The sequence below is a fragment of the Dama dama genome, chromosome 1, assembly GCF_033118175.1.
Source record: "Dama dama isolate Ldn47 chromosome 1, ASM3311817v1, whole genome shotgun sequence".
In the NCBI taxonomy this organism is placed as follows: Eukaryota; Metazoa; Chordata; class Mammalia; order Artiodactyla; family Cervidae; genus Dama; species Dama dama.
The window spans coordinates 41082410-41226588 of NC_083681.1; the positions used below are offsets into that span (position 1 = coordinate 41082410).

The 144179-nt window shown below is 36.9% G+C and overlaps 1 protein-coding gene across 4 annotated transcripts; it reads right to left on the bottom strand.

Moving 5' to 3' along the window:
- Window positions 1-3003: 3003 nt before the first annotated feature.
- Window positions 3004-102715, bottom strand: USP47 (ubiquitin specific peptidase 47). 4 transcript variants are annotated; one of them, XM_061147703.1, is made up of 29 exons: window positions 102577-102712; window positions 72012-72071; window positions 66303-66443; window positions 62427-62540; window positions 60844-60982; window positions 55978-56074; window positions 53497-53642; window positions 52878-52957; window positions 50592-50741; window positions 33908-34003; window positions 33670-33822; window positions 31079-31246; window positions 29231-29362; window positions 28723-28799; window positions 28113-28168; window positions 25458-25570; window positions 24636-24740; window positions 21455-21662; window positions 19851-19966; window positions 17777-17896; window positions 15266-16043; window positions 10338-10513; window positions 9907-9987; window positions 8247-8362; window positions 7768-7886; window positions 5887-6017; window positions 5559-5606; window positions 5342-5472; window positions 3004-4526 (listed from the first exon to the last, which is right to left on the bottom strand). In XM_061147703.1, the coding sequence occupies exons 1-29, from the start codon at window positions 102613-102615 to the stop codon at window positions 4352-4354; spliced, it is 4065 nt and encodes a 1354-aa protein (XP_061003686.1). In that variant the 5' UTR covers window positions 102616-102712; the 3' UTR covers window positions 3004-4351. The 4 variants fall into 4 exon arrangements, with proteins under 4 accessions (XP_061003686.1, XP_061003667.1, XP_061003658.1 ...); XM_061147684.1 differs by having other exon boundaries at window positions 31079-31243; window positions 66240-66443; XM_061147675.1 differs by having other exon boundaries at window positions 66240-66443.
- Window positions 102716-144179: the final 41464 nt, after the last annotated feature.

The window sequence follows — 144179 nt, forward strand, 5'->3', positions numbered from 1 at the left end:
GTACAAGTCAGAAAGACAAATACCGTATCACTTAGATGTGGGATCTAAAATATGACATAAATGAACTTGTCTATGAAACAGAATCATGGACATAGAAAACAGACTGGTGATTGCCAAGGAGGAGGGGAGTAGGGCAAGGATTGGGAGTTTAAGATTAGCAGATGCTAATTGGTATATATAGAATGGATAAACAACAAAGTCCTACTGTATAGCACAACAAACTATTCAGTATCCTGTGATAAACCATAATGGGATATACGTGTGTGAGACAGTAACCTCACCACCACGAACAGGAGGCTGCTCTTTGCCCTTTTCCTTACCTTTTCCACCATCCATGGAGCTAGTGCATTAAGAGCCAGTGGGGAGTGGGAGTGTTGACCACTGCCTCCTTCCCTTTCTAAGCAGAGAGTATCACATCCAGCAGGCACTGTGTGTGTGTTGAGGGGTGGAGACCTTTGAATCAAATGACTGAAAAACTTGATTGTTTGAATAATGCAAAGTGACTTAAAAGTTATAGAACTGCACCGAGAGTCCTCTTCCAGTGTGAAACTGTATTCAATAAAACACAGCAGGCAGTTACTGGAAAAACAGAACCACTCTACTATTCGTATCTCAACAAGGTGATACTTCAGTTGGTTACTTCAGCATTATGAAAGGCTGAACGTGAAGCATGCCCTCTATACTGGTGGAAGGGATAGGTTGTGAACAAAGGAGCAGAGACAGAGCATGGGACTCACCTTTAAGGCAAGGTTCTGGGGTCCACTAATGATCCCCCGACGTGGTAAATTCTCAGGCCCTGACCCATTAGACCAGTGAGGGAAGTAGGTGGTGGTACTATCATGGGGGATGGGCAGAACACCCCTCCCCAGCACTCTTTTGCCCTCCTAACTTTTCTAAATGGTTAAACTTGATTTAATGCACTCATGAATTTGACAAGTATTGTTTCTGAAAGTAAAGTTTCAAAAATTAACACTGTATCTAACCAAATGCTCACAGCGCCCCCTTCCCCACAAAGGACACTGAAGGAGCATCTTCTGATGTCCTGTACACCAAGCATATGGGGCTGCAAACTTTATTTGGGTGGTAGACTCCTTTGGAAACCTGATTTTAAAAAAAGCATTTACTAGACCCGTAGAAAACTATACATGCACACAATTCTGCCTTGGATTTAAGGATTTTTGGCCCTACAAGGCTTTTGACTGCTAGTGACCAAAATATTGATTTGTTTTGCAAAAATTAGAATTGTTTAGATGGAATACTTTTATTTAGCAAAAAAAACAAAAACAAAAAAACTTACTAATTCAGATTATCTTCTATTCCATGTTGTCTAGACTATAATTTGCAAGTCACAAGTGCAAGAGTTGGTTATTTTTGATGCTAAACAAAGGGACAGAATTCAGAAGAGCAGCAGCCAACTGAAAAGGAAAAACTAGCAAATGAACCAGAATAAAAGATTTTATTGTGTTCCATACATTCACAGGTCACTTCCAGATTTAGCAGTAACACTCCAGTGCTCTGATACTGTGCACTCTTCTCGGACCATGCCGGAAATCTGTAGCTGTCTCCTTTCAGTCTAGGTACCATTCTTAGCAGTGCAGCCTGGCAACCAAGAGCTAATTAACTGTGGCAGAATTCACTCCTGTTTTCTCAGAAAGTTAAAGGATTGATACTTTCCATTCCATTCCAAGAGATAACCAAACACTGTGCAGTACAGAGTTCCTTCCCTCACTCTCTTTTATCTTGTTATGGACTGCTATCCCTTACATTTAGTTTTGAGAAGTATACGTTTATCTAAGCAAACCTCTGTACAGACCAGCTAAATAACCAAGGCAGAGTCGTGAAAACATAGCTCTTGTTTCTTTGGCCAGAATTCACCCCTGACCTTCAGCCCCTGCCACAGATATGCAAGTACTTGGTTCTCACTGAGTGTGCCTGGCTGACACAAACTCATGTGCCCCACAGTAAAACCTCTTCAAAACTTTGGCGTAAGCCATGGGGGGCAGGGTCACACTTTATTGCATGTGGCCTGCCACAGCCTCAGAAGATTCAGTAGATGAGTGATCACCAGGTTCCACTGTCCCTTGGCTTAGAGGTGCTCACTTGATTCTCTGAGGAGGCTGACACAAGAATCTCTTCACCACAAATGACTGCTTCCATTGCCACAAATCAATTTGAAATCACCATCCCTTTCTACTGAGATTTTTAAAGTGCAACATAGTGTTTTCTATCAGGCACTGAAGAGCAAAAAGCTTTTTCTTTTCTATAATATACATTTTCTTTACTCTTGGTGTTTGTAATATGCCTGCAATTAGAAGCAGCAAACACGAACAAACAAAACACGGGCAGAAGGCACAGGATGAGGAGCAGTATGCAAAGTTTACTATTACTCTTACAGGGACACCAAACCAAACCAGGCCCCAAGCCCATTCTGTTAACAGTCGCCTCTGTTCCAGTCAGTCCTTGAAAGCTGAAACCACATTTACTAACCCCTGTATCCCAGGTAAGCAGGCCTGTACCAAGAACCAAGTAGCCATCATGTTACACCAGAAAATCTAAGTGATCTGAAAGACAACTCATTACAAATGCTTAATGTTTTCCTCTGAGAATACCATCAAATCTACTAATGCAAACCCAGAATAGTGCTGCCATTCAATTTAGCAGACTGCTACATAGTCTACATGGAATAAAAATTAGCCACAAAAATACCTTAGAAAAGATTTTTTCTCCCCCTTGTGGACACTTTTAAGATATTATGGAATTCTCAATCATTATATTCAAACTGCAACCAACATTTGTTAATACTATTTTTTAATTCTTTCTTAAAAGGGAAAAAAGGGTAAATTTTTGATTTTGAAATATTGATAGGATCCTCCAAAGTTAAATATTAACATCTTTTCACCTCTTACGAGAACTTTACTGTAAACATACATTATCACAGAATGAACTATTCAATATGTTACAAAATGTTATCCTGAAAGAAAACAAACCTCTTCTGAACCCAGATTCTTCATCCACAAAAGTTTAATGACTAAAATAACACCACAGAATGAACAAATGTTTTATTGGCATGTTCATTGTTGTAAACAGCATCTGGCATGAAAAAGTTTTACCAAAACCTTTTTATTGATTTTTATAAATTAGATGGCATTTTCAAAATTGACGTAGAATTGTGTTCACTGAATAGCTGTATTTAGCAAACTTGCTGATTCTAACAGACTCTGCAATGAAATCATGGTGACTGTACTAGCCTGTGCCATGACCTGACTTCCTAGCAAGTTTTATTCAACATGATGTTAAGACGTTTCCCCAAAGTTAAGCTACATGTAACTACGTGTCAACTCCAAAAATTAAACTGGGACTTACAAGGTTTTAGAAGATTCAAACTTGAAGTTAAACTTCAAAAATAAATGTACAAAAGGAAAAAAACTGAAGCCACTGAACAGAAAAACCTCATTAACAAGGCAAACACAATCGCATGGGACCCAGTGCTGAGGAACCCCACTGAGGGTTACGTTTACATAGACTGCTATACCTCTCAATGTACACAAATGTACATCATGAATGATATGTAAAAGGAATAACCATGGGGAACAGTTGAACTGCAATTATGATAACTCAATAGGATCAATTTTATTTACATGCTGAATGAACGAGTGAAACAAATTCTCTACATCCATAACTTACGTACAATCAGTTATAATTACAACATTGCAGCAATCTGAGCTGCCACCTGCTGGGAGCGGTCTAGGGAAATGTTTTGATGTTCCAGAATAATGTTCTGGACTTTGCCAAAAATGAAAAAAATAAAAACACAACTTCTTTACTGGGTTATGGCTGGTTCTAAGATTTTCTTTCTTCAGCTCCTGTTTCTGCTGCTTTCCAAGAGTCAACACACGTTGCATTTACTTCTGAATTGTCAATGAGGTAATGTGTGTATCAGTGAAATAAACAGAAAATTCATTCATTCATGGCCTTTGCACAGCTTTTATTATTAAGCTATGAGCATCCTGTTTGAGGCTGGTTTTACTAGCGGCTATGTGCACATCTGTCCGCAAGAAAAGAAGTTTACTCATTCCCCTTCCCACTTTTCTAGTAGCAGGTTTCACTTTCTGGTTTTTTTGCACATCCCTTTTCACTTTACAGTACATTTGACTATAGTGCACAACATGATTCCAAGTCAAAACAGTGGCCCACTGGGCACTGAGCTTCTGATTGGTGAAGGGCCATCCAATCAGTGCTGGTGTCACTGGGTTACCCCCTAACCATGTCCGGCCATCATGGCACTACACAGTAGCAGTGAACCGTCTAATTAAAACCAAAATCCCCCAGGGAAAATGCTACACTAGCAGAGTCAGTCTTGAGTTAGATCTTTATTTGGTGCTCCATCCAGATAAATTTTTAGTGCTTTCTCTTTCCGAGGTGAGTATGTTACACGATGTCCTGTTTTCTGGAGTCGACTGCTTTCTTTTTTCATCAGTTCATTTCTTTGCTCATCTGTCAACTCCATTAATTCTTCTGTTCTATCCCTACATTTAAAATATTAATGACACATTAGACCAGTATAGCCATCTGCCTCTTTTAATTTATGTTTAAAAGCTATAATGCTCCTCAATGAGAAAATAAAATCTGACTGTCACCACTTAAGTTATATAACTTAAACTAAGATGTCCTAGATTTCTAATGTGTTATGTTAACACAGCACTCACTTCTAAAAATGGCATAGAATAATTTCCATGTTACTATTAGTATAATAATGGCTATCATTTATTGAACATCTATTTATAACAGCCATTGGGCCAGTTTTTTAAAATGCAGTATTTCAAATTCTCATAAAATCCTACAAGGCTGACGTTACTGATGCCATTTTACAGATGAGGACCTAGGTAAATGAATAACAAAGCTGAATGTGAATACATATCTGTCGGGCTCCTATGACTGCTCTTTCTCCTCTCTCTCTATGTAACTACAGATTCAGTAGCCACTACCCATGTGTGTCTACTGAAGTATGTATGATCCAAATTGAGATGGGTGGCAAGTGTTATAAACACATAATATTTCTAAGACTACAAGGAAAATAATGCAAAATATCTTAGAAATGATTTTTATGTTTTTACATGTCATAATGATATTTTGGATATAGGTTAGAAATACTTATTAAAATAATGTTACCTTTCTACATTTAAAAATGTGGCTAACTAGAAATTTTAAAATGCAATTATATGGCTTGTATTGTATTTCTACTGGTCAGGGCTATTCTATATTGTAACAATCATAAAGCTGTTTATGAAAAATAAGATGTACAACAAAAATGTGGTATCATTAGAAATATTGGGAATGTTACCTATAAAATATGACTGCACCATCATCACAGATATAAAGAGGCCAGACATTCAGGGTAGAAACTTTGGGATTCCAGTCCAAATCCTGATGAATATCAAGGACAGAAATATCACAGGGAAAAGTTCCTCTACCCTAAGGAAAAAACAATGAATGAATGTCACTGTTGGCCATGTTTACTTAGCACTAGTACCCAGATTTAAACACTCTTAGGGTCTTACCTTAGCAAACTCAATATCTTCTAAAGGAATTCCACTGATTTCATAAAGCTGTTAAGAGGAAACATTTTACATGAGTTCACCTAAAAACTAAGTTTTAAGTAATTTTCCTTTCACCTTGTGAACACAGAAATAGTTTTGATTTTTTTCCAAAGTAACTTATATTTGATATAAAATTTTTTGAAAGCAGGTAGTAGAACTGTCTCTCCAGTCCACCTGCAAGTACCATGTCTCAAAATATCAATTTAGTTGGCACTCACTTCATAGGGTCTCTCTTATGCAACACAGAGAAAAATGTATGTTAGTTCATTTTGTTTTAAAACGAGTTTACCTTCTCTCGCAACTCATCAACACTACTGCTTTCCAACACAACCTCCTGGAAGGGATCCAACTTCATCTCTGAAGGCCTCCACCGTCTTGACAAAACTGCAAGTTGTGACATGGATTTCATCTTCTCCACCCCTAAGAATATTCAAGAATAGGCCATCATTCTATTTACGCCTAAAGATTCATAATATGCCTTTTCTTATATTGCCTCGAAAACTAAAAGATTTCCTTTAAGCATTATTCTTAAAAAGTAGGCATAAAAGAAACCAGTTATCCCAAGGAGTTTTTCAGAATAAAATACTCTCTCTCCCCTCCAGTCTCAGAAGAGAATTTGTAACCCCGCAAGCTCTCCTTCCACCAGGACTCCTAATTTCACTCTCTTGTGAATCTTGTTGGACACTGCTCGCCCAACTACTCTCATCTTTGGACCTCTAATCTTTGCTCCTCTGTTGGCTCCTACCATCCCACAATCTGAAATCATAATCAAACAGCCTTCATTTTATCTTCTTTTTTCACTCAAGCTATTATTAATTTTTCTCTTTTACTCCCAAACTTGCTGATTCTTCAAAACCCAGCTCAACTGTCACCTTTCTCTTTGATGTACACAAGAGCCAATTGCACTGATGTGTTTCTTAGCACCTATCATTTTGGGAATTACAGGTTTGTAGTTCTGGTTCTCCCATACACTGTGCATCTCGAGGGCAACCACTGGTCTTTATTTACTGTTGCAGCACCATGGGTCAGAATGTCTGGCAAATTACAGGCCAATGTTTCTTAGATTTAATCATATGACTTAAATCTTACTCAAGCACTTTGATGCTAAAATATATACTGAAATGATACTGATGCAAGGATCCACCATCCAGTGACATATACTGGCTAATTCATCTCTGCCAATATATATTCCTTCCTAACAAGGGTGACGTCTATGTCCTTCATCTCTTCTTGGCCTACCCAGACACAGATACTCAGAGAAGGAATAACTGGTAACACACATTGCTTTTCTAGGTCACTGTTACATGGTTATATGGGTTGAATTGTGTCCCCCACCAAAACATGTTGAACTCCTGAACTTCAGTACCTCAGAGTGTGACCTTATTTGGAATTTACAACAGTAATCAAGCTAAATGAGGTCAACTGAGGTGTACTAATCCAATATGACTAGTGTCCTTATAATATGGGAAACCGGGACCCAGATAGGAACTCCTCCATGGAGCACGCAGTGTGAAGATGAAGGCAGAGATCAGGACATTGTCAAGGCATCTATCTACAAGCCAAGGAACATGAGACTGCTGACAAACCACCACGAGGAGAGAGGCATGGAGCAGACGACTCTCCCTCACGGCCAGCAGAAGGAACTAACCCTGACAACATCTTGATCTCAGATGGCCAGCCTCCAAAACTGTGAGAAAATAAATTTCTGTTGTTTAAGCCACCCAGTCTGTGGTACTCTGTGATAGCCTAGAAAACTAGTATTGTTATTGTTCTCAAAATTTCTGAAAAATTAATAGCACATCCTCAAAGCAAATAAGCCAAAATGAAAAGATACTAAAAAATAAACATGGCTAAGAAACTTTTACTTTCAATAAAAAGTACTAAAAATGCAACTTTGAAACTGCAACTTCCCTGAAAATCAGAGACTGAAAAACAAACATGGCTAAGAAATTTTTACTTTCAGTAAAAAGTACTAAAAATACAACTGTACAATTGCAACTTCCCTGAAAGGAGGAATTCATATTCTTAAAATTAGAGAAAAGAAGAAATATTTAAAAGGCAAATGGGGCCCGGAGAAAAGATAGAAGCAGCTCATTATTTGAGAAAAGCTACAGGCTTCTATTATTTCTAGAGAACTTCTAATATTTCTCCACAAAAATAATGATAATACCATCAAGAACTTCAAGGAAAACCTCCCAGTTGCTGGAAATATTAATATCTTCTTCATAAATATGATAATCCAAAAAGACAGTGCCAGGATTCTTCCATGTTTTTTTCCTTAGACGAAACCTACAAGTGTGATAAGATATTTTAAACTACTATACTCTGAAATTCTTAACTTAAAAAAAGCAACATGAATTTGACATCAAGGAAAAATGAAATGTTCAAATACAAAAGTCAAATGGTTATTCATTAAAATTTTGGGAAAATACAATGAAATGATTTCAAGACATCAAATTGAGTGTCCTGCAGAGGAAGCTCAGGCCAATTCCTAAACAATTTGGTGAGTTCTAACATATTAATCTACAGTACAAAATTCTGAATGGTACAGGAATTTAAAATTCTTCGTTTTAGAAAATCATACTAATCCATGTCAATTGACCACACTGTCTTTCTTCAAACTGCGATGACACTGTAATTTTACTTTACCTGTCAATACTGAGCTCTAAACCACACTGCTCCCTGAGTTGAGGAATTAACTCCTCTTTTGATTGCCGTACAGTCATTCCTTTAGCAAAAACAGCATCTAGCAGAAACTTGCATGGCTAGGAATGTAAAGATAAACAATTACACCCTGAATTACACATTAAAATGAGGATTAACAAAACATTTTATTTGTACTTTATAGTGTGACAATTACTGGGACTGGGTTTAGGAGTCTGTCTTCCTAGATTTAAATCTTGGCTCCATTACTTACTAACTCTGTTATCGTGAGCAAGTTTACTTAACATTTCTGTGCCTCAGTTGTCTCATCTGTAAACTGGGGACAGTATCTTCCTCAGAGTCATTGTGAAGATTAGCTATGATAACACATTCATATTTCTCTTCTTATAGTACAATGATCATCACTTTTATAGAGTAAAATGAGGGAAATGAATACTAGTTTTTCAAATACATCCATTAATTGTCTCAAAAGAGATACAGAATCCACAAACCCCAAACTCAAAGATAAGTCAAAATGAGTGTAATGAATCACACATAAGGGATATAACTGATGCCTAATAAAATATTTGTTGAACAAATGAAGGCATTTTATGAAAACATTACCCGCTTATTTGCTGTTTTTCACATCTGTCTAGGTCTTCATTGAGATGTTATAAATGTCTTAAAAATAGCATCTTTGTCTTATTCTTCTGGGTATTTACCACCATTTTAAATATCACAGGAACTAAGATATTTTATTACTCCCCTAGAACATAGTCTGTTTAGATTCTTAATCCACTGTTTAAGAGCAATATGAACTTGGGCATGTTACTTAACTTCTCTGCGCCTCTGTTTCTTAACCTATATAGTGGGAATAATAGTACTTTTATAATAGAGTTAACTCATGAGGATTAAAGGAGTTAATATTTGTAAGCACTCAGAGAACAAAGAGGCACTAAATATAATGCTAGTTAAAAAATGACTCTCTGAACTAAAAAAAGTATACACTCCACAGGTCAGCTGCCATCTTTCTCTATCATTATACAATCATTCCCAGAAAATAAGCACAAACAAATCCACTTTTAAAAAGCAGAAAATGTATGCCATTCCAGTATTTGTAGCAACACTTTAGATCAGGGGGATGACAAAAATGGTCTGAGGGCCACGATCTGGTGCCTGTTTTTCTGAGTGACATTTTACTGCAAGGAAGTCACTACTGTTGGCTTATGTATTGCCTATGTCTGTTTCTGTGCTATAATGGCAGCACAGAGTAGTTGCAACAGACATAGTATGGCCTGCACAACTGAAACATTCCTTAAAAAGAAATATTCCTCCTGTGTGTTGTGCTGTGCTTAGCTGATCAGTCGTGTCTGACTCTTTGCAACCCCTTAGACTGTAACCTGCCAGGCTCCTCTGTCCATGGGGATTCTCCAGGCAAAAACACTGGAGTGGGTTGCCATGCCCTCCTCCAGGGGATCTTCACAACCCAGGGATCAAACCCAGGTCTCCCACATTGCAGGTGGGTTCTTTACCGTTTGAGCCACAGGGAAAGCCCTTTCCTTCTTTAGAGAGACAAAAAGAAATGTCTAGTAATAAAATCTGTACACTGCATGTTTTTAATAACTACCCAAAGTGACCTTACATTGCTTGTAAGGATGTTACTTACCTCTTGTTCATTGACTAGAAGCTGGTACACTTTAACTCTGTATTCTCCTTTTTTAAGTGCTCTTCCCAGTCTAATTGTAATCTATAAATTAAACACACTTTTTAAAAGATGTACTGTCTCAGTAGAATAAACTACCCTTTCTCACCCCAACTGTTTAGGATTCTCCCCCCAATTCTCTAGATTCTGGGCTGTTTGAGAACAGGTATATCTTTTACCTCTGATTCCCCAATGCCTAGAATAGTAACTGACACACAGTTAACATTTAACAAATGTTTGTTAGATGAATGGAGAAAACAGTAACAAAAAAACCCAATAATCAGTAAATAATCCTTTTAGGGTATCTATTTCACCTTACTCGGAAGAAGTATAAGATGTTCCCAAATCTATCATTTAAAACAGACTCTAATTATTCAGAATTATTTTTTATCAACCTTATTGTCATCTGAAAACGATGAAAGTGTCTCATTCAGCCGGACGCTCTCAAACTCTTGATTGCTGGCGTACACGCGAAAGACCTTGAAGTGAGAGGACAAAACTCCAACAAAGGGCTCTAAGTGTTGTTTGAAAGTGGCCAGAGTAATTCTTTTGTCAACATGCACCATCAACCCTAAGCACACAGACACACAAAAAAACAGAAACAAAAATGTAAAAGAAACCTCCTAAGAGCAGAAATAGAGCAGACTATAGATTGCCAACCACACTGTGAGCAGGAGAGAGCACCCCTTTTCAGTTATTTGACTTTCAGCTAACGTACTACATTCAATGGACATGGACACAGAGCATATGCTACGTATAATCTGACAGCTTTAAATATTCTGAGATGTTTGCTTACTCATTTTGGTCACTAATTTAAAAATCAAACTTTCAGGAACTTTTTTCAAATCCATACATTTCTAGGCCTACACAGCAGCAGGGCAGGCTCTGGCTGCGTTTCACCCCTGCCTCTTCTGCATCCTTAGAGCAAGTCACCAGCCTACATACCTGCATTTTGTCATTTGAAAAATGGAGATAATAACAGTACCGATCTCACTGTATCTTACTGTCAATTCAGTGAGGTTAATAAGTTAAGCATGCTTTTAGAATAGTTTCATAATAGTAATAACCTCAAAATCTAATTTTTTAGATTTACTAATAAATTAGTAAATCTAGTTCTGGGATTTCTACTAAAAATGTCAAGACTAGCATACAAAGATGTCTGTCTTATCCTGTGGTTGGTTGGACTATAACAGAAACACCTACATGGATCAGAAACTCCCAACCTCCTCTAAGCTTCAATTTAAGCTCTCTTTGCATTATAATATGGACTTCCCTGGTGGCTCAGATGGTAAAGTGTCTGCCTACTACGCAGAAGACAGGGGTTCAATCCCAGGGTTGGGAAGATCTCCTGGAGAAGGAAATGGCAACCCACTCCAGTATTCTTGCCTGGAAAATTCCATGGACAGAGGAGCCTGGTAGGCTACAGTCCATGAGGTCACAAAGAGTCAGACGACTGAGCGACTTCGCTTTCACTTTCTTTTGCATTATAATAGGATTATCTTTGATGTGCTTTAATTTTTCTAATGCTTATTATTTTAATCTTTGTCCTTTATTTTATAAGCCACTCATGATGATACTTTTGGAATATACTCTTGACAATACTTCTGGAATATATTTCTTACGCTGATCTTCATATTCTATTAAAGAGCAAAAACATCACTAGTTATCTCTTTCTTTTATAAGACAGTGCCAAATGCAAAAGCTGCCATAGAGTCTCAGGCTCATGCAGCCCTAAGGCTCTCTGTAGGGCAGACCACAAGTTTTCTGTGAAATTTACATGAAAGGTCAAGGATGAAACCTTTATATAGTCTTGGTTTCCATTTCCAAGTCATCCCAACTAGGACTGATGAATTTTTCTGAATGGATTTTTCAAATAATGTCTATTTACTACTTCCCCAGTTATAAAATACTGGTTCACTAAAGAAAATGTGATAAGTATGAATTAGCAGAAAACATACAGTGATGAACTTTATTTACTGTATATACCTTCTGAGGCAGTATATCTTTTACTTTGTTTAAAATGTCTATTTCTAAGCTTTAAGGAATGTCCCTACATATTAGCAATCTAGCTTTTGGCAAAGAAACCTCTATTTATTAACCAAAGAGGGGTTAAATTTCTTGAGAAGGGAGTAATGAAAAAACTTCTTGATTAGAAATGAGCAGCGTATGGCTGGATTTCAGTTTTGCCACATTGGTCTGATAAATGGCTATAGGTACTTATCCAATCTCTGAGCCTTAGTTTCCTCATGGGATTATTACCCAGTCTCATTGACTATTGTTTAACAAATGTAGTAAGTACATTCTAAGGCATTACTCAAACAAAAGCTATCACTGCCATTTTGGTTTCTCTCGTCCTCCTAGTAATGCTGTATCACAGAAAGACATGAATGTTCGTTGGTTATTGATACAGTCCAATATGGTGATTAGAACCAAGTGTTCTGGAGTTAGATGGCCTGGCTGGAATGAAGTTCTTGTTCCCCTTCACATATTAGATTTGTGACTTTGACTAATTTCTCTGAACTTCAGTGATCTCTATTATAAAACAAAGATAACAATCTTTATATCTCATAATGTGTTTTTAGGTCAATACATGCAAAATGCTTAACACAGCACTGATGAGCTATAATCATTTAGTGGTTTTACAGAACACCATCATATCGATTTTCCTATCTATGCCTTCATACAGAAGAGTTCAGTCTCTTCACAGCTGCAACGTTACAGTGCCCTCAAAAGCTTTCTTTTTTCATTCTTTTATGTATTTCTTGAAAGAGGCGGTAACCAAAATTGTACAAAGAAGTTTCAGTGCAAATACATGACCATTTTTATTTCTCTGGTCTTCCTATTTATACCCTACTGCCTGCAGATTACAACTAGGTCACACTGGGACAGTATTTTCAAAGAGGTCTCTAAGTACTCCCTGAAATAATTCCTGGATTATAACTAATTGCTTCAAGACCATCATTTTAAGTGTTATTTGGTTATTACCTAAATGAATTGCCTATACAGTGCAGGGCATACCACTCTTCAGGTATCAAATTCTCCGTTTACCCATTCTACCTTGCCATTTCATCATTCTAAAGAATCTGTATTGTTACTTGTCATCCACATTTCCCAAGCACCTACTTTCAGATCCCTGTGGAACTTGACGAAGCAGTCGTAGTACCAACTCCTGAAACACCTGGCTGCTGGCTACCATCCCCATTCCCTTTCCCCTAAGGCAGTTTGTTAAACATGGAAAGACACTTTGCAGGGTTTTCACCTTTTCTTCTCAAACAACCTTCTGTATAGCTTCTGAACACTTAAATAATTCGTAGAAAATGATTTCTCTTCATCACATGTTTTACTATATCCATGAATGCTAGTAAATTAGCCCACAATGTATTTCTAAAAAGGTTAAAATGGTTAGCAGGCTCCTTTGCAAAGATTCCATTAACCGTTTTAAGATGGAAATGAGACCCTTCAAACTGTAATTCTAAATATCCCCACTGAATCCTTCCTACAGTTGAATGTAGTCAAATTTCCAGTACATCATTCAAAAACAAACTCCTTGAAAGAAATTTCTAACCGTTTTCCAAAGAGAAGCTATTTTTAATTTCTGCAATGCTCTTGAAGGGTTGAGAATGATAAGAAAGCAGTGTAGGTACTAGCTATCTTTACTATGATGTGAGAAAAGAAACAGTGGTTAGCAGTGAGAAGGTGGAGAAATGAGTACCAGGCTTGCAACTGGAATACTTGAATCTGATCCCAGCAGTGTGACCTACTAACTGTGTGACCTCAGGCAAATTATTTAACCTGTATGAGCCAGTTTCTTCATCTGTGAGTTATGTTTAACAATATCACTTTCACACAGCTGCTGAGAACTAAATAAAATAACATGTTAATGAGAGCTGTAAGAAAAAAAAAAACCCATGAAAATTTAAATAAAGTATTACTATAATAGAGTTTCTGTGTCTCCATTTTAATCTACCAATCCACATTTTCCCACTTGAGTTTCTGTAAGATATAGGTATGGATGTCAAATAATTATGCTGTTTTTGAACCTCCTTAAAAACAAAAACTTACGTATTTTTACTACTGATTTCATAATTTCTATCACTTCCTTTTAAAAGATCCAATTTTGAGACTATAGGCAACACAGCATTTAACTAATATAGTGGTTTTTCTGTGCACCTTCTCCCCATGAGATGAAGCATAATGCTGCACTTTAATCATCCCTACTTCTAACTAATACATAGGGCCTAGTTACAGCTTATATTCAGGAAATAATAGTTGTGAAGGCATACAAATGGAGAGATGAAGAGTGGGACTCTCTTACAAAGTAACAGGAGCAAGTGCATTCATACCAGAGCTTTAACCTTTAGTAATGGTCCCACTAGTTACTAGCCATATATGTATTTTTGGGAAAGTCATTCACCCTCTATGAGTTTCAGCTTTCTCATCAGAGGATATCAATGTCTATTTATTAATCTCAGAGAAGCTTCAAATGAGAACAAAGAAGTGTCTTGAAAACTAAAATATAAAAATATAAGGGGTAATATTAATATTTGCCTTTCAGACTAATGCAAAGTATTTAGGTTTTCAGCTATTTCCCTTTTATACTTGAAGAAATATTTTGTATCTTGCACCTGTTTGTCCTGCTAATTCTCTGGCTGGTTTTAGTTTGATATTTTATGAATTCTTTTATTGAGTCTCATACAATGTTATGTTTTTGTTGTTGTTTGTCCAAGTGCCCAAATCACTTCCATTCTGAGATTATACAATTCAGCACTTCTAGTTTATATGCCTGAGGCTTCCTTCAAAGAAATGTGGGAGAAAAGGTCCCTTTTCTTTCTCTGACTTTCCCAGTTAGTTATGTACTTTTTAGGGGGTGTAGGAATGGGGTACCTTGGAGTAGGTGATGGAGGAAAGGGAAGGAATGCACAAATTAAAAATTTTTCTAGGCACCGAATAAAAAATTTTCTAAAGTACCTGGCCTTTTTTGTATATTATTTGCTATTTAAACTATTTCTTTTCCTTTTTAAAATTTTGTACTGTTATTATACTTCTTTCCTTTAAAAATATTCTTAATTTCTTTCTTTTTAAAAATCATTTCACCAGAGTCTGGACATCATTCCAGCACAGGTCTAAGAACACTGCTCACTACAACTGCATCAAAAATGAAAGCAAAGAAGAGAGAGGATAATCTTATAATCCAGGACGCTACAGATAATCTTAGGACAAAGCATCTCTCTTAGCTGATTCTTCTCAACTAAAAATTTAAATGAACTGATAAAAAAGAATTGAGGCTGTTTCAAGAAGCAGCCTTTTTCTTTAAAGTACATACATTTATGTCCTTCCCCAGAACCTTCATCTGCAGCATAGGGCTCTGCTTTGAAATACATGTACTGTATTTCTCCCCTACTCTTGCCACTCTCATCATATTCACTGTCCGTTCCAGAGTCTTCTTCTGCTGTATCCCATGTCTCCTTTTTCCCTTCGTTCGCTTTAGTTCTTCTACTACTCGTGATGCTGTGAGAGTCGAGTCCATTAGCCAAAGGGATCTGAGCATTATCTGCATTGCACAAAGTATCACTGCTATGACTAGAGCTAAGAATATCACTGTCCACTGAACTTGTACTCCTGTCATTATTCACATCTGAATCTGATCGCTCTTCAGATTGAAAATGTTCAGGATCAGAAGTCTGCATATGCTGTTCAAGTTCTCTATTATCCACTGAGGCTGAGGAGTCCCTCTCATTGAGAGGTGATTCAATGTTTTCGAAGTCACTTGTCTCAGTACTCTTGCTGCTGTCCCCATTATCTCCCTCCTGCTGCTGTTGCAGTGACAAGCTTTTGAGTTTTTCAGTGCTTTCTTCTAGAATAGCTTCCACAGACTTTAGGCTCCCTGCAGGTCCTTTGACTCTTTCACAGTCATCATCCACGTTCCCAGAGTCACCCCCAGCTTTCTGGTATGCTGTCCTTTTGGAGTAAGATCCTGGAGATTGTTCAGGTAGCAAAACAAATAATCTGATTGTATTTGCATGCCGATCCAGGAGTTTCCATAAATGAGAGTCTGTAAAGGCCATCTGGTAATCCAAAGTCTCAGAACTTTCAACAAACACCTAAATAGTAAGTTAAAGAGTTACATTACACCATTAATTTTGGGGACAATCTCATTCACTGTAAGAACAGTATCACATCAATATAAGACAGTGCACAATAGATTATAAAATTTGAGATGATAATGTTTCTAAAGGACATATATATATATATATTGTTTTTGGAGACTAATAAACTTTATGTTCATATCTCCTTGTAACTGCCATAAACTGTGCTAAGATAGATGGGGCACACACATGTGTGTGTGCCTGCCAAATCTCTTGCTTACTGGAACATTCATAAAAACATCTTGGTAACGCAACACCAAAATCCAAGTTCTATAAAAAATTTTATGGACAAACGACTTGATTCTATAGCAAATAAATTGCAAGGAAAACAAACATAAAGGGAAAGCTTTAGACTAAAATAAACTTAAGAGATATTAAGGACTTTATTCAGATTCTGATTTGAGCAAATTTCACTGAAAAAATTTTTTTAAGATAATCAGGGAAATCTGAACACTGACTAGATACTGGTTAATACTAAGGCATTTCTGTTAATTTTTTAGGTGTAACAATGTAATTGTGGTTATGTTTTTAAAAGAGTTCTCATCTTATAGATATATATACTCATTGCTTATAGATGAAATGATATGATGCTGGGGATGTTTCTGAAATAATCTAGGGGAAGTAGTTAGTTAAATATAGATGAATCAAGACTTAATAATTATAGAAGCTGGGTGATAAGTACATAAGGGTTCATTATACTATTTTCTGCACTTCTGCGTATGTTTGAAATTTTCTATAATAAAATTTTAAAAAGTGAAATGCATATATATATATATATCTGGCAATTATGAATAGCATTTTGAATTTTGTATAAATGTTATTCAATAAATGTTATAAATGAGGGCTATAAGCTAACCATTTAAGGAAAAAAATTAAGTTAGATCCTTCCCACTCCTTAGCCTAAAACAGTATTAGGGTAGATTAGAGATTTTAATGTTATATACAAATACCACACAGAAGTACTGGAAGAAACTACAGGTGAATAAAAATTACACGTCAAAATTGATAAAACAATATATAAAAAAAAGAGCTAGATGTTACAAAAGATCAATCTTTCCTAAGATCTGAGAGACTAGAAATGGTGACAAATAAAAGATGGTAATCGAAGAAACTTTGCTACAGTTTATCCAGAGTAAACCAATAGCATTAAGAATAAAAACACATGAAAAATGATATGATGGAAACATAATGATACCAAGAGATGCCACAAAAAGACCAACATGAACTTTCTCTTTCCTTCTAGAGATAGGGAATAACAAAGGGAATAACAAATAGCAAAGGGAATAACATGGAGTGAACCCAAGATAAGAATTGTCTGTACTCTAGGCATGCTTCAGACTCACCATGAAGTACCGCTTTATGCGAGAAGCTCAAGAATGAACAAAATTCAGAGGACATAATCATTGTGACCAGAACTAGTCAGCAAGGTTCCACCAGACAGGCAGGACTAATTGGGGGCTTGAAAAATAAATGTAGGGAGATGGGGGAAAACACTACATGTTGGGGTGGCACATGAACAAGGCAAAGAGGAGAACCAGCAAGATTCACTTAGAAGACAAAGAAGCATGACCTGACCTGACTATAAAGATAGGTAATTACTGGAAGGATGTGAGAATTTAAAAGGTAAAATTTCAGACAAATGGTGAAGAGCAGTATAGAAAATAGTAATGGAAAAATAAAAGACATACCTTGTTACTTCTAAAAAACCCTTCAAGTTTCAGGGTTTTACTGGGCACAGTGAGAAGGCGCAAATCATTGTAGCAGCGTTCCAGCACTATTCTCATTGTTTCAGCAGGTAAATGGATGGCCTAAAATGAAAGCGATTTAATTAAAAAGTACTTTTTCAAAATAATTATGCTTGACTTGGAAATATGGGAAAATAAGACAATGCCGAGTTCTTCTTAGAAACATCAGAAAGAAAATTAAGAGAAAAATAATCTTACTAGAGATTTACAAATTTAAAAAAACATCATTAGTCCTATCCACTAATTAGGCTGTAAATTAGGAGAACAGAAAATCACTTATAAATGTATGCTCTGAAACTATTTTAAAAGTAACAATTACTCACTACAAGTTCTATTTCTCCCAAACTCATGAAGTAAATGAGGTGATGATTCCACAGAAACTGAGTAACTGACTGTGAGAACTGATGTCAAACCACTTAACTTCTTGACTTTTGATCAGGTCTTCTGTATTGTGTTAATACTTCTACTAAATCAATTATTTTTCTGTGTAAAATGAGATTAAATTAGTAGGTAAATTTTAAAATTCTTCTAAAATTCCATGTCCTTAATTTTTGGTGTCACTTAAGAAATTTCTCATGAAATGAGCAAATAAAAATAATTTACATTTTACAAAACTTCATTTGTATAGTTAATGATGACTAATTCTGAGGCATCCTAGTTATAAACACTAAATTTCTTGGCATCTGTTTTCTGACTGTCTTTATACTTTATAGACATACTTTTCCCCAACAAAATTATAAGCTTCTTCAGGGAAGAAAATGCATGTGTTTCTTTTGTATTCTACCTCAGTGCTCGTATTCTAGATTAAACTATAAAACAGAGCAGTTAATCATAAACTATGACTTCAAAGTATGATTTGTTTCCTCTGATTATTACTGTGGCAAAAGTGTTGGAAGTATTTTAACATAGTAATAATTAATAACTAACTTCTATATAATACTTCACTTTTTCACAAAAAGAGCGCTTATTTATTTTACTCATGTTCACAACAACTCTGTTAAAATAGACATTAAAAAATTCCAGATGAGATAAAAGACAACACTACCATAAAATGAATAACTAGAAATGACTGGCTGAAAGTTTTTTGACTTGTGATTTCTGAACAATTTCCACCACACCAAAGGACCCTAAGTTGGGTTAATTTTGCCTATATTTGTGTGCTCAATGTTCTACAGAGTACGACACCCCTGAAAGGATTATAATCTTTTCTCTGGAGTGAAACAGTTTTTCTATTCAAGGAAATCTGAATGTTTCATCATCATGTTTTTCCAGTTCAAAAATTCTGAATGAGCCTATGCTCTTTACTATTAGCTCACATAATGTGACTGATAGCAGCTTACTCTTCTACTACTTATTCATTTATCACTATCTTTCTGGTTACCCCAATGTGAAACTCCTCAGGTCTTCTGTGCTCCTGCCTTGCCCTAATATTTAGCAATTCCAAGTGCTGCCAATTTTATTTATAGATTCACTCTTACAATCTCCACTCTTTTCATTTCTGGTCTTGTGTCTTCACCTAAATTACTTCAACAACCTCATCTATTAATAATGTTCCTGACTCCTCCCTCAGTCCATTGGGAACATGAGTCTGGAATTGCCCGAATTGCCACACTACAGCATAGCTCTCATATCATAACACTGTACTTAGAAAAACAACCAACCAACCAACCTACTTCCTACTGCTTACACTAAACAGAGTCCAAACTTTTCTGTTTACATTTAAAAACCTGCCATGAGATAAAGTGAACTTATGCTTCCAGGCATGTACTTTACAATGATCCAGCCAAACACACATGTCATTGCTACGTGCACTTGCTTCACACTTCTTATCTTCACATTTAGGTCAGTCTGTTTCTTCCATATGAAGTATCCTTTTCTCCCAATTACAGTTGTCTCCAAGCTATAAATACATTGGCTTCTTGAGGTAAATATCGGTTCCTACATCTTATAACTATCACATAGTGCTTTGTACATAGCAGGCATTTAAAAATATTCATTGACCAATTTTAAAACTTACCTTTGAAATAAACTGTTTGAAGTCTGTAACTGTTTGATTTAAGTAAGCTCGGACAGTGATGGGAGCAGCTATAGATTCTGTCTTTAGATCAACAACATGAACTTTCACCATTGCTTCTGTCACATTTGAAAAACACAGAAACACAAATGGAGGTTCTTTTTTAAAAAGGCATTTCACATTAGCAATGCATTCTAAATGTGTTTCTAACAGATAGCAAAGATAATGTTCTTCTAATTGTCAAAATGGTAGATGTATATGTTAACATGCATAATACAATTAACACTTCTTTCACAATTTATCACATTACAAATATATATAAAGAACTAAAAAATAAATCTAATAAAAAGGTTCTTACAGATCTCTTTAAAAAAGGCAAAAGTCAAAATGTGATTTTTAAAAATACATGCTTTGTTTCCTTATAAAATATTAATACTACCCCTGTCAAATTTTTTAAGCATAGTAAAAATATATATCCAAAGTTCTAAAATACAGAGCAAAACCACAACACTAACAGAAAATAACTAGAGAAAACAAATACTAAAGGGGACATAGAAGCCCTACTTGCTTTTTACAACCTTCACTAAACAATTCAAGACCTTGTTCATAATCAAAGACTTCTTCTCAAAATAATATTCTCTATATCCTATAGAAAATTCAACAGAAAAGCTTTTGGTTTACATGTTTTGTTTTCTGATTTAAAAGTTTTCATGTTACAACTTAATGCCATCTTCTCCTCTCCTGTTTTCAGGATATCATATATAACTTAACTTTCAGTCACCAGAAAAATAAATGATCTTCAATCACTAGATTTAGTAGATATTCTCCAGCTTTAACTGTTTTAATCTCTTGTACATAGTACATGTCAATCTTCCATTTCCCCCAATGTAGCTAATCTAAATTTGAATATTATTCTAAAGTATTGACTATTAAACAATAAAGGAGATTATAAGTGTCATAATACACAACAACGTTTAGAGTTCTCTTTTTAAAAAGTGAGTTATTTTGCTGACCAATGTTATACTTTTATCATAATCTCTACAGTCTAGTTCAAAAATAATCTGAAAGAAAATGCTCCAAAGGGACTCTTTATGGATAGAGCGGAGTATGACTGAAGAAGCTCTTGAAAGAATACCATACTTAATCTACTTTGGAAAGAGGAGGCTTCAAAAAAAGGAGGTGTGGAAGATCCACAGAAGAACAGAATTTGAAAGAGTTATGGAACCATGTCTTCAAGGAGACCCTGGAAGACTCTACTTCTGAGACTTTATGAGAATACACTTTTTTGGGCCGTGGTCTTCTCTATAAAAAGAGAGAGGCAGAGGCAGAGGCAGATGTAGGAAGGGAGGATGATTTAGTACTGGAGAAGAAAAATCCTACTGAAGACTTTTGTTTTTTGCTTTGTTATTTGTTTTTTAAATTTTGTGTATAGTTTTTTGAAAGTAGTCTAGAATTTAATTCCAGGTTTGTTGCTTACTACTTCAAAACCTATCAAAATTATTATACATTCTGAGAACATGTAAAAAACTTAAAAATAATTTCTATAAACAGAAAACTTTATGAAAATGTAAGTCCTTTACAATTCAAGATACCATAAAAATGCTCACCTCCAGATTTATAAGACTGGAAAACTTGATCAGGTCTTCTTGTTTCCAACAGCAGATCAAACATGTATGTTGACTTGACTCCACCTAGTAAAAGACCCATTGGAGTATCTTCTTCTCCTTCATATGATCGTTCAAGATAATCATGAAACTCATCATATTTAACAAGACGACAGCAATCCATGGGTATTACCTCTTCTAAATCCATCATCTAAAAGAATACAACACCCAAGGAAAAAGAAAAAAATATATATATTTTAATCTGATGTGTAACTGTACTAACAAGAGGTCCTAACAAACAATGAAGTCCATATATATTTATGATTTGCACCAAAGCTCAAAGGCATGACCTAAATGGTATTTTAAAATAACCATATTTCATTATCCCTCAAATTATACAACCTATATACCAACATATTTTAAAGACTTTTAAAAAGTTAACATTCTAAACTTTAGATGCACTCAAAATTAATGCACTGTAAGCTATTGCTTTATAACAATTAACCTGGAAACATAAGAGGAAAACAACCAACTAGAACATGCATCTTTTGTTATCTTAACCCAATCTGGAGAAAAACTGGTAATTCATGTATCTGGTAGTGCTCTTCTTAAGCACAGGAGGACAGCATGCCTTACTGAGCTACCACAAAGGCCTTCCTGTTTCACAAGTGCTACCCCACTCTTCTCTGAACCATCCCCAGCAATCTAAGCCAACAGAACACCAACAAATCAGAGATAGGAATTTCTATCAAAAATTTCCCCTCTATTCCATGTCACTTGTAGATGGCATACACTCCATGCAACAATCACTTAAGTGGGAACTGAACCTCTCAGAGAAATAAGAGTACGACAGCTTAGAAGTATTTAACACTCATTCAAGGTTTGTGCTTACTGGTGGCTCAGATGGTAAAGAATCTGCCTGCAATGTGGGAGACCTGGATTCAACTCCTGGGTTGGGAAGATGCCCTGGAGGAGGGCATGGCAACCCACTCCAGTATTCTTGCCTGGAGAATCCCCATGGACAGAGGAGCCTGACGCGCTACAGTCCTTGGGGTCACAAAGAGTCAGACAGGACTGAGCAACCAAGTACAGCACAGCACAGCATGAACCTCCCAGCGACACAGGGCAGGACTGCTTAGGAGCATTTCATACTCATCTACGGCGTGTGATTATGACTTTAAACAAAGTGCGTAAACCTTGGTTTGTCTCCATTGTCCTCTACTCTACTCACTCACACCCCACAAATGGAATTTTACCTTTCTTATGTAAGATTAATTTCTCTCTTCTATTTAACTCTTTACCTTTATGAGCTTTTACTTTCTATTTTTAAGACAAGATTTTTTTTCCCCTACATTAAAAACTGATGGAATATGAGAACCTACTGTATAGCAAACGGAACTGTATTCAATGCTCTGTGGTTACTTAAATGGGAAGGAAATCTAAAAAAGAGGGGCTATACGTAATACATATAACTGATTCACTTTACTGTACAAGGGAAACTAACACAATATTATAAAGCAACTATACTTCAATAAAAATTAAAAGCAAACAAACAAACACCTGATGGACTGTAAACTACCCTTACCACTATCACTGATTGATCTTACTGTATAAACCTGTTAAGACATTTTCTCCATTTTAGTCTAATTTGGTTTCACTATTACTTTGCTTGCAGTCCACCATTATGTTTAAAGGATTTTTACTTTAATCAGGTGAACCCAGAGACATTTATCCATTTATTATTTGTTCATGCCTATACCCATCCGATTTTGACTAGGTAAAAGTAGTAGAAATGCAACTGTGAGCAAAATCAGGGCACTCTTCACCCTTGTAAGTGCTTAAAATTTAGTGAGGGACAGTAACATTAATTAAAACAGTGACAATTAAGTATAAATTTTCAATACTGATGAAATGCTATGAAAGACCAGGTATGTAACAGAAGTTTTCAAATTTTGTGTGTCCAAAAATTCCACTTGAGGTACTCATTTAAAATGTATGAATCCCAGGAGCCAAAACGTAAGTTCACATTTATTTGCAAGAATTAGTTTTTTCATAGGAATGTGATTCTGGTGCAGGCTGTGCTGGGTTATACACAGCACTCTGAGGATAAATGCCAGTGATCTTATGAATTATTTTTATTTTTTTCATTGGTTCTATTCATAAATATAAATGAAATGATGCAGCTTGCATATTTTTTCTCTAGGTCTGAACTATATATCCTTAGAATAAAATAAAATTTCTATCCTGAGAAAATTGTTTAATTTTGTTTTATGCCACTCTATTCTCATTCAAGACGATCTAAAAACAATGCCTCCTTTTTCAGCTTCTTTATCATGCACTTCTTCACCTTAGTTTTTACACACGCTCTTTCCCCAGTTTCTTGCACAGCTGCCTCCTTCTCATGGTTTAAGTCTCAGATTAAATAACCTTAATATACTTCTGAATTACTTCATAGCATCTAAACAATAAGATATTTGCAAATTATCTTTAAATATTTAAATATTGTGGTGTTTAAATATTTTGTCCATTTTTCCCCCAGTGGGATTATAAACTCCATGAAGGCAGTGAGCCTATCTTGCTTACTTTGGTACCTCTAACACCTCATGTTATCTTGTTCATTCTAGTTCTCTTATGCCTCATATGGTAGTCATTCAATAAGTACCTGCTACAGTGGTGCTACTGGTAAAGAACTTGCAGGCCAATGCAGGAGACGTAAGAGACACAGGTTCAATCCCTGCATTGGGAAGATCCCCTGGAGGAGGGCATGGCAACTCACTCCAGTGTTCTTTCCTAGAGAATCCCATGGACAGAGGAGCCTGGCAGGCTACAGTCCATAGGGTCACAAAGAGTAGGCCATGACTTAGCAACAAAAAACAAAAACAATTTGAATATAAAGAATAAATAAATATCTTTGTTTCTAATTTTATTTCTTAGTTCTAGAAAGCTTAACTGGCTTTCAGAGTGAGAAAGTTCTCAAAAGCAATGAATCACATTTCAAAGAAGAGGTATAAACTATGCTCCTTAAGAGATTCATTGATAGGATTTAATGGGCTACTGAAAGTGAAAAAAAAAAAGCTACTGCAAGTGCTTATACTACTACTGACTATAATAAAAACTTGGGAAAATGTTAGTACCATTATGTAAGATATCAATAATTAACTGCCAAGAGTACAATTAAACATACCTTATAAGCCATTTCTACTGCTTCCTTTAGTGTCTTATCCTTATGAACCTCCAATTTATTTTCCATCATCACTTGTTTCACAGGATGCAAACAGAATAATTTTATCTAAAAAATGTAAATGTAAAATATCATTAACTCAATAAGTCATAAATCAAACTACTTTTGTAGACAGTATTTAAATCAAATTATTAAAATTCTTAATATTAAAATATATTCAATATATATTAAAATATAACTGAGATCACTCTCCCTCAGGTCTATTTATCTCATTTAATAACTGATATTGTCAAAAAAAAAAAAACTGATACTGTCTCACTACCAAAAATTCAAAATCATTCATTTTAACAACTATATGTTTCTTTATAAGCATGTATCACAATTTATGAAATCACTCTCCTACTGATAAACATTCAAGTTGTTTCCAATTTTTCCCTAATTTGGAAAATACTGTGGAGAATGCTGTGGTAGTCGAAATTTTTACTGCACTGTAATTATTTCATTATATAATATTTTTTAAGAGAATCATATGAAAGACTATAAATATGCTTTAAGGCTCTTGATAAATCTAATGCAAATGCTAGACAGAAAGGTTTATAAATTTATTCTTATAGGAGAATGTTACAAAGTTCATCTCATTGTAACCTTACCAGCACTATTATCACATTACTGGTTTTTTATGCATAAAATAAAATCACTTTACCTCAGTAATATAGTTGGTTACACTGCTTAATGATTACACAACTCAATGAGTAAGTTATGAGAAATGCAGTTAAGCAAAGTTTAACAGCACTTTTTAATTAAAAGTAAATTAGGAAATCTAACCTTGCATGTATTGCGCTCAATTTCTCGTTGCCTCTTTTCTTGTTCTTCCAATTCTCTCTCTCTGTGCACCAAGTTTTTAATATGTTCTGGATACTCATCTACTTCTAGAAATTCTATTAATGGTAAAAACAGGGTAAAACAGTGCCACTGAGACTGAGCTTCCTTTATACAATTTTGTTCTACTGTATTTCCAGAGAATATACTTCTACTACAGCTGTTATTAAAATTTACTTCAATTACATCAATCTTTCAACATGGAACACAAACTTCTTTCAGACAAGGGTGAAGAGGTAGGTAATAATGACACATGGTTAGGTCTCAAAAAAGCCGAATCTTTACCTATATACCTCTTGGCTCCTGACAACTCTAGCATGTAAATTAAGATTTTTAGAGTGAAAAAGCCTCCCTTAAACTTGAAAATAAAAGCATTTCTGATTTAAAATAGTGCTATCACAAAACTGTGCAACCTTGGGCAGGTTTACTTCTCCAAACCTTGGCTTTTTTCAGTTAATTAATAGCACATACTACAAAGAGTTATTACCTGGGATATAATGAAATGCAATAAATACTGTTGCTACTCTATTACTACAAATGGTATTTATTTTATTATTATTCACTGATATGATCATCTTTTCTTTGTTCTCAAAGTAGTCTTTTAGCTGCCTTTTTTTAATAAGGGAGGCACAATTCTTTTTTTTTTTTAATTTACTTATTTATTTTTGGCTGCACTGGGTCTTCGTTATTTTGTGTGGGCTTTCTCTAGTTGCGGCGAACAGGGGCTACTCTTTCTTGTTGTGCATGGGCTTCTTACTGTAGTGGCTTCTCCTGTTGCAAAACACAGGCTCTAGGTGCACGGGCTTCAATAGTGGCAGCACGTGCGCAGGCTCAGTAGTTGCAATATGTGAGTGTAGGCTCAATAGCTGTGGCACACAAGCTTAGTCACTCCATGACATGTGGAATCTTCCCAGACCAGGGATCGAACCCATGTCCCCTGCCGTGGCAGGCGGATTCCTATCCACTGTGTCATCAGGGAAGTTCCCAGCTGCCTTCTAATCAAAGAACTTCAAATGTAACTCAAAGTGTTAGAAGTGACAGTATGAGATTATGACACTATTTAATAAAACCAATGATTGTTGGGCATTAAAAAGAGAGAACAATTTATATTAAAAAAAAAAACCACTCCTCTTTGGAAGGCAAAAATCCAATGTTTTTAAGAAATGAGCTCTAATTTAAAAAATATTCCACATTATACATACAGTGCCCCCTGGTGCTTTATCACAAAACTAGAGTTGGGAGGAGCAGATGAAAGAAAGTTGAATTATTGCACTACTGAAAGCATATGGGATACCGAGTGCCACAGAAGATACGTGAACTATAATCCTGGTCCTATCTCCAGACAGTTATGACCTTGGACAAGTCACTCTTTGGGTATAGTTTCTTTATGTGTAAAGTGAGAATGGACACTTTTACTCTGAAATCTCTATTCTGAAATGAGTTCTCATTGTAATTTCTTTTTTCTCTTTCCTATAATTACATTATAAATTATTGAAGAGCCCTTATACAGCAGTCCCTGAATCATATCATTGGTGAAAAGACAAATAAGTCCTAGGCCCTGCAACAACTGAATTCACAATCTCATGAGGGTTTATGAAAATGTAAACAAAAACATTAACTAGACTGCTTAAAAGACTTACTTATAGTATGGCAATTTCTAAACAAAGGAAATATGTTGAAATCAAAGACAATGATTATATTAATTGTGAAAATATGAGCAGACGTATCACCTGTCTATATATCTCTGTGTACACACACACACACACACATCATATACCTATCTGCAAATACTGTTTCTGTCAAGATCAGAGTTAGCAAGAAAATGTAGGAACTGTAATTTTTTAAAGTAGCAATTACAAAAGGAAAAAAGGCTGATTCATATCAATGTATGACAAAACCCACTGAAATGTTGTGAAGTAATTAGCCTCCAACTAATAAAAAAAAAAATAAAATAAAATAAAATAAAAAAAAAAAAAGAAAGGCAAATCCACATGCTTTGTATACAGAATTATTTTTAGGATTCTTAGTAAAATTAAAATATAATAAAGGACGCATACTCGACTCTTAAAATTTTACCTGCTTTTTAAGCAAAAAAGCAAAGATATTTAACTCTAGTATGAAACGAAATGCTTAAAATTGTATCTCAATTTTCTATAACAAGGCTATAAAATACTTAAAAAAAAAAACTATAACATCCCCATTTTACATTTGTGGAAATTAAGACTTAGAAAAGTTAAATAAATAATTTTCTCTGGGACATGCAAATTGTGAGTTATGACGGCTACACAGATCAGGGACTGTCATCACTGCACCAAACTACACAGAATACAATCTTATTGGAAATAAATATCCAATGTACATAATGCAGAGGAAGTTAAGTTTTGTCTCTTAGTGTGTTACAAAGAAAAGTTCCACTTTTTCCCAAATGCTTTTACCAATTAGTATTACCTCAAAACTATCTTTATAATTAAATCTTCTACACATAAAAAAATTTAATAGTCCTATCATTTAAAAGTAGTTATCTGGGTTTATAAAGCTTGCAAAAAAAAAATTTTTTTTAAAAAACACAAACAAAAATCAAGTAACTATATGTCAACATACTTGCATTTCTTGCTGGGTCCTTCAGTCTGTATATCAGCATATACGCATTTGTGGAGCTAGTAGAAACATAAAAATGATTAATGGGGACAAAAAGTCGACTGTAAAGATTCCATTTGCTAGCATCAAATTTTTACTTTAAATAGAAATTTTTTGTTTCAAAAAATTAAAAATAATGTGTTCTTGAACAGGTTCAGATTTAAATATTCTAGGCAAAAAGACTACTTTGACACATTTAGGAGAAAATCCTCTGTCTTCTCTTGGTAACACAGTAAAATCTTCAGAAAACCTTTGTCCTTGAATGACAGAAAAGGAATGACAGTTCTTGAATGACAGTAGTCAGCAAATTTTTTAAGGAAAAGGGCCAGATGGTAAAAGTCATAGGCTTTGTGGGCAACTCTGCTGTTGTGGTGGGAAAAGATGAACATACAGTATTTAAAGCAATGAGCATGGTGGTGTTTTAATAAAACTTTATTTTCAAAAACTGCAGGCAGGCTTAATCTGGCCCATAAGTTACAGTTTGTCGACCCCTGGGTTAAATCTTTTTAATGCATAAAATGTTGAAAAGCTTGTAATTCTAATTTATGAACAGTAAAACTAGGAAGTTATTTACCTTGCAAAAGCACTGGAGTAATATCCTCTGCTTCCTGAAGATCCACCATGTGTTTTCTTAATGTCCTCTTGTGTTATCTAAAAGTTGTTACAGTACTTACTTTTTTTGGTACGATCTAATACCTTTATGTCAATATGAACTCAAGTTTTAACCTCAGAGTTAAACAGACCACACAGATGACCATTTCTCAAAATGTAATCATAATCAGTGGCTACTAATGGTCAGTCATTTCTAGTCCTCTTAAATAGGCAGCCCACATGAAGGCTCAAGCCAAGAAGAAAACTGGGAATCTATCTCTACAACACTCAACAAGCTCAAAATAAAACAAAATAAGAAGATAACAACAATAAACAAAGGAAATTTACCGAAAACAAAAGACTGATTAGGTATGTGTCTTAAAATGCTTCACTGGACAGACTGTCCCCCATTTTTAATAAACCCTTCTACTGATGAGAAACATCCTTACTCCTGTCTTTCAGAATAATAATCTTAAAAAATTCCTCCTTACCCTGCTGACATGTTGATCATTGAAGCTGTACCACTGGTCATCACTGAAAGACTTTATGCAAGCATAATAATGGCCACCAGCAGCACTCCCTGAATGAACCATAACGGAGAAGAGCTCATAGATCAAGGAATTCTAAGGGAAAAAAAAAGTAACTCAGAGCAGAGGAAAAACACAAAACCATAATTTGTATATTTCTTAATTTCTACTAAAACACAGTGAGGTAATATGTTAGTTGTCCTATGTATTTATGGCAAATCAACTTTTCTCCAAGATCATTAAAATTGTAATTCACCACATAATTTTATATACCACAAGTTTCATTCAACATATTCCTTCACATTTTAATTATGCTGTCACCTTTAGAACAATGCATAACTGAGATATAAATTTATTTATGTAAAAAGAAGAAAATAGTCTGAAATTTTAGAAGCAGATGCTTAACACGAGACTATTCTGATATGCACATCAAAATCAATACATCTCAACTAACATTTTTAAAAATTCAAGTAAGATGATTTTGAACATCTTCTAATATATTTATGTAGTATCTGTGATACAATAATCTATTGATTTGATGTCTCTCAGGTAGGCAAAGCTGCTTCAACATTAGAAAATCAACCAATGTAAACCATGCTAAAGAAGACAAATTATATGATCATAATCAATTGAACCCAGAACAGCATTTGGCAAAACCCAAACCCATCCATGATAAAGACTCTCAACAAACTAGGAAGAGAGGAACATCCTCAAAACAGATAAAGAACATCTACAAAAAACCCCATAAAATCTATGAAAGAGCCAATATCATACTTAATGATGAGAGACTGAATATTTTCCTCCTGAGACTGGGAATAATAAGGCAAGAGTGTCTTCTCTCACCATTCCTATTCAACACGGTATGGGAAATCCTATCCAGTGGAACAAGACAAAGGGGAAAAAAAAAAAGATAAGACATAATTGTCTATGTAGAAAAACCAAGCAAGGGATGGATTTAGCTCTTGAGTAATAGTCTTCCAACTCTTGCTTGAAAGCAGTGATCTTTATACTAACTTATGATATATCTGCCACATTATTCATCACAGCAATTCACACTCATCTATCTACCCTGAAAGAAACAGATAATTTTAAAAAGTAAAGAGTAGTGGTAATGGTGATGAGAGTAACAGTCTTGGTCGAAAAACAGATTTATGCAAGTGAAACTCCATTCTTAAATACTGTCTTAAAAAGCCTGTATTTAATATGACTGTGTAAGATTTGAATTCATGATCAGTCTTCACACTGGTGATTCATTTATTCACACCATGCTGAAGACATTTGATCTGTAATTCTACCCTCAGAAAAGTATATGACACAAATGTGAAATAGTTTGAAAAATCTTAAAAATCACTGACAAAAAAATTCTATCCTAGATATTACTCAGTCTTGTAGTTTTTAAATTATAATCCATGGAATTATACCATTTTTTGAAGTCCCTTAAGGGCTGTCATAGGGCAGGGGAGGGAAACTGAGGGGTTCCCTATCTAAAAAAGATTAATTCTCTTATTGTTTCAGAAAGGATTCTACAGCCAGAATTTTTTAAATGAACATATCTAGCCTAATGCTTTCAATTTGCTATATGAGAAAACTCTGATATAAGATTTAGAGCCTTGCTATTACTTCAAGGGCCAGTTACAGTTCAGTGTCTCAGAAGTCAACGCTCCCACATGTAAGTAGTTTTTCCTAAAGTTAATTTTGATCACATATACGCCTAAAAACAGTAGCAATTAAATTTCTTTAAGAGAATTATAATAGCAGCTCAGCGATTACTTCATTCTGTCTTTCAACTAAAAACCACAAATTATAAAAAACCTTCTCAAGTCCAGGTTTTGGAATCTTTTCAGCTCCGCTGTTGTTTTCAAGGCAGATCCCTTCATCAACACCGTCGTCATTGGAGAAATCGTTGCTCATCTGATCACTGTGACAACTGCCTTCATTTTCCGCTCCACTGTCTGTGCAGCTTTCAGTCTGCGGAGACTTCTTAATAAAACACAATTGTCTTACAATTATAAGGCAAATAAAGGGAAAATGTAAACCTTTTAATTTATATGCTGTCAACTTCTTTGCAAAATTTAAGACACTACTGCTAATAAAAATACTTATTCTACTTTAAGCAAATTTATTTTCTCTTAAAAAAGTGAGACCTTAAACAAAAAAGTGTATTTTAAAACCATTTCTGTTAACATCCTTATTAACAAATTATTGATTCAGAATTCTACTAAACCTCATTTATGCTTACAGTTGCAAAGTAACAGTATAAAACTATCATTTTTTTCATTAAAAACCATAAAAGCAGAGAACCTAAGCTCCAAAGTGAGCTTCTGTTGTTCTCAAATCCCGAAAGAATACCATATCCTTTCTTGAACAAAAATTCAATTCAGTTTATCACTATGCTAGGTATTACAGACAATTAGAAAGAAAAACAAGATACTGTCTCTCTCAAGAATTTTATACTCCAGTTATAGGAGGCAGAAATGCAACAACAGTAAACAATACTTTTCCATACTTTTATGATTTTTAAATCTCTTTCAGACAAATTTAACTTAAAGAATTCTTCCTAGAAATCCTCAAACAACTCCTTCCTCCCTTCTCCTTAAATATTTTAAATACAGAGTTTAAAAACTCTCCTTTAAAATGTAGGCCCTTGATAAGTTTAAGGCACTGCATAGAAGTTCTTGAATTAACCAAGCAATACGTAGTAAGTACCAACTTTTTGCCAAGAATTTTGTTGTAAGGATTACATCTAACATATAGTCTTCATTCTTCAACAAAGTCTGGTTCAAGGAAAAATGGAAATGAAAACCAACTTTAGAATTCTACACGAAGTTCAAAGAGATCATTCCCAAAACCTCTTTTAACTAAGCCAGAACACCTACTCTTCTCCCAAGAAATGGACCTGTAACTTCCTCAAAGTTCCTGTCAAACCTTCTGTCTCAGTTTTTTTCCCTTGGAAAAGACTTCCTTTTACAAGAACTACATTAGGAATATAAGAAGACCAATCTAATACTTATCTTTGAGCAGGAAATCTCCTTTGAAAGTTTGGTATACTACGGATAGATTTCCTAGCTTAAGCACAAGTGTTTGAGATACTGTTTTAAATTAAACCTTTCAAAATTATTACCTGGACACAGGTACCATTCAATGAACATTTACTCTATCTAAGGCACTCTTTTCTTAGAAAAGCTATAAGAATCAATTATCATCCTTACTTTACTACAGACAGGGAAAGTGAAGCTCAGAAAATAATTTGACTCTTAATACTTAAGAGCATAAATAAAACTTGAGAATGTTTGAAATTATTTTTGAGCCTCTGGGAAAAGGCATTTTTTAACTACTGTGATGAAGTCCAATCAGAAAAAAATGCTTTATGGCAGTTTTGAGAATAAGAAAGATTCATCACTCTGTAACAACTATGTTAAGTGACTGTACATATTCCTAATAACTAAATTAGAAGAGTTTCCAAATGAATAGAGTGGGACATTATGAATCCTTTACTGGATAAGGACAGAGGAACCAGAGAATTTGGGGAGGTCAATGAGTAGAAGAAATTAATTAGCATTATCTGTGCCCTCAAAGTCTCATTCTCAAACTATATTTAATTTTAAATTTTTTATCTTAAAAGCTTTAATTAAAAAACTAATTAAAAATATCTTTATTATCTAGCTTTACAACCTAGCCAATTTATGATCTGGTAAACCTTAAGTGGCTTCCCTGGTGGCTCAGCGGTAAAGAATCTGCCTGCCAATGCAGGAGACATGGGTTCAATTCCTGGGTGGGGAAGATCCCCAGAAGAAGAAATGGCAACCCACTCCAGTATTCTTGCCAGGAAAATCTCATGGACAGAGCGGCCTGGTAGGCTGCAGTTCATGGGGTCACAAAGAGTTGGACATGACTTACTCACTAAACAACAACAAAAACTTTAAATGAGAACAACCCAGAAAACTTAATGCTTGAAAAAGTCACTAAGACAAAACAAGAAATTTAAGGCCAGATTATCCATTTTGCTTGTTCATTCAAAACACTGTATTTGTTCTCTGTTTACCATGTACCAGAAACACAAATGCAGCCCATCTCTAGACTGCTATGTTTCAATAACTAAGCAAGTTATGAAATATAAGGGACTGGTCGTTCAGTGGCTAAGATTTCAAGCTCCTCCTGCAGGGGGCCTGGGTTCGATCCCTGGTCATGGAATCCCTCACGCTGTAACTAAGATCAAAGATCCCACATGTTGCAACCAAGATCTAGCACAGTCAAATAAATAAACATGCTTTTTAAAAAAGAGAAAGCTATGAAACATAAGATTATCACTCAAATTAAATAAATAATTCTAGAGTTTATATCCTTGTCTTTTCAAATATCACATTACTCTGATCAAAACTGAAGTATAATTTTTAAGTATTTACCTCATCCTCAACATCAATAAATGTACTCATATCTAGTTCCTCAGGAAATGTCATCCGATCATTCAGTTTAATCCTGTGCATGGTTGTATAATCAAAATCAAACCTTTTCAATTGTAAGGTCAGAAGATAAGGGAAATGCAAAAATCGAAGACCCTAAAAAAAAAAAAAGTGGGGAGAATCTACTGAATACTGAATATTATCTCAGATAATTAAGTATTAATTTCTACATGGCATCTACCTTTCGTGCATCACACTTCTTCTTACAACGTTCACAAAAATATTGATTTGGGCCATCCAGGATCTCTGGCTGAATAAATGCATGCAATGCTTCTTCCTAGTTAAAAAATAAATTGTTGTATAATTATTATGAAATATTATGTTAATGATAAAGTCCTGAAAATAAGAAAATTGTAATTATCAAAATACTCATAAATAGAATGGCTAGGAAATTAAGAATTCAAATACAAAAAAGGGAAAAAAGTATCAGCAACAAAATGAAGCAAAAAATTACTTTATTTCATTCTGTATGAGTGCTATGTTTCTTGGTCTTGCACATCAGTCATCTCTGCTTAATTTTCTTAGATTTTACATTGTGGTTTTTGGCTAACTAATCTAACAGATCCTCAGTCTTTAGATTAAAAAGTAATTCCCCACTTAAAAAAGCAGTTGCATACGTCACTGCATTCTTCTTATAAAAGGAGACTATTTTAAACTGCACAGTTAAAAACAGTGCTCTGAAGTGTACACTATCTGTACACTTTCTAATGATTTTCCTTCATCACTATATTTAGGGTCAGTTAGTAATTCACCACTGTACTAATTGGAAAGATTGAAAACCGTTGTGCAGCCATCTCATTGCTTGTCAGATACTGCTCCACTTGAAAATATGAGAGCTCCTGGATTGTTCACCTAGTGGAACCACGTGGTTCTCTTTTTCTCCATACAGCTTTAAGACAGAAGCAAGAAACTTGTATGAATATTGTTAAAGAATCAGTAGGTATAAAGTTTTAAACTTTTCATCATTGACTTTTTGCAATTAAAAAAGTTTCAGTTAGTACAATATATATGATTGGCGATTCCCTGGTAGCTCGGCTGGCAAAGAATCTGCCTGCAATGCAGAAGATCCCAATTTGATTCCTGGGTCGGGAAGATCCTCTGGAGAAGGGATAAGTTAGATAACCACTGAAGGATTCTTGGGCTCCCCTGGTGGTTCAGCTGGTAAAGAACCTGCCTGCAATGTGGGAGACGTGGGTTCAATCCCTGAGTTGGGAAGATCCCCTGGAGAAGGAAACAGTTACCCACTCCAGTATTCTGGCGAGGAGAATTCCATGGACTGTACAGCATATAAAGGGGGATTGCACAATTTCATTTGGTATCACCTTTATTCCTCACACATGGTCTAAGGACATGGTCTGACAATAGTTATTACATATAAAGAAAAAGAAGTGCAATCACTAAGACAAAATATCTTCAAAAATTTTTTTGCTATAGAACAAGTTGTTCCTCTAAAGATAAAGTGAGCTTGATCAGGCAAAATGGAGTTAGTTGTAAAAACAGCTACCAAGTGTATAAAATTCGCACAATGCTTGGTATAGCTCATTCTGGAGTAAGATAAAAAATTATGAAAAAATACACAAAATGCTTCTAACTTCACTCATCTCCTATTTTGTCCTCAGAACACAAAGAAGCATTAATAGGGTGGGTGAAGGGGACGAAATAGCTGGCTTTTCTACATATATTCAAGCATTTTACAGAAGGTCATAAAAAGAACACATTTAGAAAATGATTTTTTTCCCTTCTAGAGCATATTTTAAGTATGAAAAAGGCAAATTCTTCAAAAACATAAGAGCAAAAGAAGATTTAAGAGCAATCACATCTATAGCTTAACACAGACATAAAAAATCAGTTGAGCTTTCCAAATGGAAACTGAATTGGTACAACACTTGATATATTTTTAAAAAAGGGGGAGAGTGAGAAAATTATGTAACTCAAATTCTACTTTATGAAACTATATGTATGTACTGATTTCTGGCTTATAGTTCACAGCCAGAGCTATAATTTTTAGAACTTAAAATCCAGAGAAAAGTTTGAACAACAGAAAATTCCCTTAAACATTTTACCCAGACTCACCAACTTTTAACCTTTTGCTACCTTGCCTTTATCATTCTCCCACCTACATTCACATCATGTGTTTTTTCAAACCACTTGAGAGCAGGTTCACACACGTTTTTCCTGTTAATCTTCAACGTGACTTTTTAAGAAAAAGGATATTCTCATAAAAACAAAGGAGTTAATCAAATTCAGGAAAATTTAATATTGGTAATTTGTCAGTCCATATTCCAATTCTGTCAATTACTCTAATAACGTCCTTTACAGTATTTCTCCCCATCCAGTACAGAATCAAATCCAGGAACAAAATCTGCATTTGGATGACTTCAGATTCATTTTATAAGAACAGTTTCAAAGACTTTCTTTCATGACATTAACAATTTTTGAAGAGGCCAGGTTATTTTATAAAATGTTCCAAAATTTGAGTTTGTTTGATGTTCCTCATGGTTAGATTCAGTTTATGCCTTCCTTACTAAACTACTACCTAAGTAATGAGGTATTCTTCAAAGGGTATCACAGTCAAAGTGCATGATGTCCTTAACATCCCTACTGGTGATACTAACTTCAATTACCTGGTCAAGGTGTTGCCCAGTTTCTTCACTATATGGTTATTACTTTTTCCTCTTTCCAACTAATAAGCAATTTGTAAGAAGACACTTGAGAGACCATACAAAAATACTGAGCCTTAACAAGTTTTCCACCTTGGTTTAGCATCCATTATTGGATTCTTGCTTAACCCATATTTTAATGTTTGTTTTACAAGTCAATTTGAAGATCTTTTACTGTTAATAGGGAATTTAAGCCCATCCATATCTAATAGGACCAATGTTTTGCTCCATCTCAGTCACTATTGTGTATTTTAATTATTCTACTTAATATTTACTGTTTTTTTCTACATGGTGCTTTTCTTTGCTATTTTTCTACATTTTCTTTTGGTATTTAGGAAGGTTAGTAATTTTGTTCTAGTGTATATACACTAGTGTATATATATATATATATACACTTTTGCTAGTATTCTTAACCCTTCCTCCTCCTTAAGTTTTTAGTGTCTAGACTGCCTATTTTAAATGGTATCCTGATCTCCCCCCATTTAACCGTCTATGACCTCATTCTACAACCCCTTCTCTTTTCTTCCTTTTTTAAGAGAAGCATTCTTTTTACATTAAGATACAGTATCTCATACTTTCTTCTATCATGTCCTCCCCCTTGTTTTATTTAGTCCTTAATTCTACAATATATTAAATGCTCACGGTCCTTTTGCTGAAGCTTCCCCAGTGGTCTCTTGGGTGGGTGGAGCTCACCCTCTAATAAACTCAAGGTTTACAGATAAAATAATCATTGAGTCCCCCAATATTTAAAGTTTGATTTTCTATTGCCATAATAATTGAAGAAAAACTTGGCTAGATAGCAAATTCTTGGCTTACAATTTTTACTTTCTTGAAATTGCTATTCTGTTGCTATGACTTGCATGTTGCTCTTCAAAAATATGCCAGTCAGTCCAATTTATCCTTCAAGTTTAAAAGTCTGTTAAAATATGTCTGAGTTGATCATTCCAGATCTGTTTTTCCAGGCATGGGGGAGGGGGGGAATCTTTCAAAAAGTTGATTAAACTTCTCCAATTCCTACAGAGTTTTCCTGGATTACAGTTTATAAGTTTTGCTCTACCGTGTTTTTATTCTTCACACAGTCCAATTATGTTGGATTTCCTTTGCCAGTCTTCCTTTACAATCATTTGCTTTGAGATCCTAATTTTCACTTTATCTCATTTTCTATATTCTTCCTTAGCTTTCATTCCATCCTATTTTCTCTTTAGTATTTTATAACTAGTTCTTCATTTCTAATGTAGTTTCATCTTTTCTTCAATTTCCTTCCTGAGTTTGATCAGCTCACACTGCATTTCTTGTTTTGTTTTTCTAATCCATTTCTCTCCTTAAATTTCTGGATACCAAGTTCTATTCTGCTTGCTTGAGAATACTTAGTCCAGAGTACTGTGTTACAGTATCCTATTTTGTGGTTATTTTTTTAAGGGTTACTTTTTCAGGGCTGTGTGTGTATGTCTACTTATTCATCAACTGAAATGCTTTAATACATATATTCTGTTTTCTTTCAACAGCTGTGCTGTGTAAGTTTGATTTTTTCCCATAGTCATTTTGTGGGTGGCACTCTTTAGTTTGTGAGTACGTTATGTCAACTTAGTGAAGTGCAACTTTGTGAATGGGTAATGGTGAAGAAGAGGCTGGTGTCCCCTTTTCATTTTGCAGAATCGTTCTCTTCTTGTCTTCTCACTGCTATGACTCAGAGGCATCATCCCTTTTTGGTTTATCTCCTTCTCTAGAAGCAAAATTCCTCCAAAGCTGTCACTTCCTAACCCTTCTCACTCTAAAATTCCTTCTCTATAGCTGGTGCTATAAACTACCAAGTCCCAGTCTGAGTTCACTATTTTGGCACATACTGCTGTACTTTCTCATTTAAGGATATTCCATCTTCATTCAAGTCTTCCAATCCCCACTCCTCTGTTTCATGGAGTCTCTAAAGTGTCCCATTCCATACTCTCCACACACACACACTTGCAACAATACTGGAAGGTCTCCTGGAACTTGATAATTTTGCTATTTTCTGGTAATTTAAAGCTCGTATTTATTCTGTCTCCTAATAATCCAAAAGGTACGGGTCAGTTGGGTTTTGTTAGTGTTTCTTTTTGCCTATGGTTTGGGGAAGACATGTGGGATTATGTAGATTCAGACAGCTGAAATTATCCTTTAGATTCACAAACCAGTTAAAGCTACACTAATAATTTTCTTTAGTTTCCTATCCACTTTTTAAAAAGTTGCCAATAGAATAATTATAAATAAAGATTAGCTAGCCATAAATATTAGTTTCAGTTCATCTGTTCATTCAACAAATAAAGTATGTATGGGCTAATGCGGTTATATACATTTATCTTCACTTAATGTGATGAACTCCAGTACTTTGGCCCCCTCATGCAAAGAGCTGACTCATTGGAAAAGACCCTGATGCTGGGAGGGATTGGGGGCAGGAGGAGAAGGAGACGACAGAGGATGAGATGGCTGGATGGCATCACTGACTCGATGGACATGGGTTTGAGTAAACTCCGGGAGTTGGTGATGTAAAGGGAGGCCTGGCGTGCTGCAGTTCATGGGGTCGCAAAGAGTCGGACACGACTGAGCGACTGAACTGAACTGAACTGAATGTGATGAGACAACAAAATCATACCGAACTGTATTTTAGATACTAAAAAACAAGTCATGGATCATAAAAATGCAACACAATACAAACACTGTGCCATTACTAATACACACTCACACACAAGGTAAGCTCATGCTTACCATGAGCTGTCCTCTTGAGTATGTTAAACAATTCTTTTTTTTTTTTCCCATTTATTTTTATTAGTTGGAGGCTAATTACTTTACAATATTGTAGTGGCTTTTGCCATACATTGACATGAATCAGCCATGGATTTACATGTTAAACTATTCTTGAGTCATGTTTCCAAACTAGCTTTGGGTTGACTGTAACTGTTTTTTATCATTCCAGAGTGAAGATAATAGCTTTATTTCCTAGCACTTACACCTCCTTATATATTATACAAACTGTAACTGTACAGCTTTTTAGACCCTAATCTTCAGCATTCAGAATAGAATATAGAGAATTCTTATATCCTTAGTTCTTTGATTAAGAAATATAGAAAATCTAGGTATAGTGCAATCAAAAGATAGAACCAAGAAACAGTATTGCCTATAAATCCTCATTTACTCTTAACTTACATATAAAATTGTTTCTCCATCATTCACTGTCTATTTCATATTTTATTTTTCAAACTGAACCACAGAAGATAAATTAGAACTACCACTGATAACTATTTTCTAACTGACTTTAATATACTTAGCAATTCTGTGCTACTGATATGCAGTTATGTGTTCCTTAGAGTCAACTATCTTTTCCAGAATATATACTTTGTATTTCTCTTTAAAGTAGGAAAAAGATTCTATTTTTACTTAAGCTATCTACTTTTAATTGCAATTTTTGAGATTACTGAAGATTCATATACAATTATAAAAAGTAATACAGAGCCCCCTGTACATGGAGCCATTCCTCCAAATGGTAGGTAACTAGTTTGCAAAACTATAGTATAATATCATAGTCAGGATACTGATGATATAACCCACCAATATTATTCCAATCTTCTCAGTTTCAGTATACTCATTTGTCTGTGCATCTGTGTACAGTAAATTCTATATAATGTTATTACCTGTATAGGCTCATGTTATCTACCACCACAGGCAAAAGACTGAAGAGTTCCTACACCACAAGGATCACTCATGTTGTCCTGTTATAGTTACCACCTACCCATCCTTTCCCTGGGTTCAGCTACTCTATAAGCTCTGGCATTGATTAATTTCTCAATTCTAAAACTGTGTTGTATCAAAAATGTTATGTAAATGAAATCATATGTAATCTTTGGAGATTCGCTTTTGTCACGCAGCATAATTCTCTGGAGATTCATTCAAGTTTCTGTGTGTATTGCAGTTTATTCCTTTTTATTAATAAGTAGTATTCTATGGTTTGTATGCACCCCAGTTAATCCATTTACTTGCTGAAGGACATTTGGGCTGATTCCAGTTTTGGAATATTAAAAATAAAGACATTATGAACATGTAATTAGTTTTCATTTCTTTTGGATAAATAATCAAAAGAGTGTAACTACTGGAGGTTATGGTCATTTCATGTTTAGCTTCATAAGAAACTGCCTATAATACTTCACATTCCCACCAAAAACATGAGTGATCCTGTTTCTCCACACTGTTGCCAGTTTTTTGTGCTGCCATTATTTTTTATTTTAGCCATTCTGTTGGTAGTGTGTTACCTCCGTAAGGTTTGAATTTGCATTTCCGTTTTGCTGCTGTTCAGTTGTTATGTTATGTCCGGCTCTTTGCATTTCCCTAGAGATGTTGAATATCTTTTCCTGCATTTATTTGGTATCTGTATATGCTCTTAGATGGAATGCTTTTGTCTTTTGCCTACTGTCTAAATGGACTGTTTGGGTTTTCTATTACTGTGCTTCGAGATGTCTTTATGTATTCTAAATACTAGTCCTGTCAGATATGTGCTTTCCAAATAATTTCTCCCAGTCTGCAGCTTCTCTTTTTATCTTCCTCACTTTGGCTTTCAAAGGACAAATGTTTTAAAAATTATGTTGAGATACAACTTGTCAATTTTTCCCTTTGTGGACTGTACTTTTTGGTATCAAATCTAAGAATTAATTGCCTAACTCTGTATCTACAAAATTTTTGCCTACATTTTTTTCTAAAAGTTTATAACTTTACATTTTATGTTTAAGTCTATGATCCACTTTCAGCTAATTTTGTACAAGCTGTGAGGTTTAAGTAGAGGTTCATTTTTGTAAATATGAATACCCAACTGTTTAACATCATTTGTTGAAAAGACCATCCTTCTTGTATTGAACTGCACTGTGCAATTCTAAAAAATCAGCTGGGCTATCTGTGTGGATTTATTTCTGGGTTTTCTATTATGTTCCACTGATCTATTGCTTATTCTTCCAATATCAGAAAGCCTTGATTATTGTAAGTATATAATAAGTCTTGAAATCAACTAGACAGATTTCTCCTACTTTATTCTTTTTCCAAAATTCTTTTAGCTATTCTAGCTATTTTATGTTATTTAGAATGAGGTTGAAAAAGTTTGTCAGATTCTGAAAGGAATTCATTAAAATTACACAATTTGGGAGAGAACTCACATCTTCAACATGTGAATCTTTCAATCAATGAACAGAGTGTCTCTTCATTTAAATATTATTCTCAGAATTTATAGTTTCCAACACATAGGTCCAGACCATATTTTATTAGATTTACACCTAAGGGTTTTTTTCACCCCACAACTGTAAATAGTATTGTATTTTTAATTTCACTTTCCACATGTTCTTTGCTAATATTTTGAAACACAACTGATTTGTGTTCGCTTATCTTATATCCGGCTACCTTCTAAAATCGCTTTTTAGTTTTCCAGGGTTTTGCTTTGTTTTGGCAAATACCTTGGGGTTTTCTAACCAAAAAAAAAAAAAGTTATTTAAAAAGGGGGAACAATTTTATTTCTTCCTTTAATTGGTATACCTTTTATTTGTTCTTCTTGCCTTATTGTATTGGCTGTGACTTCCAGTACTGGAATGAATTAAGAGCAGACATGCTTGCCGAGATAACCTTGATCTTTTAGGCAGAAAACATTCAGTCTTTCACCACGAAGTATGATGTTAGCTGAAGGTTTTTGAATGTGTTCTTTATAAGTTTAAGAAAAATTATCCTCTATTACCAGTTTTTAGGGTTTCTATCATGAGTGGATTATTGAACTCTGTCAAGAGCTTTTTCTAAGTCAATTAATGTGATCATGCCAATTTTCCTGTCTCTGTTAATATGGTAGATTACAGTCAATGATTTTTAAAATACTGACCATCCTTGAATTCCTGGAATGAACTCTACTTCGTCATGGTATATAATTCTCCTTATATATTGCTTAGCTCTATTTAATAATATTCTGACAAGGATTTTTCCATCCATATGCATTAAGGAAACTGGCTTGGTCATAATTTGAGGGTTTTTTTGTTTGTTTAACTGCCTTTATCTGGTTTGGTATGAGGATAAGAGGAGCTTCATAAAACACATTGGGGAAGGTTCCTTCCTATTTTTTGAAAGGGGTTGTGAAGAACTGGTGCTCACTGTGCTAAAATATGTGGTACAAGTCGCCAGTGAAAACTTTACAACTTAACAGATTTTCTTAAGAGATTCTAAATTATGAATTTAATATCTTAACAGGTATGGGGCTACTAAAATTATCTAAGTCATATGAGTACTTTGTGCTTTTCAAGGCACTAGTTCAACTAAGTCATCAAATTATATGTGCAGAATTGTCCCTTATTATCCTTTTGATATCTACAAGGTTTGTAATAGTAGTAGTTTCAGTCTTAACACTGGAAATTTTTATCTTATCTTTTTCCCCTCTGTCAGTCCTGCTACAGGTTTATCAGTTGGATTGATCTTTTCAAATAACTGCTTTCATTAATTTTCTGTTTTCAATTTCACTCTTTTCTGTTTTCATTTCCGCTCTTTTATTATGTCCTTCCTTCTGCTGGCTTTGGGTTTCTTTTGCTCTTTTCCCAGGTTAGGTGGAAGCTTACATTATTAATTCATAACATTTTCTCTTTTTTCTTATGGAAGAATTTATACTAAAGGCCAGCATTTAAAGCTATAAATTTTCCTCTCCGTGGTGGCTCAAACGGTAAGAAATCTGCCTGCAATGTGGGAAACCGGGGTTCTGTCCCTGGGTTGGAAAGATTGTCTGGAGTAGGCAATGGCTACCCACTCCCGTATTCTTGCCTGGAGAATTCTATGGACAGAGGAACCATGGGATTGAGCGACTAACACTTTCCTCTCTGTAGTATTGCTTCAGCTGTGTCTCAAAACTCCTGATATGTTACACATCTGCATATCCATTAAAAAAATATATATATATATTTAATTTGCCTTGAGATTTCCTCTTTGACTCATGGATTATTTAGAAGTGCATTGTTTACTTTTCCAACATTTGGTGTTTTTCCAGTTAACTGTTACTGATTTCCAATTTGATTCCAGTGTGACAGAAAAACACTCTCTCTCTGATTTTTAACTCTTTTAAACTGAAGTCTGTGTTACGGCCCAGGATATGGTCTATCCTCACACGCAGTCCACAGGCACTTGGGAAGAACGTGTACTCTGCTGTTGTCAAGGGCACGGTTTTATATCTATTAGAGCTTGTTGGCTGATGATATTGTTAGGTTCCATATCTTTGTTAATTTTTTGTCTAGAGATTCTACCTATCAATTATTGATAAGGGCACTGAAGTCTCCAACTGTAACTGTAGATTTGTCAATTTCTCCTTTCATTTCGGACAGCTTTTGCTTCACATATTTTGCAGCTCTGTAACTTAGTCTGTACACATTTAAGATTGCTGTCTTCTTGATGGACTGACCTTTTTTTATCATTAGACAACGACCTTCTTTGTCTCTAGTAATTCTGCTTTGAAATCTGTTTTATCTCCTTTTAATATAGCCATGCCTCATTTCTCTTGATTAATGTTTACATGATACATAATTTTCAACCCTTTTATTATCAACCTGCCTATTTCAATATACTAAAAGCTGTTTTTTGTACCTAACATATTGTTGGGTCACATTTTTTAAATCTAATATGCTGATCTCTTCCTTTTACTTGGTATGTGTGTTAGTCGCTCAGTCGTGTCCAACTCTTTGCAACCCCATGGACTGTAGCTTGCCAGGCTCCTCTGCCCACGGAATTCTCCAGGCAAGAATACTGGAGTGGGTTGCCATTCCCTTTTCCAGAGGATCTTCCTGACACAGGGATCGAGTCCAGGTCTTCTGCATTGCGGGTGATTCTTTACTGTCTGAGCCACCGGGGATGCCCTTTACTTGGTACAGTCAGACTATTTACACGCAACTAAGTCTGCTATTTTAATGTTTTGGTTTGCTTTCTTTTCTGTGCTTTCCTATCGATAACTTGAAAAAAATTTTGAATTAAATTTTACTTAGATTTATTGATAGTGCTTCTGAGTGTACCAACTCTGGTAGTTGGTGATGGACAGGGAGGCCTGGTGTGCTGCGGTTCATGGGGTTGCAAAGAGTAGGACATGACTGAGAGCTGAACTGAACTGAGTGTATCTCTTTTTCAATGGCTGCTCTACATGTTACATTATATACACAAAACTTTTGGTCCATTGGTCCCATCTTTTAACTGTTCAAGTGAAGTACAGAAACCTTAACTCTGTCTTTTCACCTCTTTCAATTTTGTAATATAATTGTCTTACATAGTTCCTTTACATATATTTAGAATCCCACCAGACACTGTTATAAATTTGGTTCAAGTATCAAAGATAATTTAGAAAACTCAAGAGGAGAAGGAAAGCCTACTGTATTACCCTAAGTTTTGCCTACCATGTTCTTTCTTCATTCCTAATGTTCCAATATGCCTTCCTTTTACCATTTCCTGTTTAGAGAATTTTCTTTAGCCATTTTTTTAAGGTAGGTCTACTAGTAACAAATTTTCTCAGGATTCCCTCATCCAAGAAGGTCTTGATTTCCCCTTCATTCCTGAATAATATTTCCACTGTGTATAAAACTCTAGTTGACAGTTCTTTTCTTTCAACACTTGAAAAATGTGCTACTTCCTTCTGACTTCCATAGTTTTTGATGACAGATCTGCTTATGAGAAACCAGATTGTTTTTCCCCCATAAAAAAGGTACCTTTTCTCACTCACTGCTTCCAAGATATTTTGTTTTTCCTTTTCAAAAGTCTAATTATAATTGAACTTGATGTAAAGTTCTTTTGGCTTATCTTGTTTGTGATTTGCTCAGCTTCTTGGATCTGCAGCTTTATGCCTTTTGCCAAATTTGGGAAGTCTTTAGTCATTATTTCTTCAAGTGTTTTTTTCAGCCCTGTCTTCTTTTTCCTCTCCTTCCAGGACTCCAATGTTAGGCCTTTTGTTATAGTCCCATGGGTCCCTAAGGATTTTCACCTCCCATTGTACTTCTTCTGTTATTTAAACTGGGCAATTTGTATTGTTCTGTTGTCAGGTTCACTACAGGCTGTCTCTTCCATTCTGGTGTTGAGCCTATCCATTAACTTTATAATTTTGGTTACTGCATTTCTCAGTTCTAAATTTCCATTTCATTTTTCTTTGTATCTGCTATTTCTTCCTCAGGACTTTCTACTTTCTCATTTGTTTCAAGTGGGCTTACGAACCTGCACTGATGTGTTGATACTTCTATGATGGTTGCTTTAAAATATTTGTCAGATAATTCTAACATCTGTCCCTGCTCCCTCTGTGGCCTCCACTGACACCACAGGTAGGAGGGGGCTGCCTCCCTGTCTCGGAGGTGGGAGGTGGTAAAAGTCCTGACTCTCATCGAGGCCTCCTCTAACACCACTCCAGTGGCAAGGGAAAGGAACACCTTTTTACTATTAGGTGGGAGTGTAAGGCCAGGCTCCCCACATGGTCTCTAACAACAATTAACCACAGTAAAGGCAGTGGGGAGGCTCAGTACTGCCCAGGAGGGAAGAAACTTCTGGCTCCTAGTCAGTCTTCTCTGAAATCACCCCAGCAGGGGGCTGGAGCACCTTGTTCCAACTTCAAGACTCCCTACTCAGCCTTGGCTGACACTGGTTAGGGTCAGGGCCACAGTCTTTCTGGCGGTGTCTGGCTGCAGCACAGCAGCTACTGGCTAAGTTTTCTGCCTTGCCAGGCTGTCCTTTCCCCAGTCTTTGGGCTAGAGACAGCAGACTTATTAGTCTGTGCTATTTGCTATTTCCAGCCTGCCAGCATTTCAGCTCCAACTTTGGGATACATTAGGCAAAAAGAAAACCCAGGGAACTCACCCCATGTCATTCCTTGAGTCCTGAGGTCCCTAGTCTTTATGCCTTTTCTCCACCTTTCAGAGTCTTCTTATGCTTATTTTATATATAATGTTCAAGGTTTTCAGTTGTTTAAGCGGGAGGAATAGGGCAATGTACATCTACTCCATCATCCTGAAAGCAAAAGTCCCCACTTTTTAAACTGGTTCTCACTATGTTCAACCACACAAATTCATGGAAAAATGAGGGTAGAGTCCATGGAAGAGAGTTTTCTTTATGTGATGCTTACACATTTGGACAAATCTGGACTACTCTACCAACCAAATGAGTTATGTGACCAACCCAGCCATGTAAGAATGTCCAAATTACCTGTTAAACCAGGGTAGCACTTATGATATAAACGTGTATAAACTAAATATCTGGAACAGTTATGATTTCACAAATGCTTATGAATTTAACAATTTTCTATTCAAAACTTTAAAATGATCATTAAATTGTGTTTACTTAGGGAACAAAGGTCTTTCTCCTAATCTGATCTTTCCCAAGACACTACAAGGAACCATATAGCCAAATCCAGTTTTAGACTTTTGAACACATTTTGACATAATAAATGGATATTTAAATGTACTTACCCCAAAAGAGAATAAAACTATACTAATAAAAATGGCCTAGAATAGTACCTACCACTGAATAAGCAACTCAATAAAACTACCTATAAGAAGACAGTGTTTAAAATTTAGTATTACGTATAACACTCTCCTCTAGTTAATGTCAAACATATGAGGTTATACCATTTAGATTTTCTTAACATAATACACTCTCAAATATGCTTGGCAATAAGCAGATTCAAGGTTTCTTTGATTATAAAGTTTGGAGAGACTGATTTTATGTAGACAGTTCTAATTACCTAATAAATCAGTGAGAATCAAGTTTTTTAAAGTATTAATATAAGTTATCTTTTGGCTGATATTATTTTTTCAGGATTAATAACAAGACATGTAAAATAACAGGAAATGAGAAACATATTATTTTAGCATTGTCACTCCCTTCAACGTTACAAGGACATAAACGTTAATGTAACAAAGTAGAGATTTCCTTAAATCAGCTTAATCTAATGCAGAGCTTCACAAAATATCCTAGAATATTTTGTGAATATGTTCCTCAAAATCCTAGTGTCCTTTGAAATACTAACAGATGTCCCACAGAGAAAAGGTTGGTTAATTTCTCTATTACAGGAACACGGAGGGCATTTAAAATTAAATGTGCATTGTAAACTTCCCAAAGAGAATTACAGTTACACAGTTTCCCAATTTTATTTAATCAGGAGCCTTCTTCCAAACATCTATTAAACCTATTGGACACTAGTGCTGAACAAAACTCAATTTGAGAGATAGAATAGCAGCAGAATCGTTTACACTACTTGGCCAGATAAAGTGGAGACTAGAAACATAATAAATATTACAGTTATAACAACTAAGAAATAATTCAATAAAGAAAACATTAGGATGAAAAGCTGTTTTAAAAAACTATCAGGCAATTTTTAGCACTTATTTAAAAATTAGTCTGCTATCAATCATGCTGAAAAATAACCAAAGTTATATATAGATGTTATAATGATAAATTAACTAAGTGGCAACTCCATTCTTATTTAATTTTAAATATTACTCTCAAGTTAATTTATTTAAACATGGAGATAAAACAGCTCAGAAACTGGGTGTTGCAGATGAAGTTAAGAAGAAACAAACAAACAAAAAACCTCTTATTTTTAACAGAATTTCATACTTACTGATCTGAAATTAAATACCAAGTGTTAACCACAGTGAATACACATAACTATAGTATTGTGGCTCAGTAAACAGAATATGTAATAAGCAAAACACATAGCTATCAATGCTGTGTATGAAGGTAAGTATATGTGCGTATATATGTGTGCATGAGTCAAGTATGTTTGTATATGTATGTATAAATAGCCAACAAGGCAAATATACCAAGACCATTAGTAAGAGTAAGAAAATAAATTTTAAAAGAGTTCAACTTAAATTAAGGCCAAATATTATAATAGTCTGAACAAGATTTTATAATGTTTCTTTTAACTATTTATAATCCACATTTATACCAAATTCTTTTTAAAACACATAACACTAACAGAATACACAATGGCAAGCAGTGATATAACACTAAATTTAGATGTTATACGGTGATTTCTGCAGTTTAAGAAGTGTAGGTTTTAAGTTTGAATTCAGAAAATAAAGGGAAATCACTTACCTCTAACTAAAGTTCTCTGAAGGTAGTATCCTCCTTAGAACCCCTATCTTGGGTAGTCTCACCTGCTGTAATTTCCCTCAAGAGACTCCAGCAAAATCTAGGAAGTTTTAGGTTCCCTTCTGCAAGCCCTATTAGCGCATGTGTGTATAAACCTGCTTACATCCTGCTTCATAGCTGTAATTATCAATTCCCACTGAATAATCACCACCACCATCATCCATATATCAACGTAAGATAGAATTGGAGAATTCCATTCAGAAATGTGACTTTTTTCACTTCTCCAAAAATAGCCTCCAATTCACTTCACTGCTCTGTCTGTAACGTACTGAGGAGAGTGGTAACAATTAGCAGGCAAATAATGAAAAAGATTTAGCTATTTTTTTATAGCTGAATACTCAAGTATTATATTTGCTGAATACTCAAATATTAGATTCCAACATAACACAAATAAAACTAACTTCCTCAAAATTCAATAAATATGTGAGAAACAAATGAAACATATATATGAAAAATCTTACATAAAAAATATTTTCATAAATAAAGTAGAAAAAACAGTGTACATCACTTGGGACTACTGAACACTTTCCTAGTACATTTCCTTAAAGAAATGCCAAAGTTTTAAAATGAGTTAGGAGATAAATCACTGAAAGATAAATCTTAACAATTTTTCAGTATGTCTCTTCTACCTTAAACTGACAAAATAAAGTAAAAACAAAACAAAAATGAAAAATAAAACTAGCCACTCAAGCCAAGGCCAATCTCATATACCTAGAATGGCAGTTTACAAGGGTATTATTAAGTACTTAACAGAATTTTTCAAATCTGTTCAGGAAGCTGACTGAATCACTATATCGTACACCTGTAACTTACATAATATTGTGCAGTAACTATGCTTCAATAAAAAGAAAAACATGCACTTAAATAAAATAATGGAGCAAAGGAGGCCAAATCTTCCCCTATCTCGGAACGGCCTTTTACTTTGGATTCCCACTGACTGATCCCATAACTTCTTGCTGTTATTGCCCGACAGTGATATAAAAATAGGAGAAAAAAGCAAAGGGTATCAATTGTCCTAGAGACTACTAAATCACAGTTGAAATGCTATTTTAGAGGCTAAAGTATGAACTAGTTTTAAGAGCACTGATTTTACCTACAAGCCACCACCAGCCTGATTGCAGCATAAGTAAGATCATCATGATGAAATTTGACTTTTTCAGATAACTTAGCTGTGAAAGTTTCCCCTGACTCATAATAGATTTGAATAAATGTTTCTAAATTCTAATATTAAATGTCAATTTAACTCCTTCCATGACTCTCCTTTTGTATAAGCAATTAAATACATAAATGTAAGGCTAAAATACAATAATAAAATAACAAAAAAGCAGTTAAAACAGAGAACAAAAGGAGAGATGAGAAAATCTTATTCACCCAATTTGATGATATATAAATAATTATATATAATTCTGATTCTTCAAATTATCTGTGCTTATAAAATGCCTGGGTCATTTTAAAATTAAGTTTTAGAACAGGAATGCTTTTTCAAAAAATACAGTCTGTGTTTGTCTTAGTAACTAGAGGTTATTCTTCTCACAAAAGTATATGGAACAAAATAGTGCTCTCAAAACAAAAAAGTACTTTCCAAAAAAAAAGTAACAAGAGCAGTATTTATAGGAGATTCCCTGGCAGTCCAGCGGTTAGGACTCTGCATTCTCACTGCCAAGGGCCCAGGCTCAATCCCTGATTGGTAGAACTAAGATCACACAAGCCACCTGGCAAGGCCCCCCAAAAATAAATGTTAAAAAGTAGAATTTATAAAACAGACTGTTTATAGAGGTTTAAAAAAAGACAAGTGAAATAATCTAGTCACTTCTACAAAAGAGTAAAAGATTGAGCCATGAGGCAGTACATTTGCTTACACTTCTTCTCTTAAACATGCACTATTAGGACTCACTGAAGGGTCAAAAATCTTCTAGATCTTGCTAGTTTAAATGCAGGAATGACTAACAACCCAAGAAGGTGTATCTAGGATGATACTTACCTTAGGATATATTATATCACTGTGCTATTATGTATTCTGTGTATGGATACACAAGCAGTCAGCTGAAAGGTACACACCACACTAGCAAACGCTTGGCTGGACCCGTAAGGCCGGATGACCAATGGAATATCAAGGTACGTGTCGATTCTCCAGCCCTCATAGCCACATTCCAGACATCTCACGTAGTCCTTCAGCTTGCCTTGGTACAGTTCATTTATAAGATCAGCCTAAAAATAAGAACATTCAAATTTTTAAAGGGTTCCTTTAAAAGTAGTTAATACTTTATGCCTTTCAGAATGAGTTTCAAAAGGATACTGATTCTTACTGTTGAAGTTTTAGAAAGCTTTAAGATTTATCTAATCTAAAATTCTATAGGAAAAAAAAATAAAATCTTAACAAAGACAAAATAAGAATCTACAAAAATGAACTATTTCAATTCTCATATCACTAAAAATCCCACTATTAAAATGTTTTGTTGAAATCAGTTATCAACTAACTTTACTACTACTAAGCCCCATAATTATATTTAATTAGGATGGGAATACATCACAATCCATCATTTCAGGCATATTGATAATCACACAGCTAAATAACTGGCTCTATAGTTTTACATATACATATCACTATTTTCACAATAATATACTCTGATTTCTGAAATCATATCCTCTATCTCAAGATACAAATAAAACTTTTTTCAGTAATACACATAAAATAATTCGAAGGAAAAATATACTGTACTTTAAACGAATAGAAATTAAAAAAGAAACCTTAAACTCCATCTCCCTCAAGATATCCTCACCTAAATAGAATGAATCTCTCACCTACTCCCCAAACTTAAGTCAACTGGGGGCTACTCTGACCCAAAGGAGACAGGTAACTCCTAAGTAAGGACCCTTCATGTGAATGTCTTGCCTCAAGATTCCTGTACCAAAACCTGGGAACTCAGAAGGAATGCCCCAGCCGGTCTTAAAATTGTTGACCCACAAAGGGATGTTAATGAGGATAAAGGGTACCTTCAGACCTACGAGAAAGAAACATCCCCTAATACCATCTGCATAAGGTTACAAAAATACAACCCTACAGATTATGTAGAGAATCTAGATCACTAAATAAATGTAAATTTTTTTTCAATATTTCTTAAGTAAGAATAGGTTAAGAGAGAAATCATAGTTTGCCTCTTTCATAAATTTATACCTCTTCAAGTATTGAGGATTTATAAGCTTTCAAACTAGGATCCACCATAATTGTCTACATTAATACTATTTGTTTAATGAAGCCTTCTTCATTAACCTGCTCCAGCTATATCTGATTGTCTTCTCTGAGAGGACATTTCTAAGTGTTTCAATCCAGCATTTTTCAGAGTTTTGCTAGCAACCCACAGTAAGAAAATAATTTACACTGCAACCTAGTACATATAACTGTAACAAAAGTGGCATAAAACAATACTTACCCTTACTATATGATGCTTCTATTTTTCTATTTTATTCCTTTTTGAAAAAAAAAAAGTGCTGTGTACATTCACTAAATTAATTTCATAAATGAATGGATTGCAATCTAGTTTGAAAAACTCTAGTCCAAGCCATCAGAATAGTTCCCATCAGATAGTACATCCTCCTGGCTATCTTCCAGATGCTTCCTTTTTATCTCTAATGATCTTTTATCACTACACTTAGCATAAACCCTCCTCTGTAATGAGTCCTGAGCCTCATCCAGTTCAGCCTGAGGCCTCATTCCAGTGATACATCTAAAGTTCTCCCACTTTTAATCTGTTCCTCCTTCCACTGGATAAGAATAGGGTCAGATTAACAAGGATCCTAAGTGTGAAAGGGCTTCCCTGGTGGCTCAACTGGTCGAGAATCCGCCTGCAATGAGGGAAACCTGGATTTGATCCTTGGGTTGGAAAGATCCCCTGGAGAAACTCCAGTATTCTGGCCTGCAGAATTCCATGGACTGTACGTAGTCCTTGGGGTTGCAAAGAATCAGACATGACCAAGCAGCTCTCACTTTCACTGCGTGTGAAAAGCATAACTACAGCTCACTGGTCAAAACGAAGGTAACGCTAGGTGAGTCCACTTCACAATGCGTGCCTTATGTGTTACAGAGAAGACACCCAGTTTACTTAGCATCTATCTGAAAATGCTGTTCAAAAATCACCACCCCCCCCCCACACGAATTACACAGTTTTCAGCTAAAAAGAGACCATCTAAATCACAGGGCCCAACCTCCTTAAAGATGAGGAAAACTGTCAGTACTTTATCAATGGACTAATGCCCAAGTTTTAAAACATTCCAATAAAATAAAGTCACTTTACGGAATTAATAATTTATTAGAAAATACTCCCCTCAACTTGAGAGATAAATTACCTGTTCTGTTTGTTTCCATTTCTGTTCCAAAGCATCAAACATGACTCTGCACAGTTCTTGTACATCATGCTGCTGCCAGGCTATTTTAAGATAAAATTTAATTAAAAAGAGCTATTAACTTAGTGTAATGAAATATTAGTTTGTTGTTTAAAAGCCAATTGTCAGAAATACAGGAGTCTACACAAAATAATGCTAGATTTAAAAAGAACACAAAATATACATTAGAGTCATAAAAAGGCAATCATATGAAAAAGAACCAAGAGAGCTCAGCATTTTATAAGTAGCATATGCTTCATGGTGCTACAGTATTTGCCATTTTTATTATTTTTCACTGTAGAGTCAAGAAATACGTTAATAAAAATCTAAGCTAACACATTTAAAAAATTTTAGTTTAAGTACATAAAAATAGAGTATAATCGAACTTATTTTACAAGATGGCTTTAATGGATCAAAAACTTATGCCTCGGAGCTTAAATTTTAAAAATAAGCTATTTTTAAATACCAACCAAAAAAGCAATGAAAAGGTTTAAAGTAAAGATGTTAATGTGTTATTTATAATACAATCTCTCAGAATTCCTTTGACTACTGCAAATACTTATCATTATAAGAGAATTAGTACCCTCACTACTATCCCATCCAAAGCTCCTTGTAACATCTGTGGTTTCAATTGCTCTCTTTTTGCTGGTTTGTAACAAAACAAAAAGCCTCTGAAGTTGGTATGGGATACTTGTCACTGGATCTTCTTCAGATTCTTCAAACTCCCACCTATTGGAATGAAATGTTTGAAAATTATTCATATTCTTTAGAGCATAATTAACATTAAGACCATAACAAGTGTTAATTTTTAACTCTGGGGATTTTACGGAGCTTGGGTATTAACTGAAGCAATTAATATCTAATGAAGTATTCTAATTCATAAATTTAGAAAGTAATTTAGGTAACATGAATAAAAGGCAAAGGTTTTATTTAAGAGTAATCGCTGAACCCGAACCTGGTTAAGATTCTTGTCCCAATTATTAACTCACAGAAAATAGAGGTAACAAAATATTAAATGACACTGGCATTTGACCATCAAAATCCAAATTGTGGAAAACTACAGGACAAATGCCATCAGTTTTTGATACACATATGTATTTCCAAGGAATAAATTGCAACGTGGAAAAAGATCAAAGGGGATCAAAAATAGATTAAGTAGGTTAAAAGTTTTGTCAATTTCAATGCACAGATCTTACTTGGATCTTGATTTGAACTGTTTAAAAAAGAAATTATGAAGCAATCAGGGAAATTTTAGCAGTGACCTAAGATATAATTTACAGATGATATAATTAGGTATGTGCTTCCAAATAATCAGAATGGGGGATTATAGACAAAAAAGACTGATCATGAGTTGATAATATCCAAAGTTGGGTGATGGGTACAGAGGAATTCATTGTATCATTTCACTATTTTTATTTTAGTATGTTGGAAATTTTCCCTAATTCATGCCTACATACGTAAAGTGGTAGGTTCTTTCTGGCTGCTATATAACATGTGAAGAGAATAAACAAACGGAACCCTATCTTTCATGCTAGTGCTATGCTGTCTGTAAGTCCAGCAAAGTCCAGCCTTTTAATGGAGCCATTCCTTCTTTAGTTTTACATGATGAACTTACTCATTTTGCTCTTGAAAGTCCTCCTGTCTATAACATCCTCTTAATCTTCCCTACCTGGCCAAACCAAACCTATCTTCACGACTACCTCAAGTTCTACTTGCTCTGCTAAATAAGCCACTTCTCCAAGTTTCATTAATCTCTCTTCTCTCTAAACTCTCATGGCATTAAGCCATCCTTAAATGTTATTTCAACTACTTTAAAAAATATACATATTGCTACTGTGAAGAGATCTGTGAATTACTTAAGAACAAAGACCTTATTTCTAACTTTTTCTATCAAATACCCACATATAAACACTGGGTAGCAAATACTTGCTGAATGAAAAACATGTCAACTTTTTCAAGTAAATTCAGATGGTGAGCTTACATATGAATTTAATGGTAATATAATGTTGTTTGTAATATCAAAAGTTCCAAAAGTACTTTAGATAGTGTATTTATTTAGTACTTTATGACTATAAATATTTACAGTAATTACTGTAAGGTGTTTCTCAAAAGTAACACAAAAAGGAGGAAAAAAATCAGTCTATCTGTACTTTAAAATGTCAAAAAATAAAAGTTATGGATATTGTAAAGAAATATACAAGAGTGTATTAAATGTATTATAACAGGATACTCATAAAAACAAATGTCTGACTTTAGGGTTTATTTAAATACGGATATATACAAACGTATATACAGTCTTATATACACACACACATAAAACACAGAACAGTTGCATTTTATTTTAATTAAAAACAAAATGTGCAAGTTTAAAAAGGCAACTTTGTTTCTTAAATTGAGATGTGGAGGAAAAAAAGAATACAGGTTACAAATTCAGATTATCTCCAAAAGTAGATAACATACTTCTTCATAAAGGCATGAAAGCTAAAAGCAAGGGAAGCTTAAATATAATAATTTATCTTAAACATAAATCTTATCAATTTTATCCTGTTGCTGTCTGTACATTTCTGATTCTCTCTCCCCCCAAATTTTTCATATGCCTGCCTCTCATAAAATCATTTTTTTTCCATTTATTTTTATTAGTTGGAGGCTAATTACTTTACAATATTGTAGTGGTTTTTGCCATACATTGACATGAATCAGCCATGGATTTATATGTGTTGCCCATCCCGATCCCCCCTCCCACCTCCCTCTCCACCCGATCCCTCTGGGTCTTCCCAGTGCACCAGCCCTGAGCACTTGTCTCATGCATCCAACCTGGGCTGGTGATCTGTTTCACCCTAGATAATATAAAAATCATTTTCTTATTTACTATTCAAGGTATGTTTTAAGAAGTGAGAAATGCCCCAAACTTAACAAATAAGTGCAAGAAGGTAAATAGATTTAATTAAAAGTTGTATTTCTTTTTTCTTATTTATTTATTTTTTTTATTAGTTGGAGGCTAAATACTTCACATGTATTTCATTCTTAAATCAATTTTATTGATAGAATTTTTTTGAATACTCACTTATATAATGCATTCCTAAATTCAGGAGTCATAAAAAGTGTTTGCAAAAGGCTATTCAAATAGCAAGTCATTGCTTGGTTTACTAATCCGACATATCCTTAAAAAAACAAATATACAAACATAAATCAGCATTTATGTAAAAAAACTAACAAAAAGAAAACTTAACAAGAATTTAATACACAGTAAAAAATTAAGAGGTTAAGGTTATAATTGGAAATTATTTCAATTTTTTTCAATAATACCTAAGAAAGACATCTTTGGTCAATATATGCACTATGTAAACTTGATCTCTCAGAAAAAGTCAGAATCTCTGGACATGCTGTTATATGTCTAGAGATACACATAGATATTACATAGCATTTAATAAAATTTTAAGAGTTACATTTAATATAGTATTTTGTGACAAAAATAATCTTTGTTCCCCAAATCTAAAAGCTGTGCATTAAAATGGAAAAAGTATATACATATTCACTTTAAACATCATATACACCCAAAATATGAAGACAGTACTGAACCAGTTCACCAGGCCCAATAAACCAATTTCTACCAATAATCAATAACATAAGATAAATTCACTGTAAACAAACTCAGAGGACTTCCACTGTTGTACACACCTATGAAGTATGAAACCCTATAGATCAGCACGCCATGCAGAGAGTGACGATTGAAGTAAGAAGAGAATGCAGAGATGGAAGAAGGGATTTGAGAGAAAGGGAAAAGGAAAGGAGTAACTTAGATGCATTCAAAATTCAAATGAACTATTTAAGTACTTAACTTTATATACCTAATTAGAAATGGTTACCACTGTTGAGAATATTTTTAGAACTTCTCCTTTGAAGTAGGCTTCAGGCCCAGTTTATGAGGTATGCATACACACACACACACAAACTTATCAGCCTCATCATTTTATTATACCTCATTATGTGAGTAAAATATGGTAAACACATTGCTTAATAATTAATTTACTCCCACATTATACTGAAAAACTTAGTTATCTCAAAAAAACTTAAATCTTTTCTCAATACATGCCAAAGGCATTCACTGAAGCTCTCTGAAATACATTTTTCAGTTCTCCAAGGATTAACAAAAATATCTTTTGTTAGTAAGATAGTGGCAAACTTTGTAGACAAACGATATTGCTAACTAAGGTGATGAAAAAGATCAACAAATGCAGAATGAACTTTGGTTCAGTTATGGAAAAGAGGAACAGATTCCACACTATATGCACTTGTACAATTCTAAGAAGGGACCAAGTAGTTGCCTATCTTTTACTCTGGACTAAGGTTCAAGCTTTGATTTCTAATGCCTTCATCTTTAAGAATACTGTGAACACATGTCTATATATTTACTCTACATTGTTATTTCATTATAAACTGCTCCAATTCCTAATCAACACGCACCACCTGAGTTGTTCTTACAGCGTACTGTCCTTAATCCTTTTTAGAGCTTTTAATTCACTGTTCTTTAATTGTTTATTTATTTGTACATGTTCCCCAACAGTGAGGGGAGGGGTCAAATCTAATTTATCTCTCTATCCTACTCCTTAGCACAGCAGCAGGTACCCATGAGGGAGAAGTGAATATGACTTACAAGCAACATAAATCTATAAGCTACTTGAACTGATAATGGATTCTTTCCCACAAACAACAGCACTTTGAGTAAGGAGACACAGTTGTTCTGCACCTGATCAGCTGCCTGGGATTTCTTCTTTTCCACCTCCTTCCCCAATTCCTCAATAGTCAGGGACAACCATTCTACCGGTGGCCTTAAAAGGCAAGGTATTATCAAGGTACTACTGTCTTTTGTGTACCCTAAGATCAATCATACACCATTTATTTGTGAACTTGTTTCCCTTCCCTGGGCTTAAAAAAGAGTGGCAGGGGGAGGGGTTTAAGGGAAGGAGGGAGTAATAAGTTTTCCACTGCTCTTTATTTTACCACTAGCAATAACAATCAAATAGAAATATATAGTCTTTTGTACTTCATTTAGCACCATATTTAACAGAACGACCAGTGTGTCAAATAAAAGTACTATTATTTTCCAAAAGTATGAAGGTTTTAGTGAGATTAAAAAGATACAATGCTACAGAACTAATAGGAATCTTCTGTCATTATAAATTGTCTAAATCAAAAAATTTCAAATGGGAACTATTATCAAGTGGGCCCTCTATCTGAAATAGTCATGAGTCAATATCATAAGTCAATAAGGGAAGAAAACATAAGAACATATGCCATTCTGTATAGAAAAATAACAGAAAGCAAACACAGAAAGAAATCCTGAAGAGAACCAGTAAGAAACGAAGGAGACCTCTACGAGGCTGAATGAAGCAGAATGAAACTGGCCAACTCAAAGCAGATATAAAGAAAAGAATTGTTAAAGAAACTGGCCAAGGAAAGACATCTCAGATTTAAATGATAGAACACTTCAGTCATGTGGCTTTTAATCACCTGCGAGTCCAATCCACCTTCAATCCACTCCTTAATTTTTTAAGTGCCCCCCACTTCCAACCATCTCCCATTAACAGTAATTGGCCACCAGAAGGAATTAGCAGGCAAGGAGACAGAAAAGAATAAGTCCCCAACCTCACTGAATATGGAGAGAAGTGTTCCTGCAGTTTTGAGTGGAAATCATGAAAGCATTTTTCAATGAAAATATTTTGTGCATTTCAATAAATTCTTAAGCAAAATGCCAATTCAATAGTCACTAACAAACAGTTTTTGAACACCAATTCGTCTAGATGTATATAGACTGTTTTAATTCAGAAAGGTAGTACTCCAGAACACTGAAGGACAATGTACAAGTAGGGAAAAGAGTGGAGTAGAACTGTGTGAGGCACAATAGTTGGAAATGAAGACTATGATTACATGGCAATGTATATCAAAGTCCTATAAAAATATTTTTAGTAAATTTTAACTTAGTAACTCAATTTCTAGAAACTTACCCTAAGGAAATAATCACAGATGAAAATAAAAACTTACAATAATGTTTATTATAACATCAGGAATAATTATAGTTTAAATATCCAAATCATATAATGAAACACTACTTTTTAACCATTCAAAATCCATACTAAAATACTACTTAATAATACTGAAAAATGCTCCTCATACATTACATGAAAAATATAGATTAAAACTCTTCTCATAACAATTTCCTCATTTTCTTGAAAGCATTCAGATGAAAGAAAGAGAAGACAAAAATATGCAAAATCATTAAAGTAGTTTCTGTTGATTGTACTGTCAGAAATTTCCACTTTCATTTACGACAATGAACATTTATTATATTCATACAATCAGAGAACATTTTTTTTTTAAGTATACTTTAGTCTCCAAGAATTTACAGGCATCAGAGAGCTATACATTATTCAGTACAAAGTAGGAGTTCTGTAAATACTTCTTGCCTAAGGACTGAGTTGGTTGTCAGAATACATAGCAAAAAATTTCAAGAATCCTGACTTGTTAAATCTGGAACTTTCTCAAAGTATTTCAACTATCTTATAAAAATCTAAGGGTATTTATTTAAAACAAAATGCAATTTATCCAGTCTACTCAAGAGTAACTAAATCAGTATTTTGGGAGTAATGCCTCAGAACCTACATTTTTAACAAGTATCCCAAAATGATTTTTAAAGAAATAAAATTTGAGAATCACTACTCTTGACAGTGTAATGAGAAGCAGCTTTCTTATTTGCTATTATCTGAAACAAAAGATAATTTTGCATTCTCTTTTATTCATGGTAGTTTGCTGCAAAAAGTTCTATTTATATAAATTGATCATAAATACCAAACCCAACCAGTTTTTACTATTTCCAGAACAAATATGCCATTAAGCCTGTACAAATGCTCAGCTGTGAGGAAATTATTCTATATTTCAATTACAAAATATAGTAAGTGGAAGACTACAAAACACATTAAAACAAAACCTACAATGTAATTATATAGTTCTCTTTTTATACTAGATGAAAGTGAAAGTGAAAGTCACTCAGTCGTGTCGGACTCTTTGTGACCCCACGGACTATACAGTCCTTGGAATCCTTCAGGCCAGAATACTGGAGTGGGTAGTCATTCCCTTCCCAACCCAGGGATCGAACCTAGGTCTTCCACATTGCAGGCGGATTCTTTACCAGCTGAGCCACCAGGGAAGCCCTTATACTAGATATTTGTGTTATATTTACAATCATCTCTGTTTTGAAGTTCTAAGAGTAAACACTCTGAAGCCATACCTAGCATGATATAACATTTACTAGCTGTACAATCAAAAGCAAAATGATATGTAAAATGATTCAGATTACATTTTCAGGCAATTAACCAGTCATATATAAATAAAAAACTGCATAAATAAAGCAACTCTACTAGCTCAAAAAATTGAAAAAAATTCAAAAATTTGTTAGTTTTAAACATAACATATTCAGAGACAAGCTAGCAGGAATTTTTAAATTACATGATTAATGTCAAACATATGATTAGATTAAAGCAGAACATAACACAGTAGTTCTAATAAAATAAGCCTGACCCATTTGTTTCCACATGAAAGTTATCTCCGTAAATCTACTGTAATCCACACAGATCCAGAGGAAGTAAACTTCAAAAACTTAAGATTAAATTCAAGATAAAAAATTATCAAAAAGAAATGACTTCTTTCAAAATCCATTTTTTTTACTAAACAGTAGCAGTAACAAGAAAGGTAACAATGAGATGAGGGAAAGGGAACCCATTCTTGTTCTAACTTTGCTTCTGCTCACTAGTGATCTTGTTTTGGGTCTGAGTTTTCTAAGCCATAAAATGAGAAGATTAGGTTTAGATTGCTAAGATTATTCTAGGTTTAATGCCCTATGATTTTAGGAAAATACAACAATCATAAATCTTACCAGTTTCTGATTTATTCAAAATAGATGAATAGGAGTAGCTTTGGCTGACATAATCACTGGTAGAGCCCACAGAACCTTCTCTTGGAAGTGGACCAATAAATTTGTCATGAACACTGTCATCCCCAGCACTGGAATCCTCCTAAAATACAGCATAACCAATATTTACTGAGTGGTAAATACTGCTAAAACAATGAAAAAGGCATACTGATTCCTGAGGCAATGAAAAAAAGACAAGGCATCACCAGCACCATCAAGATATTCCCTGACTATTTTCTACAGGAAGGTCTGAAACGTGCCAAATATAAAACACTTTAGAGAAATGCTTATGTCCCCTTCCAAAGTTTTTACTTTCTCAAATTTCTTTAATTCTCTTTCAATTTTGCTTAAATTAGAGAGATTTCTTACTAGTCAATCAAAAGTACAGTTATGAACTCCTTGATGACAGTGTTTATCATTTATTTTTCTATTATCCTTGCTAAGTAGGCCTGGAAGGTAGGGAATACTCAATAAGTATTGAATGAAATGGAAAGATTCTTATTATCTCCAATAACAAACTTCCTATCAATGAGGAAAATGTGCAAAGGGAATAAAGGATATAAAATCAGCACAAGCAACTAAGACAGAGTTGAAGAGTAATTACTAAGAATTTTAAAACAAGAACCCCCAAATTAATAGCTAGTTTAGTTTCAACATTACTCAGACTAATCTAAATCTTCTCATGATGTCATAAAGATCAACAGTGAGATTAAGGTAGCTCAGAACATTTTCTGGTATTGCTTTGAAATGGATGCCCTATGTTTAATTACTGTCTACTATCCAGAAAGGCACTCTAACTCACAACTGACTCCTACATGAAAAGCATCAAACAGAAGAACTTTTCCTGAGGAAAGTTTCATTAAAGAGAAGGGTTCTAAAAGAGTCCATAAACTCTGTGAGCCTTAGTTTACTCAGTCTGTAAAGCAGCAAGTTAAATCAGACCAGGTTTTTTCAGTGAATGCCTCTCAAATTAGGAGTTACTAGATTCAATGATCACTAAAGCCACTGAACTAGACAAGAAATCCTATTGAAATATGAATTGCATACTTGCAATTCATACTTGTTCTCTTGCAAACACTAAGAGAACAGAAATAAATCATATAACTTTACAAACTAGCCATTCTAAAAAGGAGGGGAGGGGCAGGAGTGGGGTCACAAACAACAGAGTAGCTAATTCTGGGGGTCTGTTTCTCTACCAAAATACCAGAAAACCTGGCAAAATTGCCAAAGATTTACAGCAGACAAGCAAATGCTGAACCAAAGAAAAGGCCAGTGAAATGCAGTAAGAGATCCTAGACCCATCCCCATCCTTGTAGTGGTGATTCTCAGTGTGGCAAGAGACTGTACACAAACAAAGGTGCTATGGATACCCAGTGCAACCATGTTAACATACATATTTACAACAAACCAATAGAAAACAGAAAAATTATTTATTATACATAAGTTATGTAAAACACATCTCTCCTCTCTCCTTTGGAAAACTGCTTCACAAATAGTAGGTGACAGTGCACAAAAATTACGAATACAGGGCTTTATAAGTAGTTTACCAGCAGTATCTGAGGCTGTTCACCATCTTTATCTGTCAAATGCAGAAAGTTCTTCTTTCCTGGCTCAAAATTAGCATCAAGAAGAGACTTATCACTGGTATGATCCAGTGGAGCCTACAAGTATTAAAAAAAATAAAAAAAACAACTCAGACAATGAGAAACATTAATGATAATAAAATAAATAATATGTAAATAGACACGTATCTACAATTATTGGGCTTAAGCAGTATTTTTTAAAAATGAAGATTCTGATAAATTCTGTCAATCGAGGTTTGAATTAACTCATCTATTCATGAACTGGGATGGCTAAGCCCAGTGACAGGGTATATACTAACTGGTATCTCACCTGTTCACATTTCCCAACATCTAAAAAGACTGAAGTACTACACACAAAAAAGAATTATAAGCATTTGTGTTTTGATGTTCTCTAAAATGTATGCAATATAGTAGTCAATGGGTTTTCATGAAAACTAAAGAATATTTTATATAACTAAAACATGTTTTGATATAAGAATATAATAAGAATTCCCATATAAGGAACCACTATGCACAAGCAACCCACCTTATATAATCACGTAATATTAAAAAAAGGCACTTTTAGAAATGAAGGAAAAGCCTGTCCTAATAATTGATACCTACTTCAAGTCTACTGCCAGGATTCAGAGGATCCCAGGGAGATAGAAGTGATCAGTCTTTGAAAAATAAATATCTAACATGTTTATTCTTTACATCTTTTATCTGGTAGGGCAATTTAAATGCTAGCTGTCATTCTGATACACCCTAGTTAGTAGATTAGAATTAGAACTCTGTATGCCCCAAGCCCTACTAATCCAACACTCCAGTCTACCACTGAGAAAAATGAAGGATAGAATGAATGCCCTACTCTTGTTTTAAAACTATTTTGTGAACCTGGTAGGGAACGGACTTGTGGACACAATGGGGTAAGGTGAGGGTGGGACAAATTGAGAAAGTAGCATTGATATGTATACCTATCATGTGTTAAATATTAATAGATAGATAGTGGGGAGCTGCTAAATAACACAAGGAGCCCAGCCTGTTACTCTGTGATGACCTAGAGGGGTGGGGTGGGGGAGAAGAGGGCAACTCAGGAGGGAAAGGATATATATATTAATATAATTATGACTGGCTCACATTGTTGCATGGCAGAATACAACACACAATTGTAAAGCAATTATCCACCAATTTTTAAAAACCATTTTGTTCATTAAGAGATGTTTTTAATGTTTCAAAGACATGAGGATTATCTCTTTAGAAGGCCTTATTTCATGGAGATGCCTTTATTTCTTAGAAAATTAACATTATATAAAAGTACAGGTATTGAGGACAAAAAAATTAATTCTAAGAGATTCTGCCACTTTGCTATTTGTGTGACTTGGTAAAAGTTACTTCACTTCCCCATGACTCAGTTTCCTTACCCTTCATACAAAGCTGTGATAGCACTTACCTCATAGGGTGGTTAAAAGAATTAAATAAGGTTATATTTGTATAAAGTCTAGTTTCAGAACAAAACTAGGCACACAGTAAGCACAAAGTAAGCGTTAAGTAATAAAATAAATTTATCAAAACTCACTTAACTGGCTCACATGTAGAAATTCATGAGAAAAATAGGATACAGAGAACCAGAAGCTAAGAGAAGTCACAAGCAAGAAAGAAAAGAAAAGAAAAGAAAAAGAAAAGAAAGAAAGGTATCTTTGGTTCCCTTAATTCTGACAGGAACCAGAACGCTCAGCATCTCTCAGGCATAAAAGATGAGATGATATAGCTAGAACACATGGGGAAAGAGGGTTTTCCTTAATAAATAAGTGTCTGTGTGTATAAAACGGTGAGTAGATAAATGAATTAGGTTTGTAGAGAAGCATACATGCGGCATTGTACAGTAAGGTAAGAGTTTACTTGTAGAAATGCCCGGTAGGCAATTAAAACACAAAAATTAAGTACTTAAAAACAGTCACAGTTGAAGAAAGAAAAATAGTTAATCCTGGCACAGTGATATTTGAAACTACTGCAAATGTTAATTTAACAAACACTTTTTGAGTGCCTAGGGATAGTATCTTTGGAGTATACAAACTAATACTAAGGTCCCAGCCATCAAAATACATTCTATCAAGTGGAGAGACATAAATGAATAACAATTATAATAAAAAGACTATATGAGTGGCACAGTAGAAGACAAAGCACAATAAGAGGACAAAGACAGATTATTTTTAAAGTGGGATGAGGAAACATCAAGTTTCTTAAAAGTAAAAGATAAACTAGACTTAGGCAAACATACATGGTAGTATAAGACTCCTTTAAGTTGAAAAAGAGGCAACACTAGAAGTTACATAGTAATGTAAAACAGAGTATTCAAAGTTTCAGATTAAATATCATTTCTCATCGTTTAACCTGTTGGGGACTACCAATTTTACTGACCAGTTTCAAAGGGGAAAAGTTGGCTAATTTAAAACACTAGGGTTTTTTTGTAAGTACACATTGAAAAACAATTTTATTTTACATTGGAGTATAACTGATTTTAAATGTGTTAGTTTCAGGCATACAGCAAAGTGATTCAGTTATGCATATATGGCTATTATTTTTTCAGATTCTTTTCCCATTTAAAAACACCAGTTCTATATTAAAAAAAAAAAACAAATACATTATGAAATAGAAGGCAAAATATCAGCAATTTTAAAGGCAAATCCAGCAATATCCAACACCTCTTATTCTTCTATAGAGCCAATTAAGATCATACCCTCCAAATATGATGAAGATACACATTCAACTTCATTTGCTATTAAAGCTATTTTCCTGGGAAACTGAAGAGCAACAATGGTACAGGACAGGAAGAGATTAACATAAGCAAAAACATGGAGATGGAGAAGTATAAAATTCTATGTTAAGAAAATAAATTAGTCCTATCTGCGAGTTACGATTAGACTTAAAGGACCAATTGTCTTGAATGCTAACCTAGGGAATATGATTTTTAATCTGTGGGCAGTGAGCAGTCATTAAAGATTTCTAAACTGGAAGATGACAGGAGTACTATGATTTAAGATTACTGAAGATAATTCTAACAATCATACACAGGGTGAATTTGGACTGAGAGTCAGGGGGCAAAAAAAAAGACTATAAGGAATACTATCCTAAAATGCAGGTGAGATCCAACTCAACAGTCTTCTTGCTACTGTCCCATGCAAAACTGATCAATGCCGCCTCTTGCACTTAGAGCAAACTCATAAATAACACTTAATAATACTTAAAACACGTTAACGCAATTGTTTTTTATGTACTTGTCTCTACAACTGTACTGTGAGATCTCTGAAGCAGAAGTCATGGTGCCACCAACTTTCCTGACCAGGTGTTTCATCACTCTATGTGGTACATAATCTCTGTTAATATTGCAGATCCAAGTCCTTCTATTCCTTATTCTTTCTATATATTACATTTTTTTCTCCTTTTCAAAAAGTTAGATTATAAAATACATATGATTTTATATACTGCTTTTCTCACCTAAATATTTAAAATGAGGAATATCCCATTCAGTAAATGTTGGAAATTTTTCCATAGATGACACAAGCTTGTGATAATCAACTTACATAAACAAAAAAACTATTGAAATAACATTGTGCAGACTTTAAGATAATCAAATGCTGAATTCCAAATGAAGGTAAAGGGATGAGTTGCACATACACTCTAAGAGTTTTGCTTATGATATCAAGAAGGGTTCCAGGATTTAATATACTCATTAATAATAACAGCAACTATAATATTATTAGCAGCTTAAGAAAAGATGCTTTCAGTTTAGAGTTTTACCATATCAGCAGTATTGATTCCATTTCCCCACACCAAATCAAAGGTTCCATTTATGTAGCCTACTTTGTTGGCCACATCTTCAAAGAGTTTTCTGAGTGGAGTAGAAGCCGGTAAATTTAAAGTGATCCGTTCATTCACCGTCTTTGAATTAGTAGTATCTTGTATTATACATAAGACTCTTGGTTCTTCAGCAGCATTTTCTATCTGAAATTTTAAAAAATACATTATTTCTCTTTAAAGAAAAAATATAATTATTGTTTTCTACTATTAAATGCAAAACAACACAAAATACTCTTTTCTTTGTGTGAATATTACTGTTTTATGTCTGAAACACACATGTTTGGATATGTCAAACATATAAAGCACCATGTATGTTTGTTTTGGGAAAACGGGCATACATAAGAATCAGCCATTGTTCTTATGGATATTTGGTTTCATCTTTTAAGGCTGCAAATCAATGACCAACAAGCCCATGAAGACAGTTTACTTGAGCAATTTTCAGCTGAAAACAACAAAATCTGATCCTTAAAAATGTGTCACTACTATGCTAGCACAGTTATATCTAGCATTTCTGGGTTTCCTGATGAAACAGAAAGGGAACTATATAGAAATGCAATGAGGATTATCTCAGACCGCAAAATCCATAACTAAAGGAAATAAGCAATCAAGCATACTGATCTTTATGTTGTCCTTGTCATACCTGAAGACCGAATGTCCAAAAACCCCATTTATCAGTGTGTTAGGAGCTAACAAGCTTACCCAAACAGACTAGCCAGAAGAGGGGTAAAGGTAAGCCAGGAAAAAAATACTTTTCTATTACCAATGTACAAGGAGTTAGGATCACAAATTTTTTTCATTCTTTTTCATCTAGCCCGCAAATCTGAGCAGAAGAATTTTGAAAAAGATTTTCTCAAGGAAGCTATGCATTCCCTCAAGCTGTTAAAGGACACTTTTTTCCTATCTTCCACAGGGATAGCTGGCTACATCAGACACTGCAGTGAAATAAGTTCTTTCCCTTCTCCTGTAATGCCCAACTCAATGAATGGTACCATCATCTACAGACTGCTGAAACCAGACAGGTAAGCATATTCTTCATTTCTTCCCTCTTCTTCACCTCGCATGATTACCAAATTCTATCATTTCTACCATCTGAATATCTCTTGAACTATTCCTTTCCCCTTTATTCCTGCCTGCAGTAATCAGAATCTTACATTAAGACAGTTTCAATAGTTACAATTAGTGGCAATAGTTTCTCTCACTCTTATCTTCCTTCAATCCAGAACAACATTTTAATATGCAAATCTGATTATGTAAATTTCTTCCTTTCCCTCAAAATCTAGTAAGGCAGTCATTTCCTCTCACCATCCCCACAAAAGGCTTTTGCAGAAATATGAACTGTAGGAACTGGTACTGTATACAATGTATTTCTTTCCTTCTTAAAAAAAAAAAAAAAAAAAAAAAAACCAACCACAATAATATCAACCTCCGTCTTCTGCTGCTTCTATATTATCCATTTTAAAATAAGAATACTTATTATCACTGATGAGTACTGTAGACAGAACATCCACAGTTTTTGTTTGGTGAAGTAATATAATGGTAATTAGTTTCTGCCATATATCAATACAATTTGGGATTTGTAAAAGATTACTTAAACTAAGGTTAATCCGGATAGTTTAGAACAGAAATAAGTTGCCATAAAATAAGTATATTGTTTAAGATTGGCTAGAATTATATTCACACAAATCAAGATATTTAACTACCAATAATACCCATTTAAAAACAAAGAAAAATACATTTTTAATTAAATAAACAGGATAATAAAAAAGTCTTCAGTTGAAAACATAGGATGTTATATTAACACTTGCAAAAGATGGTTTTACACATTTTAATGTCAAACTGAGAAATATAAATGGGCCCTTTTTAAACTCTGGTTTACAATAAAGGAAGGAGAAACTCAAAATAAATTTCAACTACAAAAGATCTGCTTTTACAGTTTCAGAGGTAGACTCAAGTATTCCAGGTGAAAAGCACTATCGTGGCCAGATTTTAAAGTTTCAGATAAGTCTGAGTTGAGGGTTCAAGGAAGAGAACCCTACCTAAGAATTTAGGAATCAGAAGGAAGCACTGGCATAGCAGTATACCTAAGAATGGTGATATGACATCATCATATGGCCATCAGCAATTCCTGATTCTTTCCCTAAATAAGTGAGTACAAGGTACAGGCACTCCAGCCTCCTCTCCCACATCCAGATGTTGGTAAAATTAGCCCCAATGGAATCTCATCTGAAGGCGAAATGTACTGTAGTAAACACAAAAGCTAATTTTATCTATGCCTTTTATTCTTTTTAATAACAACTTTTTTTCCTGCGTACTGCATGTTAAGAATTTTTGTTCCTTTAAAAAAAAATAGGAAGAGTACAAAGGAAAAAGTGGAAATTAACTATAATTCATAACACAGGTAACTGTGAACATTTTGGTCTATATTCTTCCAATTATTTTTCCTACACATACACAAACAGATATATACATGCCTGCTTTTAAAACACAAATGTTCAGATGGAATATATATACTGTTTCAAAAGGTCTTTCTTTACTTATATACATATAAAGTAATCTTTTCCTTGTCAAGTTTTTTCTAACTCATCATTTTAATAATTGAATAGTATTTTATTACATGGATTAATAATAATTTGTTCCATCAATTTTATTTTACTGACTCTTAAGCTAGACTTTTTTTACACTCTAGAAATAATTTTGTGATGAATACCTATATAAAATTTTGTAAATTTTTCTGTTTCCTTAAGCTTCCTATAAGAATTTCTGGGTCAATCACATATTGCTCTTAAATTTAATTCTATGATAATTTAAACAAGCTCTGGTTTTCTTTAAAGTTCTAAGATAGCCACAAGTAAATTCTATTACTTTATACTCAACCTCCTGGCCCATTTTTCAGTCTGAACTTAATCTACTATATGGCTATCATCCACAGATTACATGTGAATTTTTGTTACCACGAATGCCAATACTAATTACACTGAAGCAAAATCTCTTTCCTCCTCTTTCCTCCCAATTTAGGAACTAATAAGAAAAAAAAATCTTTTTCCCAATTTTAAGGTTTCATCAATAAGGTGTGTACCAATCTTAGCTTTCCAAGAGGGATTAAAAAAAAAAAAACTCTACAATATTCTACTAAACATACAAATTTCCAAAATACTTAAAATGTAAAAAAGTATTTCTTAGAATTAGGCAAATAGGGGTGTCCTCTTTTTTTCTTAATTTCTTTGGAGCTCTAACCCTGATTGATCCTACTTATGCCCAAAGCAAAAAACACCACCATCTTGAGGTGATTTAAAGATGGCTACAAATTCTTTGCTATTCTTTTTCTTTTTCCTCTTCCAATGCATCTGGGCTGGTCTTGTGACCAAGTAGGACCAACAGAATGTGACAGAAGTGATTCTGTGTGATTTACAGCAGGAAACGTCTGCTTTTGGATCTCTTGGAATGTTCCTCTTATAAGTCAGCCAAACAAAAAAAATTCATTTACCCTGGGACCACCACACAGAAAATGGCCACTTAGTGGAGCACTGGGGTGCCTGATAAGTGAGAAAAGCCTTCTTGGACATTCCATCCAAAGCTAGTCACCAGCCAAATGCAGCCAAGTAATGATCCCAGATAATGCTATGTAGAGCGGAAAACTGACTGGTTAAGCCTTTGTCCAAATCCCATCCCAAAGAATTGTGAACAAATAAACTAGCTGTTTTAAGCCATAAAGTTCTGGGGTAGACTGTTCCATAGTAATAGATAACCGAAATACATTCAAGCACATGCAAGCGCTGGTTGGGAAAAATATGTGATAGCATTAGTGACAGTGGCTGGTAGTGGGAAGGTGTCCACTTAAATACTACACCCAACATTAAGGCAAAGCATCTGAACACACGTCTTAATTTAGGGAAAGGAGCACAATTTTCAAGTTAGTGAAAGTTCTATAATGAATAAGAGACAATAGTTAAGAAAAAAAAAAAATGCAAAATTTTAGAAAAGCCTAAAGTATGTCCCACTTGAGAAAATATTTCATCTATATTTGGTGAGCTATTAGAGAGGCATAAAATTCTCTATAAAGAAAATCTAGTCAATTACAAAAAAAAGGTACAACGTATAAAATTAAGACTACTTACTTTGTGGGCAACTCACAGTAATACATTTGTGAGAAAAAGGGGACAGTCAACAATAGTTATATTAACACTGTAAGCTAAGAGAGTGATCTGTCTTTATGCTCTCTGTAGAAACAGATTTCCTAGCAAAGTCTGAAAAAAAGAATCCTTGAAAAAAAACAAACAAAAACGATAAGTCTTATTTACAAAATGTAAAATATACTGGGATAAAAACACTGCAAATATATGGTCCGTCCAAAGATAAGCTCACTGTCAGAACATCTGAAAGCGGCTGACACAGATGGTCCTTCTGCCTGAGAAGTCTCTGAGTCTGCTAAAGGGATGCGTGCCTCTCAAGTCATCTTATCTCCTATTCTTGGCATTCTGAACAGTTCCAAGTTCAAATCTGGGTTCTCTGAAGTTAATATCTCAAAAGTTAATATAACTTGTTTCATAAAAAAAAAATTCCTAGGTATTTCTTACTAAAAAACACAAAACAAGGTGCATAATTAATGCATATATTTAAAACGGTGTTCACACGCAGAAAAGTTAATATCAAACAAAATTCAAAGTTATCAAGATTAAGATTTTTCTAAGAAAAAAACTAATTTATGAAGAATTTTAAAATCTTAAGGACGGACCTCTTCACCTCTAAATCTATCAACCCATTTTCTCTCAAGACTTTCTTCTTTCCAATGTTATTATAAATGATAATATTATGGTTATAAACTTAAAAATACACACACACACACACACACACACACACACACACAGAGGCCATTTTATCTACTTCTTGATAAAAGAAACTGCTATGAACTAAGAAATGAGGCCTTAGAAAATTACCCTTCTGGGTATCCACAGTTCATGGTTAATACACTGCCACAAACTGGAAAAAACAACTGACGGTGTAAATATTTTTGCTGACTGAAACTTATTAAATTTATCAGCTGCATTCAGATTGTCCATTTGTAACAAGTAACAATTCCTGGGGTAGTGCTGGGAGTCTTAACTTACACGAGAAAAAGATTATTTTTAAGATCCTCCCTCCATTTTATTCCAAATCCCCACCAAACTCTAATGTATTTTCTAAGTGGTCTCTTGCCACAGATCACCTGGAGAGAACAGAATTAAATAAAGAACCTTGAGCCTAGAGATAAAGGGGTCTGAGTGAAATGATGTATTAAGTAAAGGTTAGAATGGGATGCTACATCAGAGAAATGTTTAAGTTTCTAGTGTATACAGGTTGTTTTTAATTTCTATTTAATTTTTCAAGTTAAGATTTCTGGGTCTTGACTCTGTAAATTATTAAGTGACTTAATCTCAGTGTTATTAATATTTCAGAAAATATATATCTGTATAAAATAGACAACTACTATACCCAAAAGTCAAAACAAAGGGTTCTATAGTTTTTACATCATTTTCCCACCTCATTCATTTGTTAAAGACAAGGTGCTATAAGACACATATTCATTTGAGGTGACTTATTATTGAAATCAGGGAGAAATAAAATAGGCAAACAACCATAAAACTTAAGACATGCCTTGTTATTAAACAAAAATACTAGCATGCTGTTATTTGCTCTGCTGATTATCACACTAAAGCAATTACATCAGCAGTCTACCTGTAAAAATTTCTTCTTCATTTCATCAAAGATATTTTGTCTGCATCTCCAAAACACATCCTATGGTATATAAGAACAAAATAAATTACAAATCATTTCTTTCAAATAAAGAGATAAGACAGTGAAATGAGAACAATTAACCTAAAGGCATTTTTGCAACAAAATATGTGTGAATTAAAGTATTATTACACCATCTAAGATTTTATGCATAAACTATATTTGTAATTTTAATCTTAAGCCTCAATTACTCTTGAAAGTTACTGAAAGCCTATGTTATGGTGATAAATATAATATTAACATGGAAAACAACCACATTTTAACAAAGAGTGGTAGCTTCAGAACTATATATAAATCAAATGTTCTAAGTCACATATTTTTCTAGTTTTATTGAGATATAATTAACATATAACTGTAATAGTTTTAAGGTGTATGACATAATGATTTAATAAAAGTATATATTCCAAAATGATTAATTACTACAATAAGTTTAGTTAACACCTATCATCTCAAAATAGTTACAATTTTTTTGTCCATGTGATGAGAACTTTTAAGTCCTATTATCTTAACAATTTTCCACTATACAATACAGTATTGTTAGCTACAATCATCACACTGTACATTACATTCAGAACTTATAAGTGGAAGGAAGTCTATACCAGTTATCTATAGGATAACCTATAATCAAAACATAATCTCCTGAAAAATCTTGGTTTAACATTCCACACTTTTTCTGTATAAATTTTTTCTCCATCATCTTTAATTAATAAAAGGAAACCAACATATTATTTTAAAAGGTGCTTTTTATCATTCATGGGCTTCCCTGGTCGCTCAGTTGGTAAAGAGTCTGCCTGCAGTGCAGGAGACCCGGGTTCAGTCCCTGGGTTGGGAAGATCCCCCTGGAGAAAGAAATGGCAAACCACTCCAGTATCCTTGCCTGGAAAATCCCATGGACAGAGGAGCCTGGTAGGATGCAGTCCATGGGATCGCAAAGAGTCGGGCATTCACAGTAGCTTAGATACTATGCTACATCAATTAAAAAATTTTACATCGCTTTCTTTTACAATAGAAATAGGTTTCTACTATAATAGTAGTACATATTTTTTGACAAGCAAGTCTAAAATAACTCCTATAGCACTTATTAACAATATGATATACATCCTATTAGATCCTCTCCATTCTGTGCATATTAAAAATTATTAATCAAAAGAATCATTCTGAACACCATCATTTAAATTCTGCTCCTTTCCCCTCAACACTCACTCATCTTTCCGGGCCAAAACACTGAGTTTGAAAATTGCAGTGTTCCATTATACAGTCCAATCAAAATTTATTTAACTATTCTGTTAATGGACATTTAGACACTTTCAAATTTCCACTACAGCTCTGCTTATTTGTACAGTTTTCCCTGAAGATTATTTCCTAAAGAAAAAATTAGTATATCAAAGATTACATATTCATTTTTATGGTTTTTTGATACCTGGCACCAATAGGCTGAGTATTTCTTCCACAAATAAGAATTGAACTACAACTATCTGTCAAACACCGTTCTAGGTGCTGAGAAAATAGCGGTGAATACGAGCCCATGCCTTCAAGGAGCTGACACTGCACGTGGGGACCCAGCAGTAAACAACCTAAGGCATCAAGGAGCCACTAGCCGCAGATCTCTGCATTTCTGCACACTGTACATGTGACGCTCTTCCTTTAGATATCCTTACCTTCTTTTCACAAGTTGTGATTGTGGTGGCTTTACACTTGATCTTAGCCAAAAGGCCAAGAAGTGATGTGTGGTGGTTTAAACAGGTGTCCACAAATTCTTTGACATGCCTCCCAGCAAGATTAGGAGTCTAATTCCAGTTCCTTTTAATATGGGCTAGCCTGTGTGACTTTCTATGATATATAACATTACTTTCAAGATTGGGTTAGAAAAGGCAATAAAGCTTCTTCCTGGCTTTCCCTCAGATGCTCATCCTTGGAATTTGGCCACTATACTGTGTAGAAGCCAAGCAGCCATATGAGAAGGTCATGTGTAGATGTTCTAACCACACCCAACTGAGATGCCATCTGGCAACTAGCATCAAGCACCATACATGTGAGGAAGCATTCAGATGATTCCAGCCCCCAGACTTTCAGATGTCCCAACTGATGCCAAGCAGAGCAGAACAAGCTGTCCCTGTCCAGGTTTGCCCAAATTGCACATCCATGAGCAAAAGTCATTAAGTGTGTGGGTACACAAAAGATAATCAAAAGAGCCAATTTCTCAAACTCTCTTCTCACCATTCAATTTAAAATTGCAATCCTCTTCACCTCCCTTTCTCACTTCAGGTTTCTCCACAGCACTTTAGCCACCTGATATATTTGTTTATGTTATTACTTATTGTTAACACCAAAAAACTTCTACTATGAGCCAAAATGAAATAGCAGATTGGATTTACCTTCTCCACCTTAAACAACTAAAAAGAAGAGATGAAATATATGAAGCAATAGTTTAAAAATATTAAGTAACAGATAACACAGGACAGTGATCCCTGTGGAACTAGAAACAAACAATGTAAGCTACCTTCCAGGCTACAATGTAAGCAGAAGAACCCCGCTAGAGTTCAGCAATCTCCCCGAGCTGAAAAGAAGAGGTTAGAAATTCAAGTGGGTCAATTCAGCTAGAATTTATAGAGCAGAATACTGAAGAGAAGAAAGATGTGCAAATATCACACTCCAGAGATATGTAATGGTCTTCCCTGTGTATTCAGTTGAGTACTCATCAGCATATACATGTGAAGAAACTACTTGGGCAAGGGAAAGAACCAAGGAAAGAATCCCTGAGCTCACTTCAGTTCCCACCAGCCAGAGTGAAAAGAAAATCATAATACATAGGCATCAGTTAAGAGCAGACAGAAGAGTATTGTCTCAGTAGTGGAACCAAATTATGCCTAATCTAAAGGTTATTCTGGGGGGCTTCCTTGGTGGCTCAGTGGTAAAGAATCCACCTGCCAATGCAGGAGACACAGGTTCAATCCCTAGTCCAAGAAGATCCCACACGCTGCAGAGCAACTAAGGCTGTGTGCCACAACTACTGAGCTTGTGTTCTAGAGCCTGGGAACCACAACTATTGAGCCCACGTGTCCTAGAGTCCGTGCTCCGCAACAAGAATGAGAAGCCCACAAACTGCAATGAAGAGTAGCCCCTGCTTGCCACAACGAGAGAAAAGCCGGAGCAGCAACAAAGTACCAGCACAGCCAAAAGTAAATAAAAAAATAAAAATAAAACAAAGGTTATTCTGGGTCAATCTTAAAATACTAAAAAGCAAGCCTCAAAAGGCTCAAAATGTTTACAAGTAAATTCGCACTGTCAGAGAACAAAGCTCAAGAATATCTATGGAAATAATATACCCAGCACTCATCAACATAAAAACCACAGTGTCTGGCATCCACTTTAAAATTAGCAGGCATGCATCAAAATAGGAAATGATGACCCATCCCTAATAAGGAGAAAAATCAATAAAAATCAACCCAGATATAATACAGATGATATAATTAGTAGACAAGAATATAAAAAGTTTTAAACTATAGTCTGTATTTTAAGAAGGCAGAGGGAAGTATATAAAAGGAAACAAATTAAAGATTAAAGATTCAACGCAGGAGGAGACAAGATGGCAGAGAGGAAGGAATTGCACTCATGTCCTCTCATACAAACACCAAAATCACAACCAACTGCTGAATGACCATCGACAAAAAAGACTGGAACCTACAAAAAAAAAGATATTCTACATTCAAAGACAAACAAGAAGCCACAGTGAGATGGTAAAAGGGGTGCTTTCACAATATAACAAATCCCATACTGACATGCGATGCCCCACAAACTGAAGGATCATTATACTTCAGAGGTTCTCCTACAGGAGTGAGTTCTGAGCCTCCCATCAAGCTCCTCAGCCTGGGGGTCTGGCACTGGGAGCATTCCCCAGGGGATGTGGCTTTGGAGGCCAGCAGGGCCTGAGTGCAGGAGCTGCCCAGGCCTGGGGGAAACAGACTCCACTCGTGGACGGGGCACATAGCAGTTCATGTGCACTAGAACAGGGCAAAGCAGGGATTCCCTGGGAGCCTGCGCCAGACATGCCTGCAGATATTAAAGGGTCTTTCGGGGAGGTGCGGGTTGACTGTGGTTCACTGTGGGAGCAAAGACACTGGTGGCAGAGGCCCCAGGGATCATACATCAGTGTGAACTCTCGTGTAGGTCACCATTTTGGCACCCAGACCTGACCCCATCCAACAGCCTGCAGTCTATGGTGCTGAGACCCCTCAAGCCAAACAACCAACAGGGTGGGACCATGGCACCACTCATCAGCAGGCAGGCTGCCTAAAGTCTGTCCTGAATGCACAGCCAACTCTAAACACACCCCCTAACAAAGCCATACCCAAGAGAGGGACAAGAACAAGCTCCAGGAAGCTGGAGTCGCAAGACTCATATCAGACAAAACAGACTTTAAAATAAAGACTATTGTGAGAGGAAAAGGACACTACATAATGCTCTAGGGATCAATCTAAGAAGATAAAACAATCATAAATATCTATGCAACTAGCATAGGAGCACCTCAATATATAAGGCAAGCCATAAATGGAGAAATTGACAGTAACACGATAATAGTGGGGGGCTTTTTACATCAGTGGACAGATCATACAAATAGAAAATCATTATGGAAAAACAGGCTTTAAATGATGAATTAGATCAGATTGACTAATGGATAATTATAGAACATTGCATCCAAAAGCAGCAGAATACACATTATTCTTAAGTGCACAGGGAACATTGTCCAGGATAGATCATATGCTGGGCCACAAAGCAAATCTTGGTAAATTTAAGAAAACTGATATCATATGAAGCATCTTCTCAGACCACAACACTAATGATTAGAAATCAACTAAAAGAAAAAAAGAAAAAAGCACAAAAAACAGACACCTGGAGGCTAAACAACATGTTACTAAACAACTAATGGGCCACTGAAGAAATCAGAGGAAATAAAAAAACACCTAGAGACAAATGAAAATGAAAACACAATGATCCAAAAACTCTGGAACACAGCAAATTAAGTTTTAAGAGCGAAATTCATAGCAATACAATCCTACATCAGGAAACAAGAAAAACCTCAAATCAACAACCTAACCTTATCCAAAGCAACTAGAGAAAGAACAAACAAAATCAAAAGTTAGTGGAAGGAAAGAAATCATAAAGATGAGAGTAGAAGTAAAAGAATTAGAGACAAAGAAAACAATAGGAAAGAGTAATGAAACTACAACTTGGTTCTCTGAAAAGACAAATGAAACTGATAAACCTTTAGCCAGACTCATTAAGAAGAAAAACAGAGAGGGTTCAAATCAATAAAGTTAGAAATGAAAAAGAAGTTACAACTGACACCATAGAAATACAAAGGACAAGAAACTGTAAGCCTATACAACATTTTTGAAATGATCAAATATAGAAATGGAAAACAAATCAGTGATTGCCAGGAATTAAAGAGGGGCTGGGAGTGGGAGAGAAGTGAGTGTAGTTATAAAAGGGCATCATGAGAGGTCCTCGTGGAGATGAAAATGTGCTGTATCTTGACTTCATCAATGCAAATATCTTGACTGTTATATTGTACTATAGTTTACTTGATATTACCGTTAGAGGGAACTGGGTAAAGAGTACACAATGTCTCCTTTTTATTTCTCAGACTACAGGTGAATCTACAATTAACTCTAAATTGAAAGCTTAATTTAAAAATAACACACCTGCCTCTTCTTCTACTCCTCTACCGCTCTTCTCCTAGATGCTAAAAGAGGATGGCCTGCTTTAAACCTTGGAGTGGAACAGGGGTGTCACTCCTGAGTACGTGTAGCCACAGACTGGCCCTCAGGCTGGTTACAATCCCAATTCACACTATCTGGGTGGTTTAAAAAAAAAAAAGAATTACTTTGAAAATAGTTCTAGAATAGTAGTACTCCGAGATAAGTGGCACAATCACAATTTTCTTCTGGAAGAAGCTATCTGTATTCCAGAGCTCAAATAATTTCCATAAAATTATTCTTGGGACTTCCCTATCAACCCAGTGGCTAAAACTCTGTGCTCACAATGCAGGGGGACTAGGTTCCATCCGTGATCAGAGAACTAGATCCCACGTGCCACAACCAAAGACCCCACTTGATGCAACAAAGACCAAAGACCCTGCATGCCACACTTAACACCCAGCACAGCCAAATAAATTAAAGAAAGAAAATTTTTAAAGTATTCTCATAATCACAAGACAAATGAACAGCTCCAAAAAAATTTTAAACCACTAAATATATAATGAAAAAGGAATCATGAGTGTCAGCAAAGAATAAAACATAGCAATGACATATGAAAAAATTTTCAATATTGAAACTATCAGCAACAGGGGTTCCCTGGTGGCTCCGTGGTAAAGAATCCACCTGCCGATGCAGGAGACAGGGGTTCTATCCCTGGTCTGGGAGGATCGCACATGCCACAGAGCAACTAAGTCTAAGTGCTCCAACTACCGAGCCTGTGCTCTGGAGTCCAGGAGTCACAACTACTGAGCCCACGGGACACGACCACTGAAGCCCGTGCGGCCCAGAGCCCGAGAGAGACTACTGCAACGAGAAGCCCACACACCACAACTGGAGGAACCCTTGCTCACCCTAACTAGAGGAAAGCCCGTGTGGCAGTGAAGACCCAGCACAGCCAAAAAATAAATAAATAAAAAAGAAAGTTTGAAACTATCAGCAACATTATAAAAAGAAACATGTATAACATGTTTCAAGAAATAACAAAGATCTCTGAATTCATGAGCAGAGGTTAGCAATGAGCAGATTTTTCTTAAAATTTATTTTTTACTGGAGGATAATTGCTTTACAAGGTTGTGTTCATTTCTGCCACACAATAAAGTCAGCCAGTCATAAGTATACACATGTCCCCTCCCTCTGGGCCCTCCCTCCCTTGCCCCAGCCCATCCTACCCTTCCAGCATGTCACAGAGTACTGGGTTGAGCTCCCTATGTTACACAGCTCAACTCCCATCAGCTCCCTACTTTACATATGGTGAAGTGTATTTTTCAATGCTACTCTCTCAATTTGTCCCACCCTCTCCTTTCCCTGCTGTGTCCCCAAGTCTGTTCTCTATGTCTGCATCTCTATTGCTGATCTGCAAACAGGTTCATCACTTTTCTAGACTCCATAGTTAAGTGTTAATGTATGATATTTGCTTTTCTTTTTCTGACTTACTTCACTCTGTATAACAGGCTCCAGATTTATCCACCTCACGAGAACTGACTCAAATTTGTTCCTCTTTACAGCTCTTTATAAATGGAGTAATACTCCATTTTTATACATATACCACAACTTCTTTATTCCACTACTGGGCATATACCCAGAGAAAACCATAATTGAAAGACACATGTACCCCAAGGTTCATTGCAGCACTATTTACAATAGCCAGGACACGGAAGCAATGTAGATCTCCATCAACAGACAAATGGATAATTAGCAGACTTATAAAAGCACCAAACAGAACTTCTAGAAAAAAGATCTGTTTCTGCAGGACTGCAAACAAAAGATCTAATATTTGTATAACCTAAGTCCTATAAGCAAAGAAGAAAGAGGGTGAGCCTAAAAAAGCATTCAAAGAAGTAATGGCTGAAATCATCCCAAACTGGCAAAAGACAGGGAGTTCCCTGTGGTCCAATGGTTAGGATTCTGGCTCTTTCATTGCCTGGGCCTGGATTCAGTCCCTGGTTGGGGGAACTAAGATCCCATGAATTGCACAGTATGGCCAAAAAGAAAAAAATGCAAAATGCAAAAGACATACAACTACATAATCAAGAAGCTGAGTGAATCCCAAAGAGGATAAACCCAAAGAAAATTACAGAAAGACACATCTTAATCAAGTTCCTTGCAAATTAAAGACAAAGAGGAAGATTTTGAAAGTAAAAAGAAACACCATCTATGAGGGCAAAACAATCTAATGTAGCATGTTTCTCATCAGAAATTACAGAGACACAATATTTTCTAAGGGCTGAAAGAAAAGGACTGCCAGTTCAGAATTCTGTTTCCAGCAAAAATATCCTTCAGGAATGACAGGAAAACCAAAACATTTTCAGATGAAGGAAAACTAAGGGATTTGTTGTTGAGAGACCTATCCTAGAAGAACTGCTAAAGAAGTTCTCGAAACAGAAATGATTAAAATATTAAGAAGTCATTTTGTATTTAAAATAAAATATGAATATCATATTCTATGATAACATATGTGCTATTTTATATAAGTAGAGTATTACCTTCATTACATGCTTGCATGCTCAGTCGCTTCAGTCACGTCTGACTCTGTGCAACCCTATGGAACCTGTCAGGCTCCTCTGTTCATGGGATTCTCTAGGCAAGATACTGGAGTAGCTTGCCATGCCCTCCTCCAGAGAATCTTCCTGACCCAGGGATCAAACCTGAGTCTCTTATGTCTCCTGCATTGGCAGGTGGTTTCTTTTCCACTAGTGCCGCCAACACACATGCAAAACTAAACTATGCTAATAGTTTAGAACCGACTCAATGTGATGGTTGGCTTGTTTCCATAAAAAGCTAGACATCATGGATGTCAAGTCTCCTGTCATTCCACTGTCTATGCTGCAAAATCAAATTTAACTTACATCATTTTGGTTCACAAAAAGTTTTTCAAAAAGTAACCTTCTATGAGTGCTAAAACTGCCTACTGATCTGGTAATTTCACTTCTGCATATATAACCAAAAGAACTGAAAGCAAGGACTCAGATATTTGCACACCCATGTTCATAGCAGCATTATTTACTATGGCCAAAAGGTAGAGGCAATCCAAGAGTCCCATGGTTGGATGAGTGGAAACAAATGCAATACATACAAACAGAGGAATAATATTAAGCTTTAAAAAACATATGACATAAGCTACAAAATGGACAAACCATGAGAAAATTATGCTAAGAGAAGTAACTGTCATAAAAGGACAAATACAGTATGTTTCCACTTACATGAAGTACCTAGAATGGTCAAATTCATTGAGAGAAAAAGCAGAATGGTGGTGGCAGAGACTGAGAAGGGGAAGTGAGTAGGGGAATAGAAATTATTGTTAAATGAGCCCAGTTTTGCAAAATGAAAAGATTTCTGTGGATGGATGATCGTAAGTAGCACAATGACATTAACATACTTAATATCCCTGAATTGTACACTTAAAAATGTTTGATGGGAAATTTTGTTATGTGTATTTTACCACAATTTTTTAAAATATAAAAATTAAAAGAATTTATGACTAAAATTTGTGGAAGCAGCAAAAACTGTCTGCAAATTGGGTTTCCAATGGTTCTGTATTACAGACACATAATATGCATGAAATATATTATGGATATATGTAAATATATATATGAACATGAAATTAATCCCTATTTTTTTCTTTTAAACAAAAAAATTATTTTTGCATATTGATTAAGGATTTTCAAATAATTTGAGTGTAGATATACATACATGTAGGGCTTCCCTGGTGGCTCAGTGGTAAATCCTCCTGCAATGCAGGAGACGTGGGTTTGATCCCTTGATGGGAGATCTTCTAGAGAAGGAAATAACAACCAATTCCAGTACTCTTGCTTGGGAAATCCCATGATCAGAGGAGCCTGGCAGGCTATACTCCACAGGATCACAAAAGAGGTGGACATGACTTGGTGACTAACAATGATATTTAGGTTGGTGAAAAAGTAACTGTGGTTTTGGACCGTGAATTTTAAATCATTACAACTAGGTTCAAACACATCTTTACTAGTCAAAATAGGAACCATTACAATCAACAAATTTTGCTATCAAGAAATAAGTTTGTTTATTCCTGTAGCATTAAAAACCTGTGCTTTGGGATTTGACGAACTCTTGGAAAGCATTTTCTGCCTCTTGCTGGTTGTGGAAGCATTTTCCCTGCAAAAAGTTGTTGAGATACTTGAAAAAATGGTAGGTGGTTGGTGAGAGGTCAGGTGAATATGGCGGATGAGGCAAAACTTTGCAGCCCAATTCATTCAACTTTTGAAGCATTGGTTGTGTGACATGCAGTCAGGTATTGGGCCCATTCTGTTGACCAAGGCCAGCTGCAGGCGTTGGCAGTTCTCAGTGCATCTCAGAGATCTGCTGAGCATACCTCTCAGAGGTAATGGTTTCACCAAGATTCAGAAAACTGTTGTAGATCAGATGGGCAGCAGACCACCAAACAGTGACCATGACCCTTTTTTTGTGCAAGTCTGGCTTTGGGAAGTGCTCTGGAGCTTCTCAGTCCAACCACTGAGCCGGTCACCACTGGCTGTCATATAAAATCCACTTTTTGTTGCACTTTACAATCCAATCAAGAAATTGTTCATTGCTGTTGCACAGAATAAGGTGACAACTCAAACAGTGATTTGTTTTTAAATTTTCCATCAGCTCATGAGGTCAGCTCACTTATCAAGTTTTTTCACCTTTCCAATTTGCTTCAAATGCCTAACGACCGTGCTGAGTTCTTCAGCAACTTCTAATGTATATACAGCTATTCTGAAATTTTTAATAGCTATCATTTAAATATACCACATTTCCTATTCTAAGTCCTTTAGGGAATTCTCTAAACAAAATATACTCATTCAGGAAAATAACTTCATAATAGCTGATGCTTCTGGAAGCACAGTGTGCTCTTAAAACTTCCAAGTAAATTTTTAAAAGTTGAATTGATTTTGTAAACTCTGAAAAGTTTCCAAACTGATTAAAAATATTTCTTTACTGCAAGGGCTTTTAAATATTTAAAAGGAAGTTTGATAACATATTTAATCTGACAGTTAAGAAGCAATCAATCAGATGATTCATCACATACGACATGGAACTATAATACATATTTAAAGAGGGATGGACCTTTGGACATCAGATCAAGCTCTTTACTTTATAGATGTACAAGAAATTCAGAAACCTTAAGTGACATGCCTAAGGTCCCATACAAACACAGATCTCTTAAGAAATAAAAATTTTCTGATGACTTCATGATGTTGAAATATTTGTGTCATTAAAATTATAATAACAGTATTTTTCCTCTCACTTTTATCCTAAACTATTCCCACTTTTGCCATACTCACTTAATTGTTGTTATACTACTGTTAACTGGTAACTCGCTAAAGTTTAGGTATCTAAACTTAGAAACTAAACAAACTACTCTCTGGAGGATGTACAGTATGTCCTTTACTATTCCTGTTATCTTTATTTTTGATTACAGCTAAGTTTTCTTCTGTGAGTAGGCTGTTTTGATAAGCAGTGACTCAGCTTGTGATACAACTGACTTGTTTACAAGTCTTGAAATGTTCCACTGCATTATTACTAATTCAAAATAGCTTGTTTATATTATCTGTAATCATGCTTTTTATTTAGAAGCATGGAAAATAAATTTTATAATACTCTGAACATGAAAATTGTCAACTAAAAAAAAAAGTTAAGGTTATTTAATACTATTTAAAGACTTTATTTCCTATTGGACAAGTCTACAGAGCAGAGTAATGTGGTGCAGATGCAAAAACGCTAGTCTAGAACCCTTAAGTCAAGGTGGCTACTTTCCTTTTAGCTGTGTAATCCAATGCAAGTCACTTATTTCTGACTCGCAGGGTCCACAAACAGTTTTACCAAAAATCAAAAGACAGAATATGTTGAAAATGCTCTATAAATTATAATAATAAAATATATAATAAAATCATACAAAATATATTATACTAGAACTATCAGTTACCATCCTTATAACAGACTTTCTATATAATTCTCAACAACAAAAATACTTATGATTTATATTATTTACAATTTCAGAAGATCTTTTTTGAGTAATAGAAATTTCATCAGACAGGGAAAATCTCCAAAGATCTTTTGTTTTCTGATTGCACAGACTTCTTAGAAAGTTTAAAAACCTACTACTGAAAAAGCAGCAAAAAACCCCTACTACCGAAAAGTTTATGTTGATTTACAATTTAGAGACAAATCCCTCATTCCCTTCTCCAGTGGATCTTCCCAATGCAGGGAATGAACCTGGGTCTCCTGCACTGCAAGTAGATTCTCTGTTTGTGCCAGCAGGAAAGTCCATAATTTAGAGACAAATCCCTCATTTCAGAGATGAAGAAAAAAGAAGAAAAAAAGAAAGGCCCAGAAAGGATAAGCAGTTAATAAGGCAAAGTCAAACCAATGAATTTTCTGATTCCCAAACTGTTATCCTCTCCACCAATCAGCTAATATATGAACCTCTTTAATGAGTCTATCAAAATTAGTCATATTTTTAATACAACAACTAGTTTTCTCTATGTAAATTACCAACTCTCTTAAAAATAGGTACTCTTTTTACTCCTCTCTCCTAGCAGTACTAGCAAAACTTTAAATATGTAATACTCAATTAAAATATGATTTTAAAAAAATCAGAATTGGGAAAAAACCTCAAGCACAAGAAAAGATACTCTACATCATTAGTCATTATAGAAATGCAAATTCAAACCACAGAGATATCACTACACAGTAACTAGAATGATTAAAAAATTAAACTGAAAAATACTGACATTGCCAAGTACCAACCTGGAGGCAGAGCAATTAGAACGTGCATACATTGCTGAATAGAATGCAAAATGGCACAGCCATTTCAGAAAAGAATTTGGGAGTTTCTTATGAAGTTAAACATGCACTTACCATACGAAGACATTTGTCTACCAAAAGAAAAAGCTGTACACAAATATTTGTAGCAGCTTATTCAGAATCACCTCAAACTGGAAATAACCCAAATGTCCATCAGTTAATAAATAAACAACTGTGGCACTGGACAATAAAAAGGAAGCCCGCTGACACACGCGATTAACACAGATAAACCTCACAGTTTTATGCTGGGAAGAAGTCAGGCCCAAAACGCTACATACTACTTGAATTCCAGTTATATAAGGAAAGGTAAAACATGAGGGCAGGAAACAAATCAGCGGTTGCAAGGTCTGGAGGTGGCAGATGGGGTTGATTACAACAGGAATGGGAAAACTTTTTTTAAGGTGATGGAGATGTTTTATATATTGATTGTGATGCTGATTACACAACAGTGTAAGTTTGCCAAAATTCATAAAACTGTACATCCTTTTAAAGGGGCAAATTTTACTGTATATAAATTATACATAAATAAACCTGACTTTTTTTTTTTTAAAAAGCCTCATTCCAGCTCTCCACTACCTGAGACATTAAGTTATGGAGCTTTTATAGCCTTCATGCTTCCTTCCCTAAAAATGAAGGATCTGTAATACCTAACTACTACCTCCCTTCCCGTGTTAAATCCTATTCTGAGTTGTAGAAGAATTTTCTGCATCAATGTCTATTTTTCTTAGAATTCTTTAAATTACATTTGGGTTATGTTAATGGTAAATAATGTAATAGTAAACAAGTATTTCAAGATGTGAACTTAGAATGTCAAAATTAAAGCAAAGGTATTTCTTAGATGTCTTTTAATAAGAGATTTCATTGTTATGTATCTAATTTTTCACCTATTTCCTTTCATTATCACAAAGTAATAAATTACACAACTTCATGTAAACTTAAAGGCAACAAAATAAAAATACCTAAACACCTAAAAGGGCAGACATTTTTAGCTATAAAATGGAAGAAATGTACATGAATTCATAGAAAGTTTTTGTATATTTACAAAAGTCATATGTATCTTTTACCAGATAAGTCATACAAAAATTCTACTTTCTAATGCAACCTGGAACTGGGGTTGCAATCAAGAGCTCCTTCTGGTAAAATTTTATTTGGAGCATTGGGGAAACCCTTGGGAAGATTTAATTAATTCCCTAATTAAAAACATTCCTTGTTAGTGTTCTTAGCTGCTGCTGTGGCGGCTGCTACCAGTCCACAGTCTAGTATCAGTACCACTTCTAGCCTGCTAAAGCTGCTGAAAAAAGGCTAGGTAAACAGGGAGTTCTCTATACTGTCTCCTAGAGCTCCCCTGGTGGCTCAGACAGTAAAGAGTGTGCCTGCAATGCAGGAGACCCAGGTTTGATCCCTGGACAGGGAAGACCCCCTGGAGAAGGAAATGGCAACCCACTCCAGTATTCTTGCCTGGAAAATCCCATGAATGGAGGTGCCTGTCGGGCTACAGTCCTTGGGGTCGCAAGGAGCTGGACACGACTTTCACATATATACATACCAAGACAAATGCTTGTAAAGCACTCAAGAAAGCAACCGCCACAAATGTAGCTCACAAGAACATGCCTTATACTGAAAAGGTGAAGAAACCACATTTTCATAAGCATCATACAGTGGCTGTCGCTGAAAATCGGAAGCACGTGTAACTTCTCATTTGCAAACTTCCCTTCCACCATTGAGTGTGAGAAAATGTTCAGGACTTCAAACCAGATCTACACTACCAAAGTGCAGATACCTTCACATTTCTGGAGGCAAATGAGACCTATCTCGTTAGCCTATTTGAAAATGCCTACCTGTGTGTTATCAGTATCAAATATGTAACTACTATGCCAAAGGATATGCTGCCAGCATGACTCATATGTGTAGAACGCACTTAAGAAGCATTACAGAGGCAAACATTTTATTTTTAAAAAACAAACAACCAAAAAAAAGTACCTAGTTATATGACTGCAAATGAGGGGGAAAAAAAACCACCAGGTGAGAGAATAGGTATTATAGCAAATTCCACTTTGCCCCATTTTCATTTGTGTGTAAATATTTAATATTAATGCAGGGACACAAAACATTCAGGCAAGTAAACAATGTTTCAACGAACCAGTTTCAATGAATTTGCTTATAACAATTATAAACAAATCTGTTAACTTTTTCTGCACCCCCCCCCCAAAAAATTCCTGCCCACTCATGTCTACACAATAAAAACCTAAATTCCTTTATGCATACAGAGCCTTTAGAATTTTAAGACACAATCTGCCAGAACTATCTTCTCTCATTCACCCCAGGGACGCCATGCATTTACCCCAAACTTTCTGTCACTTTTAAAATGCATTACAGACTTTAGTGTTTGAAATGTTATTTTTCCTAACTAAAAGCTCTTATCTTCTCTTTACTTGGCAGTCATCTTTTGCAACCCAATTTAAGTGTTCTCACAGAAGCCCCTAAATAAAGCTGTTGGCTCCTCCCTTAGGGTCCCACTTTATTTCCACATTATGCATTTGTCTCTTCACAAATTTTTGTTTCCCAAACTAGACTAAACTAGACTAGCATCTACAACTAGGTCAGATTTCTTATTCATCTTTGATTCTCTGATCCATGGCAGCTACTAACTCAGTGCTTAACTCAATGAATTCGACAGTATTAGGAGCTACAGAAATCTACATTAAGAAAAATTAAAGTATATTTATGATGAAATAAAAATAGGTAATATCACTTGATACAAGAAAGATATTTATAGTCAAACTACAATGCTTTGGTTACACTAGAAGATTTCACTTAGGTAACAAATGAAGGGCATGGCTTTCCCAAAGTTAAGCCAAAGGTGCTAGACTCACTGTGTACCAGTGGTCCCCAACCTTCCGGGCACCAGGATCGGCCTCACGGTAGACAATTCCTCCCCAGACGGAGGGAGGGGTGCATGGGGGAGACTTTGTGTTTCACCTGGCCCTCCCTGCCTGCCATGTGGCCCAGTTCCTAACAGGCCACAGACTGGTACCTGTCCCTGGCCTGGGGTTTGTAGGGACCCCTGCTGTACAGAAAGATTTAAGTCCAGATCTTTTGCCTTAACTATGTCACTTAGCCATTAATTTTTCTCTACTGGAAAGCCACTGTACTTCTGCTAATATGTGAACAACTCTGCAAGTCACAGCAATTACACAGCATCAAATCTAAAGCACAGTCATGTTGTTGTGTAGCCAACAAAGGCCCGTCTAGTCAAAGCTATGGTTTTTCCAGTGGTCATGTATGGACCTGAGAGTTGGACTATAAAGAAAGCTAAGCACCAAAGACCTGATGCTTTTGAACTGTGGTGTTGGAGAAGACCCTTGAGAGTCCCTTGGACTGCAAGGAGATCCAACCAGTCCATCCTAAAGGAGACCAGTCCTGGGTGTTCATTGGAAGGACTGATGCTGAAGCTGAAACTCCAATACTTTGACCACCTGATGTGAAGAACTGACTCATCTGAAAACACTCTGATGCTGGGAAAGATCGAAGGCAGGAAGAGGAGGGGACGACAGAGGATGAGATGGTTGGATGGCATCACCGACTCAATGGACAGGAGTTTGAGTAAACTCCAGGAGTTGGTGATGGACAGCAAGGCCTGGCATGCTGCAGTCCATGGGGTCTCAAAGAGTCGGACACAATTGAGCGACTGAACTGAACTAAATCACTAAGTTATGTCTCATTCTTCTGTGACCTCATAAACTGTAGCCCCGCCAGGCTCCTCTGGCTACGGGATTTCTCAGGCAAGAATACTGGAATGGTAGCCATTTCCTTCTCCAGGAGATCTTTCCGACCCAGGGATCCAAGCTATCTCCTGCTTGGCAGGCAGAATCTTTACCACTGAGCCACCTGGGAAGCCCACAATCAGTAATACAACTGACAAAAAAAGACAAGTTAATTGGTTCTTCTATTCATGTCAACTGGTTATACTCCACAGAGTTTTTGAAAGTCAGAATTATCAAACACATTAAGTTCTCCCAGAAACAAACATTCTTAACATGGATCTTGCTTTAAAATAACATTTCACACTGAATCTTATAAACAAATAACTTGTTAATCTAGTAAGTTATTTCAACAAATATCTATATATTATAAATCAATTTTTCTTAGGATCTTATTAGATTAAAAAGTTTCATTTAAAAGCTGTACTTTGTTACATGTTTCAATTATTAAAAAGCAGTAAGAACAGGTCTTACTTGATAATATAAAAAACCTATCAAATCTAACAATCATTTAGGATTTATGCTGACAGGTCATATCAGATCCATGACTTCAAACAACTAAGCATATTCAATAACTAAGACATGACTTCATTTTTATTTAATCAATACATATTCATGTACAGCATATTATGCTGGCCCCTATACCAATATATAATGAAGATAATAACAATAACGAAGGTAGTAACATTTATTGTAACAGATAACACTTATAAGAGTGTTTAATAGATAAAGACACTCTGTATGTATTATTAACTCATTCAATTTTCCCAAAAGCCCAAGGAGGTAGTTACCAGTATCTGCATTTAACTTAGGTACTGGGAAGTTAAATAACTTGCCCAAGGTCACAAAACTGGTACTTGAACCCAGGCTCTCTGACTGTTGTGTCTTGACTTTTAATTAACTTTAATAAAGAGGTGTAATTTTTCAAATGTCAAAAGTTACAGCATTATGGCATTTCAGGGTTAGAAAAATGGTATTAGATTGGAAGAGGAAAATCAGCAAAGGTTTCTTATACTAGTAAGAAGGGCTAGATTTTGCTGTTTAGGTAGCATTTTAACAGCTTGCTTTTAAAAAGCATAAAAAATTCAAGACAGTTCCATGCATGGCCAAAAACCATTTTTTTTTTTAATTTTAAAAATAAAATTTAAATGTATTGGGAATCACCTGGCAGTTCAATGGTTAGGACTCAGCATTTTCACTGACAGGGCCCAGTTTTGATCCCTGGTAGGGGAACTAAGATTCTGCAAGCAGCATGGCATAGCCAAAACAACAACAACAAACAAACAAGAAACACAACAAATTCAAGACACAGATCTCAGGAAGTTTCATACAAAGAGTAATCTCTCAACATTCTCAAGAGTAGGTTTCAGTGACAGTCTCATATCAATGAAAATGTTCATATCCATGGCTACTTTATTTTTTTTAAAGTCTTCATTGAATGTGTTACTATATTGCTTCTGTTTTACGTTTTTATTTGGCCATGACGCATCTGGGGATCGAACCAGCATTCCCTACATTAATGGGAAGGCAAAGTATTTACCAGTGGGCCACCAAGGAATTCCCTCTATGTCTACTTTACGTATGCTTGGTTCAGTTTAGTTTCATTAAACAAAAGAATAGGGCAATTACTATTGTTCCCAAACCTGAGACAAAGTAAACAGAAGTATGCAGTAGAGAGGAGACATCTGTTTACTTACACTACAACTATATCCATCCCTTCTTCCATTACACTAACAGAAAACCAGGCTCAGGAAAAATATACATTAAGAATCTTGATCTAAAAGGTCACATCTCTTTTGCCAATCATCCGCCATCACTGCTAGTCACAATCATTTTGCCAAAGACTTAAAGAAATTTTTTTTCAATGTTGATTTTTATTTATTTGGCTGTGCCTGGTGCCAGGTCTTAGTTGCCGCATGTAGAGATCTAGCTCCCTGACCAGGGATTGAACCTGGGTCTCCTATATTGGGAACTTGGAGTCTTAGCCACTGGACCACCAAGAGAAGTCCTGCTAAGACTTTTATTTGTTTGTTTTAAACAACAGAGAAGGTTCGTAGAAAATTAGATTGTAAGCAGCAATACCTGAATAGAACACTTTAAAATCTGTGCAACAAGCCTCATAAAAGAACATGCCTCTGCTTATCATGACACCTATCATGCTGTCTTAACTAAGTAAGGTCCTCAAAGCCAATGAATTGGTTTTTAAAGTAGCCGTCTTCTGGAGCCTTAATTTACAATAGGTAGTTGAAAATAAATTTAATGCTATGTTTTTCACAAGTCCCTATTTTCAACCCAATCTTTTATTTCAATTTGGGCTAGAGTGGTGATGGTACACAAGTACTCTGGAAATGAATTGTGCTTCTCCCCTTTGTTTTGGCAAAAATTACAATATCTGGCACTAAGAAACAAAACATTTATGTGACTAATTCAGAGAACGGAAAATTAAAGAGAGGCAACAATCCTAACAATGTACTTAAGAAAGTACTTAAAGAGTAGTTTTCATGTAAAACTCAAAGTTCATCCATTTAAGACTCCCTAAAAACCAGATGTTAAAAAAATACTTGGCATTATTCACTCAGGGCAAGTGACACATGACAGCATATAGCACATCAGAGAAGAGCCACTACTGTAGCTGAATGTGGCTAAAACAAAATTGGCTTGGGGCAGGCAGGAGACAACAAAAACATTAAGAATTTCTAGTTAAAGAGGACAGATTGAATGCAAGCATTGAGCGAAGCTTCCCAAAATATCTCTGAAACAAGAACAGAGAAAATTTTTAAAGAGCATAAATCCATAGGAAACCAAAAATATGATTTTAGAAGCTGGAAAGCAGAACAGGTGGTAATGACTCTTACACCAGAGAAGGTTGAAACCTCTATTAGCCTAAACGAAAAACAAAGACACCTGGTTTATAGCACATGTCACATTTACATGTACAGCAAAAGACCTCTAAACTCTTTGGAGAAGTGGTTGATCGTAGTGTTGAGGCAGCGCAAATAGAAGATGGGCTGAAGCATTATGTGGTGCCACAAAGTAAAGACGTGCTCAAAAAGCAAGGATGAGCACAGATGCCAATCAGAAAGAGCTTCCCCGGCCAAGACTGCAACAGCTTGAGCAACAAAATTATTAACAATAATTTGGGGTTATAATACAAAGAATAAAATAAAATCTGTAAGTCTATACTGATACAAATAAATAAGTAAATAAATGGGGGAGAAGGGACAGCTTCTGCTCACAAAAGAATTTCAATTAATAAACATAGAAATGAGGGAAAGAGAAAATCATAACAGTAGCAAGATCTATACATGGATGCTAAAACTAGAGGGCAGAAGTTTAAGCAGAAACAGGATATCTGCATGGTCTCAAAGTAGTCAGTAATTATTAAAGAGGAAAATAGTAACTTCACAGTGGAGAAACCTAGCAGAATCACCTGAACTTAGTGATCAAAGGTTAATATTACCAGTAGGACACGTCACCATCATGTCATCTCCACCCCCGTCCAAGTGATGCACTGAAAAGGACCTATCACTTCTGTGATACCCTTCTCCTTAACAACCTCTGTCCAATCTTGAGAAAACATCAGACAAACCCAAATTGAGAGCCATTTTGCAAAAATGACTAGTACTGTTTAAAATGTCAAAATCATGAAAAAGAAGAAAAGTCTGAGAAAGTGTCACAAATAAAGGAAACTAAGGAGACATGACAACAAAATTTAATGAGGTATTCTGAATTTGGACCTTGGAATAAAAAGAAACATTAGTGGAAAACTAGTTAAATCTAAGCAAATTCTATAGTATATTAGTAGTATTGTACTAAGGTTAGTTTCTTACTTTTAATAAGTGTTCTATGATTTATATAAAGAGATTACCATAAGGAAAAGCTTGGTGATGGGTGTACGGGAACTCCGTGTATTCTTTTCAAGACTTCTATTAAAAAAAAAAAAATTAAACAGAAAAACCTAAAAGGCTAGCTGTTTCAGGTACTCTGGAAGCAAGAGTGAAGTCCAAGCTAGAACAGGAGATCAAAGTCTGCTTAAGAAACAGTCAAAACTTCCATATCCTCTCTCTTCTACTCTTTGACCCCTTCTTGGCAAGAGACTAAACAATCTCAGGAGAGTATAAAACAAGGTATCTCTGGACAAGAGGACGCCAGGTGCAACTGAATTTGGAGCCTGCCATACTGGAAAGCGGCTCTCCAGGTGGTGCTAGTGGTGTAAAACCTGCCTGCCAATGCAGAAGCCGTAAGAGACCTGGGTTCGATCCCTGAGTCAGGAGATCCCCTGGAAGAGGGCATGGCAATCCATTCCAGTAATCTTGCTTGGAGAATTCCACGGACAGGAAGATCCTGGCAGGCTACAGTCCAGGGTCACAGAGTCAGACTCAATTCAGCAGGCATGCATACTGAAAACTGTAGAATTAAATGAAAGTGTACTTGTGCACTTCATGATAAAATCCACATTCCCTTTTCCTACTCAACTCCAAAGTCTGTTCTCTTCAAGGAACAGACCAGAAATCTTTTCTGGGAAATCAACTCAGCACAAGAGAAAAACCTGTCACTGGGAGTCCGCAAGGAAATTATCCAGACATATCCAATGAACAGGGAAAACCATAATCACACACTGGCAGAGCTTCCATTCAGCTTTTTAAGGGCCCTCTTCTAAGCAAGCACTAACTTCCAAGGAATACCAGACATCTAAAAAAACATCTAATATAAAAGACAAAGCCCAAAGCCAACAAACAGAAAAAGGAAATTTGGAGGAAAGAGAGAATATTCATAGAAGAAACGTATCAATAATTCCCTAAGAGAGAAAAGATATTGTATCCGTGAAACAAAAGAATATTATCATTTAAACTTTTTTAGGGAAAAAAAGTACTTGGAAATTATAAACATAATAGCAGAAATAAAACCTTAGTAGAAGAATTAGAAGATAAAGTTGAGAAAAATCTCCCAGAAAGCAGAGGAAAAAGAAAGAAATGGAAAATAGATGTAAAAACAGAAGAAAATTAGAGAAGCCAGTCAGTAGGCCTAACACCTAAACAACAGGAATTCAAGAGAAACAGAGAAAACAAAGGGGAAGAAACCAAAGAAATTACTTAAGGAAATTTCCTAGAACTGCTAAGATAAATTTCAGATTGAATAAGACTACCCTGAATCCAGCAGAAATGGAGAAAAACAGACCTTTACACATAATCCAGAAATTTCAGAACTCTAAGGGAAAAGATTCTCCAAGCTTCCAGAGGAAAAATAAGATTCAAAATCTTCTAGGCATCTGATGTCTCAACAGCAACACTGAAAAAAAGACAGCAATGGAGCAATGTTTTCAAAATTGAGAAAATAATATTTCTGACCAAGAATTCCCTGCCCACCAAGCTATCTACAGAGATAGCCCACCAAGCTATCAACATTTTAAGGCATGTGAAGTTTCAAAAAAATTACAGCCCATCCTGAAAGCTATTGAAAGTAGTCCTCCAAAATGAGAACACAAAGAAAGATGAAGGCATCAGATACAGAACCAGGAACTCCTAGAGAGACCTGAAGGAAACTAAGATGATTATAAATATAAATAAGACAACAGGTGCAATTCAAGAAAATTCATCCAAAGAAACTGGTAGGTTTGGACATAATAATGAGAAGATTTATACACTTCAGAGTGTGGACTAACTCAGGGTTTTTCAACAGTAGCACTATTGACATTTTGGACCACATGATTGTTTGCTGTAGGAGGCTGTCTAGTGCAGTTAGGACGATGCTTGGCAGCATAGCTTGCTTCTGCTCACTAGACATCAGAAGCACACTCCTGCCCTTGCTCACCTACCCAAAATCGCCAATATCCTTAGCTGAGAAGCACCTGGTGAAATTAATAACAAGTACAAAGAAAACTAAGCAAAAACAAATTTTTAGAAAATATTAACTCATGGAAAACACAAAATGCTACACAGGAAGGGAAAATAATCACTATAAACCACAAAGCTGAACTATGTATTATAGCCACATTGACATAAACTTTGGAATTTTATGTATCCGAACAACTTGCAATCTGACAATACTAGGATGACTGGGCAGAAATGAGAAGTGTGTCTCTGTGTTTGGGGACAGTAGTAAGCCCAAACTTCCATCGTGCGAAGTCAGTAGACAATTTCTTCAACTGAAAAATCATGAAGGAAAATGACAGGAACACTACTTTGAAATATGGAGATAAATGTCTGAAGAATGAGTGGAAAGTGGCTGCCTCTGGAGAGCCTGAAATGAAGGGGCAGGGAATCTGTACAGCAGAGCTATTCCACTCTTTTAGATATGTGCATGTATAACGTTGATAAAAATTAACTGTAAAAAACAAATCAATTGAAACAATATTATGAAGGACTTTCCTACTGCCTAAGGCCACAGTGACTCAGAAACAAAGAGCTATACAACTTTGAGGAAGTTACTTACTCTTTACACATACTTTCTATCTATCTACAAAATACACAGTGAAAGAGCTGCCTTAAAGAGCTTTATATGTATTAAATGAGAAAAGAGTGTAAAATGTTTAGCAGTGTCTGGCACAAAGTGTTTATAAATTGTATCTAGTATTTGATTTGCAATCAGAGGGTAATAATTATAAATTTTAAAACAGGTAAGTCATAATCTCATGTGTTTTAGAAAGTAATGGCTATTGTGGGGAAGACAGTTACTAAAGAAAAGAGCCTAGAAGCACAGAGACCATTTAAAAGGCCGGTACTGGAATGAGACAATAGATAGAGGCAGAGCCATAAAGAGAAAGGTAAGGATACAAGAGACATTTTGCAAGTGATGGTCTAACTACAGATGCAAAAAAGAGGAGTTAAAAAAATGTTCTAACTTAAGCAAACAGAAGATGATGACAGTAACTGAACAAGAAAGCACAAAGAATTATGCTGGGAGGAGGACATAAGAAGAGAGGAAAGAGAAATGAGGTTGATACTACACATATTTAATCTATAGGTGCTAGAGTACAACCAACTAGATATCCACTATGCAGGTGGAAATCTGAAACTGGAAGAGAGGTCAGGGCTTGAGAAATTAAAAACATGTAAATTACAATCAAAGGTTGGAGCCATACAAATTAAAAGAATATTCATTTGACATGCTCCGTAATAGATACTGATGGAACTGATTTTAAGAAAAAAAAAAAGACAATAGAGATGAAAAACAAGCTGTTTTAATGTTTTGGGGATCTCAATATCAATGGCCCTGATACAGTTATCAGGTCATTGTGAAGTTCAAATGAGTTAATACACAAAAAGCACATACAACAGTATGTGACATTTAATAAATGCTCAATAAATTTTCGGTTATTAGTATCATCATTAATTCCAGATAGAAGTAGTGTTTATTGACTTCCCTAGTTAAGAACCCACTGGCCAATGCAGAAGACAAGGGTTAATCCCTGGTCTGGGAAGATTTCACATGTTGTGGGGCAATTAAGCCCATGCTCCACAATAAGAGAAGTAGTGATTATTACATGGAAAAGAGAGGCAGAAAAAAATCCACTGAGATATGGAACCACATATTCCTTTCTTTTACTTTTCCATCCTTTCTACATTTATATTCTCCTTGGACACCACTTTAAGTATTGCAGTGAAAGTATTATTTTAAAACCACTAGGTACATTGTAATACCCTTAATTATACCATAAGACACTTGAGGAAAAAATAATTTTTTTCTACTTTTTCCAAATATTCCCTCTATGGCAGCATACAGCAATGTACAGTGAGTACTCAACAAATACTAATGTCACAAATTCCTTATAAGGAAACAGAATAAAAGCATCAAAGCAATAAATAAAAATTGGAATGATATTAAAAACAAAAGATCTCAAAGTCAACATCAATATACAACAATTCAAAGACATACAGTAGAGTGAAAAGATAAGGGAAAAAGCTTTATTGTTAACCACACAGAACAGACCACACTCTCTTTGCTCTCCTCTGGGTACAACAATTAGGAGAAATACAAAAAACACTGGATTATGTCTAAAACAGAGCAAGCTGAGAAACACTTAGAGAACTGAGGATGCTCAGACTTTATTTATTTTTTTCAATTTTAAAGTCTGTCTTTTTTTTTTTTTTTTTCCATTTTTATTAGTTGGAGGCTAATTACTTTACAATATTGTAGTGGTTTTTGTCATACATTGACATGAATCAGCCATGGAGTTACATGTATTTCCCATCCCGATCCCCCCTCCCACCTCCCTCCCCATCCCATCCCTCTGGGTCTTCCCAGTGCACCAGGCCCGAGCACTTGTCTCATGCATCCCACCTGGGCTGGTGATCTGTTTCACCCTAGATAATATACATGTTTCGATGCTGTTCCCTCAAAACATCCCACCCCCGCCTTCTCCCACAGAGTCCAAAAGTCTGTTCTGTACATCTGTGTCTCTTTTTCTGTTTTGCATATAGGGTTATCATTACCATCTTTCTAAATTTCATATATATGTATTGGTATACTGTATTGGTCTTTATCTTTCTGGCTTACTTCACTCTGTATAATGGGCTCCAGTTTCATCCATCTCATTAGAACCGATTCAAATGAATTCTTTTTAATGGCTGAGTAATATTCCATGGTGTATATGTACCACAGCTTCCTTATCCATTCGTCTGCTGATGGGCATCTAGGTTGCTTCCATGTCCTGGCTATTATAAACAGTGCTGCAATGAACACTGGGGTGCACGTGTCTCTTTCAGATCTGGTTTCCTCGGTGTGTATGCCCAGAAGTGGGATTGCTGAGTCATATGGCAGTTCTATTTCCAGTTTTTTAAGAAATCTCCACACTGTTCTCCATAGCGCTGCGTACCTATGGACACCTTATCTTCAACAAAGGAGGCAAGGATATACAATGGAAAAAAGACAACCTCTTTAACAAGTGGTGCTGGGAAAACTGGTCAACCACTTGTAAAAGAATGAAACTAGAACACTTTTTAACATCATACACAAAAATAAACTCAAAATGGATTAAAGATCTAAATGTAAGACCAGAAACTATAAAACTCCTAGAGGAGAACATAGACAAAACACTCTCCGACATAAATCACAGCAAGATCCTCTATGACCCACCTCCCAGAATATTGGAAATAAAAGCAAAAAAACAAATGGGACCTAATGAAACTTAAAAGCTCTTGCACAACAAAGGAAACTATAAGCAAGGTGAAAAGACAGCCCTCAGAATGGGAGAAAATAATAGCAAACGAAGCAACAAAGGATAATCTCAAAAATATGCAAGCAACTCCTGCAGCTCAATTCCAGAAAAATAAATGACCCAATCAAAAAATGGGCCAAAGAACTAAACAGACATTTCTCCAAAGAAGACATACAGATGGCTAACAAACACATGAAAAGATGCTCAACATCACTCATTATCAGAGAAATGCAAATCAAAACTACAATGAGGTACCATAACACGCCAGTCAGGATGGCTGCTATCCAAAAGTCTACAAGCAATAAATGCTGGAGAGGGTGCGGAGAAAAGGGAACCCTCTTACACTGTTGGTGGGGATGCTCAGACTTTAGAACAGAGCTTTGTCCTCCTACTCCCTTCCCCTATGTTCAATAATGAAAAAAAACCTATCCTTTGGAAAATGATTTAAAATTTCTCTGCTATCCAGAGCTAACAATCAAAAGATGGCAGTTATAGAGATCTAGACTTCTCTCAGCTCAAAAACTTAATTTAAAACAGATCTCTTAAAAGACGAAGATGTTACCTGAGAGGTCATGAAGGTATTCAAGCTGAGGTTGGAAAACAGCTTGCCAAGGATGTTACGGAAAACATCCAAGCAGGGGAAATTGGTTAGAAACTGGTTTCCTTGCAACCCTATAACCAGATCAATGAATATTACTGAAGATCTGCTTCAGAAAGGACACTATCCTAGACCTATAGTTGTTGTTGTTGTTCAGTCATTCAGTTGTGTCCAACACTTTGGGACCCCATGGACTGCAGCACACTAGGCTTCCCTGTCCTTCACAATATTCTGGAGTTTGCACAAACTCATGTTCACTGAATCAGTAATGACATCCAACCATCTCATCCTCAGTCATCCCTTTCTCCTCCTGCCCTTGACCTTTCCCAGCATCAGGGTCTTTTCCAATGAGCTGGGTCTTCTCATCAGGTGGCCAAAGTATTGGAGCTTCAGCATCATTCCTTCCAATGAATATTCAGGACTGACTTCCTTTAGGATTGACTGGTTTGATCTCCCTGCTATACAAGGGACTCTCAAGAGTCTTCTCCCAACACCACAATTCAAAAGCATTAATTCTTCAGCGCTCAGCCTTCTTTATGGTCCAACTCTCACATCCATACATGACTACTGGAAAAACCATTGCTTTGACTATATGGACCTTTGTCAGCAAACTGATGTCTCTGCTTTTTAATACACTGTCTAGGTCTGTCAAACCTAGACAAACCAGACCTACACAAACCTAGACAAACCTAAATCTATAGTACAAAAAAAAAAAAAAAAAGCATGGGGGAGAGAGACACATAAAGATCTCTGCTGGCAAGACATCCATAATGAATACTAATAAAATACAGTTGAGACTATAATAGATGACCAGTGAACCAGTGAAGTTGCTCAGCCATGCCTGGTTCTTTGCAATCCCATGGACTGTAGCCTATCAGGCTCCTCCATCCATGGAATTTTCCAGGCAAGAGTACTGGAGTGGGTTGCCATTTCCTTCTCCAGGGGATCTTCCCAACCCAGGGATCAAACCCAGGTCTCCTGCACTGTAGGCAGACGCTTTACTGTCTGAGCCACCAGGGAAGCCCATAATAGATGACACAAAGCACTATTTACTAATTGGCAAATGAATTCTGTTCACATATAAGTCTTCTAAGACGGAGAAATCTTTAAGGTTAAATGGTCAGAAAAGTTTTTTAAGAATAAATGAGATATGAGATACTTTAGGAAAGATGTGTATGAATGTTCTGAATTGGTGGGCAGAAGTAGGAAAGAGGCGGCAGCACAAATAGAAGTGAAAAGCAAGTTAAAGAAAAACCTGTTTGGCTACATTAAAAACTTGCTTTGAAGGAGAAGAGATAAGCTTTCTGAAAGGGAAGATTGTGGCCAGAATCAAACTGTATCAATACTAGGTCTTGAACACCAAGCTAAGTAGCTTCAAATGTATCTTGTATACAGTATCTGTATCAGCTACTTAACTCTACTATAGCCATCAGTCAATAGTAAAAAATGGGCATGGCTGTGTTCCAATAAAACTTTATTTATGAAAACTGAAATCTGAATTTCATATACTTCCATGTATCACAGATTATTATTTTGATATTTTTCAACAATTTGACAATGTAAAAATCATTCTTAACTCATGGGCCAAACAAAACAGGCTACAGGCTGAATTTGGCCCAGGGACTGTAGTTTGCCAAGCCCTGCATGATGCTTAGCTGCCTTCTTCAGCAATCTAAGGTACAGTTTTGTCCTTGAGCTTCTGGGACCAGAATAATATATTATTCATTCAACAACTGCACACACATGAGTGCATATACTTTATCAGTATATCTAAATCTAGTAAGGGTCAGAGGTTCCCTTTATTTTTTATTTTTTCAGAGGTTCCCTTCTAAAAAAAAAAAAAGATAAAGTTTTCCATATAGTTGGTAATAAGCCATTAGAACAGAACCAAGACATTTTAAAATTCTGTAATTTACTTTCATAAAATAAATACAGTTAGAGAGTTACAAACCATTCTTACAGAGCCCCTAGGTTACATGGAGGGATGTGTAAAATAAGAGGATAATCAAGGGGATGTTGAGTTCTAATCCTAGCTCTGTCATTTATTTACTCATTATGTGACCCTGAACAAGTCCTTTCCAAACCTCTGGCCCTAATTTCCTCATCCGTACAAGTGAAGGGGCATAAGTTATAATACGAGATGATCACATCACTATGTGCTCTCTCAGCTTTAACACTATATAATTCTACTTCTACCAGACAGAGGATGACAAAGATCAGACAAAAGTGATAATTAAAGACACAGAAAAAGAGAAAGACATTGACCAAATGAGTGACCAGATAGGACAAACAGGTACGGAAAAAAAGCCCCAAAATACAGCATTACTAAAATCAAGGATTTTTTTTTTTTTTTTTTTTTTTTTTTAGTATCAAATGCAAAAGAAAACTCAAGGAAGAGAAGCAGGCAAGAAGAGGAGTACAGCCATCAAAAAAGAATGAACCACTTAACTAGTGAAAAAAATGACAGACCTGAGATTTGAGAGTACTGTGCATGCTTCCAGGAATCATGAAAGGAGTGAGGGAAAAAGAAAAGATTGAAGATGAGTCTGGGGAATAGAAAATAAAGGCACGTGATCCAGAAGGAGTAAGAAACAAAAACGTCAGAACTCAGGGTGAGTTTGAAGCCTCAGGTAAAGGAATTAGTCTTAAAGGAGAGGCATTTAATCTTTAAAAAGAAAAAAAAAATTATTAGGGTATAGTTGCTTTACAATGTTGTGTTAATTTCTGCTGTACAAGGAAGTAAATCAGCTGTATGTATACATATATCCCTCCCCTCTTGGATCTCCCTCCCGCCCCCCAATTCTCTTCCCACCCATCAGTGAGGCATTTAACCTCTAAAATCCAAAAGGTAAAAGCAGCACTGCAGGTATGTTCCTGTGGAAGTGTATATCTATATCATGTTGTCTATAAACCAAATTATTAGGGAAATAAACCTAATATTGAGCTTTCATAAAGCAAAGTTCCACCAATATTTTCTAATGGTCAAAAAATTAAGAAAGGACTAATTTTGCTTTTCACGGAAATGAAAACCAGCACTGCGTAGCTCTAAAAGAAAGTTCATTTTTATCTCTATCTCATAGTATCTATCACTTTCATCCTTGCTTAAGAGTTACTTATGTAGAAAATTGCTTAGCCCCTACTTGGAGCTCCATGAATACTAGTGTTACCTTAGTAGCCTTATAAGTACCCAAGCCAAGAATTCTGATTAATTCATGTTTATTATTTTCTGTGCAGGTGGTTCTTGATGAATAAATACTGACACATAAGAACTGAGTTTTAAAAAACTGTTCTTGCAAAACAATCATCTGACAAAGTTGAGAAAATATTCCTATCACTTATACACAACTCCAATAATACTTTTGCAGTGTCAGGGCTTGCTCAAGTAGCAACAAACAGCTACAAAGCAACCAAAAAAGGCAAAAAAAAAAAAAAAGAAGAATTAAAAAATTTTAAGAACATCACCCAAAACTATCAAGATCCGATATAGCTAATTTCAACCGACACTTGCATCTACTTGAGGTATACGAGAAATAAAAATCCAAAGCATTCGCCTGATGATCAGCCAGTTAAAAATACACATTTGGACACCCTGAAGATATTTATAAAGCCAACAGAGATACTATTAATATATTGAAATTCACTGGCCAGTGCTGGATTCTATCATTAATCTTCTCCTGCTATTCAAGAGAGGCCAAGAAGTCAAGCCTTCTCATATCACTTGCTTTTAAGAATATAAGTCACCCAAACTGGCATACACAACCCAACTACAAAAAGTAGTTCAACTCTCCATATGGTAATGCCTCGCTGCCTCTTACCTTTACTTGAAAGTCATATTTACTACTTTTCAACGATCTTCGGTAGGCCCCATTTAGGCAGGCCCATAGTACCACCAAGTAAGAAACAGGAGTTCAAAAAAGTCCTAACAGTTAACTGCCCTCGCACAAAGCTCAAGTTGGGCGTAGATTTCACAAGCCCTGAGAGCTATGCCACTGTCAAAACCAGAAGCAGCACCGTCACCCTGTCGTGCACATCGGCCACTGTTGCAGCATTTTTTCTTTGAAATTACCTCTCCACCTTGGCTCAATATGTTAACTACTTAAGCCACCTTCTCCCCCCAGAGCAGGACCAGATTCCTTCCAGTCCGCTCCGTTTTTGTCCAGCACCACAAATCCAAGGGGAGAGGTCTCCGCTCCCCCGACCCCCGAGATCCAGCCCGGCTTCCCAACTGCTCGCCGCACCCACCATGCACCACCCCCCCTCCCACCCCGCCCCGCAACCCCGCACCACACACCTCCTCCTTCCCCCACGGCCGGGCCAGCCCACGGACTGGGCCCGCAGCCCGCCCCTCGCCCCGGCCTGCGCTGCTTGCAGCGGCCGCAGGCCTCGGGCCTAGCCTCCTCCGCCGGCCCCTCACCTCCTTCGGGACCAGTTGGTTCTCCTCGCCGGGCACCATCGCTCAGACTCCGGCCGCTCCTGTCCGCCCTGCCGGAGGAGGGGGAGGGTGGCGGCGCCGCTCTAGCTCAGGAGAAAAACGGCAGCGGAAGTCATCCTCTCCACCGCCGGCGCTCGGGCTATCGCGGAGGCCTCAACCTGGGCCTCAGACACCAACGCGCAGACACCGACCCAAGGCTCCGCCGCCGCCGCCGCCGCCGCCGCCGCCGTCGTCGTCGCCTTCGTCGTCGGCCCCTCCCCCCGCCCGCTGCAATCAATGGAAAAATGGCGGCGGCCGCTCTCGCGAGAATTCGGGCCGTCGGGCTCCGAGCCCGGCTCCTGGCGCCCAAGGTGCCCAGACAGCTGTCGCTCGCAACTAATTACCTCGGCTCTCACTCGGCTTCGAGATGTATAAAAGTGGTTGAGCGGTCAAGGAAACGCTTTTCGGAGAGGGGTTCCAGACTGTCCATCTCGGGACTCCCCCTGCCGGCAGGGAAAGGACCAGGCCTCAGGTCCGCCATGCCTTTCAGGGCTCTTCGGACTCTCCGCCCACCGGGGAGAGACTCGACCCTAAAGCCTCACCTCTGGCCCTACTACTAACACTGCTCGCCCTCCCTGTTAGAAGAGCTCCTGAACTCTTTCCCTCTTTACAGACTTCCGGCCTCTGCCTGGAAGAGAAAGCATCACGGACTGTCTCCCGGCCTCCGCCCTCAGACACGGTCCCAGCCAGGAAGGATTGCGTTTTCTTTCCCCCTCTCCCCACCCTCCCGAGGGCTCGGCTCGAGGGACCTCAAGTCTGGTCTCCTGCTTGGGGAGGGGACAAGTCCATAGCTCGCGAAAGAGGTATCACTTTCCTCCAGCCTCCCTCCATCAGAGCGGCACTCTGCTGGGCCATTTCGGGGAACTTCCTTCTCGGACAGGTTCAAGTCTGCGGCTGAGACACCGTCAGAGAGTAGGGCTTCAGTTTGGACCTAGGATCCTCTTTTAAAAATGTTTTTAAAGTACGTTAATCTCCTGTGGCAGTAAGCATTGTACTGTTTTATAGACAGCAAATTTTGCGATGGTTATTTTTCCAAATCCTGCTCATTCCTCAAACCTCCCCTTATGAAAACCTGGTGGGATGTCCTTCTTGAAGACTTCTGTGGTACAGCGATGTTTTCGCACTCGGAGATAATATAATTCTGATACGTTCCTAACACCCACAGTATCAACTACCTGTCTGAACTGTGTGTGCTCTCCAAACGTTTTCTTTTTTTATTGCGCTTCCGTATTACAGAAAAAGTCTCTATACTTATGTAAGTTTAGACACGTCCTGTTGTGTATGATGTAAAGCCTTTTTAAAGTGTAAAAAGGATAGAGATGAAATAAACATTTAAAGTAGCTATATTAATTATATTTTAAAAATCCGTGTTATTTTCACTAAAAATATTTAGTGAAAGCAATATGATTGACTAGGTTTCAGTGATTTTAAAAATCTGTAATACTTTATGAAACAGTTATTAAAATATGTGATTCAACGTTCAGGTTATTTCTGTACTTCGTTTTAACTGCTGTCATAAGCTGAAAAAGATAACTCACAAAGATACGTAGATCCTAATGGAAGAAACACATCTTTGGCTGCTCTTACTAATGCAAGTATCCATTTTTGTCACTTCCATCCACCAACCATGAAAAGTTTTTGTTTGAAATTCAACTAGTAACTTTCTATCTTCCCTAATGTCAGTCAGAAGATGTTGCATTTTTATATATTTTCAAAACTCTTTGGAATGCATTGCTTGGAAGATCTTCTAACAGGTTGGAAAATTCTGTCTTCAAGTTTTAGTATACATGTATAAGCTGTTTGTTTTTTGAATACTGATCTTGTGAGTATTTAAATTTTTGATATTTTGTGTATCATAGATTTTTGCATTAATTTTGACTTTTTAAAATACTGCATGTAGATGTTCATCTTGATTGCTGAGTTTGGGGCATCCTCTTAAATTTTGGGCCCGAAGTGCATGCCTCACTTGCCTCACTATAGCCCCAGCCTTGGATAGCACACAATATGTCATCTTACATCAAAAAATCACGTAATGGAAATATTCTCAAATCTCTGATTTCAAAATGTCATGCCCACTACTTAATAAGATGGCTTCTGTAGAGCTCATGCTAGAAGCAGGTATGTCATCTCTATCATCTTCCCCTTTACGCCTGCTTTATTATCTCCAACCCATGTTTTCTTTCCAGAGATCTTTTTTAGCTATTTTCATTTTTGTGGGGGTTAATTTAATGAAATAACAATATAATTGGTAAATCTACTTAACCCAGCACACCTAAACTGGAGGAAATCACGATATATTAAGACAAAAGAAAATGAAGAAATCTCCAAATTATTCTCCTTGTTGTCTCATACTTTTCACTCAGTAGTGAGATGCCAGTGTCAATCTATGTATTAAATATTTGAAAGACTTAATTTTTGTTTTTAGATAAAAAATAACTATTTTTCAAAGTTTTAATGTTTTCTTTCCACCACCTACCATCTCTGGTTGCACACTCTTCTCTTTAAATGCCATTGGCATGAATGTACTAGAGTCTGATATCCTGGTATGTATACAATAAATATTTGTGGATAAGTATATGAATGCAGAATTGATTAATAAATGAACAAATAGGTATGGCTACCTTCCTAGTAAATAAAATTATTGCCATTACATGTATATGTGTTTGTTTATTTTACATATAGATTTTATGTCTCCAGCCTTGACTTCTCCCAGGGGCTCCAAATGCATGCATCCATCTACCTTTTTGATGACTCAAAATGCCTCACATTTAGCTTGACTAAAGTAAAACATTTGATTTCCAAGTCTCCCACCTACCTCCTGCAATATTTACTCTCTCAATTCTCCCCATCTCAATAGCCTACACCATTCTCAGTTCAGTCTATCAAACCAAAATCTTGAGGATCTTCATCTTATATTCAATTAATTACTAAGGGCTATTGCTTCCCACTCTGAAATAAAATATATCCCAATCCAACCATTTTTAAAAAAATTGACTGTGTGTGTCTTCATTGCAGCATGTAAGGTCTAGTTCCCCAACCAGGGATTGAATCCAGGCCTCCTACTTTGGGAACATGGAGTCTCAGCCACTGGAACACCAGGGAAGTCTCTGACCACTCCTCTTTATATCCACTGCTGTCCATCTCACTCCAATCACCATCATTTCTTGCCTGAATGAATGCATTTGTCTCCTAGCTCCTGGTTTCTACTCTGCCCCCACTTCTTCAAGAGTTTATACTCCATGCAGCACTCCACAGTGGTGATCTTTTAAAAATTTATTAGATGATATCTTTCTCTTCCCATCTCTCTCAACAAGCATATTCCTTGCTATGGTCATTGGTAAAACCCAAAGTTATCTAGCCCTGTCTGCCTTGTTCATCTCATCTACCACTCCTTCTCTTTCACCAATGACCCAGCCACTCTGCCTTTATTGAAGCTTTTAAAATACATTGCTTACCTCTGCTATAAATCCTTTGCCTTGTTGTTTCCTTTCTCTAAGATGTTCTTCCCCCAATCTTTGCTCTTATCTAGTTCTACTTTGTTATTTGGGGTGCTCTCAGTTTCTCAAAGAGGCCTTTAATGACCACTCTTCTTCAGTGCCTGGCACATAATAGGTGCTTCATAAATTTTTGTTGAATTAATAACATTTTTTACACGAGATTCATGTTTTTAAAAACGTACTAAGACTGTTTTCTTTATAATATTTTTTGGATTATTTTTCTTTTTCCATTCACTTGAAAATGTTCATAATATAACCCCAGTCAAAACATGACAAAAACATCAGAAAAATCCAGATAGGAGGACACTACAGGATATCTGGCTAGCATTCTTCAAGACAGTTAAGCTCTAGAAAAACAATTAAAGACTGAGAAACTGTCATAGACCAGAGGAGACTGGGGAGACATCACAACTAAATGCAATGTGGTACCCTGAATAGGTTTCTGGAACCGAAGGTACATTGATGGAAAACCTGATGAAGTCCAAATAAAATCTGTAGTTTGGTTATTAATATTTTAATATCAGTTTCTTAGTTTTGACAAATATACAATGGTAACATAAGATGTTAACCATGGGAGAATCTGGAAGAGGTATATGTGTACTTTCTGTCCTGTCCAAGCAACTTTTTGGCAATTCTAAAATTATTCCAAGATAAAAAGTGTATTTAAAAATGTTCATGGTAATACTTAAGGTGTTTCTGTCCTCTTTCATATTTCAAGACCATTTGTGAGCATTTCTATGTTTTAAATGACTTTTAAGAAGCCCTAAGGTCAAAATCATATGATACAATTTCAGAGCTAGTCATAATGGTCCCTATAACTAGAACTATTAGTAATACTGTTAAATGTATTTTGTAAATGTGAATGGAGGCTTTCGCCTTGATTCCGTTTTAATGGGGTAAAAAGATCTTTAGTCAATGTGATGTGACTTTGGAGCCACACTGATCTGTTTTGAGATTCAAGCTCTGTCACTTTCTCCATATAAGACCTCCCTGAACCTCTCTGTTCTCAATTAGAAAATGAGAGAATAAAGAAGACTCTTGGCATTTACTATTTTAACATTTGCAATTTTCACCAGAAAAGTTCATGACATGTAGCACTCTATAATTGAGCCAAAGAGGAAATTTAGATTTTATACATTAGCCAAGGAGAGGAGACAGTATAGCTGTATGATTGAAAGAATGAAGTTGAGAATTGTTTACCTAAATTTGAATCCTACTTCTGTTAATATTAACTGATGGCCTTCCTTGGTGAAATCTCTTAAATTCATAAGCATCAGCTTTCTTATCTGTAAAATAAAGATGATAATAGCTCCACTTTGGGAATTCCCTGGCACTCCAGTCATTAGGACGTGACCCTTTTCCTGCCATGGTCCAGGTTCAATCCCTGGTAGGGAAACTAAGATCCTGCAAGCTACATGGTGTAGGGAGAAAAAAAAAAAAAAAGACTCTGAAAAGAAATTCAACGTTTAGTAATGAAATTGAAGAAACTAATAAAGTGATGGATCTTAGCCATGAACTAGGTTCTCTGGCTAAGTTAGAGAGTGAAACGTAAAACTAGTCAGTTCAGTTCAGTTGCTCAGTCGTGTCCAACTCTTTGTAACCCCATGGACTGCAGCATGCCAGGCCTCCCTGTTCATCACCAACTCCTGGAGATTGCTCAAATTCATGTCCATTGAGTCGGTGATGCCATCCAACCATCTCATCCTCTGTCATCCCCTTCTCCTCCTGCCTTCAATCTTTCCCAGCATCAGGGTCTTTTCAAATGAGTCAGTTCTTCACATCAGGTTTCAGCATCAGCATCAGTCCTTCCAATGAATATTCAGGACTGACTTCCTTTAGGATGGACTGGTCAGGTCTCCTTGCGGTCCAAGGGACTCCCAAGAGTCTTCTCCAACACCACAGTTCAAAAGCATCAGTTCTTCAGCACTCACCTTTCTTTATAGTCCAACTTTCACATCCATACATGACTACTGGAAAAATCATAACTTTGACTAGATGAACCTTTGTTGGCAAAGTAACGTCTCTGCTTTTTAAGATGCTGTCTAGGTTGTTCATAACTTTTCTTCCAAGGAGCAAGCATCTTTTAATTTCATGGCTGCAGTCACCATCTGCAGTGATTTTGGAGTCCAAAAAAATAAAGTCTGTCACTGTTTCCACTGTTTCCCCATCTATTTGCCATGAAGTAATGGGACCAGATTCCATGATCTTAGTTTTCTGAAGGTTGAGTTTTAAGCCAACTTTTTCACTCTCCTCTTTCACTTTCATCAAGAGGCTCTTTAGTTCTTCTTCACTTTCTGCCATAAGGGTGGTGTCATCTGCATATCTGAGATTATTGATATTTCTCCTGGCAATCTTGTTTCCAGCTTGTGCTTCCTCCAGCCCAGCGTTTCTCATGATGTACTACATAGAAGTTAAATAAGCAGGGTGACAATACATGGCCTTCACGTACTCCTCTTCCAATTTGAAACCAGTCTGTTTTCCCATGTCCAGGGCTTACATTTGTAATGGAAATGACAACATCATTAAAGAAACATGAAAAAGCAATTTGGAACTTATTTCAGTGACTGTTTTCACCACTATGGGGAAAAAGTCATCAACTGAGTAAGAAATGTAGTAAACACTGAAAAGATAACTAACTTTCAGTGTAAAGATGAGAGCAGGTGGGCTTCCCCGGTGGCTCAGGGAAGTGGTGAGGAATCTGCCTGCCAGGGTGGGGGATGTAGGTTTGATCCCCGATCCAAGAGGATCCCACATGCCACAGAGCGGCGAGGCCTGTGTGCCACAATTACTGAGCCTGTGAATTTGTGCTCTAGAGCCCTGGAGTCACAACTACTGAAGCCCGTGCACACTGGAGCCTGTGCTTTGCAACAGAAGAAGCCACCACAATGAGAAGCCTGTGAACCACAACTAGAGAGTAGCCCCTGCTCTCCAAAACTAGAGAAAAACCTGTGCAGCAACAGAGACCCAGCACAAGCCATAAATAAATACATAAAATAAACTTATTATTAAAAAAGAGCAGGAAACATGATGCTGTAGAAAATGTAACCCAGAAAAAAACCTAGGAAGGTGTACAAATATTTCTGTTAAGCAATAGTGTAAAGATGTTAGTGGAGCTCTCAACCTACCATGACCTCAAAGAAAGATTTGTTTAAGGACTTGAAGTAGCATTTTCCATTGACACAAACTAAAAAAGAATTACTGCCACAGAAGTGCTTGCTTCTTTCTAAGCTGAAGAAGTTCATAAAAGAAAAGGTTTATAGATCAATGTGTTCAACAGCATAAAAGGAGACTCACATCAACAGGAAACACCCTGACAAACATGTCCAAGGTGGAGACACGAATATGAGAGCTTACAACAACCAAAAACAAATTGCCCATGATACATCCAAGCTTTCTCTGCTGCTGCTGCTGCTGCTGCTGCTAAGTCACTTCAGTCATGTCTGACTCTGTGTGATCCCACAGACGGCAGCCCACCAGGCTCCCCCGTCCCTGGGATTCTCCAGGCAAGAACACTGGAGTGGGTTGCCATATCCTTCTCCAGTGCATGAAAGTGAAAAGTGAAAGTGAAGTCGCTCAGTCGAGTCCACTCTTAGCGACCCCATGGACTGCAGCCTACCAGGCTCCTCCATCCATGCAATTTTCCAGGCAAGAGTACTGGAGTGGGGTGCCATTGCCTTCTCCGAAGCTTTCTCTAGAGCGGCAAATGCTCAGATTTCAACGTCGAAGAAAAAGGAGGAATCGAATGAAGCTGAAGCCATGGCATTAATCTTTTGAAATGATTCTGGAGGTGTGCAGGGCCCTATGGGGCTCCCTGGGCACATGGCCTTTGTGTCCCCCGTTTTTTTGATTAAAGGAAACGGCCTTCACTCAGACTCCGTGACCTTCCCTGAGTTCCAATGGGCAGATTCAAACAGTTGTTAATTAGAGAAGGAAGGGATTGGGAGACCAAGGAGAAAAAGCCTTGGGGCAGGGTCCTGTTTCCCCATCAAAGGATTCACACAAAGATTTCTTTGATCCATTTAGCAGATACAGAAACCCCCTGCAGGTGGGAGATGTTAGCAGTTAATAATGGTATGCTGCCCACAAACATGTAGACCCCATATCAGTTGGACCTGAAGGTTGATGATGCTGGTTCCTATTTACCGCACCACCAACCCATCTGAAGAATGTCCATGAACTGCTCATGCCCTCTTTGGACAATTAATATAAAATTTCTCACCATCTTCTCCAAGTTGGGACACATGGTCTTGAGAGCATGAGCCCACAGTATCCCACTTTGCCTGACAAAGGAATAAAGCTATCCTTTTCCACTTCACTGAGATTTGACTTGGCGCCAATGAACACAGAAGCTGAACTTAGGCATCAATTTCATAAGATCTTTGCAACAGAGTAGTATTTATAAATTTGATGTTTGAATAGATCTCAATATTCCTTGAGAATCTCAGGGGCTCAGAATTGTGAGGATTAAGAATAATGGATACAAAGGTGAATATTTTATAATATTGTCACGAAACAAAAACTCAGAGGTACAAAGATGGTCATTAAACATTTAAACCTGTGAATAACAAAATACTAACATAAAGTCAAAAGACAAAATATAATCTGGAAGATTTGCAACAAATATGACAAATGGCTAATTTCTCTAACATAAAAGAGTTCTTATAAATCAATAAGGAAAAGGTGAACAATCCAACTGAAGAATGCATAAAGAAGATAAATTGGTAATAAAAAATTGAATACAAATTGCCAATAAACGTCCATAAAGATATTCTACTTTACTCATCATTAAAGAATAGCAAATGTAACAAACTGCCATCTTTACTCTCAGATTAGCAAGACTTATAGGGAAATAAGAATTCTCTTAAATTTGTATAATATGAATTAATGTAAACTTCTTTGAAGGAAATATGGTTATACAAATACATATATTTTATACACAAAATGTATACATCTTTTGACTCAGCAAATCTATTTGTAAGATTTTCTTACAGCACAAATTATTAAAGCTATACACATAATAATGTTCATTATGGTATTGTTTGTAATAACTCAAAATGAGAAGCAATATGAAAATCTGCCTGTAGGATATGTAAATTATGGTACACCCATACTGTAAAATATTATGTAGTTATTAAAATAGAGTAGGGTGGAAAATGTAAACTGATATGGAAAAATGCAGCATGGTGTACTGGTCTAGATCCTAAACAGAAAAAGGACATTAGCAAAAATTTAGTGAAATCTGAATGAAGTCTAGTGTTTAGTTAATATTAATGTACCAATGTTAATTTCTTATTTTTGACAAATGTACCTGGGTTATATAATATTCTCACACTTCATGTTTAATGCCACATGCTTCATGTAAGCTCATAGTATAACTTTCTACAAATCCAAAATGAAAGAAGTTCATGTTTTTAAAAAAATGGTATAGAATGAAAATCAAGATAAAATAAATGAAAAAAACCAAGTTGCAAATAATACATATAGCATTTGTTTACGAAAAGATGGGGGCTATGTATGTATATACTATTTAGACATCGAAATCTCTAGTAGCATATGATCCTACCCCACCAAAAAGAAAGTTTATACTAGTTATCTCTGAGTGCCTAGAGTAAAGGCTGTCAATGGCAATGTCAGGTTTAACTGAGATCTTTTTTTTTTCACTTTCACATTAAATCACATTGTGTTCTTTTAATTCTTTTACCAGGGTGGGGCAAGTTTGCCTTATATAATTTTAAAACAACTAAATTAAAAATAAGGTATGGAATTGATTAACTTTGTGGTTAAAACACTGCTAGATGCTCAATGCTTAAAAACTTTTATGATCTTTTATTGTTTACTTTAGTTCATGAATCCTTTATTATATCTCTAAAACAATCACAAATTGTTATTGGTTATTTATCATGGTCCAGGCTTTGTGTTAAATACTTTACACATAGTATTAATATCCCTTTAACTCCCTACAAGAACGTTCTGAGTTGGGTCCAACTGCCATCCCCACTTTACAAACAATTAAAAAAAGAACCAGGAAGTTAAGTAACTTGCCAAGGTCACTAATTTAATAAATGGTAGAGCCAAGATTCCAACCCAAGAAGTCTGACTCTAAAGTCTTTCATTACAGGTAAAGCTTGCTTCTATAGATACTATAGAATATATTTTAACACACAGAAATATTGTGATAGAATATATTTTAACTTTGTTCATGGTTAAGTAATAAGTATAATTTACCTTCAGTGGAACAAAGCAAGGAATCACCAACTTTCTGTCTTTTTGTTTTGGCTGATCTGGGTCTTCGTTGCGGCACACAGGCGGATTTCTTTAGTTGTGGCAATTGGGGGCTCATTGATAGCTGCTTCTCATTGTGGTGGAGTCTCTTGACGTGGAGCATGGTTTCTAGGACTGTGGGCTTCAGTGGTTGTGGCCCGTGGACTCAGAAGTTCTGGCTCCCGGGCTCTAGAACCTGGGCTCAATAGTTGTGAAGCACAGGCCCAGTTGCTCCACGGCCTGTGGGAGCTTACTGGCTAGGGATCAAACCTGTGTCTCCTGCACTGGCAGGTGGGTGATTACCCCTGAGCCGCCAGGGAATCTCAATCTACTTTTAATTTTTAACTAAGTTAGTAATTCAAAGTCTCTGGGCCTTTTAAAAAATCTATCAGCAAATAATTTTTGCTGTTTGATCTTTCACATTTTGGATGTTTAAACTGGTCTTTCAATTATTTAATGATTTTTCAGTAGATTGCTTCCACTTTCTAATCTTTTTTTTTTTAATTTAGCTATTTAATCCTTATAGTTGTTCTTTCCTTAAAGATTATCAATCTCTTTCTACAAATACTGAAAGTGAACCTTTTGTTTAGAAAGATAAGTAGAATTCCCTGGTGGATCCAGTGGTTAGGATTCATTGCTTTCACCCCCATCCCTCTCCCCTGCCCCCCAAATAAAGATATAAAGCAGTTATTCTTTTCCTACTTCTCCTCTTCTTTTCTCTTTTTATAGAGCAGGTAGTTTTTCATCAAGATTTGTCTATCAAGACCTTTCAAAGACCAGTACAAGTGAGCAAAGGAATATTGCTTTACATGAGTCCCTTGGTAGGAAAAATTAAAATTGATACTTGGATGTTAGTTGTTCATAGAATTTTCTACATGCATGGATTAGGTCACTTTGTTTTTTTTAACTTAAAAACAATTTAGAAACTTCAACTATTACCTCATTTACTTAACTGCAGACAGAGTGTAAATTTTTAACCTCAATAATCATCAGACTTTTTGTCAATACTCAACATTTAATGGCTTCCTGCAATGTACATGGCACTGCTTTACACAAAGCAGCTTATGAGGAATGCAAAATTCTTAACCAGACTCCACATCTCATTTGATTTAACCACAAAAGCTTAAAAATTTATGATGTGTTTGAGCACTACAATCATACAAGTCTCTTTGGGAGATAAAATATAATAAATAAAACTTAGAAAGTAGATCATAAAATAGATTTTTAAAACGTAATGAACAGAACATAAAATGAGCAAGGGTCATTTATCATAATAAATTAACCCCCACTAAATATCCCTAAGGTGCTTGACGTTATGATAGATGTTTAGAAGAGCATACAGTCAGTGTGGTGACTGACTTCCTGCATAATTGAGTAATGAAGATTAAAAATGATGGGGCATGTAAGAGTTTTATGTCTGAAAATGTACTCTGAAATTCAATTCCACAGATATTTATTGAGGGTCTTCTGACAAGGCGTGTTGCCAGGAGTTGTGCCAGAGAGATGAACAAGAATGTTCTCTACTCTTGGGGAGTTTTCCTGGGCCTCAGAGCTTGGTGAGCAGTGCATGGGCAGACTTCAGCCTCCATTCACCCTTAGCTGGACATCTGTGTGAATTGCATAACTTGCACAATTGTATGTGGCAGCCCTGTTCATAATTAAAACAAATGTTAAAAAGATATAATAGATTATGCATGAAGTTCTGAGTGATTAGGGAAGTAGATTCCCCCAGATCATGGCATTTGAGCTCAGATGATTGATAGGATGAGAAAAAAAGTGAGGAAAAAAAAAGCCCCTTTGTCTACTATTGGCCCAGACTGGGTCACATGCCTAATACAATGACCAAAGAGGAAGCTGAGTGCGGAGAGCCCAGTAGAGACCTCAGGGAGAAGAGATTCCTGGAAAGCAAAACCAAGAGGCGCTATTTCTAGCTGGAGAAGTGGGGCTCAAACGTCATGGAAGATCAAGCCCCATGCTAAGAAGTTAGGCACTTTGGAGTTGTTGGTAAACACATAAATTTTGTTCTTTAACTTTTCCTTATACAATATTAGATGATAGTTTGGGGAAATTCCAATAATATTTAAGTCTAGAGCTAATATATAGAAATTTTATCTTATGACTGGTTTATGTATACAATCTTGTTTCCTAGAAATCAACCATAATGAACAATTTGGACTGTAAGCTTCTGGGTCCTCAGAACAAGTAGTTATTTACTAGTCTATAAGGCTGCTGCTGCTGCTGCTAAGTCGATTCAGTCGTGTCCGACTCTGTGCGACCCTATAGACGGCAGCCCACCAGGCTCCCCCGTCCCTGGGATTCTCCAGGCAAGAACACTGGAGTGGGTTGCCATTTCCTTCTCCAGTGCATGAAAGTGAAAAGTGAAAGTGAAGTTACTCATTCGTGTCTGACTCTTCGTGACCCCATGGACCGCACCCTACTAGGCTCCTCTGTCCATGGGATTTTCCAGGCAAGAGTACTGGAGTTGGGGTGCCATTGCTTTCTCCAAGTCTATAAGGCAGTGATCTCCAAATTCCTTTTGACTTTAGTGCTTATTTAATAAAGCACTAATACGTGTTGATATTTATTTATTTATATATTTCAGTTCAGTTCAGTCACTCATTTGTGTCTGACTTTTTGTAACCCCGTGTATTGCAGCCTGCCAGGCCTCCCTGTCCATCACCAACTCTCGGAGCTTGCTCAAACTCATGTCCACTGAGTCGGTGATGTCATCCACCATCTCATCCTCTGTCATCTCCTTCTTCTCCTGCCTTCAATCTTTCCCAGCATCAGGGTCTTTTCAAATGAGTCAGTTCTTTGCACCAGTTGGCCAAAGTATTGTAGCTTCAGCTTCAGCATCAGTCATTCGAATGAATATTCAGGACTGATTTCCTTAGAATGGACTGGTTTGATCTCCTTACTGTCTAAGGGACTCTCAAGAGTCTTCTCCAACACCACAGTTCAAAAGCATCAGTTCTTTGACCCTCAGCTTTCTTTATATTCCAACTCTCACATCCATACATGACTACTGGAAAAACCATGAAGTGAAGTGAAAGTCGCTCAGTTATGTCCGACTCTTTGCAACCCCGTGGATAGTCCATGGTATTCTCCAGGCCAGAATACTGGAGTGGGTTGCCGTTTCCTTCTCTAACTGGAAAACCAAAGCCTTGATTAGATGGACTTTTGTCGGCAAAGCAATGTCTCTGATTTTTAATTTGCTGTCTAGGTTTGTCATAACTTTTCTTCCAAGGAGCAAGCGTCTTCTAACTTCATGGCTGTAGTCACCATCTGCAGTGATTTTGGAGCCCAAGAAAATAGAGTCTCTTACTATTTTCATTGTTTCCCCAACTATTTGCCATGAAGTGATGGGACAAGATGCCATGATCTTTGTTTTTTGAATGTTGAGTTTTAAGCCAACTTTTTGACTCTCCTCTTTCACTTTCATCAAGAGGCTCTTTAGTTCCTTCTCACTTTCTGCCATAAGGGTGGTGTCATCTGCATATCTGAGGTTATTGACATTTCTCCCAGCAATCTTGATTACAGTTTGTGCTCCATCCAGCCTGGCATTTCTCATGATGTACTCTGCATATAAGTTAAATAAGCAGGGTGACAATACACAGCCTTGACATACTACTTTCCCAGTTTGGAACCAGTCCATTGTTCCATGTCCAGTTCTAACCGTTGCTCCTTGACATCCTAGCATTATTGACTGATATCCTAAGACATAATAAACAACTTAAGGCAAAGTTGATCACTAAGGATAGTTAATGGAAATCTGTATTTCAAATACCTTTGATGATTACACTGGTCAGTCTTCTAGCTTCCTAAGATGTTTTGAAGTGTTGTACCAGGAAGAGGAAAAGTGTTTGATCTGCCATCCTCTTGTGTGGTCATGTTCTTAAGGACCATCACATTAAAACAGGTACTAGAGATAGATTGCCTGGGGTGACTTGAGGCTCTGCTATTGACTAGCAACTTACTTAAACTCTCCGTAACCTTGTATTTTTTTTTTTTTCAAATTTAAAATGGGAATAAAGTCATCACTTCCTCCCAGGGTTTTTGTGAGGGTTAAATGCATTAATAAAGCACTTAGATGTGTAGTAAATGCCATGTAAGTACTTGATATCATTGGCATTATATTCCCACTGTTGTTTTTTGTAGGAATCCTCTGAAGCCACTTTTCTATTTTGTGAGGGCAGATGAATTAAAAACCAATGACATAATCTACAAACCTACCTTATTGAACCCTCAGTGACCCTCTCTGCTGTGGAAGCTCCCCTTATCAACCCCTCCAAGTGACCCAGGTACAGTAGGTGCAGAGAGGCCATCAGAGGTGCTAGTCAAGAGCACGTTTGGATGTCACCCACACATAGCACGCTAGTAAATCTTAATTTTTCTTATTTTTTGGATAAAAAGTAAATATGTAGGTGTGTGTGTGTGTTCTATTTTTTTCTCACACCTCAGGGCGTTTTCTAGGGTATTCTCTGGAATGTATGCTCTCACCTTGGGGCCAGCTGTGCTGAGCGCTGCGTCTCCACGAATAGAAGCACCAACCCGCTTGATAGCTAACAGTGGTGCAAGCAAAATCCTAGCAATGCTGAACCCTGGGATGGTGGAAAGAGTCAGGAAGAGCAAGAAAACCTAGCAAAAGACTAGAAGTCAGGTTTGAACTGAGGGCATAATCCTGCTCTAAGGACTCTCTCTGAGCAAGTCAGTGAAGCCTCAGCGTTTCAGCCCGTCTCTATTTCTGCAGCTCAGGGACGATCAGCCAGTGTGCACCGAGCACCTTCAGGGGCCCAGCACTGTGCTGCGGGTCCAAAGGTAAGTGGTCACTTACGCAAGTGGTTTATGGTCTGATCGAGATGACTAACACCAATGTAGAATTTCAATAGGTATGACGTCTAGTAATATATGAATACGAGTACAAGTTATGTATAAATCCCACAGCACAAAATGCTCTGACTTACAGAAGAAGCAGCTACTCAGCCCCATTTGAGTCTTCAGAGAAAAGGCTTCCTGGAGTAAGGAGGTGAAGTCTGAGATAAGTATTGAAAGAACAAACCTTCCTCCATTAATGTTAAAAAACAAAACAAACAAGAAAGTTCTCTGAACTGTTTATTAAAGATGCTATTGCTAATGACCTAGGATTTGTATAAAGCCACTACAGACACTAGAATCTAAATCTCATGAGCAGGTTTCCCTGAAGATATTGTATTGCTTGTGATAATACCACAAGTCTTTGTGGTTCTCATTTGTCAAATGAATTAATGAATGATTAGAGAAACTGTCTGTGAAATATTAGGTAGGATGCTTCATGTTCTTTCCTCAAATCATAAAATGAGTACTATGGGACCCAAGACATCAGTTCAGTTCAGTTCAGCCGCTCAGTTGTGTATAACTCTTTATGACCCCATGAACCACAGCACGCCAGGCCTCCCTGTCCATCACCAACTCCCGGAGCTTGCTCAAACTCATGTCCATTGAGTTGGTGATGCCATCCAACCATCTCATCCTCTGTTGCCCGCTTCTCCTCCTGCCTTCAATCTTTCCCAGCATCAGGGTCTTTTCCAATGAGTCAGCTCTTTGCATCAGGTGGCCAAAGCATTGGAGTTTCAGCTATAACGTCAGTCCTTCCAATGAACACCCAGGACTGATCTCCTTTAGGATGAACTGGTTGGATCTCCTTGCAGTCCAAGGGACTCTCAAGAGTCTTCTCCAACACCACAGTTCAAAAGTATCAATTTCTCTGTGCTCAGCTTTCTTTATAGTCCAACTCTCACATCCATACATGACTACTGGAAAAACCATAGCCTTGACTAGACGGACCTTTGTTGGCAAAGTAATGTCTCTGCTTTTTAATATGCTATCTAGGTTGGTCATAATTTTCCTTCCAAGGAGTAAGCGTCTTTTAATTTCATGGCTGCAGTCACCATCTGCAGTGATTTTGGAGCCCCCAAAAATAAAGTCAGCCACTGTTTCCACTGTTTCCCCATCTATTTACCATGAGGTGATGGGACCAGATGCCATGATCTTAGTTTTCTGAATTGTTGAGCTTTAAGCCAACTTTTCACTCTCCTCTTTCACTTTCATCAAGAGGCTCTTTAGTTCTTCACTTTCTGCCATAAGGGTGGTGTCATCTGCATATCTGAGGTTATTGATATTTCTCCCGGCAATCTTGATTCCAGCTTGTGCTTCATCCAGCCCGGCGTTTCTCATGATGTACTCTGCATATAAGTTAAATAAGCAGAGTGACAATATATAGCCGTGACGTACTCCTTTTCCTATTTGGAACCAGTCTGTTGTTCTATGTCCAGTTATAACTATTGCTTCCTGACCTGCATACAGGTTTCTCAAGAGGCAGGTCAGGTGGTCTGGTATTCCCATCTGTTTCAGAATTTTCCACAGTTTATTGTGATCAACACAGTCAAAGGCTTTGGCATAGTCAATAAAGCAGAAATAGATGTTTTTCTGGAACTCTCTTGCTTTTTCGATGATCCAATGGATGTTGGCAATTTGATCTCTGGTTCCTCCACCTTTTCTGAAACCAGCTTAAACATCTGGAATTTCACAGTTCATGTATTGCTGAAGCCTGGCTTGGAGAATGGGACCCCAGACATAAACTAGTCCAAATTCCATAGCTGGAAAACCAAGGGCCAGATAGTGCCCAAGGCACGCCAGGACCAGGTCTAGAATTGGAATGCAAACTCTAATTTCCTAACTCTTAGCTCAATGCTTTCTTCACAATCCGATGGCACTTTCCCAGAATTAGCAGATGGTCACAATCATCTTTCACTGTTTGTACCTTCTCAAGAGCCAGGAAAGATTCTGATTCCAAAAGGCTAAAGGAAATGAAGATAGCTAGAGGTTTTTCTCTCCAGCTGCTGTGTCTCTGCCTGGCTTCCCCAAAACCAGTGGTTTCAATGGCTATAAGTCCTTCTTTCAGGAGTGAAGAAGAGGGAGAGTAGCATTAAGTCTGTAGGCACAATTTAAATTATGTAATATAAATGCATACTCTAACTTCATTCATTATTTTTCAAGCAAACCAGCTGGGCTGAGTGATCCATTCTGTGTAACCCAGTGTTCTATAGGAATATGACCTGAACATCTCAGAGTTCCTTATTTGTTTTTAAGGGTATATTTGAATATACATATTCTCAATATAATATGAATAGATTTTCATATATATATATATATATATATAAAGGTATATGATATGAATGTGTAATCTATGATTATGATTAGTATACATGTATATATAATTTGACCTTGCCATTGTACCCTTTAGTTTCTGCATAAATGTTACCCTCTTGAAGTAATTCAGCCACCTTTTCTAAATAAGGACATCCTGAAACTTGTTTCTCCACCTCCTTTTAAACTTTGCATTTAAATTTCAACTTAAATATGTACTACTTTTAGTTTTCAATCCTTAATTGTTGTCTAATATATCTCAAAACAGCTCAGTTTTCTTCATCTCCATTGCCACAGGCTATCATCTCTGTGAGAATTTGTGAAATAGCTTTTTAATTCTACTCCCTTCCTGAAATACCTTTCCCACCCAATTGTTAGAATAATCTTTTATAAAACGAATCATGCTTTTTTTTTTTTTTTTGCTTATAATCTTTTCATACTTCCCACAGCCCATAAGGTAAAGAGCAGAGTCCTTAGTGTAACTAATAGGCTCCTTATGATCTGGCCCCTGCTTACCAGTTTCCTCTTGGGCACTCTGCTCCTAGATCTTTGCATTTCAGCCACATTCTTTCAATTTCTGAGAGGATTCAGCTTTTCCCTTCCCCCAGGGTCTTTGCACATGCTGTTTCAACTTCCTTAAATGCTTTCTGCTACTGCACTTTTCCTCACCCCACACACTTTCTTTGCCCAGTTATTTTCTGCTTATCCTTCAGTGTCCAGCTCCATCAGTACAACCTTAGGAAAGACGTTCTCCCCCTTTGGATGAGAGAAAGACTTTCCTTCCTCTTAGGTGCTGTGTCATATTCTCTCTTAGCAATTCATTTTCATTTTTGATATTTACCATAACTATAATTAAATAATTATGTTTAGTCATTTAATGTTTATTAACCCCAATAAAATATAAGTTCTATAAGAGCTGTTTTACCCATCACCGTCACAGTATTGGCAGGAATAAATATCTGTTGAATGGATAAATAAGAATAATTTTAAAAATCAAAGGTGTGTGTTACAAAAGGGAAAATTTAATCATGAGTTCACATTTTAAGTGAACATAATATAAATACTGAGAAACAGAACTAGACATTGCCCTAAATTAAAACACATGCACATAGAACCTCACACTCACACACATATTCTGTATCTCTCACACACACAAGCACACACAAGATGAAAAGAGATTTGCAGGCCCAATGAGTGAGATTTTTTTAGGAAGGAAGCAGAAAATATCTTAGATCAGGTGGCTGAGTAGTTGAAGACCTGGTCACCAGCCAACTGAAGGAGACACAGCCTCATCCTAGCCAAGTACACTGGGGCTCCTCTCTCCTGGAGGGGGCTTCTCTCTCCTGGAGGGTCCACCATGCTGCCTCTCACAGACAAGAAGAGAGCAACTGAGTTTGGCTGACACTGAAAAGGCAGAGAGGCAGGTAAACCTTCCTGGGACACACCGGGTTTCCTCTCCAGATTAAGCACGGTGCAGCCCCAGAGCAGCACTGAGCTGTGGAGGGGGTGGCCAAGGACACTAGGCAGAAGCAACATGTGGGGTCTTTTGTTGTGTATCAATCAATGCCCAGCATTAAAGCTAGGGGCGATTGTAAACTTCTTTCCCTCAGCCACCACTGTATATAAGCTGTCACTAGGTATTTATTGATCGTCTGTAGGATATTAGAGTTAGAACAGTAGAAAAGTATATAGATAATTATTAGGAATTCACATTTAATGAAAATACCAACTATCTATCTTTTTGTGGTACTTGAAGTTGTTTTTCTGAACCTGTGGTAGAAGTCGGGTCAGCTGGTTGGGCAGATTTGTAACTTCACTTTTAGTTAACAGTGAATGCTCATCCTGATTGTGCTAAGATCTGTACTACTATGTAAAAGAAAAGATTGATTGATTATAGTGAATATTCTTGACAGAGACAGGTAGTCATAGGAATATGGTGTTATGGCTTGAGAATTTATTGTTTGCAAGTTAAAAATTAGTTAAAGGAGGTGCTCAACAGCTGATTTACAACAGAACATCCCCTCTGTGCACCATCTTATTCACTTCTGCCAGTGTGCAATGAAGCTGGTGAGAATTGGGGAGCCCTCTCTAGTAGTTCAATGCAGGAAGATGAAAAGAGATGAAGGAAAGAGGACTAGTTACTGGGGAAACCACAAGATGCCCTTTGGGGGTCTCGAAAAATGATTGGGAAGAATCTGAGTGGTGCTGGATTTTGGAGGGAATAAGTGCAAGAAAAGAAGGGGAAGGGTTGGATCAAGAAATGTATTGCTCTGGATAATGTAAGGTTTTGTTTGTTTCATTTTTCATTTTTTCCTTAAACTGATGTAATCTAAAAAAGACCAGCTAGCTAAGTTAATTTTCCCCAGCGAGTCTAGATCAGCACATAGGTACCCTGTGCATGTTTATTGATGAAATGAATAGAACAGTAGAAACAGATTCTGTCTAGGATGTTGAAGAACATGTTCTAGATAATAATCCCTATTAAATGAACTATGTATTACCCATTTTGCTACCTGCTTCACATTTAATCCTCATGACTACCTGCAGGTGTATGTTTTTGAGTTCATGGTTTTACAGGAAGGATGCTGAGGCTTAGAAAAGTCAAGCCACTTGTCTAAGTCACATCCAGTAGGTGGCCAAGCCAAGAGTCAAACCAAGAAAAGCCTGATTCCATAGCCTACGTTCCACTCTATTTCTTAGCACAATGATTGGTACTTAATAATAGTATTCACGGAATATTAGGTATTAAATGTGCTTTTTGTGTATTACCTGAATCCTTACAACGTTATAAGCAAGATTCTAGCATTATCTTCATTCTATAGATGAAGAAACAGAGCCACAAAGAGATGAAGTAGTTTACCCAAGATGTCATAGAGGCTTTGAGTGGCCACTTTTCCTATCTCTTACCTTTCTAAGCTTGTGGGAGAATCATTTTCCTATCCTCTTGCAGTTAGATAGCTTTGTGACTAGAAAGGGTCAATATACTATGAATAGAATTGATATGTGTCACTTTTCTGCTGTGGGTCACTTGTCTGCTGAAGCATTTAACTGCTGGCATGAGACTCATCCCAGGTGGTATGGGCATCTCAGATGGCTCAGCGGTAAAGAATCTACCTGTCAATGCTGGAAAGGTGCATTTGATCCCTGGGTCAGGAAGATCCCGTGCAGAGGGAAATGACAACCCACTCTAGTATTCTTGCTTGGAAAATTCCACGTACCTTGGATCCTTGTCGGCTACAGTTCATGGGGTCGTAGAAGAATCGGACATGACTTAGTGACTAAACAACAACAACTTGAGACTCTTCAGTGATCAAAAGGCTGAAGTGCATACACAGTTACAATACACTAGAATCCCCATCATTCTGGATCTCTGAGTGATTATGTGAGTATAGCTCTCTCTACCTCACAATGGAAATGTAGTATGAATGAGAAATAAATCCTCATGATTTACACCACTGAGACTTTGGTTTTGATCTCTTACAATTGCTACAGACTGAGATTGTAGCGTACCTGCCTCCTCAACTTGTGTATTGAAACTTAATCCCCCGTGTGATGTTATACGAAGGTAGGGTCCTTACGAAGTGATGAGGTCATGAGGGCAAAGCCCTTATGAGTAGGATTATTGCCCTTACAGAGGAGGGCTCTGTACCCCAATGAGCTCTCTTGTCCCTCTTGCCCTGTGAGGACTCAGCAAGAAGACAGCTGTTTGTAAACTAGGAAGCAGTCTCCCATCTGACGCTGAATCTGCCAGTGTCTTGAGTTTAGACTTCCCAGCCTCCAGAACTGAGACACAGTTTTTGTTTATAAGCCCCCCAGTCTATGGTATTTTTGTTATAAGAGCCCAAAGAGGCTCAAACATGGTAACAAACCTAACTTAACCTGACTAATACACAGGATCAGAATTCTAGCAGGTAATGGAGTGGAGCTTAATACCAGACAGTCTGTTTTAACACCCTTGCCTTAAATCACTACCCTATAAGTGATCAGTAAATGTTAATTGACTAAATGAATGAATAAATCTTAAGAGGCCTTTGTTATTCACTCATGCTTAGTGAACAGGATCCAGCTTTGGTGGTAGTTGAATGCTTTCAATGTTTCTAAGAATACCATCTCATTTTCATCTTGAAACATTGGCCAGTCTTGATATTTATAGTGAGACGAATATATCTAATTGCCACAACATTCATCTTGACTTTGTCTTTTGAAAGCTTTTAGCTAAATTAGAGCTCTCAGGGATCATTAAAATAAAAATATTTGGTTGTTTCAATTTAGTAATTTTTGACTATGTATTTAAAATAATAGTACTCCTGTCAATCAAATGAAACTTTTCACAATTGGAATCTTCAATAACTAACAAAAGGCACAATCAGTTTGGAAATAAAATACAGTTCCCCACAGAAGATAACCATAGGTGCTATCAAGTTATTTTTGAAACAGTAAATAATAAAAAAGAATAAATTTCGCAACATTTCAGAAAGTAAAATGTAGGGCAAAAGTGATTCATGTTTTAGTCACTTGTTACTATTCTATTACTGTTCTCATTTTTACATTATCCTCATAGTTTTTAATGTCATTATAATATAGCATCTTTTTTATTTTAATTTTTTACTTAATATTACATCACAAATATTTTTCAAAATTTCCTAAAATAAGAGTTCATAGTTATGTAGTCAAAGCACCATAATTTAATTTACCAGTCTCCTGTTTTTGAACATCTATTTAGATTCCCTGCTCTTTTATTAACTTGTTAAAAACAGACAGATACAAATAGACTTACCATGTAGTTTATTAAAGAAAACTCATGACTTTACTACGTGACATTGAGGAAGAGTCAAATTTAATTTATTTATCAATTATTATTATTTTGCAGTTTATTGGACAAGTGAAAATGCCTGATTTGATCTAACTGTCTTCAACATTGACAAGTCTTGGAAGGAGATACAGAGCCAGGATCAGATCCAGTTTTCCTGACACCTGATTGCATACTGTGTTCTCATGTCTTCAGGGTGATAGCGCGGCTTAGGGCCAAAGTGTATATTAGTCAGTTTGGGTTGCCATAACAAAAATACGATAGACTGGGTGGCTTCAACAACAGAAATGTATTTTTCCATAGTTCTAGAGGCTGAGAGCATGGTCAGATGCTGGTGAGAACTCTCTTCCTAGCATGCAGACAGCTGCCTTCTTGCTGTGTCCTACGTGGTGAAGAGAGAGAAGGGTGGGGGAAATCTCTCTCTTTTCTTATAAGGCCATAGTCCTTTGGAATTCGACCCCAGTCTTAGTACATCATTTAACCTTAACTACCTTTTCAAGGGGCTCCCCAAGTGGTGCCAGTGGTAAAGAACCCGCCTGCCAATGCAGGAGATGCTGGAGACAAGGATTTGATCCCTGGGTTGGGAAGATCCCATAGAGGAGGGCATGGCAGCCCACTCCACTATTCTGGCCTGGAAAATCCCATGGATGGAGAAGACTGGCAGGCTATGGTCCATAAGGTGGCAGAGTTAGGCACAACTGAAGTGACTTCACATGCATGCACCTTTTTAAGACTCTACCCAGGTATAGTCACATTGGGGGTAAGGGCTTCAGAATATTAATTTGGGTAAAGAGAAAGTGAAAGTGCTAGTTGCTCATTTGTGTCCGACTTTTTGTGACCCCGCGGACTTAACCTACCATACTCCTCTCTATCCATGGAATTCTCCAGGCAAGAATACTGGAGTGGGTAGCCATTCCCTTCTCCAGGGGATCTTCCTGATCCAGGGATGGAACCCGGGTCTCCTGCATTGTAGGTGAATTCTTCACTGTCTGAGCCACCAGGAAGCCCATTGATTTGGTGAGGGGGAGGGGGTTACCCAATTCAGTTCATAGTAGAGTGTCACTAAGGAGACATAGAGAAAGAGAATAGCCAAAGAGAATGAGACTCGATTCGCGTTTCACAGGTTTCTAACATTTAATCGCTTGTTTTTCCGGAGGACTCCACTCACATTTTCTTCTTTCTGGTGACAGTTGCTAAGCTATCTAGTTTCCCTCTGGGCCTTAGTACAGGGAGTACAGATCCCGGGGCCCATCTCAATAACTGGAGTGAGCCCTCTTATTGGAATAATTTTTAAAAATTTATTTATTTTAATTGGAGGCTAATTACTTTACAATATTGTGGTGGTGGTTTTTGCCTTCTGCCCCTTTTTTCCTTGATCTTTTCCCCATTACTCTTTGTGCTTTTATGTTAGCCCATTTATATTTCTTTTTCAAGAAGATATAAAGCAGAAATTAAAGAACTAGACCATGATTCCCTTCACTAGCTTCTTTTTTATACTATCATTTTATAGAGGTACTATTTATATTTTTTTCACTGGAACATAGTGTACTTAGTAACATGGAAACAGGGACTAAATAATATTTCCTTCCTACAGGGATTTAATATTTTTCCCATATAATATTTATTACTCTGCATCTGAGGTTTTTATCTTTTTTATCATTTAAATAATCTTAAAGACTGATTATTTTTATCAAAGTTAAGACATCTTCAAGTGAGAAACCAACATGCATGTAATCAATTTGCTGAAAAAGAGTGCTGAACTAGGTTAAGTTGTAAGGTCCTGAGAATACCAGATTATAATGACAGTACCTTCTTAACCATGACCATAATGGTTAAAATTTAATGCAACATTAATGGTGAAGTATGGCTCTTCTAATGGTCCCTGCTCCTGCTCTGTGAAAGTTAAGGTTGGATTTATGCTATCAACAGGAATCTGTATGCATGGAATTATGCAGCTTAGCTTTTAAATATCCCCAGCATATAAAAAGGCCATTTGCTCTGCTTTATGTTTTCATGTATTTATTAGTTTTTAATAATAACCATGACCTCCAGAGGCTGAACATTTTCTGGAGCTAATGATCTGTCAAGGTTAGAGGCCCATAGCTTCATGCTGAGGCCATTAATCAGCCTACCAGCCCTTAACTTTCAGGCAACACCCTCTTTCCATCAGTCACTGTGATTCAAGTCCTGCAAGCCAGAGCATGGGGTTTGGAAAGCCAACACTGGGGGCTGGCTTTGCTGAATACCACAAGACACAGTTCTTCTACCCATGCAAACCGGGGTCAGGAACGTCATACCACAGAGGCCATGGACTCTATGATTGCTACTCTTCAAAGGCCTTGAGCCTGTCTCACAAAAGGTCAGAATATGGAACTGATCATTGTTAACTCCCTTTTCAAGCCACTGGTCAAGCAGTATTAAAAATACTTCAAACTGTTTTCTTATAATTGAACTGGGCACAGGTTTGCACAGGTTTGATCCCTGGTTGGGGAACTATAATCCTGCATGCCATACAACATGGCCTAAAAAAAAAAAAAAAATTAAGATAAAATAAATAGATAAAAACTATGATGTATTGTGTAAACAGAAAAACCACAAATGAGCCAAATATTCCATTTTTTAAAATATTAAGAATTTTTATTTATTTATTTTTGACTGTGCTGGATCTTCGTTGCTGCATGGGCTTTTCTTTAGTTGTGGTGTGCAGGCTTGTCAGTGCAGTGGCATCTCTTGTTATGGAGTACAGGCTCTAGGGCACGTGGGCTTCAGTAGTTGAGGCTCCTGGGCTCTAGAACACAGGCTCAATAGTTGTGGCCCATGTGCTTAGCGTGACTGAACAACAACAGGCTTAGTTGCTCTGCACCATGTGGGATCTTCCTGGATTAGGGATTGGACCTGTGTCTCCTGTGTCTGCAGGAGGATTCTTTACCACTGACCCACCAGGGAAGACCTCCATTGTTTTTCTTACAACACTGTTATGATGAACTGAACTCTAGGGTGGGTTATCTGTTGGTAGAACAAGCTTCTACATCTCTCTTTCTGGAAAGGCTCAGAACACTGAAGCTCAGAAAACCAGAGGACGTTTCCTCTTGAGGCTGCTCCCCCTAATTCCAGCTCAGCCCTCACTGAGTCTTTAGAGAGTCCATCCTTCATGACCTCTCTGTAGCTTGTTGATCTCTTCTTCCTTCTGGACACTGCTGTTCTTTCATTCAACAAGAATTCACTGGGCACCTACAAGACACCAAGCACTAGTCCTTCCATTTGGCTTCCGGGCCATCTTTCTTTCTTAGTTCTCATACTTCTCTCTACCTTCTCTGTTTCCTCTCTCTTCATCCTTAGTGTTGTCCAGGGTTCTTGTTTGTCCTTCTTCCTTCTTGATTTTTTGTGGCAGTGTTTTGAGATACATTTATATCATAAAAATCACCCATTTTAAGTGTACAGTTTGATGAGCTTGGATAAATGCACACAGTTGTACAACCACTATCACAATAAAGTTTAGGAACAGTTTCATCATTCCCCCAAGTTCTTTCCTGCTCCATCTCTAGCTCTAAAGTCACCGATGTGCTTCTTGTTGCTATTATTTTGTATTTTCTAGAATTCCATATAAATGGAATTATTGAAAATGTTCTCTTTTGGGTCTGCTTTCTTTCACTTAGCATGATGTTTTTGAGATTTATCCATGTTACTGAGTGTATCAGTAGTTTGTTCCTTTTTATTGCTCAGTAGTATCCCATTGTATGGACTTACAACTTTCTGTTTTATCCATAGGTCTTAAACTTTTAACCCATGCTGTTCTTCAGTCTCCCAGTTTGTAAAGTGGGCACAACACTGGCAATTTATTTAGAAGAGAGTCTCATACCTATTAAGCTCTGTTAGCTCATATTATTATATTTATCTACTCACCAGTGGTACAGATGTTTTATCATAAGGGGCTCACACCAAAAACTTTCAGAGCAGAGTTTGACTGCCTGTTTGTCAGTATAGTACCGATGGTGGGGCTCTCAAACCCTTTCTGCTGGGCCTGGAGGCAGAAGGGGAGGCCAGGGAGTATCTGGGGAGTGTGGGGTAACACTGGAGAGGGGAGTACTGCAGGTTGGAGGGGGGGAAGGATAGGGCAGGGATGAGTGCAAGAGCAGGACAGTAGGGTGAGTAGGGAAGAGGAGTCAGGTTGCTCGGACTTGGGGACAGAGTTTGGGATGGGCATGGCAGGAGACCTCTGGTCCTGGGTCCTTTGGCTCAGCCTCTTCCCCTTACCCAGTGTGTGTCCCCTGGGTGAAGTCAGAACTCCAAGGTGCTTCCTGAACTAGTGTGTTCCTTTATCTCTTGAAAGCCTGGTTCGGGTAAGCGAGAAGGGCATGGCCACAGGCTGTCAGACCCAACTTTGCCCCTCTAACCCTTCCCCTTGGTTTTAGAGCTAGTGAGCCCAGGCCATTGGCTGGCCCCGATGAGCAGAAAATCTAAGACAACCAAATACTGTGCTGCGATTCCCTGCTCTCTGGCTAAGGAAGAGGTGGTAGACCAGCACTCTGTCACAGCTTTTTGATACACAGCAAAGAAGGGAAGTATCTTTTAAGTGGGGTGGGTGTTCAGTTTATAAAAAACATCTTTATTAAAATATCAAGAGGAAGAGATAGGGTTGCATCCACTCCTAAGCCACTTTAAATACACAGAAAGTATTTAGATTTCAAAACCATCCTCCAGTGGAAAGAGCACTGAGTCAGGAGTCAAGGCAGTCCACACTCTCAGAAGTAGGGTCCCTTTGTTACCTCAAACACGTCAGGTAACTTTCTGGGCTTCCCCCATTGTGTCAGCTGTAGAATGGATCATCTCCAAGACTTTTCAGTTCTGTGATTTTACAAAAGGCAGGCTAGTAGTGCTGGACAGCCTCAGTTTGTGTACCCTTAATCACATGTGATGGCTGCAAACCTCCCACTCCTTTGGCAGCAGTTATTGTGGCAAAGAGATTTAGAGGTGTTCGGGCCAGTGTGGTGGCAAGACTTGCTCTCTGTTCAGGAGTTCTCATTGGCGGGGACTGGAGAAGCCCATTCCTGACCTCAGAGTCAGGGAGAATGGATCCTAGAATGTAGTATCCCAGGATCTAAGCAGAGGAAAAAGGAGGAGGCTGTGTTTTGAGAAGCAGGGAGGGCTCTCAGACCGGGAAGAAAGGACAGAGTGTGCAAAAGAGCCAGGCTGGTGTGGTGAGGGTGTCATTGGGCCTAGTGATGCAAGTATGTGATGTACTTCCGTGGTTCCAGGGAACAGACAACTATTCTGACAACGATCAACAACTATTCTGAGGCCAGGTCAAATACGTCTTTGTGAGGGTCCCCTACTCCCAGCCAGGGTTCTAGCATGGATGACTAATACAAGCCCACCACATCAGAAAGCCCTGTGTACTTTCGATTTGCCTGAAAGATAGATGACAAGGGTCAGGCAATAATGTGTGGACTCTTTCAGGGCTGGATCTTATTCATCTGTTTCTCCAAAAGTCACTAGCAGAGAGCCACACACATAGCAAAGTCTCATCTGTATTTTTAAATTGAGTTCTAGAGTCATCGAATAAAAAGCATGGTGAACTCTCCCCCACCTGCCTCACAATGACCCCTCTCCAAAACAAACAAACAAAAAAACCCCCAAATAAACAAAACCCAAAATGAAAAACCAAACCAAACTTTGGTAGTTACAAAAGAAGCCCTATTCCTGTTCAGATGACACTTGCTGTCTTTAGATTTAACATAGACAAAGATTCTCATTCCATATTTAGGCCATTCCTGCAATACCGAGTTCCATTCTGGGCAACACTTTTGAAGAGGGACTTTATTGAGAGCTGCGGCATGTCCAAGAGATGATGAGCAAGATGATTAGCTGCTTATAAATCATGTCCTAGGAGGAGCACTTGGGCATATGCAAACTGCAGGGGCATTGCACTCAGTGGGGAAGTGACAGCTGCCTTCAAACGAAGTGAAAGGCTGCCCGGAGGAGAAGGACTTCTTTCATATTTCTCAAGTGGGGAAAGCTGTAGGGGGCTAATTTGGGCTAGCATGACTGAAAACCTTTAATGATTCGAGCAGTCCAGAAATGGAAGGAGCTGCTCCAGGAGGTCTTGATTTACAACCAGGGGAGATGTTTACTTAGAGACTGGAGTCTGTGTGTGGGGGTTATTATAGGAGAATGGAGGCAGAGGCTGGAAAATTAGGAGAAAAAGACTTTTAAGGTGACTTCCGGACACTTGATTCTATGTGTTAACTTCTGGTTAAGAATATCTAATTTCAATTGATTGACTAAAGATCTTTTCATGTTTCCAAGGCATGGAAGCTGGGGACTGGGAAGTATGAACAATTGGAGTACAGGTGGGGAGACTAAAGAACCATAAATGAGAGGATGATTGGGTGAAAAAGAACCCAAGAAAGGGATTGCCTTAACTCTCTTCACAGGGTTTTGTTTATTTTCTTCTGGAATCAGTTCTGTTTATAGAGCAGTGCCATGTGACTTAGTGAGTATGTCACTTCTTAGCCTGTTCTCTCTCCTCTTCCTACCAGGCCCTTTCTGTAAACCACACTCTATTTACATGTTGCCAACCCCATGACAGGCAGGCCTGGTGTGCTATAGTGAATGGGGTCGCAGAGTTGGACACAACTGGGAGACCCAACAACAGCAACCTCATGAGTTGGAGGGGAAGATTTAAAGATGAGCTGATGAGCAGTTTAAACTAACCAGGGGAATCTAGACCTGTGTTCTATATTTATTACTTCTCTGTTATTGTGTTGGTCAAGGGGTAGAGGTTTGATTCGCATACCCACTGTGCTTCTCTTGACTTGTCTTTTAGTTGGATTTGTCAGCCTTATTTGATTGGAGCCCAACTTCATAGCCTGGGATTTATCTTCACATAATACAATGTGCTAAAGACAAGGTTTTTCTGCATGCAACCACTGCCTAATGGGCCAGACATTTCTCCCACTTGATTTACAGTACAGCTGCATCTGGTACGTCGCATAGCATCCTTTCTCATTTACTGCTCTAGGATGTGAAATATTTTGAAAGCAGAAACACACTATAGCAGTGTAAATTGCTATAATGGATAATATGCAGTTCTTTGGGGGAAGTTTATGTAGATACTTTCAATACCTTAGCAGCAGAACATGGCTTTTTTGGTTTTATGATACAGTGTTAGATGGATAGAGCTTGTTACTATGTATTGGCACTGTTAAGTTTTGGTGACTTGAAATGTCTATAGTTTTAAAATGATTTTTCTCCTAGATGCAGATGAAGTTTCATCGTTGATCCTTTGCTTTTGTTTTTTCACTGAAATTTAAAAAAATATTTTTATATTGGAGTATAGCTGATTAACAGTGTTGTGATAGTTTCAGGTGGACGGCAAAGGGACTCAGCAGTACTTCTACAGGTAGCCATTCTCCCACAAAGTCCCCTCCCATCCAGGCTGCCATATAACACTGAGCAGAGTTCCCTGTGCTATACAATAAGATGGTTATCCATTTTAAATATAGCAGTGTGTGGATATCAATTTCAAACTCCCTAACTGTCCCTTCTCCCCATCATTCCCCTCTGGCAACTGTTAAGTTCATTCTTTAAGTCTGTGCATCTTGTTTCTGTTTTGTAAATAAGTTTTATCCTTAAAAAAAAATCAAAACATCACATACTACGTTGATAAACCTTATCAAAACAGAAACAAACATTCCCTTCTTTAAACTTCACTAGGTTGTCAAGTTGACAACAGAAACTTTCTTTTCCCTTCTTTTCTCAGCACTTTGGAGAGCACATATTTAGGAAATTAACCATTTCTACCTAAAGTACATCAATGCACTGCCCCTTATAGCTTTATCACCTTACTGTGTTGCTAGATGTACCCAATATGACTAAGGTGTGTACTCAGTCACTCAGTTGTGTCTGACACTTTGCGAGCCCATGGACTGTAGCCTGTCAGGCTTCTCTGTCCTTGTAATTTTCCAAGCAAGAAAATTGGAGTGGGTTGCCATTTCCTTTCCCAAAGGATCTTCCCGATCCAAGGATCAAACCTGCATTTCTTACACCTCCTGCCTTGGCAGGTGGATTATTTTACCACTGTGCCACCTAATACTGGGCTTTCCCAGGTGGCTCAGCAGTAAAGAATCCACCTGCCAATGTGTGAGACATGGTTTCAATGCCTGGGTCGAGGATATCCCCTGGAGAAGGAAATGGCAACCCACTCCAGTATTCTTGTCTGGAAAATCCCATGAACAGAGGAGCCTGGTGGGCTACAGTTCATGGGGTCACAAAAGTAGGACACAACTGAGCATGCAAGCATGCACCTAATACTACTTATATTGCAATCAAATTACTGTAATACATATTATATATAATATCACTAAGAGAATACTAATGATTTACTTTTAGATATAATTATATTTAGCCCTGAAACAGGAAGGAAGAAGGCAAGGTACAACCTTTAAAAGAATGACATAGCCTAAGGACAGGACATAAATTGATTAGAACCAACTAGGTTCCAAGATGATGGATGAGTTGACTTCAATTAGACCTTGATCCTCAATTTATGCTCTCTGTAACACATCAGCAAGTTAAATCACACACCCAGGTGTGCCATGACAGTTCCAAGGCCGATCACGAAAGACCAAAAATGGGCTGTGGCCCAATTCCTGGAAATCTCCATCCCTCCCCCCAAAGAGTTGGAATAATCCTCGCACTCATTAGCTTGTGAAATTACCCAGCCCATAAACATTAACAACACTACATTTTGAGGCCCCACTCACCCTCTGAGATGGCCCACATTCTCTCTGTAGAGTGTGTCTCTAAATAAATCCTCTTCTTATCTATCACTTTGTCTCCCACTGAATTCTTTCTGTTATGAGCCATCAATAACCTGGGCTTCATTAGGTCCTGAAAACAGGTGTGTGATCTCAGTTGGAGATCTCATGGGTCTTGGCCATGTTTGACACTCAGCCACTTGGGTTCAAGTCCCAATCTGAGATGAACAGATTCAGTCTTACCACCTATTATGTATTTGCTCATTTAGTGCTGATTTTTTTCTTTTCAAGGACCTATATCTCCCCTTCCCTAACAAACCTCATTGAGGTGTGACCATAGATAATACCTAGCTTAGGTCTGTGTACATACAGTGATCACTTAAATTGTTTATTACATGAATGAATGGAGTTACTGTTGTCTGTCTTATTTTAAGTATCATCAGTTGTAACCAGATGAGCACCAGTGTGAAAACTGGTGACTATAAAGGAAAATTCAGAACAAGTCATCATTACAGAAAAGATACAGCTAGAAAATCAAATAAGACATGGAAGATGCCCATGAATCATCAAAATATGTTTCATCTGTGTAAGGAAAAATGAATATACGATGCTACATTCAGGAAATCTGAAGGTTTTGAAAAACGTCTCTAGCATTTCCTATGCCTTGTCTTGTAAAAAGAGTAAAACTCCTAGAAATAAACATTTTAAATATGCCAAAAAGGACCTAGGCAACATCAAACTAACAAAAGATTGTATTTATCAGGATCCAACCTTTTCTCTCATCTTTATCCTTGTCTCTTGTTGACAAGAAAACAAAGAAGAGGAAAACACATTCTGAAAGTCTTAGCCAAGACTCATTGTTACGCGTAACTTGTAAAAGCTTTCATAGAAACCTCATCTCTCCACCCAAAAGTGAAATCAAGACAAAGCCAAAAGACCTGTGCAAATGTTTATCTGTTTGTCTTTCCAGAAGAACATAGTTACCACCAGGTAGCCCGTACTTCTAGAGATAATTGTGATGAAGATCTTAAAATTGCCTCATACTGTTTTGATAATGGGATCCTCAGTTCAGTTCAGTTCAGTCGTTCAGTCGTGTCCGACTCTTTGTGACCCCGTGAATTGCAGCATGCCAGGCCTCCCTGTCCATTACCAACTCCTGGAGTTTACTCAAACTCATGTCCATCGAGTTGGTGATGCCATCTAGCCATCTCATCCTCTGTCCTAGCAGATTCCAAAAAGCAGAAAAGGCACACAAGGAAATCATTGTTGGATTTGTATTAGGAGTTGCCATCTCTGAAATAAACAGCTGTCCTCATAGCATAGAGCTTCCTTTGTCATCCAATCCATTTGTGCTGGAATTGAAAACATGTAACTCAGAAGATGAATTTTGGGTGGAGAGCCTGAAAGATAAGAGGGCTTCTCAAGTTCTAAAAAAACAGGCAGCAGTTTTGATCACAGTCAAGAGATTTTTCTAACTCAAAAGACTTAAACATTTCTTTTTGAACTTGTCCCCAGCAGTCACTGGAGTTACTTGTCTTTAACAACTCCTCAGCATATCAGAGACAGCAATAGAAAAGGGAATCAGCATTTTGTATAGAAACTGGGCAGAGATCTTCACAAGGAAAAACAGTTCAAGTTAGAGCCATCTCACCCAGAGGAATTTAAAATCCTCCAAGAGAATCAGAAGTCTTGTAGGCATCCAACATCCAAGAGAAGGCCAGTCAAAACATTTTCTTTTTTAAAAATTAATTAACTAATTTTAATTGGAGGCTAATTACTTTACAATATTGTGGTGGTTTTTGCCATACATCGACATGAATCAGCCACGGGTGTACATGTGTCCCCATCCTGAATCCCCCTCCCATTTCCCTCCCTGCCCCATCCCTCTGGGTTGTCCCAGAGCACCAGCTTTGAGTGCCCTGCTTCATGCATTGAACTTGCACTGGTCATCTATTTTACATATGGTAATACACATGTTTCAGTGCTATTCTCTCAAATCATCTCACCCTCGCCTTCTCCCACATAGTCCAAAAGTATTCTTTACATCTGTATGTCTTTTGCTGTCTTGCATATAGGGTTGTCATTACTGACTTTCTAAATTCTATATATATATATGCATTAATATACTGTATTGGTGTTTCTTTTTCCAATTTACTTCTCTCTGTATAATAGATTTCAGTTTCATCACCTCATTAGAACTGACTCAAATGCAGAACAAAGATTTTCTTTAGTTCCTGAGCCATAGTTATCTCCTTGCTCTTCAGAAAGAAAGTAGGTTTAGATGGACAGACACTGAATTTGTTTGACTAGAAGAAGCAAATCTTGGCTAAAAGGATCTGGGAGTGTATTTTGTAACATGCTAGATGCTAGTGATGGAGTTCATATGACTCTTAAAAAACATTTAGGAGACTCTGAGCCTTAAAGAAGTCAGTAATGAGGACTCAGGTATAGTGACTGAAGTTCTCAGTGATTATAGCCAGTTGGGAAAAAATGTTTGCAACAAGTTACAAGAAACAGATGAGATAAAAATGCATTCAGACAAAATCGAATTCATTCTTTTTTCTTGAAAAGTGAGGAGTTTTATTCCTGATGATCCTTTAGTGAGAATAGAAATTGAGATAAAGAGAAATGTTTAAACCCAGAAATTATCTAGGAACCTGAGCTAATCCTGGTGGGCTTCCCTGAGGGCTCAGATGGTAAAGAATCTGCCTGCAATGCGGGAGACCTGGGTCAGGAAGATCCGCTGGAGAAGGAAATGGCTACCCACTCCAGTATTCTTGCCTGGAGAATCCCATGGATAGAGGAGCCTGACAGGCTACAATCTATGGGGTTGCAGAGTCGGGCATGACTGAGTGACTAACACTTTCATGAACTAATCCAAAATGCAAACCAGTTTTTCAGTTTTTATGCTTACGGTATTTTTGTACTGTGAAAATAAAAAATTTTTATGATATACACACATGCATGTACATATATATGTAATTTTGAATTTTAACATTTTTTGTTGTTGTTGTTCTAAGCTGAAGAAAATCGGTTCTAGAAACAGGGAAACAGCAATTTCTTAGGATATTAGCTCTGACTTATCAGCAAATTTAGATAAGGCAATGTCAACTGAACTCCATTTTGAATAAGATTAGAAAATAGTAATGTTACTTGCCTGCTTTCCCAGGAAAAAAGTTTGCTTTTTTTAAAATGTAATAATCCCCAGTGTGACTGTTTATTTCTAGGAGACAATTAAATGAATAGTAAAATGTTATTCATTGATGGCTTACAAAGAGAGATTTTGGCAAATGTAAAAATGACCATATTTTATTTTTTCCAAAAGTTTCGGTGTCTTGTAGACACCCTGGGTTTAGGTTTCCTTACCATGTGAGAAATAGATATTTAATCAAAATCTAGAGTTTGACCCTTAGCTATTGAATTAAATACTATGTTTATTTGAAAGCATTATGCAGTTTAGAAATATGAGCACTTTCAGACAAATAGATGGTTGCATAGATTGATGATTACATTGCCTAGGCTTTTTTTTTTTTTGCTATTGTTTAAGAAGTAAAATTTATGTTACTCCAAATAGTTCTTTAAAGATTTAAAACTCACTGTTTGGGAATGTGGTATCTTAAATATTATGTGTACATTATTCATGTGTTATAATAAACAATATTTTTACGGCTACCTTTGACAACTGTGAGAGTAGATATATCATTGTACATAGTCTTAACTGTTATGGGGAAGTTATTATTTTTTTAAATGTTGTTTTTATTTTTTCCATAATATATAATACTTTTCTGTTTACATTCATAAACACTAAGACAGTTTAGAGGGGTGCACAAATGTTCTTTTTGTGAGCTCACTGGAAAACTGACTAAAGCACTTTCCGTTTATAGAATGTATTACTTGTCAGATGTTTTTGGCTCTTAATACAGTTTAGAAGCGACTCTGATTACACTAAACACTCATTTCTAAAAATTTGATGATGACTCTAGTTGTCACACCTCCTTTGAAGTGAAGCTTCTGAAAGAGATACAGTTATGAGTCTTTCCTTTTCTTTTCTTCTACAGTCATTTCAAGGTAGCACTTACTATGCCTGGATTTCCACTTGTTCACGTGGGCTTTGAGTCCTTTGGCCTATACGAAAAGTGAAAAGCTGCAAGAACACTTTTGGTGGGAGTGCTTGGCTATGTGTGCAAGTGCTATGAACACCAGGCAGTGGCACCCACAGGCTCTTCCTATGCGGTATGGATGACTGGCCAGCATGTCAGCCAGAAGCAAGAGTGAGGCTGCACCCTCAGAGGCCCCTCTTGCACGTGTTGGGTAGGTCTTATCCCTCCTGTTTATTTTGCTGGCAGAAGCTTGCTAAATAGCATTTGAGGAGGAGGTGATCTTTTCCTTCTGAGAAACTGTATCATCCCCTACAAATTGTCCCCTGGATTGGCATAGCCATAGACCCAAACTAGAAAATAAAAGAGAAGGATGGGGCAAAAAAGGTATGAAGCTAATAGGCGTAAGAATGTACCATGTGTCTGAATAAAAGTAAGGTCTCCTGGGGATTGCTTTTTTTCTTTTCTTTTGAGAAGAAAAGTTGAGTCTTAGCCTTTCAGAAAAGAAGATGGGGTGTGAGATAATGGTCACATCCCAGGTCTCAGGTGAGTCTCTGGGACGGCAGCCAAGTGTGGGTTCTCGGCTTCTTGCAGGACAGAATTCAAGAGTGAGCATAGCAAAGAGAAAGAAGGTTTATTCAGGGAGATACACACTCCATAGACAGAGTGCAGGCCATCTTGGAAGTCGAGAGAGGCACCAGGGTATGGGGTTGTCAGTTTTTATAGGGGCGGGTAATTTCATAGGCTAATGAGTGAGAGGAGCATTCCAGCTATTTTGGGGAAAGGGTGGGGATTTCCAGGGATTGGGCCACTGCTGACTTTTTGACCATTTATAGTCGGCCTTGGACTGTCATGGCACCTCTGGGTATGTCGTTTAGCTTGCTCATGTGAGAGTATACTTAGGTTCAAGGTTTAGTGGAAGCCAAATGATCCACTAGCTTGAACCTAGTTGGTTCTAAACAATTTATATCCTGTCCTTGGGCTATGTTATTCTTTTAAAGGTTGTCTGCCCCCTTCCTGTCTCACTGGAAAGTGGTCTTACTTTTATTTAGTTTGGACAAAGCAAAGTTTCAGTGCAGAATGGCCTGCAGGTCCTGAGTGTCATCAATTAGTTTAGGAAGGTCATAGCTGCAGCCCTTGATGATCTAGGACTATTTGGGGGAGAAGCAGAGTTGGGGGAGATGCGGAGAGAGGGTGTGGATGTCACAAGAATCACCCCTTGCTCAATTCTGTGGCTACCCAGAGGACCCCTTCTGTGTGAGATGGCCCTTCTCCTTGCTGGCAGTGCCACAGGAAACTCCACTTACATGGCCTTTTATCGGAGTATTTCTTTCAGTTCAGTTCAGTCGCTCAATCATGGGTGACTCTTTGCGACCCCATGGACTGGAGCACGCCAGGCCTCCCTGTCCGTCACCAACTCCCTGAGTTTGCTCAAACTCATATCCATCGAGTTGGTGATGCCATTCAACCATCTCATCCTCTGTCATCCCCTTCTCCTCCTGCCTTCAGTCTTTCCCAGCATCAGGGTCTTTTCCAATGAGTCAGTTCGTTGCATCAGGTAGCCAAAGTATTGGAATTTCAGCTTCAGCATTAGTCCTTCCAATGAATATTCAGGAGTGGTTTCCTTTATGATTGACTGGTTTGATCTCCTTGCAGTCCAAGGGACTCTCAAGAGTCTTCTCCAACACCGCAGTTCAAAAGCATCAATTCTTCAGCACTCAGCTTTCTTTATAGTCCAACTCTTACATCCATACATAACCACTGGAAAAACCATAGCTTTGACTAGATGGACTTTTGTCGGCAAAATATTGTCTCTCCTTTTTAATATACTGTCTAGGCTGGTCATAGCTTTTCTTCCAAGGAGCAAACGGCTTTTAATTTCATGGATGCAGTCACCATCTGCAGTGATTTTGGAGCCCAAGAAAATAAAGTCTGTCACTGTTTCCATTGATTCACCATCTTTGCCATGAAGTGATGGGACCACGTGCCTGATCTTCGTTTTTTGAATGTTGAGTTTTAAGCCAGCCTTTTCACTCTCCTCTTTCACTTTCATCAAGAGGCTCTTTAATTCCTCTTCGCTTTCTGCCATAAGGGTGGTGTCATCTGCATATCTAAGGTTATTGATATTTCTCCCAGCAATCTTGATTCCAGCTGGTGCTTCATCCAGCCCGGCATTTCTCATGATGTACTCTGCATATAAGTTAAATAAGCAGGGTGACAATATACAGCCTTGATGTACTCCTTTCCCAATTTGGAAACAGTCCGTTGTTCCATGTCCAGTTTTAACTGTTTCTTCAACTGCATATAGATTTCTCTGGATCTCTATTTCATTGGATCTCACTTTATGAAAGTCATGTATGCACATAATAAAAAGTCAAATGATATAAAAATATATGCAGGGAAAGTAATTCTTCCTATCACTTTTTTTGACTGCACCACATAGCATGTGGAATCTTTGTTCCCTGTCCAGTGATCAAACCTGTGCCTCTTGCATTAAGCTCAGAGTCTTAACTATTGGACCACCAGGGAAATCTCTCTCTCTTTTTCCTTTTTTTGGCAGAGAAAAGTATATCGCAGGGCCAAGCAAGGAGAACGAGTGACTAGTGCTCAAAAACCTGCCTCCCCAGTGGTTTTATTTTATAGGCAAAATTTGCGGTGAGGGCTGCAGAATGTGTGATTTTCTTCTGATTGGTTGGTGGTGAGATAACAAGGTAGTACTCCAGAAATCCTCTGCTCAGCCTGAAGTCATCTCCAGCTGGGGGCCTTGGTTCTGCAGAAGAAGTCAAAGGTATTGATATATATATGTTCCTTGAAGAGGAGCCAGGATTCTGCTCTGAGGCTACATTCTTGTTTCTTGACTGTTCCCGCCCTGTTTCTGTATCTCCTCCCTTTCCTTATTAGCAACTGTTTGAATCTGCTCTCTGATACTCAGGGAAGGTCAAGGAGGCCTAATGAAACCTATTTCCTGCAAGCAAGAAATGGGGGGCACTTGTACCCAGGAGGGCCCCATGGGGGTGCTGCTTGGTTTTAGTATCACACTGTTTTGGTTTTTGCCACTTATTGCCGCCTCCATTTCAATCTGCCTCTCCTCTTTTTTTTCTGACTTCTAAATATTTGAATGTCTCCAAGCTCAGTCTTGACCTCTCCTCTGCTCTTATACACTAAGACATCTCATTCAGTCCCGCGGCTTTAAATACCATCTGTAGGCTGATCATTCTGAAATGTACATTTCTATCTTCAGATTCTCTCCTGAATTCCAGACTTGTATTTCCAGCTGCCTACATAGCATTTTTCCTTTGGGTCTCTAAAAGAAATCTCAAACTCAACATGTTGAAAACCCAGCTCTTGATTTCTTCTTGTCAAACTGCTCTGTCACAGTCTTCTGTATTCTTGCCCAAGCAAAAAATATAGTCATTTTTGATTCTTACTTTCTTGCCTTCCACATTTAATCTATCAGAACAAATCCTTAATTCATTCTCTTTTCTCCAAGCCACCATCATTTCTCAATGAAAAACTACAAAATTTCCTTACTTTCATATTTGTCCTGCCCATATTTTCGATATAGAAGCCAGAGTGATTACTTAGCAACTTAAATTAGGTAAGAATACTCCCTTGATTGGGTTTCCCAGGTGGCTCTAGTGGTAAAGAACCTGCCGGCCAATGCAGGAGAATTAAGAGGGTTCAATCCCTGGGTCAGGAAGATCCCCTGGAGAAGGGTATGGCAATCCTCTTTAGTATTCTTGCATGGAGAATCCCATGGACAAAGGAGCCTGGAGGGTTCATAGAGTCGCAAAGACTCGAACATGACTGAAGTGACTTAGCATGCATTCATGCTGCACTTCCTTGATTAAAATCATCTACCTATCATGAGAAATATCAGCTTCCCTTGATATTTCATTACCTACATTTCTTAACCTTACTTTTAAAGTCCTATGTTGTCTACTTCTCTGATATCTTTTTGTTTCCGTTTCTCCTTTGCGCATTCTGTTCCAGCTGCACTAGCTTGCTTTGGATTCTTCCAACTCAGTAAGTGAATTCTTTCCCTTGACTTTTCATGTGGTCTTAGAAAGCCTAAATGGCCTCTCTTCACAGAGGTTTCCCTGATCACTCATTCTAAAGGTGCCTATCATATCACCTTATTTTAATTGTCTGTATAACATTTTTATCTACCAGATAATTTTATGTTGATTGGCATTATCTGTCCCAACTAGAAAGTGATCGGAAACCTTGTTTTGTTCATTCTTGTGTCTCCTGCATAATTTGGTGTAATACTCATGAGTCATCCACAAGACCCTGGATATGTAAGTGTGAGGTACACTAGAAGAGGTTAGTGATGTCATCAGCTGAAACTTTATGTAACACTTCCCTAATGCTACTGATTTATCTTGCAAGTATTTCTCTGTTCCAGTGTTTTCCCTCCATCATCAAAAAGATGGCAAAGGCAAAAAGGTGTCATCGTCTCTTTCCAGGATTAGTTGTACAGTTTCTCAGCACATCCCCCTGTGTTCCATCTGTCCCCTCCAATCCATTCTTCACCTCAGTTTCCAAGACCTAAGTCTGATCTGTTACTCTTCTGTTTGAAACTCTTCTGAGGCTCCCAATTATCTGCAAGATAGTAATTTGCCTAACGCAGAATATGAAGGCAACTCCTCTCTCCTGGCACCACGTTTTATGCCCCAGGAACACCCAGGTGCTTGTCAGTCAGTTCAGTCGCTCAGTCGTGTCCAACTCTTTGCAACCCCGTGAATCGCAGCACGCCAGGCCTCCCTGTCCATCACCAACTCCCGGAGTTTACTCAAACTTATGCCCATCGAGTCAGTGATGCCATCCAGCCATCTCATCCTCTGTCGTCCCCTTCTCCTCCTGCCCCCAATCCCTCCCAGCATCAGGGTCTTTTCCAATGAGTCAGCTCTTCACATCAGGTGGCCAAAGTACTGGAGTTTCAGCTTCAGCATCAGTCCTTCCAGTGAACACCCAGAACTGATCTCCTTTAGGATGGACTGGTTGGATCTCCTTGCAGTCCAAAGGACTCTCAAGAGTCTTCTCCAAGCTTGTAGGTCCCTGTAAATACCTTGCTTTTCTTCACCTCTCTGGCTTTGCTGTTGCTTTCCACTCCACCTTGGAATGTCTGACACTTAGAAGCTGTGTGACCTTGGGACATTACTTATCATTCTGAACCTTAGTTTCCTAATAATCATAATCTTTGACCAGGACAGCATGAGGATCAGTTGGTGTAAAATATAGACAGTAAAGTACACGTCTGGTGTATAGTGTATGCTCAAGAGAAAAAAAAAAAGGCTAAGATCATGCATCTAGTCCCATCACTTCATGGCAAATAGAAGGGGAAAAAGTGGAAACAGTGACAGATTTTAATTTCTTGGGCTCCAAAATCACTGCAGATGGTGACTGCAGCCATGAAACTAAAAGACGCTCCTTGGAAGAAAAGCTATGACAAACCTAGACAGCGTATTAAAAAGCAGAGACACTTTGCCAAAAAGTTCCGTGTAGTCAAAACTATGGTTTTTCTAGTAATCATGCATGGATGTGAGAGTTGGACCATAAAGAAAGCTGAGCGCTGAAGAATTTGAAGAATGCTTTCAAATTGTGGTGCTGGAAAAGAGTCTTGAGAGTCCCTTGGACTGCAAGGAGATCAAACCAGTTAATCCTAAAGGAAACCAACCCTGATTATTCATTGGAAGGGCTGTTGCTGAAGCTGAAGCTCCAATACTTTGGCTACCTGATGGGAAGAGCCGACTCATTGGAAAAGACCCTGATGCTGGAAAAGATTGAAGGCAGGAGGAGATGGGTGGGTGGGGGGCCGAGGAACAGAGAATGAGATGGTTAGATAGCATCACTGAATCAGTGGACATGAATCTGAGCAAACTCTGGGAGACAGAGTACTGAGGTGCCTGTTGTGCTTCAGTCCATGGGGCCGCAGAGTGGGACACAATATAGTGACTGAGCAACAACAACAACAAACTGTACTTAATTTTATTAGCCCAGTTAATATTAACAAATTACACAATAATATTGTAAAGCTGGTATAGGATTTCTGATAGCTTCTTGACTGCTTGCCTCAGAAAGTAACCAGATCTGGTTAAAAAGTCAAACTACCAGCTGATTCTCTGAGCCTCTGATTTAGCCCTTTTCCTGCCTGGAAATATTGCCACTCATATAACTTTAACTCCAGTGATCCTCAGATCTGCGGGCACAAGATAAGCACTCACTTCTTATTGGGCCCTGGGAGTCTCTGCCTGGCTGTACGCCCAGGTGAATGGTCAGTTGAGATGGCCCAGGTTTCCCATGTCTTGGAACTGGAAATCAAGACTTTGAAGTTTTTCTCTAATCTTTTCCGCGGACTTGCTAAACAACCAAGCTTCAGGGACTTGTAGAAGCCTCCCAGAGTTGGCCTCTTGGCGAGGGAACGCTCATAACCCTGTTAGGTAAAGGATGCTGCAGAGTTCAAAGCACTTTGGCACCAGTTATCTTGTTATCACTGCAAAGGGGTTTAGGCATCCACCTAGCATCTTGTAGACTTTGAGACATGAAGGATAATGACATGTTGTGAATTTCCAGGGTGTGGTGGGAATGGTGAGGTGGTTTAGCCTGGAGTGTTCCACAGGAACATAAAGCAGGATGGCCGTGCCTAATAACAACCTTTGACGGGATCGGAATGTGACACAGGTCAGCCAGGCCTCCTGGTGATTTTTATCTACTTTCAAGGTTTACCTGCTCTAAGTTTTGTGAAGTTTAGTTGTCTTTTAGGTGAATACATTAATTCACTTAGAGACTTTAAAAATTAAGCCAATTTGCTAAATACTGTGTTATGTGCTATAGGAAATTCTAAGATGAATCACATCCCTGCCCTTTAAGAACTCGTAGTCTATGGGAGATATGAGACCTATAGATCAGTAACTGAAATAGACGGTGGAAAATG

Bases quoted from the DNA above. Each gene is read 5' to 3' on its own strand.
- USP47 (XM_061147675.1), bottom strand. From the start codon at position 102,615: ATGGTGCCCGGCGAGGAGAACCAACTGGTCCCGAAGGAG. The intron at 50,742-52,877 runs GTAATTTATCTC...TCTTATTTTTAG, and splicing joins AATGGAAACAAACAGAACAG to GCTGATCTTATAAATGAACT. The intron at 33,823-33,907 runs GTAGATGCCATG...TTTTTTTTTTAG, and splicing joins AGAAGTGTGATGCACGAAAG to GGTCTTCGATTTTTGCATTT.